The 128,584-nt window shown below is 41.4% G+C and overlaps 3 long non-coding RNA genes across 3 annotated transcripts; 2 read left to right on the forward strand and 1 right to left on the reverse strand.

Annotated features, from left to right (window-relative positions):
* Window positions 1-10: 10 nt before the first annotated feature.
* Window positions 11-3,563, reverse strand: LINC01670 (long intergenic non-protein coding RNA 1670). The gene is made up of 3 exons (XR_951086.3): window positions 3,357-3,563; window positions 987-1,089; window positions 11-797 (listed from the first exon to the last, which is right to left on the reverse strand). It is a non-coding gene; the product is annotated as a long intergenic non-protein coding RNA 1670 (long non-coding RNA).
* Window positions 3,564-7,959: 4,396 nt separating this feature from the next.
* On the forward strand, window positions 7,960-10,709 carry LOC105379488 (uncharacterized). Its single transcript, XR_951088.3, has 4 exons — window positions 7,960-7,988; window positions 9,639-9,752; window positions 10,368-10,524; window positions 10,612-10,709. It is a non-coding gene; the product is annotated as an uncharacterized LOC105379488 (long non-coding RNA).
* Window positions 10,710-54,624: 43,915 nt separating this feature from the next.
* Window positions 54,625-92,992, forward strand: LINC03104 (long intergenic non-protein coding RNA 3104). The gene is made up of 3 exons (NR_170984.1): window positions 54,625-54,826; window positions 86,811-86,975; window positions 91,007-92,992. It is a non-coding gene; the product is annotated as a long intergenic non-protein coding RNA 3104 (long non-coding RNA).
* The last annotated feature ends 35,592 nt before the right edge of the window (window positions 92,993-128,584 follow it).

The raw sequence follows: 128,584 nt of genomic DNA on the forward strand, positions 1-128,584 counted from the left end.
GATCTCCTGACCTCGTGATCCACCCACCTTGGCCTCCCAAAGTGCTGGGATTACAGGCATGAGCCACCGTGCCGGGCTGAAAAATAACCCTTTAGATATCTACAGCTTTAAACTGTGTGCAGTCATGAAAAGCAGACATTAGAAGTCATTGGCATTTAATAAATTGCAGTAAAATTATACAGTAAATACATTACAATCATTAATAATAGGCTTTAATGAGAAGAATTTAATAAATAATCATTAAAAAGACAGCAGAATTTTATTCTGTTCTCAATATGTTGCTGCTCTTCTTATCAAATACTATAATAAAACTATATGACTATAATATAGATTTCAGGAGCTAAAAAAAGCCTTATATTTTCAAATAAAAGAACAATATAAATTTTGCAAAATACAATGAGCATTACTGAAGTATAAAGTAAATATTTGGAATTAAAATATATGGTCATTTAGATACAGACTAAAAAAGAATAGAAATCTTAATGATTCCTTTCTGCCTACAGTGAGCTTAAAATTACAACCAAAAATTTTAATAAATATGTAGCACCTACAAGAAATTTTATTAACAGCTTACATAATGTGTAAATTTGAGCAATTTATTTTAGAACTTTTGAATCTGAAAATCACCTGCTTGACATTCATTTGAGAAAGTGAAACATAAAGGAGAGTAACATAAGCAAGACGACAGAATGGGAGGTTCTGCATCCACATCCCCCACGACATAATGCAGCTGCCACAGCAAACATAAGTGCATTCATGAAAGCCTTGGAATCCAGTTCAGAGTTTGTGACACCCAGCTGGAGGCAAAGACCAAGGAAGACATCTTTAGAGGGTAAGCACTTGACCAAGTGGCAAGCTTGCCAATCATGGTCCTCGCTTCAAAACAGAATACTGCCACATCTTACTGTAGACTTGGCTATAACTCATTTGACCTTGGTCCTGACACTGCAACAGTCTGTGGAAAACACAAGAGAATTCATACTCACCTGAGACTTAGATGACAGGCCTGCAGAACTTGGTTCTCTCTATAGTCCCTGAATCAGGCAAAACACACCTTCTTTCCTTCTCCAGCCATGGTCTGGAAGAAATCTTCACATTGATATGATGAAATGCTAACTAACAATATGAAAAATACTAAAGTATAAATGTCACTAAAATGGTAAATACATACTGAATTTCAGAATACTATAAATTGTTATCATCTTAAACTAGACTATTAAAATACAAGATGTTTTACATAAGTCTCATGATAACCAGTAGGAAAAAAAAATAGTAAAGAAAAAGAGAAAGTAATTAAAGCATACACAAACAACAAAAATTACACATTGGATATGGTGTCTCCTGCTTATAATTCCAACACTTTGGGAGGCCAAGGTGGAAGAATCAAATCTCCTTGGGTGTTGTGGTACATGTCTGCAGTCCAAGCTACTTGGGTGGCTAAGGTGGGACGATTATTTGAGCCCAGGAGGTTAAGGCTACAGTGAGCTGTGATATGCCACTGCACTTCAGTCTGAGCAAGAAAGCATAACTTTGTCTCAACAAAAATGAACAATACCACAGGAAAGACAGAACCAGAAAAAAAAGAAGCAAACTTAAAATGGACAGAAAACTACAAATGTACAATAGTAACTGCTTACCTATCACTACCTTACAAATAAAAAGATTAAAGTATCTACTAAACAGATACTGCTGTACACTGAATGTCATCTCCAAAATTTAGGATAAAATTTAATAGCCAACATGTTAGAATTAACAGGTGGAACCTTTAAAAATTAATTAAGCTATAAGCACTCTGCCCTCATGAATGGATTAACGTTCTTATTATGGGAATGGGCTAATTATAACAAGAATGGATCTGTTATATATTAAAAAAAAAAAGCTCTCTCTCCCTCACATCTTTGTGTATGTTATTATCCAGCAACTAGACCTTCAACATATACCAGTATAATGTTGTTTTGGCTTCCCAGCCTCCAGAATCATGAGTCAAATAAAATTCTATTCTTTATTAATTACCAGTGTGTGATATTCTGTTATAGCAGCCAAAAGAGACTAAAGCAGACAGAGTGGATAAATTAATCTTTTAAACCTCATAATATGCTGCTTACAAGAGACTCAATTATGAATTAAGAGCATAGGCTAAAAGTGAAAGGATAGAAAATGATATTCCATGCAAATAATAACCAAAGGAGTGAAATGGTAATGCTTAAATTAGACAAAATAGACTTTCTAGCAATGTCTCTCACAAGAATGAAATGAGTTTACCATACAATAATAGAGGTTAATTTCTCAAGAGAATATAGCTTTATATATTTATGCACCCAAAAGGGAGGCTTCTAAATATAAAAAGCAAATATTGCCAGAACTGTAGGGAGAAGTAGAAAGAAACCCAATAATAGAAAACTTTAACGAAATGTATAATAAAGGACATATAGTTAACAGCATTGTAAATTGGCAAGGGAAAGCTGGTCTCATGTGTTGCGTTTGAGAATGCAGCAAAGAAAGTGGGAACTGATAATTTTACTGCAAGCCTGAGTTAGGATGAAAAACAGGGTGGTCGATTAGAGGTTCCACTTGCCATACATTAAAAAAACACAGGAGAAAACCAGTCCTCCTCTGGAGTGTTAAAATAATTAAAGATCAGAAAATTAGTCTAAAGTGGCTCTAGTGCCCTGTGTTCATAGGTAAAAAACAAAAAACAAACAAAAAAAAATCTAAAACCTAACTCAAATATATTTCCTATAAAACACTATCTTAGCCTGAAGCAAAATGCAGGTTTAACCCATGACAAACATGCAATTAACCTCTGAATATGTAACCAGGACATTTCCATCTGGATAGTTCAAATAAGGCTACCATATAACTGGAACCAATTCTTGAATTTGGGTTGCTTTCTCATGCATCTTATGAAAGCCTTTCCTTTATGCCCCTCTGGTGGACCAGAAATCATGGCTGGGTGCTTTCCATTTCACCAATCACTCTTTGTTCAGATAAACTGATGAACCTTTTAACATAGACTCCCGTTAATTTTTAACACGAGAGACTGTGGACCCCACGGGCCGCAGCTCCTCCCACGCAAACACCCACTCGCGGTTTTTCCCTGATGACCCATCTGGCCTCCCTGAACAATTTGGGAAATACTCATGGCTGTGGGCGCAGAGCAGGGCGCTGCCCAGGGACAGGACCGGATGGGCCGGACGGGACGTGGGGGTCCTCGCTGCTGGCCCAGCGGCCATCTTGCAGCCACAGGGGACTGAGGGCCAAGCTGCGGGAGACTCGGAGCTAACCGTGGGGAGGCCGGTCCTGCCGGTTTCACAGTCTGTTCTCCCCTCTCGGGATGGCGAACCCCGTATACTCACCATTTCCCAGCTTCCAGGATGTCCTGGCACCTTAACTATGCGTCCCCAAGGACCTACAGATCGCAGGGCAACAGGGGCTGTGACAGAGTAGCCCAGGGCTCTCAAGGTGCAGGAGGCGAAAGAGGAGACAGATCCCAAGCTCCTGTGCCAGCACCAGCGAGAGACACAGATCCCGCCAAATGCAGGAAGCCACGCCCTCCTTTCCTCTCCTCTGCCACCGCGCGCCTGATTGGGCGGTTCCCACATCAGTGTCAATGACTGGATAAAACTCCAGGACGCACCCACCCTCGCCTGACTCCTGCCCTTACCCCCACTCCCCCTCAGACTTAGTGCACTTTTGTTAGTTTGTTTTTAAGTTCTGGAATACATGTGCAGAACGTGCAGGTTTGTTACATAGTTTTACATGTGCCATGGTGGTTTGCTGCACCTATCAACCTGCCATCTAGGTTTTAAGCCCCATATGCATTAGGTATTTGTCCTAATTTTCTCCCTCCCCTTGACCTCAACCCCTTAACAGGCCTTAGTGTGTGATCTTTGGCTCCAGGTGTCCATGTGTTCTCATTTTTCAACTCCCACATATGAGTGAGAACATATGGTGTTTGCTTTCCTGTTCCCGTGTTAGTTTGCTGAGGTTAATGGTTCCCAGCTTCATCCACGTCCCTGCAAAGGACATGAACTCATTCTTTTTATGGCTGCATATTATTTCATGGTGTATATGTGCCACATTTTCTTTTTCCAATCTATCAATGATGGGCATTAGGGTTGGTTCCAAGTCTTTGCTATTGCAAACAGTGGTGCAATAGACATATGAGTGCATGTGTCTTTATGCTAGAATGATTTATATTCCTTTGGGTATATACCCAGTAATGAGATTGCTGGATCAAATGGTATTTCTGGTTCTAGATCCTTGAGGAATCACCACACTGTCTTCCATAATGGTTGAACTAATTTACACTCCCTCCAGCAGTGTAAAAGTGTTTCTATTCCTCCACAGCCTCACCAGCATCTGTTGTTTCCTAACTTTTTAATAACTGCCATTCAACATGGTGTGAGAAGGTATCCCATTGTGGTTTTGATTTGCATTTCTCTAGTCTCCAGTGATGATGAGCTTTTCTCTTTTTTGTGTTTGTTGACCACATAAAGGTCCCCTTCTTCTTCTTCTTCTTCTTCTTCTTCTTCTTCTTCTTCTTCTTCTTCTTCTTCTTCTTCTTCTTTTCTTCTTCTTCTTCTTCTTCTTCTTCTTCTTCTCCTTCTCCTTCTTCTTTTTCTATTTATTTTACTTATTATTATTATTTTTAAGATGGAGTCTTGCTCTGTCACCCAGGCTGGAGTGCAGTGGAAGGATCTCGGCTCACTGCAACATCTGCCACCCAGGTTCAAGTGATTCTCCTGCCTTAGCCTCCCCAGAAGCTGGGATTACAGGTCACCCGCCAACACATCCTACTAATTTTTTGTGTTTTTAGTAGAAATGCGGTGTCGCCATGCGGCCCAGGCTGGTCTTGAACACCTGACCTCATGATCCACCTGCCTCCACGGCTGAAAGTGCTGGGATTACAGACTTGATCAACCGCGCCCAGCCAAATATCTTCTTTTGAAAAGAGTCTGTTTATATTCTGTGCCCACTTTTTGATGGTTTTTTTTTGTGTGTGTGTGAATTTGTTTAAGTTCTTTGTAGATTCTGGATATTAGACCTCTGACACATGGATAGAGTGCAAAAATTTTCTTTCACTCTGTAGGTTGCCTGGTCACTCTGGTGATAGCTTCTTTTGCTGTGCAGAAGCTCGTTAGTTTAGTTAGATCTCATTTGTCAATTTTAGCTTTTGTTGTGATTGCTTTTGGTATTTTATTCATGAAGTCTTTGCTCATGCCTATGTCCTGAATGGTATTGCCTAGGTTTTCTTCTAGGGTTTTTATGGTTTGGTGTTTTACATTTAAGACTTTAATCCATCTTAAGATAATGTTTGCATAAGGTGTAAGGAAGGGGTACAATTTCTGTTTTCTGAATGTGGCTAGCCAGTTCTTTCAGCACCATTTGGTAAGTAGGAAATCTTTCCCCATTGCTTGTTTTTGTCAGGTTTGTCGGAGATCAGATGGTTGTAGATGTGTGATGTTATTTCTGAGGCCTCTGTTCTGTTCCATTTGTCTATATATCTGTTTTGGTATCAGTACTGTGCTGTTTTGGTTACTGTAGCCTTGTAGTATAGTTTGAAGTCGGGTAGCAGGATGCCTCAAGCTTTGTTGTTTTTGCTTAGGATTGTTTTGGGTTGACAGGCAAACAGGCTCCTATATTTGGGGTCACGTGCCCAGAGTATCACAGCTAATTCAGACGTGAGCTGAGACTTGAAATGCACGTGCTCTTTCCCTTACCTGGGTCTGTTGTATAATGCATCTTAGCAGCTATGTAACAGTACGAATTAGAATATTTAGACATCTTTTTAGCAACTTTTTAACCTGCATTTTTGTAACGCGGTAAAGACCTTCATCCCATCCCTGAGCCCCTCTCTCACAACACTGCACCCCACTGCTGACCACACTGTTGTGTGACCATTAGGAATCAGGGGGGCAGCGGGGGCTGGAAATAAATAAGAAAGGATTATGTTTCCCAAATTTGCTCACCTTAGAAAGTCTCCTCAACCATTCTGTGTGAGGTGATTTTTCCAAGGTAATTGTGCCCTGACTGCGCTGGATGTCAGTGTGTCTTGTCTTTTTGAAAATCACTGGATTACTCTCATGAACGGGGTATTTCTCTTTCTATTTGAAAATGGTCAACTGTCCTCTGCAGGTGTCCTGACTTGCTAGTTTAGACCCTGAAGGTAGCGGTGAGAAAATATTTGGGCCACATCAGAATACCTATTCTCAGCTGGAGGATATATAGAAATTTCTTAATAATATCTAACCATTTTCTCAATAACCATTATATTTAACATTGATAGCTTGGAGGGCAGGGAAGGACACAGATGACACAATCTTCAAAGTTTAATTTAGTTATAAGGTTTTTTTTTTGTTCTTGCTTAGTTTTGCTTAGTTTTTGGATACAAGGTCTTGCTCTGGTGCCCAGGCTGGAGGGCAGTGGCATAATGATAACTCATAATTTGGTTGTAACGGTTCTTTAAAATATATTTTTGCTGAGAGTGCTAGCTCATACCTGTAATCTAAACACTTTGGGTGGCCAAGGTGGGATGATCGCTTGATCCCAGGAGTTCAAGACGAGTCTGAGCAACATAAGTAGGCTCAGTCTCTAGAAAAATATTTAAAAATTGTCTGGGTGTAGCTTTGCATGCCTGTAGTCCCAGCTACTTGAGAGGCTGATTTGAAAGCATCACTGGAGCCTAAGAATTTGAAGATGCAGTGACCCATGATTCAGCCACTGCATTGACAGAGTGAGATATGTGTGTGTCTGTCTGTGTGTGTGTATAAAGAATTTGTATGTGAAAAAAATTCAAGCACAGGAGAAAAGTGAAAGCCCATGGTGGGGGATGTGGAGAAAGGTCACTGTGGCTCCAGCAACTCAGTGAGACTTGGTTTTCCATCTTGAAGAATTGCCCATCCACACTGACACCATAGCCTAACATATGCCAGTTCTCACACTACACCTGCTGGGATACCAGTATGTAGCCTTTTGAAAAAAATAAAATCTTTCACCTAAGAGAAGGACAAGAGAAAACGAGGGTTTCACATCTAAAGCCTTCATTTTCTTTATGAATCAACAGCCACTTGTCATTTCAATTGTCCAGAGGCGACTGACAGCACTAATACACTTAATGAATCAACCAGGAAAAATGGGCCTCTCAGGTGAGGAGGAGGCACAATCGTCACAAAACCCAATCCGTTCTCAGCTTTGCATGGTGCTCGCATCTCAAGAAGTGGTGTTAGCCATGTGAACCGTGTTCACTGGACAAGGCCAGAGGAAAGAATATGTAGTACAACACAACTATGGGGCTGCAAATCAAACTGGTAGTGAGAGCATGCATGAGGCTTCAGTGGCCGAGACACTGGTGGCTACCCTTCGGTGTCACTTAAATCTTTGAGGTGAAGGACATCTTTTTCCCAACTGGCTCAGAGAAACTAATCAACATTAAAATTGAGATTTGTTTTTCTTTTCAAAATTTCTAAGACATAGAGGACTCTCTAACACTCCAAAAGACATTCAGCTATACATGCAGCTGAGGACCTGCCTGCTCTGTAGAGGGATGGCAGAGCAGCAGCCACCAGCTTTAGTAGCTTTAAGCTCCTCTTCTCATAGGAACAGGCCACCCCCACACAACCCCCCTAACTTCATAGGCTCTGGCTGTCAGGTGCACCTGGGGGACTGTCTTCCTCCCATCTCATTAGCTCTCGAAGACAGTTCAGCTCAATGTAAAACCTACCTTAGGATGGTGAGTTGTAGGCTCTCCTCTATTCTCCCAGCGCAGTGTGACTTCTGGAGAGTGCTTCTCCATCCTCTTACCTCAGATGATGTGAAAAGAGCCGGTTCCCGGGCAGTTAGATGTTCAGTGACATAACAGGCCCAGCATGCGCAGGGCCTGGCCCCACAACCTGGCACCTCTCCCTTACCTGGCCTTCAGGCTGGACTTTTCTCTTCTGCCACAAATGTCAGGTGATGATCACCTCTGCCACACTCTCATGAGCTTGGTAAGTATCAGGGGTGTAAACCCCAACAGATTTCCTGTGACTCTACCCTCTTACCACCCACTCAAGTGACATTATAAGCATAATTTTACATTTGATATTATTTATGCGTAATTTTTTTTATAACATTTCTGACAACAGCCCACACAACGAAATGAGTCTGGGTTACAGAACACACGGGCGAGGCTGGGGTAGCAGGCTTCAATTACTTTATTCCAATGTGAAATGAAGATTGATGATTTAAAAACAAGACAAAGTTGTTTATCAGCTGTGGGGTGGCTACACTTGCTAGCTCATGCTCACTTTCTTTGAAACAAGGTATCTGTACAGACCATACTCATAAGTAGCTCTTCACAAAACCCCAGACAGAAGTCCCAGTCAGACACAGCTCCCTCAGGCTCACAGGGCAGCAACCTCCTCCTCCATGTTAGGCTCTGACAGCAGGCAAGGGAAGAAGCACAGGCAGCAGGGGACAGGGAGATGTCCCGGACTGTAGGGATCCCCAAATGCCCCAGAGCTATTATCTGTAGAAGGGTGCACGCAGGTCTCACTCTGACAGTGCAGTGGCTGAATCATGGGTCACTGCAGCCTCAAACTCTTAGCCTCCAGTGATGCTTTCACCTCAGCCTCTCAAGTAGCTGTATGGCAAAAAGCCTCCTATTTTTTTACTTAAAACCTGGACTTCAAGCCAGGTTGGACCTGGGGATAGTGGCAGCAAAAGCAGCAGCCAAATGTATACACTCCAGATGTCTACACTCATGGGCACAGGCATATTCCACTCTTGCTGGAGCACGAGAGGCCTGAGAGGCACCTGTTTCCCAGTTGCTAACTGATGCCCACACACCCCATTCACGTGTCTTCATTTAGGTCTCTGCATCGTGTATTCCCTCAGCCAGTGCAAACACATCTTCTGGGGGGCATCATTAATTGCAGCACCTGCCCCTCTTGTTCTGGGAGGGAGTCAAGAGGAATCTGGTCAGCTCCTAATCCCCCAGGACAAAGGTGCTGCCCCCTTTTCAGCACTCACATCCAGCAATGCCATCTCTGGATGGGTTTTTCAAACACAAGTAGCATGAGGTAGCAAGCATGGTGTGACAGGCTCAGGGCCATGGGCAGCCGGTTGCTGGAGAAGCAGCACAGGGCAGGCACATCTGTGGGTGGCACCATGACAAGCCAAGGCAGCCACAGCCCCTAATCCCAACAGCTCCAGCCCAGTTGGCATTCAAATCTTCCCAGATAGTATTGGGGTACGCGATGCCCATCACTCGCCCGCTCATTAGCACGGCCTTGTTGGTTACTCAGAGACTAAGGAGAGAGAGTGGGGGATGTAGATCCAGGGTGGGCACCGCCTTGCAGCCAGAGTCCACCTGACTGCAGGCCAGCAAGCAAGCCCAAGCAGCTCAGCTCTAGTCACCTCTGGCTGTACTTTATGTGTATACTTTACACAAAGGTAGCAAACAGAGGTCAACATTAGCTGTTGTGACATGAAAGTCTATGCCTCATTAAGACCTTAAAATGCTGTTGTCTTAAGCTCTCTTTATTCCACTAAAATTTATACAAATAAACACATGCAAGCTGAAACTACTATAAAGGAAATATTAGGATTTTTTAAACCCATAAACAGACATGAAAACAGTCACTGTTTGATTGCAGAGAAAGTGAGCTTCTAAAGCAGCTGACCACAAAACAGCCTCACCAAACCCCAGGCAGGCCAGGCAGTCTGAACACTACAAGGCCACGTGATGGTCACAGAGGATGACAGCTCCCGTGAGTATTGCAAGGCACTGTGTTAGCTTCTCACTCACAGTCTCAGAATACCCTGTGAGGGGAGGCCCCGTCTCACTAGAGCACAGGAGGTTCCTGAGCTCTTCCCAGAAAATGGTCATCAAACGATGGAGCAGAGGGAAGCCCAGACAGAACAAGTGAGTCCCTAGGGTCTCCTTAACCTCCCTCAGCTCCTCCACATGGGTCCCTGAGGGAAAGTGAGCAGCCTCCTAACCCCCTTGATAGGGTTCCAGTCCTGCAGGTCGGACTCTCTCATTTTATGCTACCATAGGGGGTGACAATGCAACCCCAGGCCCCTTATTTGCCATCCCTCAATGCCAGGCCAGGCCCAGAGCCCTTTGCTAACACAGCCCAGGGGATGCTCAAGGCCCACCTCGGCACAGTCACCTGTAGTGTACTGAGATGAGCAAGGAGGTGCAAGTAGACACAAATCCCCATGGGCTTGGCCTCAGCCATGTTCCACAGGCTCAGGGCCTCGCAGATGAGCTCACAGCCCTCCTTCAGGAAGCCTGCAGATCACACCCTCAGGGAGCAGTGCTCAGATGAGCAGGCAGGCCCCACATCCCCCACCCCATGACGCTCTGTTCCACTTTGCAGGCTTCTGCATTGGCCAGTCCCCACTGCTTTCTGGTGAGATGTCCGAGTTGAAGTGAATGTTGAAGGCCACACAGCTGATGGAGCTCACTGCCTTGCACATGTTGTAAATCACCTCCTGGCTTCAAGGGTCAGCTGTGGAGACACAGCTTGATGGGAGGTAGGCCCACTCCACCATCAGTGGTGCTGGGTTGCCCTGATCTGCACCTTCCAGATACTTGCTAAGATATCTGCATGCTTCTCTAAGGGACTGGGTCACGAGACACCCCTGGCAAGGACCAGCTGGCAGAACAGGCTGGACACTCTCCCTCAGCCTCCCCAGCAGCCCCACCTGTGCTGTCATCTGTGCTGATGATCTCCGTGGTAAGATTATGGGAAACTTTTACAGCAAGTTTTCCTTTCTCACTTCCCTATCTTAATAACAGCACTGATAACTTTTAAGCCCTAGCAAGCTGAAACTGCAAGACACATGATCTTCTGCCTTAGAAGGGCCATGTTTGGGCAGTGGGTGCCCAGGTGAGAGCCCCATGGTTGTTAGTGGCAGCCGGGAGCTGGATGGGCCTGCCCCATAGCCTAGTGAAAAGTGGGACCCTCTCCTTCCAGAGCATGGAAGTCTCAGAGGCTGGAAAAAGGTGCCTAAGTGGCCTGCCAAAAAGCATAAGGCTAGAAGGCCTGGAAAGAGCCCCAACAGCCTTCAAGCTGCCTGAGAGGGCTGGGCTCATTCCAGCTTTCTTTGCTTTCATCCTGTTAGCAAGAAAACCTGCTCACAGATGGCAGGCGGGCCTGAGGCTGCCATTCCCTCATCAGGGGCTATAGGCACCTTTAATGTGGCTCTTTCTTGAAGCAGCTGCTCAGGCCGGTTCTCGAAGAGCAGTTCCCTCATTATCCACAGGTCCTTCTTCCAGCCCCGTGTCTGCAGAGGGACTAGGGAGGGAGACAAGGGCTCAGCCTGTGCCCCACAACCTGCTTTGAGACATCTCTTTTGTTACTTCCTCACAGACAGCCTGAAACTTCCAAATGAACAGACCAGAATGGAGCCTCCAGGAAAGTGTACAGAATTCTGTCTAGTACCCAGAAGGAAGGGGGTTCCCAGTGAAGGCAGGGCCAGGCTGCATGCACCTCTTCAAAAATGTTCTCCTCATAGTCCACGCTCAAGGTGTACATCCTCTGTGTGCTTGCAGTCCATGGCAGCCTCTGCCTTGGGAACAGTCCAGCTGCACACCTGCAATATGGTGGTGACCCTCTTGAATGGATGGTTCTGGGCCCCATTGCAGACAGCAGATAGGGAGATGCTCAGCCCATCAAGCCCAGAGCCCTGCCACAGGCTTCTGTGAGGCCTCCACCTGCTCTGGGTTCTTGCCCTGAGAGGCTGCCCTGAAGTCAAACAGAAGCAGGTGGGACTCTCTTCCACAGCTGCTCTCTCTCCCACTGACAGCTCCCTAGAGGGTAACTCAGACAGAGAAGATAGAATTCTCAGGCAGAAGGACAGGAGTTTCGGCTGCCGATTCATTCCATACCCCCACATGACATGACACAAGGCAGGGGCTGTGGGACAAAGGCATTGCCTTTCCTTCTGGCAAGAGGAATGCCTTAGGAAGCAGGTCTGGTGGGGCTAGGGTTGAGCGATAGGCTTCAGGCCACAAGGAGTGGATGGACACTGAGCAAGTATCCTGGTTATCTGTCCACAGATCCAGAACAAGTGGCATCCCAGGAGCCTGGGAGGGGCTGGCAGAGACTTACTGTGTCCAGCAAAAGCCCCATGTGGATGCGGTAATGCTGCCTGCTGGTCCTTGTCTGTAATTACAAACAGGTACATGAGGTCCCCATGGATCTTGCAGCTCTCAGGGAGTGGGTTCCAGCTGCTCATGTTAGGCACTTTTAGTCACTGAACGTGCTTCAGGAATGGCCAAGTTTGATTAAGCCAGGCGTCTTGCTGTGAGACCCTCCACCCAACTGAGGACCCTCTTCCTTGTCCCCCCTGACAGTTTACCTTCCAGTTCTGGTTCTGGAGACACGATGGCCCTTCTTGGGCCCCTGGGAGAATGTGCTCAGATGACACACAGTCGACAGGGCCCATTTCCAAGCCATTCTTCCATTTCCCACTGTTTGAGGGGCCGAGGCCGGTGATCAGCACAGGGCCACCCAGGGCCAGCTGTCTGCACCTAAACGTCATGTTGGTCTGGATGTCTCAGGGCCAGAACTCTCCAGGTAAGATGGCCTGGTCCTCAGCACCTGGCCTCCATGCTCCTTTTTCCTCTGTTCAATCCTGGCCCCAATGCCTCCCGCAACTCTCAGGTCACCATTGGAGAAGATGCTCAGGAAGAACAAGGAGCTGCAGTCAACCCTGCTGAAGGTGGCATATGGGTCCAGGCTCTTGAGCTGGTCTTCGACATGGTACATGTGGATGCAGGCTTTGAGCAGTGTGAGTAGCTCTTTCCGGAAGGAGGGGAAAACGGTGTTACCAGGGTCCTACACCCTAGAACGACCCATCTAGCACAGAAAACAGTTTGCAACGTGCTATTATGTGTGATTTTAATTTTGGGCTTTAGGCTTTCATTTCCAAATTCCACAATAAACACATAAGGTGGGGTTCTGATTTCAACACACACACACACACACACACACACACACACACACACACACACATTCTCTCTCTCTTCCTCTCTCTTAGAATCTTCCAGTGAATTCACACTGAAAGCCGAAGTCCTCCCAGAATCTTGTGAGAACCTAAATGATCTGAATAGTTTGTCATTGCTTTTAGGGATCTGGGAAAATCTCTGCACATTTCTGGAGACCGCTGTTATGCCATTTTTAATAAATCTGTTGTGCTTCAATTCAGAAGTGTGTGAGGGGAGTTGTGGAGGAATTGGCATTTGGGTTAGAAATTCCAGGAACAACAGAGACAGATGACACCTGTTTTCTGCTTCATAATGTCAAGTTTTATGAAGGCTAAAACCTAATTCTACAAAAAAAATTAGACTGAAAAACTTTATAGGCAAAAATTATCTTATTAAATAGGAAAATCTAATTATTTTATTTTAAAATTTTCTTTTCCTTAGTAGGACCTAATCATAGAAATTTAAACACTGTATGCCAACAGCCTCTACTGTAGGATGGTTTATTGTAAGTACTCATTTTACAGATTTCTTACAAAAACTTTTTCCGTAAGAGAAATTAGAATATTGTTCAACATATATTGAATTCACAATTATTACCTTATTTCTCACTTATTATTTTATGATTCTGTTTTCTTTAATATGAAGATTACTATGACTGTGTTTTCACTTTCTGAATTATCATGTGTCACATTTTTCTGTAATTTCAGTTTGAGAAGTTGTAAAACAGCATGCTCAAATGTATATGTTATGTATCAATTATATAATTAATTATTAAAATATTTGGCTTGTATGTTTAATTGACTCTAGGCACAATATTACTATTAGCATTTTCTTCCAGTTTTCCCAACTTTTATTTGACTAATAGTACAATTTATTTCCAGTTTTTATTTTATCTGTCAATGTTTTATACTGTATTTACAATATTTATATTGTTACCATATGTAAAAATGTAAGACCTTTCTATTAAAGGCTAGATTACAGCCTTACCCTTTTGTGTAAGGAAAGAAGCAATGCATCAGTAGCATAATTTAAAACTTTCTCTAGTATTACTTAAATTTTTATTCCTTAAAACTTTCTCATCACATCTCTTTTTAATAATTATAATATGGTTTCTTTGAAATGTTGTTGCCCTAATTGTATCCAAGTAATTCAAAATTTATACTTTTTATGGATTCAAAGGAAGAGTTGAAAATTGTAGTTACCTAGGATTCTTTTTCAGTTGGACACTATGTTTATTCAGGATTTTATAGATCAAAGTTTCTCTTAATTATGTTTTAGAATTTATGTTTCTGTATTTTTTAGAGTAGGCTGTCTCACAGCAGTTAATTGTGTTTTTACTTTCTACCTATTTATTATGATTTTGAATTACATTATTCAAGTAAGAATTCGGGGAAGGTTTCTTTTAAGTTTGTTTTGCAATTTTGCATTTCTGTGTTTCATGTTTTAGGGTAGGGCACCTTACATCAGTTTATTGTTTTTAGTTTGAATTTATATAATATAATTTTCTATGACAATATTCAAATCTGTACAGCTTAAGACAGTGTGAGGCAAAAAATATGAAGCATCCCTATGGTCTTTTGTTAATATAATGATTTAATTGTTTGTTTGCTTGTATAAATATTGCCCCTATTTTGTTTATGACTTGTGTATTTTCTTCTTGTTTGATGGACAATAATTGATTCTGTCTAAGTGAGTAATCATGGAAATTGTCTTAATTTCAACATCTATTGTTTATATTATCCTAGTGTGAAAGAAAGACTTATGCGATTTGAAGATAATTTTTCAAAAACTTTGTAACTCTCTCTCTTCAGGTGTCTTTACTTATTTATTTTTTGACAGACTCTCACCCTGTCGCCAAAGTGCAGTGGCACAATCTTGGCTCACTGCAACCTCCACCTCCCAGGTTAAAGCAATTCTCCAGCTGCTGCCTCTTGAGTAGCTGGCATTAAAAGTGTGCACTACCACGCCTGGTTAATTTTTGTGTTTTTCATAGAGCTGGGGTTTCACCATGTTGGCCAGGCTGGTCTTGAACTCATGGCCTCAAGTAATCTGCATGCCTCAGCCTCCCAGAGTGCTGAGATTACAGGCATGAGCCATCTCTCTTGGCCCTTGGGTGTCATTTTTAATTTCGATTGTGGTAAAAATACATAACATAAAATTTAGAATCTTTAATATTTTTTCTTATACAGTTCAGTCATGTTAATGTATTTACATTGCTTTGCAACATATTTGTAAAACTTTTTTCTTTTGCAAAACTGAAACTCAGGACACATGAAATGACAACTACCCATTTTCCTTACAACCTGGCTCCTGATAAAAATCATTCTATTTTCTGTTTCTAAGTTTCAATACTTTAGATATTACATATAAGTAGAATCATAGAGTATCTGTTTTATTGTGACTAATTTTACTTAGCATCATGTTCTCAAGATTTCTCTTTATTGTGGATGGTACAAGATTTTCTGCCTTTAAAAGCTGAGTAATATTCCATTACTTTTGTATTACAAATTATATTTATTTATTCATTCTATGAGGAAAGTTTGTGTTGCTTTCACCTATTGGCCTTTGTGAATAATGCTGCAATGAATATTGGTATGCAAATAGCTATTTGCTCATATGTATGAGGTTTACATGTGTGCTACCTTCTGTTTTATTGGAAAAATTGTCTGTCTTTATGCTAGAAACAAACTGTTTTCATTGCTGTTGCTTTGTAATGTGCTTTGAAATCAGAAAATTGAGGCCGCTAACATTGTTTTTTTTTAAAACATTTTTGGGCTCTTTATGGTCGCTTGACATTCCATATAATTTGTTGGTTCCTTTTTCTATTTCAAAAACATTGCTAATTTAAAAGGGATTGCATTGAATCTGTAACTCGCTTTAGGCATCATGAGCATTCTTCATAATATCAAGTCTTACAACCCTTAAACATGAGCATGCTCAAAAGTGAGTTGTTTAATTTCCATATATATGTTGCTATTTTTGTTTTCTTCTGTTATTCATTTCTAGTTTTATTCCATTTTGATCAGAAATAATAGTCACTGAAAGGCTAAACCACTCTGGGAAGTGACCCCCATTATAGAACATTACAAAGAGATGTGAGGGCACCACTTCTGCCCTGATGGGCTAGAGGGATGTGTTCTCTGAGATGACACGTTGCAGACAAATGCAGGGAACAATATAACCCCCTTTTCATGTAAACTCTTCCTTATTTTTCTAGAGTATTAGTGATAGTGGTGGCTTTGAAGTCTTGGGGAAGGTCTGGCAGTGCCGTGAACCTGCCTGCTACAGGTGATACCAGGGGGGAAAAATTAAAACCATACAAACTGTAGAAACATGAATAAATACAGCCTAGTGTAAAGTAAAAACAACACAAAGGCCTTCTCTGATATTTCTACAAGAATGTAAAAAGGGACTTTACACTTAACCAAGCTGCCTTTGGGACTAGTTAAGGCTAGATTTTTGGGAGGCACATCTTTGGGTCACTCATGGAAATCCCCTAAGAGAGAGCCCAGAGAAATTCCATATTTGGGTCTGGATCCTGGGCCCATCCTGGTTTTGTCAGACCCCTGTCTGTAGAGACCCCCATGTGCCTGCTCTCACCGTAACTCACTGTATGCCATGCTTGGGGGTGTGGTGAACCTGCCAGTTGTCCAAGGAGATGGGGGACTTGAACCCATCAAATATCTGCTCAATGATTTTAATGAAACTCTACAGAGAGTGTTCCCAGCAGTGAAGCAGGAAAAAAAAAAAAAGAAAAAAGAAAAAAAATTAATTATCTCCTTTGTTTTTACCACCAGGTGACATCTCCATTAGAAATTCTGTTTCCTAGATCAGGAACATAGGAGTATCTGCATAGACCCCCAGCCAATGAGGAAACCCGAGGACAGCTTAAGGCCTTGGGATTCACATCTGAGTAGACACACTTGGTCCACAATGCTCAACTTTTTATTCCACCAGCCATGACCTGGGTATGAACATGACATAGCCGCCAGGGTTCCAATGCCTTACAGCCTGCCCCTGTGAGAAAGAGCCCCCTCCTTTCCTGCTCCCCCTGCAACACATGGTAATGGTAGACAGGGTCGGGTTGCCCAGATTAGATGACACGGGTGGCCTGGCATGGACGGACCTGACCTGGGCTTCACTGTGTTACCTCTGTTTGCCTCTTGTTGAATGGCCAGTGGTATCAAGGATGTGGGCTGAGCCAATATGTATATGGTCAGAAAAGTCTCTCACTTTGAACCTTTCTCAGGCAACAGCTTAGGAATATAGCACACAATGAGAACACAGTACTCTCTCAAGCATCTCCCATGAAATTAGCTAGATAGAGGGCTCTCTCTAGAATGTGGGTTTCTGTTTCCCAAAGTTCTAAATTCTGTTAGGTTCTGTCACAAGGGAAGTCTGTTAACTTCTTCAAGGTTTTATCCCCTGAGCCCTTTTCCTCCATAAATCTATGCAAAGTCCCTACTGGGCTGCTGATTGCTCACCCTCATCTCCCATGTCAACTCTTTTCCTGTAAACAGTTATGCAAACACAATTATGCCTCTTACTCCCCAAAAAGATCTAAATACAGCCAGGGCCCCAGGTTTGAGAGAACAGAGTTGGATTAAAATCTTCTTTTCCTTTTCATTTCTGTGACCATATGAAAATGACTGTGTGCTTCAGTTCTCCCCAGCCCTGAAGTATGCATAATGGGATTAGGCTAGCATCAACTTCCAGAAAGAGTCATTGGCGATATATGAGATAGAATGAATCAAAATCAGTTGGATGTAGTTGCTCTTGCCTGTAATCTTAGCAGATTGGTAGACCAAGATGGGTGGAACACTTAAGGCCAGGGGTTTGAAACCAGCCATGGCCAGCATGGCAAAAACCCTTCTCCACTAAAAATGCAAAAATTAGCCAGATGTGTTGATGCTTGCCTGTAATCCCAGCCACTCAGGAGGCTGAGGTGTAAGAATCACCTGAGCCAAGGAAGCAGAGATTACATTGAGCCTTGATCATGCCTCTGCACTCCAGCCTGGGTGACATAGCGAGACTGTGTCTCAAAAAAATATATATACTATGTATATATAATTTATATTTATATATTATATATAATATATAAACTTATACATATACACCTTTATGTATAAAAGATATATATTTCATATATCTGTATACATAAAAGATATATATTTTATATATATGGCCTTATTTTTCCATTCTACAGCAGAAGAGGTTGAAATCAAAAGAAAATCAGATACTGTATTCTGGCATTAAATATTCCAGTGCTGTGCATTATATTTGGAATCACATGTATATGCTTCATCTCAGCCTATGTGGTGGGCACCCCCAACAAAGTCTCACAACAACACTAAGTTGTGAGTGACTCTGTTATTTAAAAACGCAGCTCACCGCTCAGTGCCTCAGAAGCCGGTACTATAACACCGGGTTTCCAACAAAGACATTGGATTCCAGCTGAAGCCTCTTTCCCTGTGCTTACTTAAAGGTAGTAATATTCTCAGAAAGGTTTAAGAGGTGGCTTCTTGTTTAGCAGGGAATTGCTGAAAGGAAAAATGTATGGAAAGTCACTGGGCATGAACAGCCATCTTTTCCTGCTACACACAGGTCATGTGCAAATTTGGGGACAGTTAGTACAAAACATGTGATGGAAATTTGGGCTCTTACATCAGTGAGCTTATTTCACACAGACTCCAGTTGACCATATTGGTTCCAACCAATTTTAGCCACTTTTTAGAAGTCTCATAAGTGGAATAAATTTCATTCTTTCAACAAGTTCTATCTTTTCTTATCTGTCATTCTGCAAACTGAAGAATTTCTGCTAGTCGTTGGTTGAACTCTTTGGGGACCTGGTTCTAGTTTCTGTCAAAGAGAATACAACAAATGTGATAGGTTATCACTTCTGACTTAGTTCAGGCTTCTATACCAAAAAACATAGACTAGGCAACTTATAAACAAAAGACTTTAGTTCTGGAGGCTAGAAATTTGAGATTGGCTTCCAGCATGGTTGTGGTCTGGTAAGGACTCTCTTCTGAGTTTCGAACTCCAGACTTCAGGTTGTATTCTCATTTAGCAGAGAGAAGGACAGACAGCCTTCTGCGGTTTCTTTTACAAAGCCAGTAATCTCTACCACGAGGGCCTCATGCTTAGGACTTAATTACCTCTGACCTGCTAAGGCCATTAAACTGGGGATTAATGTTCTGGAATGTGAATATGGTGGGGAATCACATAGTCTACTGCAACTTCCAAAGTTATATTTCCAAAACAGCTATTATTTTCCTCCCACTTGCTCTGTCCTGTGTTTCGTCTCTCAATCTCTCTGTCTCCCTTTCTCTTTTTCTGTGCATATGTCTGTCTATCTCTTTCATTTTCCATCTCTCTATTGTATTCTTCAAGATGAGGAAGCGATCTCCAGTGTCCTAAGATGCTCTAGGCACAGACCCACATGATAGAGAACTGAGGAACTGCCCAGGCCAATCAACAGGAAGAAACTGGTGTTCTCAGTTCACACTGAATCCTGCCAATTTCCATGAGGCAGATTGGAGGCTGATCTCTCCCCAAATCCAGCTTCAGTTGAAATCACAGCCCCAGCCTCATAGGGGACCTTGAGGCAGAGGCACCCAACTAAGCTATATCGAGATTCTGATTCACAAAAATTGTGAGATAGTATTTGTTGTCAAAATGTGCTAAAATTCAGGGCAATGTTGTCAGAGAGCGGCAAATGACTAATCTCCTCTTTCAGGCCCCAGGATACACCCTCCCCTCTTTTCCTTTCTTTCTCAGGCTGCCTACAGCCACACTTGTCCCTTTATAACCTCCTCTGCTAAACTGACTTGTGCCTCTGAGTCTTTTCACAAAGAGTGGCTTTTCCCTGACACACTTTCCACACCTGCGCAGTTGTCATTCTCGTCACAACATAATGTCACCTCAGGGAGGCATTCATGTCTCCTCCAGGCAACCTCTCCCCAGCCCTCCCTCCCAACATTCTACTTTATTTCCATTATAAAATGCTCTTTTCTTTCGCATGTACTTGCTTTAGTGTTTTTGTCCTGCCGTCCTCAGACTGTAGGCTCCCCGCGGGGATGCAGGGATAACATAATCGTTTTTGGTACCACATGGTGAACCTACCAAGGTAGCTGCCACAGGGTGAGTGCTAGGGGAAGAGTCGCTGAGTAAAATAACATGGAAAATCACAAAGTCCTTCCTGCTTTCGGTCACCCAATAATGTGGAGATCAAGAATGATAACAGGAGCTGCAGGCCCTCAGCCTGTCTCTCCCACGGCTCCAGCTACTCCAGTCAAGTCCAGCGGGCACAAGAAACACGGGGTCTGCAGCCACCTAGAGACCTCCGCTAGCACTGTAGTCCCAGGCAGAAGCATCACAAAACAGGTACCTGCACTGGGGAATTCTCAAGGCAGTGGCTCTTCAGGGACCCCTGGGAAAAGGAGCAGTATCTGAAGGCTCCAAGGGCCATAAAAGTGACCTCGGAAGCCTCCCTTGATTCCTATTTTCCTCAGCCTCTTTGAGTGTGCTGTGCACTCATTAAACATTTTAACAGCATTCGGCGACATTATTTTCTTCCACTTCCGAATGAGGACCTCAAGGACAGCCCAAAAAACTAGTATTTTTTCTGGGCCCCACACTCCAGAGCCCAGTGCATTGTCACATTGTGCTTTATTCCAAGTCCTCATCCGCCCAAGTCTCTAGGCCTCTCTCTTCTCTGAAGGACCTCTAGAAACTGAAAAGCCTCTTCCCAGAGTCTCAAAGCACAGTGATTTACCAATGAAAAGCCAAGGGCGGCAGACACCTATGAGTATCTAGAATCCTTGGTATTATTCCTTCTCAGTACCCCTATTTATGAGGGAGAAAACAAAGGCTTTCTTTCCCGTAGCCTGTCTTTATATCACACGGGGTGGTGGGTGGAGGGCATAGCTCATTTTAGTTCCAGGTGCCCACAGAAGTGGGAGTCACAACCCCAGTCCTGTCCTCTTGAAACAGCTGGGAAAGTCCCCAGGCTTGGAAGAACCCAGGGAACCTGGAGGATCCTTCATCGCATGCTGTCAGCTCCTGGTCATGTAGCTGGGGGAGTGGATGCCTCTGCCTCATGGCAAAGCTGCATCTACTGTTTCTTCCCCTTTTGTCACTTCTTTGGTTTCCTCTTCCCTAACCTCACTTTAGAATCTCCACTTTAGATCTCCAATTTAGAAGCCTGTGTGTGTGTGTGTGTGTGTGTGATGTGTTTGTGTGTGCATGCCTGCACGCCTATGTGACAACATTGAAGAGTAGAAAGCCCAGGTAGAAAGTAGAGCACAGGGTTTTCCAGGACTCATGGGCTCTCATTTCCAAAGCAAACCTGATGGGTGGGGTGCATGCAAGGCCTAGGAAGCTGGATCCCTCCCTAATACTCTGTGCTTTGCCCAATTTGTGGGATCTGGACCAGTCTTTGCCTTTTTGGGAGGTCTCAGTCTTCCTGTTGTAAAATAAAGAGTTGGCTACAAAACTGTATGAGCACATGCTCAGTGAAGACAGGGTGTCATGCTCAATACCACAGAGAATATTGGGATGGGGAAAGTTTGGGCAGACTTAGGTGTCCATGCGTGCTCAGGCCTCTGAACAGGGCCAGTGCAGGCAAACATAAAGCACAGCACAGCCAGGTTTTCTTTCCAGGGCTACAGGATGAAACAGTGCACCACAGGATCTGCTCTTGAGGTCGGTCCCGCAAGATTTTCCCACCTTCAACCAGCAACTGTTTGATGAATTTCATGTCCTGTGAAGCCCATATCCACCCCCATTACAGTGAGGGGCACAGGGCACTAGACCTGTAAAATAATGTCTTTTGCCTTTTTTTCTTTTCTTTTCTTTTTCTTTTTTTTTTTTTTAACTGAGTGGATGTTTCTTCTTTCTCTTTATCTGTTTTGTTTGTTTTTTAACTAATTTTTAAGAGGTCTTTACAGGTCAGCTGTGGTGCCTCGCACCTGTAATTTCAACACTTTGGGAGGATGAGGCAGGTGGATTATTTGAGGTCAGGAGTTCAAAACCAGCCTGGCGAACCTGGTGAAAATCCGTCTCTACTAAACTTACAAAAAAATTAGCGGGGAATGGTGGCCCAAGCCTGTAGCCCCAGCTACTCAGGAGGCTGAGACAGAAGAATTGCTGAAACTTGGGAGGCGGAGGTTGCAGTGAGCCGAGATTGCACGACTGCACTCCAGACTGGGTGACAGAGTGAGTCTCTGTAAAAAAAAAAAAAAAAAGAGAGAGAGAGAGGGAGAGAGAGAGTGCTCTTCATGGAAACATGAGCCCCTTTGTAATTTCATGTGTTGAAAATATTTATTCCAATTTTGCAATTTCTTTTCTTATTGTGGTGTTCTCTTTAAGTTTGGTTTAGATGTTATTAGTGTTTCTCCCCAAATTGATTTATTGATTTCCATTTTCACAATACAATATTTTGGCAGAAATCTTGTGGAAACTGTCTAATCAGTTTAAAAATTTAAATACATATTAAAAAATCAAAGAACTGTAAAAACTGTCCTGAAGAATGACAAAGTTTGTGAGCTTACAATGCCATATATTCAGACTTAGATTAAAGCTATAGTAATAAAAGCTATCTATGGTAGTAATGCAAAAATAGGCACAAAGAAAACTAGAAAAACTCGAGAGTCCAACTCAGACTCACACATTTAGACATTTTGTATATTACAAAACAGGCACAGAAGAGCAGTGGAGAGAAGACAGCATCTCGGTAATTAGCCTTGGGTCATCTGGTTATTTATGTGAGAAAGAAATAAACCTATCTTATATTGTTAACAAATTTCGAGACAAGTGGATTTTAAATTTTAAGGTGAAAATTGAAAACAATATTTCTAGTAGATAACATAGATAAGTATGTCCATGACTTTGGCACAGGCCAAGATTTCTTGGGACACAAAATGCATAAATTATCAAGACAAAAATATGACAAATTGGACTTTATTAGAATTAAAACCTTCTCTTCATAAAAAAAAAAGCTTCAGGAGAGCTGAAAGGCAAGAACAAAGTGGAAATCAACATTTGTCATATATTGATCTGGCAAAAGCTTTTTATCTAGATTATTAAGCTAAATCCCATCACTTAATAAACAAAGATGCATACATTGAACAAAATTGGCAAAGATATGACTAGGAGTTCCACATACAGAACCGAAGGGCCAACAAGTAGATGAACATATCCACATTCTTATGCATCAGAACAATGCATATGAAAACTACAATTGAATACCACTATGCAATCATTAACATTTTTGAAAACTGACAAAATTAAGTATTAGTGATGATGTCAAGCAACTGGAACTTTCTTATACCATTCTGTGTGCAAACTGTTATAACCACATTCAAAACCACTTGAGTAGTAACTCCTTACATACACGATGTACATAAGCACACTCTAGAACCCAGCAACTCTGCTACTAGGTATATACACCCAATAGAATTGCCAGCATATTTTCCAATGTAGTAAAGTGCTCGAAGTAGCATTATTTGGTACTTTTCCAAACTGAAAAAAACTCAAATGTGCATCAATAATAAAATAAATAACTAAAACAGCTACATATTCCTTTATAAGGGGACATTATACAGATATAAAATTAATTGGAGACATATTAAAATATACAAAAATCTAACAAATACAATTTAATTAGATTTAAAAGTCCTATCCAGAGCAATCGGCCAATAAAAAAGAAAAAGGCATACAAATAGAAAAAGAAATTGAATTCTCTTTCTCCATTTGCAATATGAGTCACTACGTAGAGAATGCTAAAGCCTCTCCAAAACTACTTTTGGGGAAAACTTGAAAAGCCTCCTGAAACGGATAAGCAAGTAAAGTTTTAGGACACAAAACCAATGTACAAAAATAAGCAGCATTTCTATGCATCAACAACTTTGAATTCCTGAACATCTTCTGGTTTTATTGCATTTTCAATTTTTTCCCTCCATTAACTATACATTTTTTCTTTTTTCAGCTAAACTAATTTATTCTTCTGTATAATTTCACCTTGTTAATAAACCCCAGGCCAAAAAGTGGGAATAAAGTATTTGTCTGCATCCTGTTTCCTCATTTTGAAAACTAGTCTAGACGAAACCTATACTTGTTCTAGGGAGTTGGCATAGACAGCATTTATTTCCGTTCTCAGCAGTGATGCCAGCCAGAAAGAGGGAGTTCCCCATTTTCACTTTGGTTAGACAGGACTCTGGATGGTTGAAGGGGAAAAGTTTCAGACTCTAAGGGAGCCAAATAGGATATTACAAAGATTTATGCATTTACTCCGGGAGCAATTATTGTGTTAAATTTTGTGCAAAACACTGCGCAAACAGCAATTAAAGTGAAAATTATTAAGGCATTACCTTTACCTTGGGAAACTCACACTAGTCAGATTCTCCGAACCCCAGAACATAACAACAACCTAGTAAAATCTTGTTCAGAGTGAAGAGAGGGTGGGAGCAGGAAGGTAAGGTTAAAAATTAGGCTGGGTGAATGAGATAATTACCCCTAGTCAAGCAGTGGAAGTATGGATGGCTTTGGGATGGGTGAAGACAAAAGAATCTCAGCAGAGGGTGCAGATAAAAAAAGGCAGAAACACAGGAGGCTTATGCAGGAAGAGGAATGAGTTTGCTGGACTGGGGAGAGTGACAGTAAAAAGCAGAGGATAATAGGCATCTCTGGTCATCTAGGGACTATAGGGTGGATTAGTTGGGGGTTACAGAATCAGTGAGGTACTTTTTAACAGTAGGATGGGTAAATAAGAGCTATAATTTGGAATAATTATGTAGCAATGGTGGTTAGGAGCAATAGAAACTCAAAGTATTACATAAATATGTTTTTTTCTTATTCTCCCACACAAGCCTTTCACCTTCCCTCTTAAACTGAGAACGGAGTGGTTTGCTATGATGTTTTTAAATTCTCACAGGCAAGCATTACTCTGTGCTGCCTTTTAATAAAGGCTAATTTTAACCAAATTAAAGAAGATTGAATGGATTTTCTTGATCATAATGGTTGAGTACAACATCTCTTACCTTCTACTAGTTTTCAGTATAACTGAAGTAACAGAATGTCAATACTCCATGGAGGGGTGTTCCTCTTGCTAAGGCTCCCTCCTCTGGGCTAGGCCTTCTACACCATGGCTGTCCTGCTGTGGCTGGAGCTGGAATTTGGATTGACCTCTGTGTGTCTTCCTAGCACACAATAGGTGTCCAATTAGCATGGGCAGAATCAAGCTCCTCCCTCTCACCATTTATTTCTCCATTTGTCCCTTGTTGGGAATGGAGAGTCCTGCCACTGAGTTCAGCCCAGGGTTGAAGTTCAAATCTCAGCTGATACTTGGTGGATGTTGACTTTTTTGAGAAGAACTTGGGAGAATAAAACATTATAAAGGCGCTGGCCAGGCACGGTGTCTCATGCCTGTATTCCTGGCATATTGATTGGCTGAGGAGATAGAATTGCTTGAGGCCAGGAATTTGATACCAGCCTTGTCAACATAGTGAGACCCCATTTATACAAAAAACTTGAAGCATTAAAAACATTTAGCCTGGTGTGATAGTTCCAAACTGTTGTCTCAGCTATGCTGGACATTGAGGCAGAGGATCACTTGAGCCAGGAGTTCTAGGCTACAGGGAGCTATGATCGTGCTGCTGCACTCCAACCAGGGCAACTATGCAAGATGTTTCAAAAATAAAATCTTTTATTATTCTTCACCCCTATAGTCTCTCCAGAACTTGTGCACTATGTAGCAGAAAGAATCAAACTCCCCAAGAGTTTGGTTCTTGCTTATGATTTGGTTTTCTGCTGCTTGGCTGCCCCCTCATTTCCCCATTTTGTATAAATAAGAACCCCCAGGTGAAGTGGAGTTTCTCCCCAGCAGAGGGTCTCACCAAGGCCCCAGGACTGGCACTTTAGGTGGAGGCTTGCCTTTCAACCTCTGAATAATAATTGATACTAAAATTGAGAAGTTTTCCAGACACCAGCTTCCTGAAAGGAGCACCCAGTCGAGACAAGATGAGGTCAGTAGCGAAGGTGACCCAGGCTGAGTGGGCCGTACATTCCTCTACTTTTCCCAAACTTCCCTCTGACATCCTACAAACTTTCTGTCTTCCCAGGACTTTCTTGCCAGGGAGTCTAATGAAGTAAAAGCTTTAAAATTGCTTTGATTTTAAAAATAATTTTATTGGTTCTTAAAATGTACTGTTAAATATTACTGTTTTTCTTCCCCCAGGGGCTACGTGAACATAAGCTCGGTTTTCACACTAGCAGCATTTAGAAATGTCTCTTCTGGAGGAACACTGATGCTCTCAATCACACGTGGTAATTCTCTCCTCCAGGCACAAAATGCAGTCTCAGCATCTCTGTATCAGGAGTCACTGTCTAAGTCTCTCCAGAGAAATAAGCTACCCAGGCCATCCAGCTGCTGGTGAGTTGCTTTGTGGTCATGAACTGGGTAGATTTCCTCATCTCATGCTCATTGGCCACATTCAGGATTAATGATTCAATGCTTTTGTTGTTCCAGAAGCTGTGGTCAGTGGCTATGCAGGAGTCAGTCTTTCAGTGCTGATCTTTGCTGAGAAAATAATAGTATTGTTCAAACAGTATATAGGATTTGCACTCAATATTTAATAATTTAGTGACAAAAATCTCTTAAATATACATTATACTGATATAAAATAAGTTACTCATCTATTATCAAATTTACTCTTTTATTTAATATAACTCTTGGGATAACATTTTCTTTTATGCTTCCATAAATATGCTTCACATGGATATATCACATATTGTGTATAATTTCACACAGTGTTAATATAGTTTCCATCTATTTAGATGTTTGCACATTTATTTTATCTCAATGTTTGTTCTCAGGAAGAGTGTTTTTCTTTATAAACTAAATTTTCAGCAAATTTTAAATGCATTTCACTGACGTAATTATACTTACATTGTATTTGTGTATTAAGTTACATTTTGTCCTTAAACCTGAAAATAACTTTTCAAATATATGTAATTTTAAATTTACATGTTTTTCCCTCAGAACTTTGAAAACCATAACCTATTGGATTCTTGATCTTATTCACATATTGAGAAATATGTTTCTTTTCATTGCTTTATAATTAATTTGAATTTTATCTTAGATAGCTTTACGTGATTTTCTCTATTATGGTATTATGCTTTTAACTATTGTTTTTCTTTTGATCAGAATGCCTTTAAGCTATTATAATTAATTATTTTAATAATTATATATTTTTATTCCCTATTTGACATTCACTCCATTTTATTTATTCGAACTTGCACTTAAACAACATGACTTATTTTAGATTTTTATGTATTTTAATTTTTCATATTGTTTATTTGTTTTATCCCTATTGGGACTTCTAAATATTCACTTCATCATATCTTCTAATTCATAATTTCTTTTTCAATTATGTAATTTTTCTATGCATTCTATCCTTTAAATTTAAAATTTTTACCTAATTATTTTGATAATATAACTTATTTTGATCTTACTTTTAAACTTTTCCTCTAATATATTTAAACATTATAACTACTTATATTATTTCTACAGTATATATACAATTTTGGGATTTTTTAAGATGTAATGGTACAGCTGTGTTTTTCTTATAATTTTGTTTCTTAATAACTTTGATCTTGATGACTTTTACTTTGTATATTTTAAAAAGAATAGTAGACTTCATTTTATTATAAATGACTGACCTCAATTGATGGGGCCATTGAAGATTCTGGGTCGAGGTATTTTATTCCAGTGAAAAGTTATCTGTAATGTTAATAATGCACCCTTTACAGACACCTGAAAATGATTAAGTCTATATATTTACCTAAATTGTCCTGAGTAAAACACATAGTGTACATATAAACCAGAAACTCATATGATGATTGGTGTTAATTTCCAAATCAACCAAAGAGGAGAAATACCACCTCCACTAACTAACCTATTTTTCTAAACTTTTGAAAATGTAAGGATTCTAGCTTTAGATAGCATAGTCAGATCCAAGTACTCCTGCATCTATGCTGCTGTGACATTATATTCACCAATCAGACACGTTAAATTCTAACAACCTGTGCTTCCATTATTAGCAATTCCCACAGGTAGCATCAACTTCCAGCCTAATTTTTATTCTACAGCTGTGCTTCTTCATTCTTTCCTGAAAAATTATTTGTGGAGGTACATGCCTTTGAAGTTTCTCAGCATATATTGTTATTTGAGGTTGAAAAGATAAGATTATCTAAATTTTTGCCAGAAACTCTCATACCCACATTATATCTTTGAAAGCATTGGTTATCACACTGCTGCTGACATGTGCATGTAGGAGAAGCATGTAAATGTCAGCGCTTTGCAGTCTCTAAGGGGCTGAAATAAACAATACCGGAAATCTTGGCCACTGAGGCTCACATGTAGATTTTCATTCCCAGTCCAGGCATCTAGATTCAGGGGCACCTTCCTGAGGGCCTTTTGGTTGAGGCCTTCTTCAGAAACTTTTGTTCAGATCCCTGTTTCTGGAGAAGAAATGGAACTTTGATAATAATTTTTATAGATTCCTATTAATATTCAATTCTCTTTAATCTTGCTCATACATTCTCCTCTACGCTCTCCTGCCCCCTTTTCCACAAAATTGCGGGCCTGTTTTTTATGAGGGTGCCACCTCGGCAGTGAGACAGTGCCCCATATTTGTGCTGATCCATCTGACCCTTTCCTGGTGCTTTTCCATGAGGAAAAAATGGAACAATGAGGAGTCGGTGCTTGATCTAATGTTGCCTGTTGTTTAACACAATCACAGAAAGGAAGACAAAAAGGCATAACTATTTCTTTGATGTGGGCCTCTTGCTTTAATTTAAAACTCTGATATTAAGCAGGTTAGCTCTTCCCAGCTCAGCTCAGCTCTTGAAATTTCATGGAAGAAATTCTGTTTTTATTGGTCTAAATTTTGTGTCTTTTATATAGAAAAAAGGTAATAAAATTGCATCTTATATTTAAAAATTGAATGCCTTCTGTTTTGCCATTTTACTGAAGAGAAAATTTGTGTAGCCTATTGGCATTATTAACAGTGAAGCTCCAAGTACTAATATTCAGAAAAAATAATGAATCAAAATCCAACTATTTCTCAGTACCATTTTCTTTTTTATAAACTTTCTATTTTATTGTCTGTAATTTAAAAACTTCTGTGGAAAAGAGTTTAAAATTTTCAAAGTTAATACAAAATTATTTTTAGAGTTTCTTTTTGCATAATGTTTGTCGTAAGTAGCTAATATTAATAAATTGTAATCATCAATTCTTATCTAAGCTGCACGTTAAAAAATATGTTAATATTTGCTGCTGCCTAAAATATAATACATATTTACATAATCTAATTTACTAAAAATAGTAATAAACACATATAAATAATCAACATACACAGGTCATTTTTTCTATTTCTTACTTATATTTTATGTTTCATATTTGTATCAGCACACTTTATGTCCTAGTATCATATATGGAAACGTGCCTATTTTGCATATTGTTATATTAAATAATAAGACATATGCTTAGCTTCCCCTAGGTTAAATTTTTTACATAATTGTTATTAACGTAAATAATCCAGAAATTAAAGTTTTTAAAAAAATTTCCAGTGCCCTCACTGTGCATAATATAATTCTATTTTTTAAAGTGTTAGTGCTGTTTGCATTATATAAAAGAATATTTTAGTGTATCAACTAACTACATACCTGAAAGCATGGCTTACTTTTTCATTAGTATATACTTTTGGTTGTACTCGGCTATTTTTCTAAAAGTGCTTGCAAATCAGTTCCAGGCCACAGGGCTTTGTCTTCAACAAAATAAGAATATCTCAGAGACCCACAGAAATAACTGTACCAAGTACTCCTATAAACAGGCTTCTGATAGAATGACTTACATAACTTTGAAACACTATCAGTGGACTAAGTTATTTCTCTAATTCTAGCAGAGAAGCATATGTGCTTACAAGATAGAGTAAAACAAGTATGAATAAAACAGGACTAAATGAACTGACAAAGAATGATAATAGGTTTTGTTTGGAATGTGAACATAAAACATTCCTGCTATTATTTCCTTGGTATCTAAACATGAGCTAATGGGAGCCGTTGTTACATGTTGTACACCCTTAAGAAGGTTTACAGTTTTTCGTCTCACCTATATTCGTAGTTGTCTTTATTTGTGGTTTAGAATCTCAGCTCTTTTCATAGCTGCCTGGCACTCATCTTGTATGAGCTCCTTTGTGTTTCTGAAGCCTCTGGCATACACCGAGGGTGTGGGTTTGCCTGGAATGTAGCATCAACCTGTAGAGAACAGGATTTTCCATGACCCAGTCATTGAATAAACTTGATATCTGCTTCTGCTGTTGAGAAAACATTATTTCTCCTTCAGGAATATCCACCCTCTTCATCAAGAACATCGTGTCATTCTTCAGGGTCACAGAATGCTCTACAGCCTACTTCCTGGTGTCCACCAAGGAGGAGATTAGTTGCATCTGAATTCAAGGAAGATTCGAGAGGGCTCACAGCTGCAGAATTCCAATCACTCTCAGTCTGACTGTGCTGATTTTAGAAAGACACATGGGGATCTGCCACAAGGAAGGCACTTTGCAGGGAGGCCTCAACCCCATGGCACACCCCTTCAGGAGGGCTCTTCTCCTTGTAACAGTCACTTAGCCACTTGTAGAAAGGCAACTCTTAGAAAATTTAAATGGGGACCAAAATACTAACCCTAACCAGTTTATTATCTCAAAGAATTGGAAAAACAAAGTTTTCGAATACTACGGGATTAGAAGAGTAAACAAGATATGCCTTTTCTTTGGAGCTACATATATGTATTAAAAATGGGATGTACAAAGAATTTTTTATCACATGGAGAAGTGCTTATGAGATGATATAACATTAAACAAATTAATGAAAGGCACACATTAAAAAGTATAACCAAACTTATACATTAGAGCTCAAAATTTAAAATGTGTAGAAAAATGATTGAGAGGAAATATGCCGAATTATAGGAATTGATGTGTTTCTTATAGGAAGCAGGATCCTGTGAGAAATTAAATTGCTTTATTGATTCTCTTGTAATTTTATAGTTTCCAAAAGTTCTACAGAGAGTGTAATGTAGGACCTTAGTCAGGAATAAACATCTCTTTAAATAAGCAGCAGAGAATTTCAAAGGAAGTGTGTGGTATGGGTTTATGTGTTTCTTTCAAGATCTAATATTTTCCACGTAGTGCTTCAGAAAAGATAAGGTAATTTCAACAACTTAACCCCATCATCAAGAGGGTGTTACTTAAGTACATTATGGGAGGTCATAGATAAACAACCAGTCAGCCTCTAAGCATCAGAAAATCTGTGATGTCCATTGGCCTGTGAGATGGTCTGCATTTCTTTGAAGGAAAAAAGCAGGTTTTAAAACACTAGAACCGAATCAAATCCAAATTTGAATAGAAAGATTAGAAAGGCTTATGCATGGGAAAAAGATTCAGGGTATTCAACGGTTAATTCTGACTATTTCTGAGTAATTTAAATTTACCTATAATTTAAAAAAAAAATTAAGGTCAGGTGTGTTGACTCAAACCTGTAATCCCAGCATTTTGGGAGGCCGAGGTGGGTGAATCACTTGAGACCAGGAGTTTGCGACCAGTATGGGCACCATGGCAAAACCTCATATCTACTAAAAACACAAAAAATAGCCAATTGGTGGTGTGTGCTTGTAGTCCCAGCTACTTGGGAGGCTGACGCATGAGAATCGCTTGAACCTAGGGGGTGGAGGTTGCAATAACCCAAGATCTCACCACTGCACTCCAGTCTGGGTGACAGAGCAAGACCTTGTTTCAAAAAAAATTTTTTTTGTATTTTAATTAGGAATCAAATAAGATAATTAAATGTAAACTTACACTTAATTTACTTTTTAAGCATTTTAAGAATTGGTATTCTAATTTTGTGTCGGTACATTTTAAGAATCAATAAAATTATTTTTAAAATCAAAGCAATTTTAAAGCTTTTACTTCATTAGACTCCCTGGCAAGAAAGCCCTGGGAAGATAGAAAGTTTGGAGGATGTCAGAGGGAAGTTTGGGAAAAGTAGAGGAATATATGGAGGGCAGAAGGAGTGAACATTAGGGAAACCCTCCCCTAGCTCAGTCTTCAGATACGCTGGTGGACTTCCCCACTCAGCCTGAGTCACCTTCGCTACTGACCTCATCTTGTCTTCTGACTGGATGCTCCTTTCAGGAAGCTGGTGTCTGGAAAACTTCTCAATTTTAGTATCAATTATTATTCAGAGGCTGAAAGGCAAGCCTCCACCTAAAGTGCCAGTCTTGGGGCCTTGGTGAGACCCTCTGCTGGGGAGAAACTCCACTTCACTGGGGGGTTCTTATTTTATACAAAATGGGGACATGACGGGGCAGCCAAGCAGCAGAAAACCAAATCATGAGCAAGAACCAAACTCTTGGGGAGTTTGATTCTTTCTGCTACATAGTGCACAAGTTCTGGAGAGACTATAGGGGTGAAGAATAATAAAAGATTTTATTTTTGAATCATCTTGCGTGGTTGCCTGTTTGGAGTGCAGTAGCGTGATCATAGTTCACCGCAGCCTAGAACTCCTGGCTCAAGTGATCCTCTGCCTCAATATCCAGCATAGCTGAGACAACAGTTTGGAACTATCACACCTGGCTAAATGTTTTTAATGCTTCAAGTTTTTTGTATAAATGGGGTCTCACTATGTTGACAAGGCTGGTATCAAATTCCTGGCCTCAAGCAATTCTATCTCCTCAGCCAATCAATATGCCAGGAATACAGGCATGAGACACCGTGCCTGGCCAGCGCCTTTATAATGTTTTATTCTCCCAAGTTCTTCTCAAAAAAGTCAACATCCACCAAGTATCAGCTGAGATTTGAACTTCAACCCTGGGCTGAACTCAGTGGCAGGACTCTCCATTCCCAACAAGGGACAAATGGAGAAATAAATGGTGAGAGGGAGGAGCTTGATTCTGCCCATGCTAATTGGACACCTATTGTGTGCTAGGAAGACACACAGAGGTCAATCCAAATTCCAGCTCCAGCCACAGCAGGACAGCCATGGTGTAGAAGGCCTAGCCCAGAGGAGGGAGCCTTAGCAAGCGGAACACCCCTCCATGGAGTATTGACACTCTGTTATTTCAGTTATACTGAAAACTAGTAGAAGGTATGAGATATTGCACTCAACCCTTATGAGCAAGAAAATCCATTCAATCTTCTTTAATTTGGTTAAAACTAACCTTTACTAAAAGGCAGCAAACAATAATGCTTGTCTGTGAGAATTTAAAAACATCATAGCAAACCACTCCGTTCTCAGTTTAAGAGGAAAGGCAAAACGCTTGTGTGGGAGAATAAGAAAAAAAATATTTATGTAATACTTTGAGTTTCTATTGCTCCTAACCACCATTGCTACATAATTATTCCAAATTATAGCTCTTATTTACCCATCCTACTGTTAAAAAGTACCTCACTGATTCTGTAACCCCCAACTAATCCACCCTATAGTCCCTAGATGACCAGAGATGCCTATTATCCTCTGCTTTTTACTGTCACTCTCCCCAGTCCAGCAAACTCATTCCTCTTCCTGCATAAGCCTCCTGTGTTTCTGCCTTTTTTTATCTGCACCCTCTGCTGAGATTCTTTTGTCTTCACCCATCCCAAAGCCATCCATACTTCCACTGCTTGACTAGGGGTAATTATCTCATTCACCCAGCCTAATTTTTAATCTTACCTTCCTGCTCCCACCCTCTCTTCACTCTGAACAAGATTTTACTAGGTTGTTGTTATGTTCTGGGGTTCGGAGAATCTGACTAGTGTGAGTTTCCCAAGGTAAAGGTAATGCCTTAATAATTTTCACTTTAATTGCTCTTTGCGCAGTGTTTTGCACAAAATTTAACACAATAATTGCTCCCAGAGTAAATGTATAAATCTTTGCAATGTCTGATTTGACTCCCTTAGAGTTTGGATCTTTTCCCCTACAACCATCCAGAGTCCTGTCTAACCAAAGTGAAAATGCGGAACTCCCTCTTTCTGGTTGGCATCACTGCTGAGAACGGAAATAAATGCTGTCTATGCCAACTCCCTAGAACAAGTATAGGTTTCATCTAGACTAGTTTTCAAAATGAGGAAACAGGATGCAGACAAATACTTTATTCCCACTTTTTGGCCTGGGGTTTATTAACAAGGTGAAATTATACAGAAGAATAAATTAGTTTAGCTGAAAAAAGAAAAAATGTATAGTTAATGGAGGGAAAAAATTGAAAATGCAATAAAACCAGAAGATGTTCAGGAATTCAAAGTTGTTGATGCATAGAAATACTACTGGTTTTTGTACATTGGTTTTGTGTCCTAAAACTTTACTTGCTTATCCATTTCAGGAGGCTTTTCAAGTTTTCTCCAAAAGGAGTTTTGGAAAGACTTTAGCATTGTCTACGTAGTGACTCATAATGCAAATGGAGAAAGAGAATTCATTTTTTTTTTCTATTTGTATGCCTTTTTCTTTTCTATTGGCTGATTGCTGTGGATAGGACTTTTAAATCTAATTAAATTGTATTTGTTAGATTTTTGTATATTTTAATATGTCTCCAATTAATTTTATATCTGTATAATGTCCCCTTATAAAGGAATATGTAGCTGTTTTATTTAGTTATTTTATTACTGATGCACATTTGAGTTTTTTTCAGTTTGGAAAAGTACCAAATAATGCTGCTTAGAGCATTTGTCTGCATTGGAAAATATGCTGGCATTTCTATTGGGTGTATATACCTAGTAGCAGAGTTGCTGGGTCCTAGAGTGTGCTTATGTACATCGTGTATGTAAGGAGTTACTACTCAAGAGGTTTTGAATGCCGTTATAACAGTTTGCACACAGAATGGTATAAGAAAGTTCCAGTTGCTTGACATCATCACTAGTACTTAATTTTGTCAGTTTTCAAAAATGTGAATGATTGCATAGTGGCATTCAATTGTAGTTTTCATATGCATTGTTCTGATGCATAAGGATGTGGATATGTTCATCTACTTGTTGGCCCTTCGGTTCTGTATGTGGAACTCCTAGTCACATGTTTGTCAATTTTGTTCAATGTATTGCATCTTTGTTTATTAATTGATGGGATTTAGTTAAATAAACTAGATAAAAGGCTTTTGCCACATCAATATATGACAAATGTTGATTTCCACTTTGTTCTTGCCTTTCAGCTCTCCTGAAGGTTTTTTTTATGAAGAGAAGGTTTTAATTGTAATAAAGTCCAATTTGTCATATTTTTGTCTTGAGAATTAATGCATTTTGTGTCCCAAGAAATCTGGGCCTGTGCCAGTCATGGACATATTTATCTATGTTATCTACTAGAAATATTGCTTTCAGCTTTGACCTTAAAATTTAAAATCCACTTTTCATTGGAATTTGTTAATAATATAAGATAGGAGTGTTTTTTCTCACATAAATAACTGGTTGACTCAAGGCTATTTACCGAGAAGACTGTCTTCACTCCTCTTCTGTGCCTGTTTTGTAATATACAAAATGTCCAAATGTGTGAGTCTGAGTTGGACTCTCGAGTTTTTCTAGTTTTCTTTGTGCCTATTTTTGCATTACTACCATAGATAGCTTTTATTACTATAGCTTTAATCTAAGTCTGAATATATGTCATTTTAAGCTCACAAACTTTGTTATTCTTCAGGACAGTTTTTACATTTCTTCGATTTTTTATATGTATTTAAATTTTTTAAACTGATTAGACAGTTTCCACAAGATTTCTGCCAAAATATTGTATTGTGAAAATGGAAATCTATGAATCAATTTAGGGAGAAGTTACATAGAAACAAAGCAAAACAAAACACTAATAACATCCAAAACAAACTTAAAGAGAACACCACAATAAGAAAAGAAATTCCCAAATTGGAATAAATATTTACAACTCATGAAATTACAAATGGGCTCGCATTTCCATAAAGGGCACTCTCTCTCTCCCTCTCTCTCTCTCTTTTTTTTTTTTCCACAGAGACTCACTCTGTCACCCTGTCTTGAGTGCAGACGTGCAATCTCGGCTCACTGCAACCTCTGCCTCCCAAGTTTCAGCAATTCTTCTGTCTCAGCCTCCTGAGTAGCTGGGGCTACAGGCTTGTGCCACCATTCCCGGCTAATTTTTTGTAATTTTAGTAGAGACGGGGTTTCACCAGGTTGGCCAGGCTGGTTTTTAACTCCTGACCTCAAATGATCCGCCCGCCTCAGCCTCTCAAGTGTTGAAATTACAGATGTGAGGCACCACAGCTGACCTGTAAAGACCTCTTAAAAATTAGTTAAAAAACAAACAAAACAGAAAAAGAGAAAGAAGAAACAGCCACTCAGTTAAAAGAAAAAGATAAAGAAAAAGAAAAAGAAAAGAAAAGAAAAAAAGGCAAAAGACATTATTTTACAGGTCTAGTGCCCTGTGCCCCTCACTGTAATGGGGGTGGATATGGGCTTCACAGGACATGAAATTCATCAAACAGTTGCTGGTTGAAGGAGGGAAAATCTTGCGGGACCAGCCTCCAGAACAGAGCCTGTGGTGCACTGTTTCATCCCGTAGCCCTGGTAAGAAAACCTGGCTGTGCCGTGCTTTATGTTCACCTGCATTTGCCCTGTTCAGAGGCCTGAGCTACCGTGGACACAAAAGTCTGCTCAAACTCTCCCCATCCCAATATTCTATCTGGTATTGAGCATGACACCCTGTCTTCACTGAGCATGTGTTTATGCAGTTTTGTGACCACCTATCCATTTTACAACAGGAAGACTGAGGCCCCCAAAAAAGGCAAAGACTGGTCCATATCCCAGAAATTGGGAAGAGCACAGAGTATTAGGGAGGGATCCAGCTTCCAAGGCCTTGCATGCACCCCACCCATCAGGTTTGCTTTGGAAATGAGTGCTCTTAAGTCCTGGAAAACCCTGTGGTCTACTTTCTACCTGGGCTTTCTACCCTTCCTTATTCTCACATAGGTGTGCAGCCATGAACACACAAACACACCACACACACACACACACACACACAGGCTTCTAAGGTGGAGATCATGGAGGTGAGGTTAGAGAAGAGGAAACCAGAGAAGTGACAAAACGGGAAGAAATAGAAGAGGCAGCTTTGCCATGAGGCAGAGGCATCCACTCCCCCAGCTACATGACCAGGAGCTGACAGCATGTGATGAAGGATCCTCCAGGTTCCCTGGGTTCTTCCAGGCCTGGGGATCTTCCCAGCTGTTTCAAGAGGACAGGACAGGGGTTGTGACTCCCACCTCTATGGGCACCTGGAACTAAAATGAGCTATGCCCTCCCCCAACCACCCCATGTGATATAAAGTGAGGCTACGGGAAAGAAAACCTTCGTTTTCTCTCTCATAAATAGGGGTACTCAAAAGGAATAATACCAAGAATTCTAGATACTCATAAGTGTCTGCTCCCCTTGGCTCTTCATTGGTAACTCACTGTGCTTTGAGACTCTGGGAAGAGGCTTTTCAGGTTCTAGAGGTCCTTCAGAGAAGAGAGAGGCCTAGAGATGTGGGCAGATGAGGACTTGGAATAAAGCAGAATGTGACAATGCACTGGGCTCTGGAGTGTGGGGCCCAGAAAAAATACTAGATTTTTGGGCTGTCCTTGAGGTCCTCATTCAGAAGTGGAAGAAAATAATGTCTCTGAATGCTGTTAAAGTGTTTAATGAGTGCACAGCACACTCAAAGAGGCTGAGGAAAATAGGAATCAAGGGAGGTTTCCGAGGTTACTTTTATGGCCCTTGGAGTCTTCAGATACTGCTCCTTTTCCCAGGGGTCCTTGAATAGCCACTGCCTTGAGAATTCCCCAATGCAGGTGCCTGTTTTGTGATGCTTCCACCTGGGACTTCAGGGCTAGTGGAGGCCTCTAGGTGGCGGCAGACCCCGTGTTTCTTATGCCCGCTGGGCTTTACTGGAGCAGCTGGAGCCGGGGGAGAGACAGGCTGAGGTCCTGCAGCTCCTGTTATCATTCATGATCTCCACATTATTGGGTGGCCAAAAGTGGGAAGAAGGGCTTTGTGATTTTCCATGTTATTTTACTCAGCGACTCTTCCCCTAGCACTCACCATGTGGCAGCTACCTTGGTAGGTTCACCTTATGGTACCAAAAATGATTATGTTATCCCTGCCTCCCCGCGGGGAGCCCACAGTCTGAGGACGGCAGGACAAAAACACTAAAGCAAGTACATGTGAAAGAAAAGAGCATTTTATAATGGAAATAAAGTAGAATGTTGGGAGGGAGGGCTGGGGAGAGGTTGCCTGGAGGGGACATGAATGCCTCCCTGAGGTGACATTATGTTGTGACCAGAATGACAACAGAGAGCCAGTCCTGCGCAGGTGTGCAAAGTGTGTCAGGGAAAAGCCACTCTTTGTGAAGAGACTCACAGGCACAGGTGAGTTCAGCAGAGGAGGTTATAACGGGACAATTGTGGCGGCAGGCAGCCTGAGAAAGAAAGGAAAAGAGGGGAGGGAGGATCCTGGGGACTGAAAGAGGAGATTAGTCATTTGCCCCTCTCTGACAAAATTTCCCTGAATTTTAGCACATGTTGACAACAAATACTATCTCACAACTTTTGTGAACCAGAATCTCGATATAGCTTAGTTGGGTGCCTCTGCCTCAAGGTCTCTTACGAGGCTGGGGCTGTGATTTCAACTGAAGCTGGATTTGAGGAGAGATCAGCCTTCTATCTGCCTCATGGAAACTGGCACGATTCAGTGTGAACTGAGAGCCCGAGTTCCTTCCTCTCGATTGGCCTGGGCATCTCCTCAGTTCTCTATCATGTGGGTCTGTGCCTAGAGCATCTTAGGACACTGCAGATCACTTCCTCATCTTGAGGATTACAATACAGAGATGAAAAATGAAAGAGATAGACAGACATATGCAGAGAAAAAGAGAGAAAGGGAGACAGAGAGATTGAGAGAGGACACACAGGACAGAGCAAGTAAGAGGAAAATAATAGCTGTTTTAGAAATATAACTTTGGAAGTTGCAGAAGACTATGTGATTCCCCACCATGTTCACATACCAGAACCTTAATCCCCAGTGTAATGGCCTTAGCAGGTCAGAGGTAATTAAGTCCGAAGCATGAGGACCTCATGATAGCGATTACGGGCTTTGTAAAAGAAACCGCAGAAGGCTGTCTCTCCCTCTCTCTGCTAAATGAGAAAACAACCTGAAGTCTGGAGTTTGAAACTCAGAAGAGAGTCCTTACCAGACCCCAACCATGCTGGAAGCCCAATCTCAAATTTCTGGCCTCTAGAACTAATGTTTTTTATTTATAAGTTGCCTAGTCTATGTTTTTTGGTATAGAAGTCTGAACTAAGTCAGAAGTGATAACCTATCACATTTGTTGTTTTCCCTTTGACAGAAACTAGAACCAGGTCCCCAAAGAGTTCATCCAATGACTAACAGAAATTCTTCAGTTTGCAGAATGACAGATAAGAAAAGATACAACTTGTTGAAAGAATGAAATTTATTCCACTTATGAGACTTCTAAAAAGTGGCTAAAATTGGTCGGAACCAATATGGTCAACTGGAGTCTGTGTGAAATAAGCTCACTGATGTCAGAGCCCAAATTTCCATCACATGTTTTGTACTAACTGTCCCCAAATTTGCACATGTGATCTGTGTGTAGCAAGAAAAAATAGTTGTTCATGCCCAGTGATTTTCCATACATTTTTCCTTTAAGCAATTCCGTACTAATCCAGAACCTACCTCCTAAACCTTTCTGAGAATATTACTACCTTTAAGTAAGCACAGGGAAACAGACTTGAGCTGGAATCCCATCTCTCTGTTAGAAACCCGGTGTTATAGTACCTGCTTCTGAGGCACTGAGAGGTGAGCTGCGTTTTAAAATAACAGAGTCACTCACAACTTAGTGTTGTTGTGAGACTTTGTTGGGGGTGCCCACCACATAGGCTGAGATGAGGCATATACATATGATTCTAAATATAATGCACAGCACTGGAATATTTAATGCCAGAAGACAGTATCTGATTTTCTTTTAATTTCAACCTCTTCTGCTGTGGAATGGAAAATTAAGGCCATATATATAAAATATATATCTTTTATGTATAAAGATACATAAACTATGTATCTTTTATATATAAAGATATATATGTATAAGTTTATATATTATATATAGTTATATATAATTGATATATATATAGTTATATATAATATATAAATAAAAATATTTATATACATTATATATATATATATTTTTTGAGACACAGTCTCGCTCTGTCACCCAGGCTGGAGTGCAGTGGCAGGATCATGGCTCAATGTAATCTCTGCTTCCTGGGCTCAAGTGATTCTTACACCTCAGCCTCCTGAGTGGCTGGGATTACAGGCATGCATCAACACATCTGGCTAATTTTTGGATTTTTCGTAGAGAAGGGTTTTTGCCATGCTGGCCATGGCTGGTTTCAAACCCCTGGCCTTAAGTGTTCCAGCTGCCTTGGTCTACCAATCTGCTAAGATTACAGCAAGAGCCACTGCATCCAACCGATTTTGATTCATTCTATCTCATATATCACCAAAGACTGTTTTTGGAAGTTGATGTTAGCATAATCCCATTATGCATACTTCAGGGCTGGGGAGACCTGAAGCACACAGTCATTTTCATATGGTCACAGAAATGAAAAGGAAAAGAAGATTTTAACCCAACTCTGTTCTCTCAAACCTGGGGCCCTGGCTGCATTTAGAACTTTTTGGGAATTAAGGGACATAATTGTGTTTGCATAACTGTTTACAGGTAAAGAGTTGACATGGGAGAGGAGGGTGAGCAATCAGCAGCCCAGCAGGGACTTTGCGTAGATTTATGGAGGAAAAGGGCTCAGGGGATAAAACCTTGAAGAAGTTAACAGACTTCCCTTGTGACAAAACCTAACAGAATTTAGAACTTTGGGAACCAGAAACCCACATTCTAGAGACAGCCCTGTATCTAGCTAACTTCTTGGGAGATGCTTGAGAGGGCACTGTGTTCTCATTGTGTTATATTCCCAAGCTGTTGCCTGAGAAAGGCTCAAAGTGAGAGCCTTTTCTGACAGTATACATACTGGCTCAGCCTACATCCTTGATACCACTGGCCATTCGACAAGAGGCACCCACAGGTAACACAGTTTAGCCCAGGGCAGGTCCGTCCATGCCAGGCCACCTGTGTCATCTAATCTGGGCAACCCGACCCTGCCTACCATTACCCTGTGTTGCAAGGGGAGCAGGAAAGGAGGGGGCTTTTCCTCACAGGGGCAGGTTTTAAGACACAGGAACCCTGGTGGGTCTGTCATGTTCATACCCAGGTCACGGTTGGTGGAATAAAAAGTTGTGAGTTGCGGACCAAGTACGTCTACTCAGATGTGAATCCCAAGGCCTTAAGCTGTCCTCGGGTTTCCTCATTGGCTGGGGGTCTATGCAGATACTCCTATGTTCCTGATCTAGGAAACAGAATTTCTAATGCAGATGTCACCTGGTGGTAAAAACAAAGAAGACAATTAACTTTTTTCGCTGCTGGGAACACTCTTTGTAGAGCTGCATTAAAATCAGTGAGCAGATATTTGATGGGTTCAAGTCCCCCATCTCCTTGGACAACTGGCAGGTTCACCACACCCCCCAAGCATGGCATACAATGAGTTATGTTGAGAGCAGGCACATGGGGTTCTCTACAGAGAGGGACCTGACAAAACCAGGATGGGTCCAGGATCCAGACCCAAATATGGAATTTCTCTGCGCTTTCTCCTAGGGGATTTCCATGAGTGACCCTCAGATCTACCCCCCAAAAATCTAGCCTTAACTGGTCCCAGTGGCAACTTGGTTAAGTGTAAAGTCCCTTTTTACATTCTTGTAGAAATATCAGAGAAGGCCTTTGTGTTGTTTTTACTTTACACTAGGCTGCATTTATTCATGTTACTACAGTTTGTATAGTTTTAATTATTCCCCTCTGATATCATCTGTAGCAAGCAGGTTCATGGTACTGCCAGACTTTCTCCAAGACTTGAAAGCCACCACTATCACTAATACTCTACAAAAATAGGGAAGAGTTTACATGAAAAAGGGGTTATATTGTTTCCTACATTTGTCTGCAATGTGTCATCTAAGAGAACTCATCCCAGTAGCCCATCAGGGCAGAAGTGGTGCCCTCACATCTCTTTGTAATGTTCTATAATGGGGGTCACTTCCCAGAGTGGTTTAGCCTTTCAATGGCTATTATTTCTGATCAAAATGGAATAAAACTAGAAATGAATAACAGAAGAAAACAAAAATAGCAACATATATATGGAAATTAAACAACTCACTTTTGAGCATGCTCATGTTTAAGGGTTGTAAGACTTAATATTATGAATAATGCTTATGATGTCTAAAGCGAGTTACAGATTCAATGCAATCCCTTTTAAATTAAGAACTTTTTTTTTGAAATAGAAAAAGGAACCAACAAATTATATGGAATCTCAAGCGACCATAAAGAGCCCCAAAATGTTTAAAAAAAACAATGTTAGTGACCTCACCTTTTCTGATTTCAAAGCACATTACAAAGCAACAGCAATGAAAACAGTTTGTTTCTGGCATAAACACAGACAATTTTTCCAATAAAACAGAAGGTAGCACACATGTAAACCTCACACATATGAGCAAATAGCTATTTGCATACCAATATTCATTGCAGCATTATTCAGAAATGCCAATAGGTGAAAGCAACACAAATTTTCCTCATAGAATGAATAAATAAATAAAATTTGTAATATAAAACTAATGGAATATTACTTAGCTTTTAAAGGCAGAAAATCTTGTACCATCCACAATAAAGAGGAATCTTGAGAACATAATGCTAAGTAAAATTAGTCACAATAAAACAGATACTCTATGATTCTACTTATATGTAATATCTAAAGTATTGAAACTTAGAACCAGAAAATAGAATGATTTTTATCAGGAGCCAGGTGGTAAGGACAATGGGTAGTTGTCATTTCATGTGTACTGAGTTTTAGTTTTGCAAAAGAAAAAATTTTACAAATATGTTGCTTAACAATGTAAATACACTTAACATGACTGAACTGTATAAGAAAAAATATTAAAGATTCTAAATTTTATGTTATGTATTTTTACCACAATCGAAATTAAAAATGACACCCAAGGGCCAAGAGTGATCACTCATGCCTGTAATCGCAGCACTCTGGGAGGCTGAGGCATGCAGGTTACTTGAGGCCATAAGTTCAAGACCAGCCTGGCCAACATGGTGAAACCCCAGCTTCATGAAAAATACAAAAATTAGCCAGGCGCGGTGGTGCAGAACTTTAATGCCAGCTACTCAAGAGGCAGCAGCTGGAGAATTGCTTTAACCTGGGAGGTGGAGGTTGCAGTGATCCAAGATTGTGCCACTGCACTTTGGCAACAGGGTGAGAGTCTGTCAAAAGAAAAAAAAAAAAAAAAAAAGACACCCGAAGGGAGAGAGTTACAAAGTTTCTGAAAAATTATCTTCAAATCACATAAATCTTTCCTTCACACTAAGATAATATAAACAATAGATGTTGAAATTAAGACAATTTCCATGATTACTCACTTAGACAGAATAAATTATTGGCCATCAAATAAGAAGAAAATATAAAAGTCATAAACAAAATAGGGGCAATATTTATACAGGCAAACAAACAGTTAAATCATTGTATTAACAAAAGACATAGGGATGGTTCATATTTGACTTCTGCCCCACACTGTCTTAATGCATACAGAGTTGAATATTGTTATACAATATTATATTATACAAATTAAAACTTAAAACAATAAACTAATATAAGGTGCCCTACCCTAAAACATGAAACACAGAAATGTAAAATTGCAAAACAAAGTTAAAATAAACATTAACCCCCAAATTCTTATTTGAATAATGAAATTCAAAATCATAATAAATAGGTAGAAAGTAAAAACACAATTAACTGATGTGAGACAGCCTACTCTAAAAAATACAGAAACATAAAATTATAAAACATAATTAAGAGAAACTTTAATCCATAAAATCCTGAATAAACATAGTGTCCAAATGAAAAAGAATCCCAGGTAACTACAATTTTTAACTCTTCCTGTGAATCTATGAAAAGTATGAATTTTGAATTATTTGGATACAGTTAGGGCAACAACATTTCAGAGAAAACACATTATAATTAATACAAAGAGCTGTGATGAGAAAGTTTTAAGGAATAAGCATTTAAGTAATACTAGAGAAAGTTTTAAATTATGCTACTGATGCATTGCTGCTTTTCTTACACAAAACGATAAGGCTGTAATCTAGCTTTTAATTGAAAAGTCTTACATTTCTAAATATGGTAACAATATAAATATTGTAAATACAGTATAAAACATTGACATATAAAATAAAAATTGGAAATAAATTGTACTATTAGTCAAATAAAAGTTGGGAAAACTGGAAGAAGATGCTAATAGTAACATTGTGCCTAGAGTCAATTAAACATACAAGCCAAATATTTTAATAAATTATAAATTATATAATTTATACATAATATATACATTTGAGCATGCTATTTTACAACTTCTGAAAGGAAATTACAGACAAATGTGACACATGATAATTCAGAAAGTGAAAACACAGTCATAGTAATCTTCATATTAAAGAAGACAGAATCATAAAATACTAAGTGAGAAATAAAGTAATAATTGTGAATTCAATATATGTTGAACAATATTCTAATTTCCCTTACGGAAAAAGTTTTTGTAAGAAATCAGTAAAATGAGTACATACAATAAACCATCCTACAGTAGAGGCTGTTGGCATATAGAGTTTACATTTCTATGATTAGGTCCTACTAAGAAAAAGGAAATTTTAAAATAAAATACTTAGATTTTCCTATTTAATAAGATAATTTTTGCCTATAAAGTTTTTCAGTCTAATTTTCTTGTAGAATTAGGTTTTAGCCATCGTAAAACTTGACATTATGAAGCAGAAAACAGGTGTCATCTGTCTCTGGTGTTCCTGGAATTTCTAACCCAAATGCCAATTCCTCCACAACTCCCTTCACACACTTCTGAATTGAAGCACAACAGATTTATTAAAATTGGCATAACAGCGGTCTCCAGAAATGTGCAGAGATTTTCCCAGATCCCCAAAATCAATGACAAACTATTCAGATCATTTAGGTTCTCACAAGATTCTGGGAGGACTTTGGCTTTCAGTGTGAACGCACTGGAAGATTCTAAGAGAGAGGGAGAGAGAGAGAATGTGTGTGTGTTGAAATCAGAACCCCACCTTATGTGTTTATTGTGGAAATTGAAAATGAAAGCCTAAAGTTGAAAATTAAAATCACACATGATAGCACGTTGCAAACTGTTTTCTGTGCTAGATGGGTCGTTCTAGGGTGTAGGACCCTGGAAACACCGTTTTCCCCTCCTTCCGGAAAGAGCTACTCACACTGCTCAAAGCCTGCATCCACATGTACCATGTCGAAGACCAGCTCAAGAGCCTGGACCCATATGCCACCTTCAGCAGGGTTGACTGCAGCTTCTTGTTCTTCCTGAGCATCTTCTCCAATGGTGACCTGAGAGTTGCGGGAGGCATTGGGGCCAGGATTGAACAGAGGAAAAAGGAGCACGGAGGCCAGGTGCTGAGGACCAGGCCATCTCACCTGGAGAGTTCTGGCCCTGAGACATCCAGACCAGCATGATGTTTAGGTGCAGACAGCTGGCCCTGGGTGGCCCTGTGCTGATCACCGGCCTCAGCCCCTCAAACAGTGGGAAATGGAAGAATGGCTTGGAAATGGGCCCTGTCGACAGTGTGTCACCTGAGCACATTCTCCCAGGGGCCCAAGAGGGGCCATCGTGTCTCTAGAACCAGAACTGGAAGGTGAAACTGCCAGGGGGAACAAGGAAGAGGGTCCTCAGTTGGGTGGAGGGTCTCACAGCAAGACGCCTGGCTTAATCAAGCTTGGCCATTCCTGAAGCACGTTCAGTGACTAAAAGTGCCTACCATGAGCAGCTGGAACACACTCTCTGAGAGCTGCAAGATGCATGGGGACCTCAAGTACCTGTTTGTAATTACAGCCAAGGACCAGCAGGCAGCATTGCTGCATCCACATGGGCTTTTGCTGGAACCAGTAAGTCTCTGCCAGCCCCTCCCAGGCTCCTGGGATGCCACTTGTTCTGGGTCTGTGGACAGATAACCAGGACACTTACTCAGTGAAGCCCATCGCTCAACCCCAGCCCCACCATACCCTGTCTCCTATGCCATTCCTCATCCCAGAAGGAAAGGCAATGCCTTTGTCCCACAGCCCCTGCCTTGTGTCATCTCATGTGGGGGTATGGAATGAACCCGTCAGCCTAAACTCCAGTCCTTCTGCCTGAGGAATCTGTCCCCGCTGTCTTAGTCGCCCTCTAGGGAGCTGTCAGTGGGATAAAGAGCAGCCCTGGAAGAGAGGCCCACCTTCTTCTGTTTGACTTCAGGACAGCCTTTCAGGGCAAGAACCCAGAGCAGATGGAGGCCTCACAGAAGGCTGTGGCAGGGCTCTCGGCTTGGTGGGCTAAGCATCTCCCTCTCTGATGACTGCCATGGGGCCCACAACCACTCATTCAAGAGGGTCACCACCACATTGCAGGTGTTCAGCTGGACGGTTCCCCAGGCAGAGCCTGCCATGGACTGCATACACACAGAGGATGCACACCTTGAAGTTGGACAATGAGGAGAACATTCCTGAAGAGGTGCATGCAGCCTGGCCCTGCCCTCACTGGGAACCCCCTTCCATCTGGGTACTAGACAGAATTCTGTGCACTTTTCTGGAGGCTCCATGCTGGTCTGTTCATTTGGAAGTTTGATGCTGTCCGTGAGGAAGTAACAAAAGAGATATCTCAGAGCAGGTTGTGGGGCACAGGCTGAGAGATTTTCTCCCTCCCTAGTCCCTCTGCAGACACGGGGCTGGAACAAGAACCTGTGGATAATGAGGGAACTTCTCTTCGAGAACCGGCCTGAGCAGCTGCTTCAAGAAAGAGCCACATTAAAGTGCCTATAGCCCCTGATGAGGGAATGGTAGCCTCAGGCCCGCCTGCCATGTGTGAGCAGGTTTTCTTGCTATCAGGATGAAAGCAAAGAAAGCTGGAATGAGCCCAGCCCTCTCAGGCACCTTGAAGACTGTTGGGGTTCCTTCCAGCCCTTCTAGCCTTATGCTTTTTGGCAGGCCACTCAGGCACCTTTTTCCAGCCTCTGAGACTTCCATGCTCTGGAAGGAGAGGGTCCCACTTTTCACTAGGCTATGGGGCCAGGCCCATCCAGCTCCCGGCTTCCACTAACAACCATGGGGCTCTCACCTGGGCACACACTGCCCAAACATGGACCTTCTAAGGCAGAAGATCATGTGTCTTGCAGTTCCAGCTTTCTAGGGCTTAAAAGTTATCAGTGCTGTTATTAAGATAGGGAAGTGAGAAAGGAAAACTTGCTGTAAAAGTTTCCCATAATCTTACCACGGAGATCATCAGCACAGATGACAGCACAGGTAGGGCTGCTGGGGAGGCTGAAGGAGAGTGTCCAGCCTGTTCTGCCAGCTGGTCCTTGCCAGGGGTGTCTCGTGACCCAGTCCCTTAGAGAAGCATGCAGATATCTCAGCAAGTATCTGGAAGGTGCAGATCAGGGCAACCCAGCACTACTGATGGTGGAGTGGGCCTACCTCCCATCAAGCTGTGTCTCCACAGCTGACCCTTGTAACCAGGAGGTGTTTTACAACATGTGCAAGGCAGTGAGCTCCATCAGCTGTGTGGCATTCAACACTCACTTCAACTCGGACATCTCACCAGAAAGCAGTGGGGACTGGCCAATGCAGAAGCCTGCAAAGTGGAACAGAGCGTCATGGGGTGGGGGATGTGGGGCCTGCCTGCTCATCTGAGCACTGCTCCCTGAGGGTGTGATCTGCAGGCTTCCTGAAGGAGGGCTGTGAGCTCTTCTGCGAGGCCCTGAGCCTGTGGAACATAGCTGAGGCCAAGCCCATGGGGATTTGTGTCTACTTGCACCTCCTTGCTCATCTCAGTACACTACAGGTGACTGTGCCGAGGTGGGCCTTGAGCATCCCCTGGGCTGTGTCAGCAAATGGCTCTGGGCCTGGCCTGGCATTGAGGGATGGCAAAAAAGGAGCCTGGGGTTGCATTGTCATCCCCTATGGTAGCATAAAATGAGAGAGTCCAGACCTGCAGGACTGGAACCCTAACAAAGGGGTTAGGAGACTGCTCACTTTCCCTCAGGAACCCATGTGGAGGAGCTGAGGGAGGTTAAGGAGACCCTAGGGACTCACTTGTTCTGTCTGGGCTTCCCCCTGCTCCATCGTTTGATGACCATTTTCTGGGAAGAGCTCAGGAACCTCCTGTGCTCTAGTGAGACGGGGCCTCCCCTCACAGGGTATTCTGAGACTGTGAGTGAGAAGCTAACACAGTGCCTTGCAATACTCATGGGAGCTGTCATCCTCTGTGACCATCACGTGGCCTTGTAGTGTTCAGACTGCCTGGCCTGCCTGGGGTTTGGTGAGGCTGTTTTGTGGTCAGGTGCTTTAGAAGCTCACTTTCTCTGCAATCAAACAGTGACTGTTTTCATGTCTGTTTATGGGTTTAAAAAATCCTAATATTTCCTTTATAGTAGTTCACCTTGTATGTGTTTATTTGTATAAATTTTATTAGAGTAAAGAGAGCTTAAGACAATAGCATTTTAAGGTCTTAATGAGGCATAGACTTTCATGTCACAACAGCTAATGTTGACCTCCTTTTGCTGCCTTTGTGTAAATTACACATAAAAAGTGCAGCCAGAGGTGACTAGAGCTGAGCTGCTTGGGCTTGCTTGCTGGCCTGCAGTCAGGTGGACTCTGGCTGTGAGGCAGTGCCCACCCTGGATCTACATCCCCCACCCCCTCTCCTTAGTCCCTGAGTAACCAACAAGGCCGTGCTAATGAGAGGGCGAGTGATGGGCATCGGGCACCCCCATATTATCCGGGAAGATTTGAATGCCATCTGGGCTGGAGCTGTTGGGATTAGGGGCTGAGGCTGTCTTGGCTTGTCATGGTGCCACCCACAGATGTGCCTGCCCTGTGCTGCTTCTCCAGAAGCCGGCTGCCCATGGCCCTGAGCCTGTCACACCATGCTTGCTACCTCATGCTGCTTGTGTTTGAAAAACCCATCCCGAGATGACGCTGCTGGATGTAAGTCCTGAAAAGGGGGCATCACCTTTGTCCTGGGGGATTAGGAGCTGACCAGATTCCTCTTGACTCCCTCCCAGAACAAGTGGGGCAGGTGCTGCAATTAATGTTGCCCCCTAGAAGATGTGTTTGCACTGGCTGAGCAAATATACGATGCAGAGACCTAAATGAAGACACGTGAATGGGGTGTGTGGACATCAGTTAGTAGCTGGGAAACAGGTGCCTCTCAGGCGTCTCGTGTTCCAGCAAGTGTGGAATATGCCTGTGCCCATGAGTGTAGACATCTGAAGTGTATACATTTGGCTGCTGCTTTTGCTGCCACTATTCCCAGGCCCAACCTGGCTTAAAGTCCAGGTTTTAAGTAAAAAGTAGGAGGCTTTTTGCCATACAGCTACTTGAGAGGCTGAGGTGAAAGCATCACTGGAGCCTAAGAGATTGAGGCTGCAGTGACCCATGATTCAGCCACTGCACTGACACAGTGAGACCTGCGTGTGCCCTTCTACAGAGAATAGCTCTGGGGCATTTGGGGATCCCTACAGTCCCGGACCCTCCCTGTCCCCTGCTGCCTGTGCTCCTTTCCTTGCCTGCTGTCAGAGCCTAACATGGAGGCGGTTGCCACCCTGTGAGCCTGAGGGAGCTGTGTCTGACTGGAACTTCTGTCTGAGGTTTTGCGAAGTCTTACTTATGAATATGGTCTGTCCAGATACCTTGTTTCAAAGGAAGTGAGCATGAGCTAGCAAGTGTAGCCACCCCACAGCTGATAAACAACTTTGTCTTGTTTTTAAATCATCAATCTTCATTTCACATTGGAATAAAGTAAGTGAAACCTGCTACCCGAGCCTCGCCCGTGTGTTCTGTAACCCAGACTCATGTGGTTGTGTGGGCTGTTGTCAGAAATGTTATAAAAAGGTTATGCATAAATTAGATCAAATATAAAATTATGCTTATAATGTCACTTGAGTGGGAGGTAAGAGGGTAGAGTCACAGGAAATCTGTTGGGGTTTACACCCCTGCTACTTACCAAGCTCATGAGAGTGTGGCACTGGTGACCATCACCTGACATTGGTGACAGAAGAGAAAAGGTCGAAGTGAAGGCCAGGTAGGAGAGAGGTGCCAGGCTGTGGGGCCAGGCCCTGCGCATGCTGGGCCTGTTAGGTCACTGAACATCTAACTACCCGGGAACCAGCTCTTTTCACATCATTTGAGGTAAGACGATGGGGGAGCACTCTCCAGAAGTCACACTGCGCTGGGAGAATGGAGGAGAGTCTACATACCGCCATCTTAGGGTAGGTTTTAGATTGAGCTGAACTGTCTTGGAGAGCTAATGAGATGGGAGGAAGACAGTCCCCCAGGTGCACCTAACAGCCAGAGCCTATGAAGTTAGGGGGGTTGTGTGGGGGTGGCCTTTCCCTATAAGAGGAGGAGCTTAAAGCTCTTAAAGCTGGTGGCTGCTGCTCTGCCATCCCTCTACAGAGCAGTCAAGTCCTCAGCTGCAAGAATATCTGAATGTCTTTTGGAGTGTTAGAGTCCTCTGTGTCTTAGAAATTTTGAAAAGAAAAACAAATCTCAATATTAATGTTGATTAGTTTCTCTGAGCCAATTGGGGAAAATAAACGTCCTTCACCTCAAAGGTTTAAGTGACACCGAAGGGTAGCCACCAGTGTCTCGGCCACTGAAGCCTCATGCATGCTCTCACTACCAGTTTGATTTGCAGCCCCATAGTTGTGTTGTACTAAATATTCTTTCCTCTGGCCTTGTCCAGTGAACACGGTTCACATGGCTAACACCACTTCTTGAGATGCGAGCACCATGCAAAGCTGAGAACGGATTGGGTTTTGTGACCATTGTGCCTCCTCCTCACCTGAGAGGCCCATTTTTCCTGGTTGATTCATTAAGTGTATTGGTGCTGTCAGTCGCCTCTGGACAATTGAAATGACAAGTGGCTGTTGATTCATAAAGAAAATGAAGGCTTTAGATGTGAAACCCTCGTTTTCTCTTGTCCTTCTCTTAGGTGAAAGATTTTATTTTTTTCAAAAGGCTACATACTGGTATCCCAGCAGGTGTAGTGTGAGAACTGGCATATGTTAGGCTATGGTGTCAGTGTGGATGGGCAATTCTTCAAGATGGAAAACCAAGTCTCACTGAGTTGCTGGAGCCACACTGACCTTTCTCCACATCCCCCACCATGGGCTTTCACTTTTATCCTGTGCTTGAATTTTTTTCACATACAAATTCTTTATACACACACACAGACACACACACACATATCTCACTCTGTCAATGCAGTGGCTGAATCATGGGTCACTGCATCTTCAAATTCTTAGGCTCCAGTGATGCTTTCAAATCAGCCTCTCAAGTAGCTGGGACTACAGGCATGCAAAGCTACACCCAGACAATTTTTAAATATTTTTCTAGAGACTGAGCCTACTTATGTTGCTCAGACTCGTCTTGCACTCCTGGGATCAAACGATAATCCCACCTTGACCACCCAAAGTGTTTAGATTACAGGTGTGAGCTAGCACTCTCAGCAAAAATATATTTTAAAGAACCGTTACAACCAAATTATGAGTTATCATTATGCCACTGCCCTCCACCCTGGGCACCAGAACAAGACCTTGTATCCAAAAACTAAGCAAAACTAAACAAGAACAAAAAAAAAAAAACTTATAAATAAACTTTGAAGATTGTGTCATCTGTGTCCTTCCCTGCCCTCCAAGCTATCAATGTTAAATATAATGGTTATTGAGAAAATGGTTAGATATTATTAAGAAATTTCTATATATCTTCCAGCTGAGAATAGGTATTCTGTTGTGGCCCAAATATTTTCTCACCGCTACCTTCAGGGTCTAAACTAGCAAATCAGGACACCTGCAGAGGACAGTTGGCCGTTTTCAAATAGAAAGAGAAATACCCCCGTTCATGAGAGTAATCCAGTGATTTTCAAAAAGACAAGTCAGACTGACATGCAGCGCAGTCAGGCCACAATTACCCTGGAATAATCACTTCACACAGAATGGTTGAGGAGACTTTCTAAGATGAGCAAATTTGGGCAGCATAATCCTTGCTTATTTATTCCCAGCCCCCACTGCCCGCCTGATTCCTAATGGCTACCCTACAATGTGGTCAGCAGTGGGATGTAGCGTGGTGAGAGAGGGGCTCAGGGACGGGATGAAGGTCTTTCCTGCATTATCAAAATGCAGGTTAAAAAGTTGTTAAAAAGATGTCCAAATGTTCTAATTCCTACTGTTAAATAGCTGCTAAGATGCATTATACAACAGACCCAGGTAAGGGAAGGAGCATGTGCATTTCAAGTCTCAGCTCACTTCTTAATTAGCTGTGATACTCTGGGCAGGTGACCCCAACTATACGAGCCTGTGTGCCTGTCAACCCAAAACAATCCTAAGCAAAAACACCAAAGCTTGGGGCATCTTGCTACCCGACTTCAAACTATACTACAAGGCTGCAGTAACCAAAACAGCACAGTACTAATACCAAAACAGATATATAGACCAATGGAACAGAACAGAGGCCTCAGTAATAACATCACACATCTACAACCATCTGATCTCTAACAAACCTGACAAAAACAAGCAATGGAGAAAGATTTACTACTTACCAAATGGTGCTGAAAGAACTGGCTAGCCACATTCAGAAAACAGAAACTGGACCCCTTCTTTACATCTTATACAAACATTATCTCAAGATGGATTAAAGTCTTAAATATAAAACACCAAACCACAAAAACCCTAGAAGAAAACCTAGGCAATACCATTCAGGACATAGGCATGAGCAAAGACTTCAGGAATAAAATACCAAAAGCAATCACAACAAAAGCTAAAATTGACAAATGAGATCTAATTAAACTAACGAGCTTCTGCACAGCAAAAGAATCTATCATCAGAGTGACCAGGCAACCTACAGAATGACAGAAAATTTTTGCAATCTATCCATGTGTCAGAGGTCTAATATCCAGAATCTACAAGGAACTTAATTTCACACACACACAAAAAAAAAACATCAAAAAGTGAGTAAAGAATATGAACAGACTATTCTCAAAAGAAGACATTTGGCTGGGCGTGGTTGATCAAGCCTGTAATCCCAGCACTTTCAGCCATGGAGGCAGGTGGATCATGAGGTCAGGTGTTCAAGACTAGCCTGGGCAACATGGTGAAACCATGTCTCTACTAAAAACACAAAAAATTAGCATGGTGTTTTGGCGGGTGGCTGTGATTCCAGCTTCTTGGGAGGATAAGGCAGGAGAATCACTTGAACCTGGGTGGCAGATGTTGCAGTGAGCTGAGATCCTGCCACTGCACTCCAGCCTGGGTGACAGAGCTAGACTCCGTCTTTAAAATAATAATAAATAAAATAAATAAAAAGAAAAGGAAGAAGGAGAAGAAGAAGAGGAAGAAGAAGAAGAAGAAGAAGAAGAAGAAGAAGAAGAAGAAGAAGAAGAAGAAGAAGAAGAAGAAGAAGACATTTATGTGGTCAACAAACACACAAAAAGGAAAAAGAAAAAAGCTCATCATCACTGATGATTAGAGAAATGCAAATCAAAACCACAATGGGATACCATCTCACACCATTTGGAATGGCAGTTATTAAAATGTCAGGAACAACAGATGCTGATGAGGCTATGGAGAAATAGAAACGCTTTTACACTGCTGGGGGCGGGAGTGTAAATTACTTCAACCATTATGGAAGACAGTGTGGTGATTCCCTAAGTATCTAGAACCAGAAATACCATTTGACCCAGCAATCTCATTACTGGTTATATACCCAAAGGAATATAAATCATTCTAGCATAAAGACACATGCACTCATATATCTATTGCAGCACTGTTTACAATAACAAAGACTTGGAACCAACCTAATGCCCATCATTGATAGACTGGAAAAAGAAAATGTGGCACATATACACCATGAAATAATATTCAGCCATAAAAAGAATGAGTTCATGTCCTTTGCAGGGACGTGAATGACACTGGAAACCATTCTCTTCAGCAAACTAACACGGGAACAGGAAACAGAACACCATATGTTCTCACTCATATGTGGGAGTTGAACAATGAGAACACATGGACACCGGGAACAAAACATCACACACTGGGGCCTGTTAGGGTGTTGAGGTCAAGGGGAGGGAGAAAATTAGGACAAATACCTAATGCATATGGGGCTTAAATCCTAGACGTCAGGTTGATAGAAGCAGCAAACCACCATGGCACATGTAAACCTATGTAACAAACCTGCACGTTCTGCACATGTATTCCAGAACTTAAAGTAAAACAAACTAACAAAAATGCACTAAGGCTGAGGGGGAGTGGGGGTAGGGGCAGGAGTCAGGCGGGGGTGGGTGAGTCCTGGAGTTTTATCCAGTCATTGACACTGATGTGGGAACAGCCCAATCAGGCGCGCAGTTGGAGAGGACAGGAGAGGAGGGCGTGGCTTCTGGCGTTTGGCGGGTCTTTGTCTCTTGCTGGCGCTGGCACAGGAACTTGGGATCCGTCTCCTCTTTCGCCTCCTCCGCTTTGGGAGCCCCGGGCTACTCTTTCACAGCCCCTGTTGCCCTGTGATCTGTAGGTCCTTGGGGACGCACAGTTAAGATGACAGGACATCCTGGAAGCTGGGAAATGGTGAGTATACGGGGTTCGGCATCCCGAGAGGGGACAGCAGGCTGTGAAACCGGCAGGACCGGCCCCCACGGTTAGCTCCGAGTCTCCCGCAGCTTGGCCCTCAGTCCCCTGTGGCTGCAAGATGGCCGCTGGGCCAGCATCGAGGACCCCCACATCCGGCCTGGCCCATCCGGTGCTGTCCCTGGGCAGCGCCCTGCTCTGCGCCCACAGCCATGAGTATTTCCCAGATTGTTCAGGGAGGCCTGGTGGGTCATCAGGGAAAAACTGCCACTGGGTGTTTGCGTGGGAGGAGCTGCGGCCCGTGGGGTCCCCAGTCTCTCTTGTTAAAAATTAACGGGAGTCTATGTTAAAACGTTAACCAGTTTATCTGAACAAACAGTGATTGGTGAAATGGAAAGCACCCAGCCATGATTTCTGGTCCACCAGAGGGGCATAAAGGAAAGGCTTTCATAAGATGCATGAGAAAGCAGCCCAAATTCAAAAATTGGTTCCAGTTATGTAGTCACCTTATTTGAACTATCCAGATGGAAATGTCCTGGTTACATATTCAGAGGTTAATTGCATGTTTGCCATTGGTTAAACGTGCATTTTGTTTCAGGCTAAGATAATGCTTTATAGGAAATGTATTTGAGTTAGGTTTTAGTTTTTGTTTTTTTTTTTTTAACCTATGAACCCAGGACACTAGAGCCACTTTAGTCTAATTTTCTGCTCTTTAATTATTTTAACACTCCAGAGGAGGACTGGTTTTCTCCTGTGTTTTTTTAATATATGGCAAGTGGAACCTCTAATCGACCACCCTGTTTTTCAGCCTAACTCAGGCTTGTGGTAAAATTATCAGTTCCCACTTTCTTTGCTGCATTCTCAAATGCAACACAGGAGAACAGCTTTCCCTTGCAAATTCACAATGCTGTTAACTATTTGTCCTTTATTATACATTTCATTAAAGTTTTCTATTATTGGATTTCTTTCTACTTCTCCCTACAGTTCTGCCCATATTTGCTTTTTATATTTAGAAGCCTCCCTTTTGGGTGCATAAATATATATAGCTATATTCACTTGACAAATTAACCTCTATTATTATTGTATGGTAAACTCATTTCATGCTTGTGAGAGACATTGCTAGAAAGTCTATTTTGTCTAATTTAAGCATAACTACCATTGAACTCCTTTGGCTATTATTTGCATGGAATATCATTTTCTATCCTTTCACTTTTAGCCTATGCTCTTAATTCATAATTGAGTCTCTTGTAAGCAGCATATTACGAGGTTTAAAAGTTTCATTTATCCACTCTGTCTGCTTTAGTCTCTTTTGGCTGTTATAACAGAATATCACAGACTGGTAATTAATAAAGAACAGAATTTTATTTGACTCATGATTCTGGAGGCTGGGAAGGTAAAAGAACATGTTACTGGTATCTGTTGAAGGTCTAGTTGCTGGATAATAACATGGCCAAAGATGTGAGGGAGAGACAGCTTTTTTTTTTTTAATATATAACAGATCCATTCTTGTTAAAATTAGCCCATTCCCATAATAAGAACATTAATCCATTCATGAGGGCAGAGTGCTTATAGCTTAATTAATTTTTAAAGGTTCCACCTCTTAATTCTTTCACATTGGCCATTTTATCCTAAATTTTGGAGATGACATTCAGTCTACAGAAGTATCTGTTTAGTAGATAATTTAATCTTTTTATTTGTAAGGTAGTGATAGGTAAGCAGTTACTATTGTACATTTGTAGTTTTCTGTCCATTTTAAGTTTGCTTCTTTTTTTTCTGGTTCTGTCTTTCCTGTGGTATTGTTCATTTTTGTTGAGACAAAGTTATGCTTTCTTGCTCAGACTGAAGTTCAGTGGCATATCACAGCTCACTGTAGCCTCAATCTCCTGGGCTCAAGCAATCCTCCCCCCTTAGCCACCCAAGTAGCTTGGACTACTTGGACATGTACCACAACACCCAAGGAGCTTATGATTCTTCCACCTTGGCCTCCAAAAGTGTTGGAATTATAAGCAGGAGCCACTGTATCCAATGTGTAATTTTTGTTGTTTGTGTATGCTTTAATTACTTTCTCTTTTTCTTTACTATGTTTTTTTTTCCCCCAGTGGTTATCATGAGACTTATGTAAAACCTCTTGTATTTTAATAGTCTAGTTTAAGATGATAACAATTTAGAGTATTCTGAATTTCAGTATGTATTTACCATTTTTAGTGACATTTATACTTTAGTATTTTTCATATTGTTAGTTAGCATTTCATCATATCAATGTGAAGATTTCTTCCAGACCTTGGCTGGAGAAGGAAAGAAGGTGTGTTTTGCCTGATTCAGGGACTATAGAGAGAACCAAGTTCTGCAGGCCTGTCACCTAAGTCTCAGATGAGTATGAATTCTTTTGTGTTTTTCACAGATTTTTGCAGTGGCAGGACCAAGTTCAAATGAGTCATAGCCAAGTTTACAGTAAGATGTGGTAGTATTCTGTTTTGAACCGAGGACCATGATTGGCAAGCTTGCCACTTGGTCAAGTGCTTACCCTCTAAAGATGTCTTCCTTGGTCTTTGCCTCCAGCTGGGTGTCACAAACTCTGAACTGGATTCTAAGGCTTTCATGAATGCACTTATGTTTCCCGTGGCAGCTGCATTATGTTGTGGGGGATGTGCATGCCGAACCTCCCATTCTGTCGTCTTGCTTATGTTACTCTCCTTTATGTTTCACTTTCTCAAATGAATGTCAAGCTGGTGATTTTTAGATTCAAAAATTCTAAAATAAATTGCTCAAATTTCCACATTATGTAAGCTATTAATAAAATGTCTTGTAGGTGCTACATATTTATTAAAATTTTTGGTTGTAATTTTAAGCTCACTGCAGGCAGAAAGGAATCATTAACATTTATATTCTTTTTTTTAGTCTGTATCTAAATGATGGTATATTTTAATTCCAGATATTTACTTTATACTGCAGTAATGCTCGTCATATTTTGCAAAATTTATGTTGTTCTTTTATTTGGAAATATAAGGCTTTTTTAGCTCTTGAAATCTATATTATAGTCATATAATTTTATTATGTTTTGTGGTAAGAAGTGCAGCAACATATTGAGAACATAATAAAATTATCCTGTATTTTTAATGATTATTTATTAAATTCCTCTCATTAGAGCCTGTTATTAATGATTGTAATGTATTTTCTGTATAATTTTACTGCAATTTATTAAATTCTAATGACTTAAATTGTCTGCTTTTCATGAGTGCACACAGTTGAATGCTGTAGATATCTAAAGAATTATTTTTCGGCCGGTTGTGGTGGCTCATGCCTGTATTCCCAGCACCTTGGGAGGCCAAGGCGGGTGGATCACGAGGTCAGGAGATCGAGACAACCCTGACTAACATGGTGAAACCCCGTCTCTACTAAATATACAAAAAATTAGCCGGGCATAGTGGCAGGCGCCTGTATCCCCAGCTACTCAGGAGGCTGAGGCAGGAGAATGGCGTGAACTCAGTGGACAGAGTTTGCAGTGAGCCGAGATCGCGCCACTGCACTCCAGCCTGGGCAACAGGGCAAGACTCTGTCTCAAAAAAAAAAATAAAAAAAAAAACGGTTATTTTCCATTGTAAATCTATGTTGTATTCAGGATTTTATGCACGAAAATCTCTCTTCTTATTTTCAAGTCCGTGTTATTGTGTTTCTTTTCTTGGGAGTTATGTTTTCTCAGATCAGTTAAATGTATTTTTATTTTAAAGCTTGATATCATCAGTTGAAAGATAATTTTTAGCTCGGTACACTTTATCTCAATGTGATGTTTAATATATGTGTGAATTAGCTGTGTTTGTTGCTTATAGATATATCTGTATGTTTTTCACTTATGTAAGTATGACATCTTTTTCCTTGTTTTTTTGTTTTTTTCTTTTCAGTTTCAGATAGGCTTTTTTTTTTTTTAAGAGAATTTTAAAACAGAGTCGAAAGAAGAGAAATCAGTTATTTGTCCTCTTGCAGGGTGGGGAGACAACTTCCTTCCCCACAGGTTTGAGGCTATGCCTAAGTGGTGAGTCTTGAGGAGATGCAGAAAGGATCCATCCCAGGCACTTGGCTGGACTTAAGTAAGCATAGCCTTTAGGCCACAAGACCTGATGGTTTGGGTACTGGTCTGGACATAAGTCCCCATCTTCCCAGAAATATCATCTTTTGTCTGCAACAACTGGCTGGAGAAATATTTCAGAAAGATGTGTGTCTGGAACACCCAAAGACATACTTTTCCTTTCTCCTTGGCATAGGCCTTGCAGCACTGAAGAAAGACCAGGTTTGCAATGGAGCCTTCAACAGTCTTCATCCCTATGGAACTCAGGGTCTCATAGGGTGACAGGAGAGGAGACAAAGCTAACTTGGGAAGAGTCTCTGTCCTTCAGCTTCTCCCCTACTGAAACACTATATATTGGGCCCACAGTTCATCACAAAACACACATGCTCTCTTTCTTTCTCTCACACCCAATCTTGGGAACCCAAAAACTTGATGGCAGGTAGCTCTGGGTATCCTTGGTCTGGCATTCACCCACTGGGAATCTAAGCTGTCCTAAAGCTCTTTTCAATCACTTCTCACTGTTTCCAGGCCCATGTGGGTAGGTGTTCCAGGCTTCATTCTTTCAGGCTGATCATAAAGGCACAGTGTGGGAAAATCCCCTACTGTGATGGCCATTGCTGGGAAGCAGGAAAGGCTAAGGGCCCACTGCTGCCCAAGGCTAGTATAGATGCCCTCTGCTCCACTCATGTCCTCAAAGACTGATATCAGGTGCAGCAGCTGCTGTCTGGAATGTTATCAAACCAGGACTGCACAGGCACTGCATTCTCTGTGTGGAAGACGTAAGAAGCAGGCGAGTTGTCCAGGATGAGAGTTTTCCTCAGGTCCCTCCCCAGATGGCTGAGGTCATTGACATAGCAGCCCTGGTGGAACAAACGTGACTCATGGGCTAGGCAACCCCAGAACACCTCACACTGGTCCAGCACACCCATCACAATGTGTCTGGAATTGGTGGGTTCTTGTTCTCACTGACTTCAAGAATGAAGCCACAGACCCTCACGGTGAGTGTTACAGTTCTTAAAGGTGGCATGTCTGGAGTTTGTTCCTTCTGACATTCGGATGTGTTGAGAGTTTCTTCCCTCTGGTGGGCTCGTGGTCTCGCTGGCTCAGGAGTGAAGCTGCAGACGTTCGCGGTGAGTGTTACAGCTCTTAAGGTGGCACATCTGGAGTTGTTCATTCCTCCAGGTGGGTTCGTGGTCTCGCTGGCTTCAGGAGTGAAGTTGTGGACCTTCACAGTGAGTGTTACAGCTCATAAAGGCATTGTGGACCCAAAGAGTGAGCAGCAGCAATATTTATTGCAAAGAGCAAAAGAACAAAGCTTCCACAGTGTGGAAGGGGACCCGAGTGGGTTGCCACTGCTGGCTGGGGCAGCCTACTTTTATTCCCTTATCTGGCCCCACCCACATCTTGCTGATTGTTAGAGCCGAGTGGTCTTTTTTCACAGGGCGCTGATTGGTGTGTTTACAATCCCTGAGCTAGACACAAAGGTTCTCCACATCCCCACCAGTGTAGCTAGATACAGAGTGTTGATTGGTGCATTCACAAACCCTGAGCTAGACACAGGGTGCTGATTGGCATGTTTACAAACCTTGAGCTAGATACAGAGTGCCGATTGGTGTATTTACAATCCCTGAGCTAGACACAAAGTTTCTCCACGTCCCTACCAGACTCAGGAGCCCAGCTGGCTTCACCCAGTGGATCCCCCACAGGGTCTGCAGGTGTAGCTGCCTGCCAGTCTGGCACTGTGCACCCGCACTTCTCAGCCCTTGGGTGGTTGATGGGACTGGGTGCCGTGGAGCAGGGGGCGACACTCATCCAGGAGGCTTGGGCACACAGGAGCCCACCGATGGGGGGGAGGCTCAGGCATGGCGGGCTGCAGGACCCAAGCCCTGCCCTGTGGGATGGCAGCTAAGGCCCAGCGACAAATTGAGCACAGCAGCTGCTGGCCGAGGTGTTAAGCCCCTCACTGCCTGGGGCCGGTGGGGCCAGCCGGCGGCTCCGAGTGTGGGGTCCGCCGAGCTCGCGCTGGCCTTCAAGCACTGCACGCCGCCCTGGTTCCCACACGCACCTCTCCCTCCACACCTCGTCGCAAGCTGAGGGAGCCGGCTCCGACCTTGGCCAGCCCAGAAAGGGGCTCCCACAGTGCAGCGACAGGCTGAAGGGCTCCTAAAGTGCCGCCAAAGTTGGAGCCCAGGCAGAGGAGGCCCGGAGAGTGAGCAAGGGTTGTGAGGACTGCCAGCACGCTGTCACCTCTCAACAGGATCTGCATACTTGTTCAGTCTGGAATGAAGAGAGCAATGAAGAAAACACATTTAAACAGTTCCTCCAGTCATCTCAGGAACTCATCCATATAAGGCCTCATGGTCCCCTCAATCTTTACAGTCACTAGGCAGTCAGCATTGCTGATTGGCTTAATGGAGCTATGCACAAGGGTTTCATCCATGTCAGTGACCATACAGATCGTTCCTTGATTTTTCTCTGTCACCTCTGGGAGCAGGCAGGTCCCTGGGATCTGATAAAACTGATACTGGAGACACTTGAGCTGATCCGACTTAGCAATGGTGTTGACTCCCTCCTTATGTGTGGAGAACTCAGTGGGGGAACTTGACTTGCCAACATGCTGGGTGCAAGAACAGCAGAAAGGTACCTTCTAAGATGTCACAAACATGAGGCCTCTTCGGAGAGCACTTTGGAAACCAGGCCTTGCTTGCTAAGGACCAGGGCATCTTCCCTCCATGCCTGGGTGGTGATGGAGCCTGGTTCCATCTAACAATCCTGAGGGCTCGGCTGGCTGGGTGGGAAGACAGCGGGCACGTTGGCTGGACTGGGCTGGGGGGCATGGGCTGGGGCCTGATTCAGTTCCCGAGAGTCTGACTTCCACAGCTGTTCACATACCCCTTCTCCTTTCCATCACAGGCCGGGAAGAGAGGCGGCCTGTAGGGACGGTGGATGGCCTTGGCAGCAGCTCCCCAGGGTGCCCCCAGCCCCAAATCCCCCAGCAGGAGCTTCAGGATCTTCAGTTTGGGTCTAACCTAGGGAATCCACCTCATACTCATGTTTTTTCAAGTTTTATTTTAAGTTCAGTGGTCCATATGTGATAAGCTTTTTTTTCAACTTTTATTTTAAGTTTAGGGGTCCATGTGCAGGATATGCAGGTCTCTTACATAGATAAACGTGTGCCATTGTGCTTTACTGCACAGATCATCTCATCACCCAGGTACTAAGCCCAGCATCCGCAGCTATTCTTCCTGCTGCTCTCCTTCCCCTCCCCCATGCCATGAAACAGGTGTCCAGTGTGTGTTGTTCTTCCTGATGTGTCCATGTGTTCTCATTGATCTGCTTCTGCTAATAAGTTAGAATAATAATAGGTGGTGTTTGGTTTTCTGTTCCTGCATTAGTTTGCTGGGAGTAATGGCTTCAAATTCCAACCATGTCCCTGCAAAGGACATCATCTCATTACATTTTATGGCTTCATAGTGTTCCATGGTGTATGTGTACCACATTTTCTTTATCCAGTATATCATTGATGGGCATGTAGATTGATTACATGACGTTGCTATTGTAAATATTGCTGCAATGAACATATGTATACATGTTTATTTAAAATAGATTTATATTCCTTTGGGTGTATGCCCAGTAATAGTATTGCTGGGTCAAATGGTATTTCTGCTTCTAGGTCTTTGAGGAATCTCCACACTCTCTTCCACAATGCTTGAAATAATTTACAATCCCACCAACAGTGTAAAAGTGTTCCCTTTTCTCCACAACCTCACCAGCATCTGTTTTTATTTCTTTTTTACTTTTTATTAATAGACATTGTAATTGGTGTGAGATGGTATCTCATTGTTGTTTTGATGTGTATTTATCCAGTTATCAGTGATGTTGAGCTTTCCATGTTTGTTGGGCACATGTATGTCTTCTTTTGAGATATGTCTGTTCATGTCCTTTGACCACTTTTTAATGGGGTTGTTTGTTTTTCTCTTGTAAATTTTAAGTCCCTCATAGATTCTGGGTATTAGATATTTGTCAGATGAATAGGTTGCAAAATTTTTCTCCCATTCTCTAGCTTCTCTGCTCTGATGATAGCTTCTTTGGCTCTGTGGAATCTCTTTAGTTTAATTAGACCCCATTAGTCAATTTTTGCTTTTGTTGCTATTTCTTTTGGTCTTTTTGTCATCAAATCTTTCCTCATGACTATATCCTGAATGGTATTTTCTAGATTTTTTCTTCTAAGGTTTTTATAGTTTTGGGTTTTACATTCAAGTCTTTAATCCATCTTGAGTCAATTTTTGTCTATGGTGTTAGGAAGGGTTCCAGTCTTAATTCTCTGCACATGACTAGCCAGTTATCCTAGCACTATTTATTGAATAGGGAGACTTTTCCCTAATTCCTTGTTTTTGTTGACTTTGTCAAAGATCAGTTTGTTGTAGGTTTTTGGCTTTATTTCTATGCTCTCTATTTTGTTTCATTTGTCTATGTGTCTGTTTCTATACCAGTACCATGCTGTTTTTGTTACTGTACTCTTCTAGTACAGTTTGAAGTTAGGCAATGACCCTTTCAGCTTTTTTTTTTTTTTTTCTTAAGGTTGGCTTGGCTATTTGGGCTCTTTTTTGGTTCCATTTTAATTTTAAAAAGTTTTTTTTTTCTAATTATCTGAAGAATGTCAGTAGTTCAATGGGAACAGCATTGAATCTATAAATTACTTAGGGCAATATGCTCATATTCGTGGTACTGATTCTTTCTCTCCGTGAGCATGGAATGTTTCTCCATTTGTTTTGTGTCCACTCTGATTCCTCTGAGTAGTTGTTTGTAGTTCTCCTTGAAGATATCCTTCACTTTCCTTCTTAGCTGTATTCCTTGGTATTTTTTTCTCTTTATAGCAAATGTGAATGAAAGTTCATTCATGATTTGTCTCCCTGCTTGCCTGTTGCTTGTGTATGGGAATGCTAGCTACTTTTGCAGATTGATTTTATATCCTGAGATTTTGCTACTGCTGCTTATCACCTTAAGAAGCTTTGGGGCTGAGACGAAGAGGCTTTCTAGATATAGGGTCAGGTCATCTGTAAACAAAGATAATTTGACTTTCTCTCTTTCTATTTGAATACTGTTTATTTCTTCCTCTGGCCTGATTTTCCTGGACAAGTTTTCCGAATGGGAGTTGTAATGCGAGTGGTGAGAGAGAGCATACTTTTCTTGTGCCGGTTTTCAGGGGGAATGTTTCCAGCTTTTGCATATTCAGTATGATATTGGCTGTGGGTTTGTTGTATATGGCTCTTCTTATTTTGAGGTATGTTTCTTCAGTTCCTAATTTATTGAGAATTTTAAACGTGAAGGAATGTTGAATTTTATTGGGTGCTTTTTCTGCATCTATTGAGGTAATCATGTGGTTTTTTTATTTAGTTTTCTTTATGTGATGAGTCACATTTGTTGATTTGCATATGTTGAATCAACCTTGCATCCTGGAGACAAAGCCAATTCCATTGTGGTGGATGCACTTTTTAATGTGCTGCTGGGTTTGGTTTGCCAGTATTTTATTGAGGATGTTTGCACAGTGTTCATCAAAGACATTGGCATGATGTGTTGTTGTTGTTGTTGTTGTATCTATGTTAGGTTTTGGTATCAGGATGATGCTGGCCTGATAGAATGAGTTAGACAGAACTTCTTTGTCTTCAATTTTTTTTGGATAGTTTTAGGAGAAAATGTACTATCTCCTCTTTACCTCAAGTCAAATTCAGCTTGCTTGGTAGGCTAGTTCTTACTGTCTCAATTTCAGAACACATTATTGATCTATTCAGGGTTCAGTCTTGTAGAGAGTTTATTTTGCAAGGAAATTGTCCATTTCTTCTAGATTTTCTGGTTTATGAGCATAGAGGTGTTTATAGTATTCTCTGATCGTTGTTCTTATTTCCATGGGATCAGTGATGATATCTCCCTTATTATTTCTATTTGTGTTTGGTTCTTTCTTTTCTTATTTATTTGCCTAACTAGTGTTCCATCTAGTTTATAAATTTTTTTTTTTTTCATAAAAACAGCTCCTGGATTGGTTGAGTTTTTTTTTTTTTTTTTTGGAAGAGTTCTCAGTGTCTCTATCTCCTTCAGCTCTACTCTGATCTTGGCTATTTCTTATCTTCTGCTAGCTTTCAGGTTTGTTTTCACTTGGTTTTCTTGTTCTTTTAACCAAGATGTTAGGCTGTTAACTTTAGATCTTTCTAATTTTTTTTTTTCTTGTGGGAGAGTTTCACTCTGTCACCCAGGCTGGAGTACAGTGGCATAATCTCGGCTCACTGCAACCTCCACTTCTCGGTTTTAAGTCACTTCTGCTGTCTCAGCCTCCTGAGTAGCTGGGATTACAGATGTGAATCACCACACCTAGCTAATTTTTGTATTTTTTTGTAGAGATATGGTTTTGCTGTTGGCCAGGCTGGTCCTGAACACCTGGTCTCAAGTGATCTGCCTACCCCAGCCTCCCAAAGTGCTGGAATTACAGGCATGAGCCACCATGACCGGCCCTTTCTAGCTTTTTGATGTGGACATTAGTGCTATAAATTTCCCTCTTTTCTTGGTTTCTAGTGATTATTTTATTCTATCTTGGTGAGTAGTCAGGGAAATAATCTTAAATTTACAATCAACTTATAGTTTAAATCTAAATAATTAAGTGAGAAGAACCCTTTGTTATTTGAAGGGGATGTTTGAAGATTTTGTAACCGTGCCTTTTAGGTAGTCCTAAATTTCTAATTGTAGTTAAAAACATGCCATTTTCATTTCTAACATTTTAAGTATATGGTTTAGAAGTGGTAAGTATAGTTCTATTTTTTTTTGCAATAGGTTTTAGATAATTTTTGTCTTACAAAAGTAAAAGTGAATACTCATTAATTCTGAAACAAGTTAGTTAGCTTGCTTTAGTTAGATAGCAAGAGAAGGGTCCCTGGAAAGTCCCTGGCCCTTGGGTCAGTGTCTCATCCCTGCATAATATAAAAGGAATCCTGGAAAAAATCAAGCTGCAGACACTAACAAGGTAACTAGCACATGGTGTTGTGCTTGGAGACCTGCCCATGGCTGCACAGACAGAAAAACCTCTGGCATATTTGGATAAAAACTTGTACAAACCTCCAGCTCACTGAGATAAGGGAACAAGACCGACCTGGCATAGAAATGCCTTTGTTTGTCCAGGCACAGTGGCTCATGCCCGTAATTCCAGCAATTTGGGAGGCAGAAGTGGGCGGATCACCTGAGGTCGGGAGTTCGAGACCAGCATGACCAACATGGAGAAAAATACAAAATTAGCCGGGCATGGTGCCTCATGCCTGTAATCCCAGCTACTTGGGAGGCTGAGGCAGGAGAATCACTTAAACCCAGGTGGCGGAGTTTGCTGTGGGCCGAGATCGCACCATTGCACTCCAGCCTGGGCAACAAGAGCAAAACTACGTCTCAAAATAAATAAATTAATAAATAATAAGAAAGTACATCTCAAAAACAAAAATGAAAGAAAGAAAGAAAAGAAAAAGAAAAAAAGAAACGCCTTTGTACTTTGTGCAGTCAGTGGGCTCCCAGGAAAATGTTTCTTCTCCTTTTGTGGGCATAAGCACAGTGGGCTCTGGTGCATTCCGGTCGACACTCTCCTTTATTTGGACTGTAAGTCAGACCTCTGTGAATAATTACTTCAGCCCCTGATTGCTCCCGGGACAAGCTCCTGCGCCAAGCTTTCACTTTAGCTTCTGATAAGTCCTGGGCCAATCTAAATAGCATCTATGAATCATCCCTTCAGCTCCTGATTGGTCCCGGGTCAAAGTCCTGGGCCAAGCTGAGCCACACTTTTTTCAAGACAGCCTGTTAACTAGGCACATTTCCTTCTCTTCCTTTCCCAGTCCATAAAAACCTTGGGCCCCAGCCTCACAGAGGTCACCCCATTCAGAAACTATCTCTGCTGGCAAAGAGCTTTCTTCTCTTGCTTATCAAACTTTCACTCTAACCTCACCTTTGTGTTCACGCTCCTTAATCTCCCTAGAAGTAGAACAAAGAACTTTCGATGCTATCTCAGACTATGAGAGACTGTTACATCTTGGTGCACTGCTGAGACTACAACACTTGGTTTCTTTGAGTTTGACTAAATATTTTACATAGGTGTAATTATACAGTTTTCCTTTTTGACTGTCTTGTTTTACTTAACAGAATGTTTTCGAGATTTGTCCTTATTGTAGTACTTTTCAAGATTTCCTTATTTTTAAGGCTGAATGCTATCCAGTGAATATACGTGCCCTGTTTGTTGAATCTACTCATCCTTAAAGGTACATTTGCTTCCAGGTAGTATGTTTGTGAGTAATGCTACAGTGTACATAAATGTGCATATATCTATTCCATGTTCTGCTTTGCCTGTTTGGGATATTTTTCACACACTGATTTAGTACCATGTGTATTCCCTTGCTTTTGTTGTCTGATTCGTTGATGTTACATCCCCCAAATTATTGCCGAGACCAATTGTCATGAAGCTTCACCCTTCTGTATTGTGCTAGGAATTTTACAGCTATAGATTTTACATTATAGTCTTCATATTTTAAAATTGACACATGTAATTGTACAAATTTTGGGGAAACAATTATGTATATATGTTGTATAGCAATAAAAATCAGAGTACTTAGTGTAATTATTGCCTCATACATTTGTTATTTTTGTGGTGAGAACATTCAAAAGCTTCTTCTCTAGCTATTTTTTTATATCTTTATATATTAACTTTTTTTAGAGACAGGATCTTGCTCTAACACACAGATTGGAGTGCAGTGGTGCAATCCTAGCTCACTGTAACCTCAAACAATCTTCTAACCTCAGCTTCCCAATTAGCTGAGACTACAGGAACCTGCCTCCATGCCTGGATAATGTTTTAATTTTTCATAGAGACAGGGTCACACTATGTTGTCCAGGCTCATCTTGAACTTCTGACATCAAGTGATTCTCCTACCTCATTCTCCCAAAATGTATGGATGGCAGGAATGTGCCACCACAACTGGTCTCTTTTAGCTATTTTGTAATTTGAGATAACTTTTCATTAATTATTATTATTCTGCTGTGTAACAAAAAACAAAAACTTATTTCTCCTATCTAATTGTAACACAATACTTTTGAAGCTGCCTTTTCCCATCTCCCTGCTTCAGTCTCTGGGAACCCCTGTTGTACTCTTTGCTTATATCAACCCTTTTTTTCAGGTTCCTCAAATGAGTGAGATAATAAGATCATAAAGTATTTGTGTTTCTCTATGTGGCTTATTTTACTTAACATGGTATGCTCAAGGTTCATCCATGCTCTTTTAACTGACAGAATTTTATCCTTTCTTATAGCTGAATAGTATTTCACTGTGCATATATAGTACATTTTCCTTATCCATTTATCTGTTGCTGTACATTTGAATTGATTCCATATATAAGCTATTATAACTAGTTCTGTAACTAACATGGAAATGCAAATATCTTTTTGACACAGTGATATCCTTTCTTTTGTATATACATGCAGGAGTAAAATTGCTGGATCATGTAATACATCTATTTTTAATTTCTTTCAGAAACCTCCATAGTATTTTCTATAGTGGCCATACTAATTTACAATTCCACCAACAATGTATACATTCACTCATTTTATATCCTCATTAGTACTTGTTTTATTTATTTATTTATTTTTATTATAGCCATTCTAAATGGGAGTGAGGCGGTACCTCATTGTGGTTTGGATTTTCATTTCCTTAGTGATTAGTAATGTAGAACATATTTTTATGTTCCAGTTAGCCATTTTTGTATCACTTTTTGACAAACATCTATTAAGATCTTTTGCATTTTTTTAATTAGATTATAAGTGTATTTTATTTTGAGATTTTAAAGTTTCTTATTTATTCTGAATATTAGCCTTTTGTCATATGTATAGCCTGAAAGCATTTTCTTTTATTGCCTAAGCTGTCTCTTCAATCTTTTAGTTTTTTTAATATGGAAAAGCATTTTAGTTTGACATAATGTTGTTTGCTTATTTTTGATTTTGTTGCCTATGTTTTGACATGTTATTTTAATAATCCTTTCCCCGTCGAATGTTATAAAGCATTTTTTAGTTTTTCTCTAATAGTTTCATAATTGATAGCATTACATTTAAGTCTTTAGTTTGAATTGATTTTCATATATGGCAAGGCACAGGGGTCTAGTATAATTTTTCTGAATTTAAATATTTAAATGGCCCTGCATCATTTATTGAAGAAATTAGCTTTTCCCTAAAGTGTGTTCTTGGCAATTTTGTTGACAATCAGTTGGCTTTAGGTGCATAAACTAACTTCTGGGCTTCTTGGGCACATTAGTCTATGTGTTTGTTTTTATGCCAGTACAGTGCTCTTTTGGTTACTATAGCTTTGTAGCAAGTTTTGAAGTTTGATAAAGTGATGCCTTTAGCTTTGCTTATTTTGCTCAAAGTTATTTGTCTATTCAGAGTTTTTTGTGGATCCACATAAATTTAAAATATTTTTTCTATTTCTGTGAAAAAATGTCATTGATATTTTGATAAAAATATTACCTCCCACAGGGTCCCTCCCAGGACATGTGGGGATTATTACAATTTAAGATGAGATTTGATTGGGGACACAGAGCCAAACCCTGTCAATTACTTAAATCCAGGAGTTCGACACTACCCCGGGCAATATTGTGACAAGCTATTGGTAAAAAATATTTTCACAGATTACTCAGGCATTGTGGAATGTTCCTGTAGTCTCAGGAAGTTGGAGGCTGACGTAAGATTATTCCTTGAGTTCCCCAGGAACTTGAGGCTGCATTGAGCTATAATCATCGTATTGTATTCCTGTCTGGGTGAGAGAGTAAGACCTCTTTTTAGAATTTCAAATTTATTTTAGATTTAGGAGGTACCTACACAGGTTTTTTACATGGGTATTTTGTATAATGCTGAGGTTTGAAGTATGAGTAATTCCATCAATCAGGTAGTGAGCATAGTACTAAGTAGACAGTTTTTCAGTTCTTGGTCCCTCCCTCTCTCCACCCTCTAAGAGTTGTCTATTATTTTTGTTTTTCTGTCCATGTGTACCCAGTGTTAATTTCCATTTATAAGTGAGAATATGCAGTATTTTCATTTTCCATTTCTGCATTAATTTGCTTTGTATAATGGCCTTTAGTTGTGTTAACGTTGCTGCAAAGGAGGTTTTTTTTGTTTGTTTTTGCTAAGTAGTATTGCTGTACATGTGACACTTTTTAAATTCAATTTACCATCAATAGGCTGGACATGGTGGCTGATGCCTGTAATCCCAGTGCTGTGGGAGGCCAAGGCGGGTGGATCATGAGGTCAGGAGATCGAGACCATCCTGGACAACGTAATGAAACCCCGTATGTACTGGAAATACAAAAGTTAGCCAGGCTTGGTGGCATGCGCCTATAGTCCCAGCTACTCGGGTGGCTGAGGAAGGAGAATTGCTTGAACCTGGGAGGTGGAGATTGTAGTGAGCTGAGATCGTGCCACTGCACTCCAGCCTGGGCAACAGAGTGAGACGTCATCTCAAAAAAATAAAAAATTACCATGAATAGGCACGTAGGTTGATTCAGGTCCTTCCTCTTATGAATAGTGTAGTGATGAACCAACAAGTGCATGTGCTATTTTGGTAGAATAGTTTATTCTCTTTTGGGTATATACCCAGCGGTGAAATTGCTGGGTTGAATCACAGTTTAACTCTCAGTTATTTGGAAAATCTCCAAGCTGTTCTCCACAGTGGCTGAACTAATTTACATTCCTATTAACAGTGTATAAGTGGTTTTTTCCCTCTAAAACCCCATCAACATCTATTATCATTTTACTTTTTAACAAAAACCATTCTAACTGGTGTACAATGGTGTCTTATTGTGGTTTTTATTTACATTTCCTTGATGGTTAGTGATGATAAGCTTTTTTCATGTTATTTGGCCACTTGTATGTGTTCTTTTGAAGAGTGTCTGTTATTGCCCACTTTTTCATGGGGTAATTTTTTCCTTGTGAATTCTTTAAGTTTCTTATAGATTCTGAGTATTAGATTTTGTCAGGTTCATAGGTTATGAATATTTTTGCCATTCTGCTAGCTTTGGGGTAAGTTAGTTTTTATTTTTCTAGTTTCTCTAAGTGTGATGTTAAATTGTTAGTTTGAGATCATTCTAACTTCTTGATGCAGGTATTTAGCACTCTCAACTTTCCTCTTAACAGAGCTCTTCCTACAACCCAGACATTTTGTTATATTGTGTCTCTTCTATTTCAAAATCTTTTTAATTTTCTGCCTTAATTTTTTTGTTTATCCAAAATTCATTCAGGAGCAAGTTGTTTAATTTCAATATCATTCTGTGATTTTGTGAGATTTTCTTGGTATTGATTTTTATCTTTGTTCCATTGTGGCCTGTCATATTCTGTGAGCAGATGAGAAGAATTTACTTTCTTTAGATGATGTGTTGCATATACTATAAATGTCTATTAGTTTCAATTGATCAAGTGTCGAATCAAACTCCAGAATTTCTTTGTTAAGTTTCTGCCTAGATAATCTGTCAAACACTTAGTGGGGAGTTGCATTCCCCTACTATTATTGTGTGTCTACTTGAGGCTTATTGTAGTTCTAGCAGTAATTGTTGTATAACTCTATGTTCCCCAAAGTTGGGTGCATCTACATTTACGATAGTTAAGTCTTCTTGTTGAATTGAACCCTTTATCGTTACGCAATACCTTTCTTTGTTTTATTTTACTATTAATGATTTAAAGCTATTTTTTCTTAAAAGAGAAACAATTCCAGGTATGGTAGCTTGTGCCAGCACTTTCAGACTGAAGCAGTCGGATTGCCTGAGACCAGGAGTTTGAGACCAGCCGAGGCAACACAGCAACATACTGTTTGTACAAATTTTTTTAAAGAAACTATACAGGAGGGGTAATGTGCACAACTGTGGTCATATTTACTCAGGAGACATAGGTGGCATGACTGCTTGACTTCCGAAATTTGAGGTTACAGTGAGCTGTGATTCCACCAGTGTACTCTGTCCCAGGAGATAAAGTAAGATCCTCTGCATAAAATGAAAAAGTAAAGAAAAATAAAAAGATTTTAAGTTAAAAAAATAATTCCTAGATCTCCACTTCTTTAGGTTCACTTGAATATATATTTTTCTCCTTTGATTAGGTTATATTTCCTGGTTGCTTTTACTTACTGTAGTTTTGTTAAGGTTTTGATCAATTAAGAAACCACTACCTATTTTATCCTTTATGAAAGAGCTTTATACATGGGAAAATTGACAACATTCAGCCACAGTAGTCATACTGGGAGCTTCTCCAATCTGTTGTCAAAATGTGTCTTCTTTGGACTACTGTATGTATTTTCTTGTTAATAAGGTTTACCTCTGTTTCCTCTTAGGAGCCTTTAGTCTCTTCCCTTCGTCACTGTTGTAGGCACTACAGTCTCTGTTGTTGTAAGAAGCATTTATCTTTATTCTCAGTTGACCCAAGCTGTCATTTAAACTCAGTCTCTATTCTCATCAACACTAAATGTTAAAGGAAGCAATTTCCAGTCTTTAGATAACCCCGGTATAACTCAGTAAGTCAGAAGTTTGCATACGCATTTCACTCTTTTTTCTTTCCCAAAGGAGAATCATGGAATGGACAGATTTTTATCTAACTGCGCTGTTCTGTAGTGCACAAATGTGACCAAATTTTCTTCTAAATGTGGTTATGGTTGGCTTTTTTCTCATGTGGGGTGCTACAAACTCAACTGGCTTTGTTCGCCCAATTGTAGTTAAGTTCATATGTCAATGGAGAGAAACAGGATCTCAGGTTCTGCTTCAACTGTCATTGTCTTCTCAGCTGACCTCATTTTGTACATTAGATTTATAAAATATATTTACTTTAATCTCATCACCGAATTTTTAAAAAAATTATTATTTTTCAGCTCTTTTAGCAATATATCCAATCAAGACCCAGAGAAAACAGTACATAGAAGCTTCTTTTCAAAAAGTAATATTGGGAAGATATGGGAGCTCTGGCCTTGAACTTTTACACTTAGGAGAGTGGGAAATTGAAGGATAAGTGTAAACGGCACAAAGTATGCTATGATGAATATACCAGATACACAGCAATTACCTACAGCAAAAATGTCACTGCTAGAAGAGCTCAAAACCATAAAGTATTTTGGAAAAAGCATAATTAATGTTGATTCTTTTTTCTGAACTATATATTTATATAATTACATACCAATAACAATTTTTGAAACATATCATGTTTTTGAAACAAAATTTAGAAAATCGCAATAGTGGCCTAGGCCAGGAATATTTCTTCTAATGCTATCCCTCCCATAGTCCCCCACTTCCCGACAGGCTCCAGTGTGTGATGTTCCCCTTCCTGTGTCCGTGTGTTCTCTTTGTTTAACTCCCTATTATGAGTGAGAACATGCGATGTTAGCTTTTCTACTCTTGTGTTAGTTTGCTGAGAATGGTGGTTTCCAGCTTCATCCATGTCCCTGCAAAGGACATGAACTCATCCTTTTTATGACTGCATCGTATTCCATGATGTGGACATGCCAAGTTTTCTTTATTCAGTCTATCATTGATGGTCATTTGGTTTGTTTCAAAGTTTTTGCTCTTGTGAACAGTGCCATAATAAACATACGTATGCATGTATCTTTATAATAGAATAATTTATAATCCTTTGGGTATATACCCAGTAATGTGATTGCTGGGTCAAATGGTATTTCTCATTGTGGATCCTTGAGGAATCACCACACTGTCTTCCACACTGGTTGAACTAATTTACACTCTCACCAACAGTGTATAAGTCTTCCTATTTTTCCACATCCTTTGTTGTTTCCTGATTTTTTTAATGATCACCATTCTAACAGGTGTGGGATGGTTTCTCATTGTGTTTTTGATTTGCATGTGTCTAATAACCAGTGATGATGTCCTTTTCTTCATTTGTTTATTGGCTGCATAAATGTCTCCTTTTGAGAAGTGTCTGTTCAAATCCTTTGCCCATTTTCGATGTTGTTGTTTCTTTTTTTCTTGTAAATTTGTTTAAGTTCTTTGTAGATTCTACATATCAGCCCATTGTCAGACGGATAGATTGCAGAAATTTTCTCCCATTCTTTAGGTTGCCTGTTCACTCTGATATAGTTTTTTTTGTTGTGCAGAAGCTCTTTAGTTTAATTATATCTCGTTTGTCAATTTTGGCTTTTGTTGCCATTGTTTTTGGTGTTGTAGTCATGAAGTCTTTGCCCATGCCTATGTCCTGAATGGTACTGCCTTGGTTTTCTTCTGGGGTTTTTATGGTTTTAAGTCTTATGTTTAAGTCTTTAATCCATCTTCAGTTATGTTTTGTATAACGAGTAAGGAAGAAGTCCAGTTTCAGTTTTTTGCATATGGCTAGCTAGTTTTCCAACACCATTTATTAAATAGGGAATCCTTTCCCCATTACTTGTTTTTGTCAGGTTCATCAAAGATCAGATGATTCTAGATGTTGAGTGTTATTTCTGAGGCCTCTGTTCTGTTCCATTTGTCAATATATCTGTTTTGGTACGAGTACCATCCTGTCTTGGTTACTGTGGCCTTTTAGTATAGTTTGAAGACAGCTAGCATGATGCCTCCACCTTTGTTCTTTTTGCTTAGTATTGTCTTGTCTATGCAAGACCTTTTTTGATTCCATATGAAATTTGAAGTAGTTTTTTTTCTAATTCTGTGAAGAAAGTCAATGGGAGCTTGATGGGGATAGCAATGAATTTATAAATTACTTTGGGCAATATGGCCATTTTCATAATATTGATTCTTCCTATCCATGAGCATGGATTGTTTTCGTTTGTTTGTGTCCTCTTTCATTTCCTTGAGCAGTGGTTTGTAGTTCTCCTTGAAGTGGTCCTTTACATCATTTTTAAGTTGGATTCCTAGGTATTTTATTCCCTTTGTAGCAATTGTGAATGAGAGTTAACACATGATTTGGCTCTCTGTTTGCCTATTATTGCGTATAGGAATGCTTGTGATTTTTGAACATTGATTTTGTATCCTGAGACTTTGCTGAAGTTGCTTATCAGTTTAAGGAAATTTTGGGCTGAGATGGTAGGGTTTTCTAGATATACAATCATGTCATCTGCAAACAAAGACAATTTGACTTCTTCTCTTCCTATCTGAATACGCTTTATTTCTTTCTTTCTTTTGCTGATTGCCAGAACTTCCAATACTATAATGAATAGGAGTGGGGAGAAAGGGTGTTCTTGTCTTGTGCAGGTTTTCAAAGGGAATGCTTCCAGTTTTTGCCCATTCAGTATGATATTAGCTGTGCATTTGTCATAAATAACTCTTATTATGTTGAGATAGGTTCCATCAATACATAATTCATTGAGAGTTTTTACCATGAAGAGGTGTGGAATTTTATTGAAGGCCTTTTTTGCATCTATTGAGATAATCATGTGGTTTTTGTCATTAGTTCTGTTTATGTGATGGATTTTATTTATTGATTTGCATATGTTGAACCAGCTTTGTATCCCAGGGATTAAGCTGACTAGATCGTGGTGGATAAGCTTTTTGATGTGCTGCTGGATTCGGTTTGCCAGTATTTTATTGAGGATTTTCGCATCGATATTCATCAGGGATATGGGCCTGAAATTTTCTTTTTCTGGTGTGTCTTTGCCAGGTTTTGGTTTCAGGATGATGCTGGCCACATAAAATGAATTAGGGAGGAGTACCTCTTTTTCTATTGTTTGAAATAATTTCAGAAGGAATGGTACCAGCTCCTCTTTGTACCTTTGGTAGAATTCGGCTGTGAATCCGTCTGGTCCTGGACTTCTTTTTGTTGGTAGGCTACTAATTACTGCCTCAATTTTAGAACTTGTTATTGGCCTATTCAAGGATTCGACTTCCTACTGGTTTGCACTTGGGAGGGTATATGTGTCCAGGAATTTATCCATTTCATCTAGATTTTCTAGTTAATTTGCAAAGAGGTATTTATAATATTCTGTAATGATACTTTTTATTTCTGTGGGATCAACGGTTATATCCCCTTTATCATTTCCTATTGCATGTATTTGATTCTTTTCTTCCTTATTAGTCTGGCTAGAAGTTTATTTATTTTCTTGATCTTTTAAAAAAACCAGCTCCTGGATTCATTGATTTTTTGGACGGGCTTTTTGTGTCTCTATCTCCTTCAGTTCTGCTCTGATCTTAAATCTTGTCTTCTGCTAGTTTTTGAATTTGTTTGCTCTTGCTTCCCTAGTTTTTTTAATTGTGATGTTACGGTGTCGATTTTAGACATTTTTCTGCTTTCTCTTGTGGGGATTTAGTGCTGTAAATTTCCCTTTCAGACTACTTTAGCTGTGTCGTATTTTACTTTTTAAGCCCTCAATCTTCCTTTTTCATCGTGATAGTCTTTACTGTTTTATGTTTATGTAATGTAAAATTGACTACACAATTTTTACAAAGATTTTATGAAAATATTTTATTGAGAATGTACAAACCGTCAGTCAATTAGAGGAGAAGTTACACTGTCATAATAAATAGCCACAAAGCAAAACGCCAAAAGACATCCAAATCAGAATAAAACAAAACATTTTAACAAAAACAAAAAGAACAAACTGGCAACAAATATGTGAAGTTTATATTACAAAGATGCTCACTTATCCACTCTAAAGAGAGCTTTTAGAATTTGATTTAAAATACGGCAAAGACATTATCCCACACTTCACAGAAAAAATAAATTTAAGCAGCTGTTAACACATGAATGTATTATCAAGCTCAGATATAATCAAAATTAAATATTTGACAAGAGATTCTACAGTTTGGGAGAAATAGAAGTGTTTTTTTCTTTTCCCCAGGCCCACAAGTCTAGTTTCTTGTTCTTCTTCACTATAATGGGGTTTGTCATCAGCTCCCCAAAATATGGGAAGCACAGAGCAGGTGGTGGCTGAAGGTGGGGTATCCTGTGAAACCATATTTAAGATCAGAGCCCTTGGTCCATTGTGTTGTAATCAGCTGGCTCAGGAAAGAACACCTGGCTGTCCAGAGCTCTACACCTACTGCACTGGGTGTGAAAGGAGGCCTGAGAACCCATGGGTCCCAAACCCACCCCACTCCAAATTATCATCCAGTATTGAGAACTCTGACACCAAATTCTCACAGAGCATATGTTTATGCAGTTTTACATTTAATTTCTCATTACATTACAATTGGGAAACTGAGGCCCCAGAAGAGGCAGAGACTGGTCCAGATCTCAGGAGGTGGGCAGGCTCCAGAGCATTAGAGAGGGCTCCAGCTTCCTAGGCCTTGGCACCGTCCCACTTATCAGGTTTGTTTTCGAAATTAGAGTCTGTAGCTACACATTCAGGAGCACAGAAAATGAGCAGATTCAGGGTTCTGTTCACATGGGGTCCTCTCCATGTCAGTTTCAAGATAACAGGACTGGGGTTCTGCATCCAGCTCTGAGGGCAACTGGAAGTAAAATGAGCTATGCTCCACCTCAGCCTAATGTAGACAGTGCCTACAGGAAAGCTTGTTTTCTTCCTCATAAATAGGGGTGCCTGAAGTGGGTGACCTTGATGATTTCACATACTCATAAGTGTCTGCCAGCCTGGATTCTTGCTCTGAGACTGCAAAAATGCACCCACTCTGCAGATCCTTCAAATCAGAGGGAGGCATGGCCACTTGAGAGGCATCTTGGGTAGATGAAGATGAGACAGAGTTAAATGTGCCAGAGCACTGGACTCTGAGGCTGAGGTCCACGGAAAATCTCAGCTACTGTTGCGTTCTTAAGGTCCTCATTTGAAAGTGGTAGAAAATAATTTCACTGGATAAGGGGAGGATACCTCATGAGTAAATAGCACAACCAAAAAGGTGGAGGCAAAGAGAGGGCAAAACGGGATTCCTAGTTCACTCATTATACTTGGGGCCTTCAGATCCTGCTACTTTATCCCCTAGGACCTTGAAGAACCAGTGTCTTGAGGACAGAAAAATCAAGGTATCAGATTTGTTCAGTAGTGCTCCTGCTTGGGGCTGTAGGGTTAGTGATGGCCAGGAGGTGGTTACAGCCTACTGTGTTTCTGGTGCCCACTGAGCTTTGCTGGAGCAGCTGGAACAAGTAACAGTCACACACCTCATGTTGTTATCAGTGATGTCCACATTATCAGGTGGTCAAAAGGGGAAGGGATATTAGGGATCCCCCATATAATCACTTAGCCAGTCTTTTTTCCCTTGCGCTCACCATTTGCCAGCGACCCTGGTGGGTCCAACATGTGGTACAGAAAATTATTACTTCATGTCTGCACCCCCCAACCCAGGACCAAACAATCTGAGGACCGCTGGACAAAAGCACTAAAGCAAGTATATGTGAAAGAAAAGAGCAAGGACTATAATATAAAGTAGATTATTGAGAAGAAAACCTGGAAAATTATTGCATGGGAGGACCTCAGGCCTCACTGAGGTGACTTTTAATCCATGATGAGGATGACAGCAGGGAGGCATCTGCACAAGCATGTGTCAGGGAGAAGCCACCCTTAGTGAAAAAACTCATAGGTGTGAGTTTGGCAGAGGTAAAAAGGGACTAGTTTGGCTGCAGACAGCCTGAGAAAGAGATAAGCAGAGGGATGGAGAATCCTAGGGCCTGGGAGATGAGGTTAGATATCTGCTCCTTTCTGACAACATTGCCCTAAAAGTCAGCACTTTTCAACAACATATAATATCTCATAATGTGTGTGGACCAGAATCTGGACACAGCTCAGCTGGCTACCTCTGCCTTCAGGTCTTTTATGAGACTGGGGGCTGTGGTCTTAACTGAAGCTGGACTGGGAAAGCATGAGCCTTTAAGCTGACTCATGTGAAAATTGACAGGGTTTAGTGTGGCTGGAGAGCCTGACTTTCCTTCTCTCTACTCGTCTGAGCACCCTCTCACCCTTTGTTATGTGGGTCTCTACATGGAGCATCTCATAGCATTGGAGCTTGCTTCCTGTGTTTGAGGAATACAATAGACAGAATTAGACAAAAAGGTTTACACAAAAAGAGACAGAAAGATCGAGGGCGCAAACGAGAAAAACCCAGTAGGAGAAAAATTAGAGCTTTAAAAACATCTTGACAGGGTGCGGTGGCTCACACCTGTAATCCCAGCACTTTGGGATGCTGAGACGTGTGGATCGCCTGAGGTCAAGGGTTTGAAACCAACCTGGACAACATGGTGAAACCACCGTCTCTTCTAAAAATACAAAATGAGCTAGATGTGGTGGCGCATGCCTGTAATCCCAGCTACTTGGGAGACTGAGGCAGGAGAATCAATTGAACCTGGGAGGCAAAGGTTCCAATAAGCCGAGATCACACCACTGCACTCCAGCCTGGGATACAAGAGTGAAACTGTGTCTCAAAAAAAAAAAAAAAAAAAAAAAAAAAGAAAGAAAGAAAGAAAGAAAAAAAACTTGAGAGTTACTATAATTTTTCTTCTATATTTGTGTTAAAATTGTAACCCCGGGCGTAATGCTATAAGGAGGTAGAATGTAATTAAACCCTTAGGGTGGGACCCTCATAATACAGATTACTGGCTTTATACAAGAAACCGCAGAGGGCTCTCATCCTCCTGCAAAATGAGGGTAAAACCTGAAGTGTGCAGGCTGAAATTCAGAAGCCAGTCATCACCAGATCTCAACCATGCTGACACCCTGATCTCAAATTTGAACCTCTGGAGGTATGAGAAATTAAGTCCTGTTGTCTATATGCTGCCTATCTATGGTTCTTTGGCATAGCAGCCTGAACTAATACAAAAGTGATATCCTTTTCTGTGTTTCATTGGAGAGAAGCTGAATTTGTACCCCCTATACTGTTAAAAAAAAAGACTTAAAAAATGGATCTTCAGAATGAAAGATAGGAAACGGCTTGTTGAAACACTAAAAATTTAACTGCTATAAGTTTTTTAAACATTGGCTGAAATTGTTGGAACCAATATTGCCAACTGAAGTCCATGAAGCATCACTTTGCAGACTTTGGAGCCCAAATTTCCATTGTGTGCTTCATACTAACTCTCCCTGAATTTGTATGTGACCTGTGAGGAAACAAGAAGAGATGACTGTATATGTCTCATGACTTTCCATATTCCTACTTTCCTTCCAGCAATCCCCTACAGAACCCACCTATTAGGCCTTTTCTAATCACTGCCTTAAAGCCAGTATGACAAAACAAATTTGATTTGAACTCCTATCTCCTTGTTAGCCAACATACAAGATGATATTTTCCTCAAAACCGAAGGGCCATAGTACTGGCATCAGGAAGTATTCCATTTTATTCAATAAAAAACTGAGTCACTCAATACCTAGTACTGGGAGACTTTGTGAAGACTTCCTCTGTCATAGACGTGATAAGGCACATGGATATGATTCTAAATATAAAGAGAAAGCACTAGAAAGTTGAATTCCTGTATTAGATCATTCTCATACTGCAATGATGGAGTACCTGAGACTGGGTAACTTATAAAGTAAAGAAGTTTAATTGACTCACATTTCCACATAATTGTGGGGGCACCTCAGAAACCTTCCAATTACAGTGGCTGACAAGTGAAGTGAGTGAGAGCATGGGATGTACCAGATGCTTATGAAACTATCAGATCTCGTGAGAACTCACTATCACAAGAACAGCATGAGGAGAACCCGTCCCCATAATCCAATCATCTCCCCTCAGGTTTTCCCTTAACACCTAGGGGTTATAATACACAATGAGTTTTGGGTGGGGACGCACAGCTAAACTATATGAATGCCAGAGGACAGTATCTACATTTAATTTCAACTTCATACTGGAGCAGAATGAAAATGAGGCCCAGTGGAGAAGTGATATTTCCAAGATCACCCTGGCAGACACCAGGCCTGTTTGAGTTGTGGCCCATGCTACCTCCCACCTATTCTCCTAATGCTTCCATCTCTAAGTGTATGCATTATCTACAGGTGACACTACATCATTATTTTTATGTCTTATCTTATATACACCTAATACATTCCCTAGGAAGTAGATGTTAGCATCATCACCAGTGTGCATGTTAGGAGGCTGGGGAAGCCTTGAATACAGTGACTTTTACTGGGTCCCAGAGATGGTAAGAAAAACAAGGTTATGTTCCAGCTGTCTCTTCTATCCTGGAACCCAGGTTGCATTTAGGTCTTTCCAGGGAATTAAGGGGAAGTTGTGTTTGCATAATTGTGTACAAATAAAGAGTTGACATGGAAGAGGAGACTGAGCAATCAGTAGCATAGTGGGGCCTTTCGGTATGTCTTACAGAAACATGGGGCCCAGTAGATGGAACCTTGAAGAGTTTAACATACTTTCTTGGTGTCAGAACCCAACAGCAGTTAAGAAACCAGGAATCCACATTCTTGAGACAGCTCTGTATCCACCTCTGTTTGTGAGAGTTGCTCAAGAGAGTGAGATGCTCTTTCATTGTGCCCTGAAATTTCTGAGTTTCAGCCTTACAAAGGCTCAATGTAAAAGTCTTATCTGATAACACAGATGTCAACTGAGCCCTCATCACTGATGTCCCTGGCTTTTGGCCGGGTGCACCTACAAATAACACAGGGCAGCCCAGGACAGGCCCCTCCACGCCAGCCTCTCTTGTCAACTCATCTGGGCAGTCCCACACCACTTCTTAGTACCATGAGTTGGATGGGGAGCAAGAGGGAGGGCACTCTTCTTGGACTGAAGTAGATTGTCGGGTGTTGGAACTCTTGTGTACCTGTCATGTTCATACCTAGGCCATAGCTGGCAGAATAAAAAGAAGAGGGTTGGAGAACGAGTCTGTGTACTCAGATGTGAATTCCAAGACTTTAACTTGTCCTCTGGTTTCCTTCCTTCATGGAGATTTATACAGATTCTCCTTATGTGCCTAATCTGAAGAGAAGAATTTCTTTTATTTTCTTTTTTCTTTTTTCCTTTCTTCTTTTCTTTTTTCCTTTCTTCTTTTCTCTTTTCTTTTCTTTCTCTTTCTTTCTTTCTTCTTTCTTTTTTTTTTCTTTCTCTTTCTTTCTTTCCATCTCTCTCTTTCTTTCTTTCCTTCTCTCTCTCTTTCTTTTTTATTTATCATGAAGTCTCACTCTGTTACCCAGGCTGGAGTGCAGAGAAAAGCAGAATTTCTAATGGAGGTGTCACATACGGTCAAAGCAAGGAAGAACACAGACTTTTCTTTGCGTGGTTTCTAGGCACATTTACAAAGCTGCATTCAGATTGATGAGGAGCTTCATCATTCAGTTTAATGTGGCCAACTCCTCCCTCTTTTTGGAAAAAGAGCAGGTGCACTAAACCAGCAAACACAGCCAGCACTGGGCTGTGCTGAGAGCAGCCACATAGGGGTCTCTACAGACAGAAAGCTGAGAAGACAGGGAAAGAAACAGGACCCAGACTCAAATATGAAAAATCTCTGGGCTTTGTCCTACGGCCTTCCCATGAGTAACTCATAGCCTTGTTCCAGTGGAATCTGGCCTTCACTAGTCTCAGTGGCAAGTTGGTTATGTGGAAAGTCTCTCTTCACACACTTGTGCGAATAACGGTAAAGAATTTTGTATAGTTTTCACTTTACATTAGGCCATGAGTATTTATGCCTGTGGCTGCAGTTTGTGTTAGTTTCCGGCCCCACGTATCTCCTGCAGCATGCAGCTTCAGTCCTATCGGACCCTCAAAACTTAAAAGCTAACACTATTACTAGGGAGGATTTCGCAGGAAAATGGAGAAAGGGTTACACACAAAAAAGGTTAAACTACTCTATGCATGTTTCTGCAATGTGTTATCTCAGGAACTCATTTCTGTAGCCCATCAGGGCAGGAGCTGGGCTCTCACCTGTTGATAATATTCCATAAGGGAGGTTCTTCCCCACAGTGTTTAGTCTCCCGACGCTGGTACAGCCTGACATGATGACATTCTACTTTCATGTCGGTCATGCTGCAGGGAAAATTCTGAGTGTTCTAATAGGCTGGAATCATTTGCTAGGGTGAACCCCATCTTTGGTTCTCACTTTTCTGTTATCTTGTAATTAGCTTTATTCTCAGCAAATCCATGTCTATTTTATTTATCTGTTTATTTACTTATTTTTATGTATGGAAAAACACTTTTTTTTATTTACTTATTTATTTAGAGACAGGTCTCCGTCTGTTACCCAAGCTGGAGTACTGTGGTAGAGTGCTGTGATCATGGCTCATTGCAGCTTCAAACTCTTGGGCTCAAATGATTCTCTCACCTCAGCCTCCTGTGCCACCATGCCCTGCTAGTTGATTTTAATTTTTTATAAAGAAGGAGACTCATTAGGCTGCCCAGGCTGGTCTCAAACTCCTGGGCCCAAGCAATTCTCTCATCTCAGCCTCCCAAAGCACTGGGATTAAAAACATGAGCCACTGTACTGAGCTGTGCCTACTTCAAAAGACTGAAAATAAAAAATCAATAAATCTTTGCCAAATTAAAAAACAAAACAATAGTTTCCAGGTCTTAGACAAAGACAATTCTGTGTCATGAAGAGTGGCAAAAGGCTTATTTAGCTGTTAAAATGATTTGCTTATATTTCAAAGAAGCAGAGAAAAAAAGATACATATAAAAGTTTTCCAGGCCAGGCACGGCTGTTCATGCCTGTAATCCCAACATTTGGGGAGGCCAAGGCAGGAGGATCTCTTGAAGCCAAATGTTTGAGTCCAGTACAGGCAACATGGTGAAATTCTGTCACCATAAAAAAATAAATAAAATAAATATGGCTGGACATGGTGGTTCACGCTTGTAATACCAGCACTTTGGGAGTCGGAGGCAGGTGGATAATGAGGTCAGGGGTTCGAGACCAGCCTGGCCAAAATGGTGAAACCCTTTCTCTCCTAAAAATAATAACAATAAAAAATTAGCCAGGCATGGTGCTGTGCGCCTGTAATGCCAGCTACTCAAAAGGTTGAAGCAAGAGAATTGCTTGAACTTGGGAGGCGGAGGTTGCATTGAGCTAAGATCATGCCACTACACTCTAGCCTGGCCCACAGAGCAAGACACTGTCTTGAAAAAATAAATAAATAAATAAATAAATAAATAAATAAATAAATAAAAAGTTAGCTAGGCCTGGAGGTGCATGCCTATAGTCCTAGGTAATTAAGAGGTTGAGGCAGGAGGACTGCTCAAACCCAAGAAGTTAAGGTTATAGTGAGCTATGATTATGCCATTGCACTTCAGACTAAGCAAAAGAGTAAGATTCCATTTCAAAAAATTACTAAAAAAAGTTCTCTAAATTACATTGTTTAAGAAAAGGGAAAAGAAAAAATATCTTTTTTAATTTTCAAATGGGAGAATAGAGCCTCTCATTTCTAATATGTATTTCCTTCTGCAAAAACATGGTCTAGGCCCATGGTCTTGAACTACTGGACATCTGAATTTTAGTAGGTGCTGGATTCAGGCAACTGAGGGGTGGCTTGGACACACTAAGTGCACGTAAATAAAAGGTTTGAGGTGAACTAAAAGGTAAAAGAGGGGAAGGTGCTATTAAGAACCCACAGTTGGGAGACAGTACAGGGTTGGTGGAAGGACTGGTTCATGCTACAGATACTGACCCAGGTGAAACTTTACTCTGACTTATTTCTGTGTCCATGCAGGAAGACGAGATTATGATCAGGTGGCACAGAAACCTGGGATGGTGAAAAAACCAGGTTGCCCCTGCAGATTCGGTGTCTGAGGTAGAACGTATGCCAGGGGTCTTGTAGGCACATGTGTGGGTTTTTGGTGGGAAAGTCTATGAGGAAAGGTAGCATGGGCAACAATCTTGATGCCAAAGCCTTGTCCTGAGAGGGGCTTGGCCACATCAACATGCAGTGTGTATGTTCAGTGGGTGAAAAACCTGTGGTGGCCTCAGGTTGGCAGGAGGGTAGAAGGCATCTGTTCTCAGAACTTCTTCCCTCAGAGTCGTCGGTCCTTCTTACCATGGGAGAATGCCTGGAACCACAGGGCAGTGCATGGTGTAGCAGCCTGTGTGCAGAGCAGAGCCTACCTTCCCCGAGACACCTGGAGTCTCTCTCCAGCAGAGGCCCCCACATTGTCTTTCTCCTTACAACACTTTTGATCCTAAATGTGTAAAGTTCCCTGAAAACCCACTGCTTCTCCAACACCCATTTGTTGCCCCAAAATTTAATTCTGACACAACTTAGAGTTCACACAGATCCCAGAAATTCAGGGCTCAGTCCCACATCACCCCTCTCACTGTAGAGGAGAGTTACACATCCCTGAAGCCCATCTACACTTCTGAGCTACCTCCTATAAATCTGAGACTAGCATAAACCCCTTTTCAAGTTAAATAATTTGATAGAATTACTAAAAAGAAAACCTCAACAAATAACTGTAATTATATTTACTACTTTATTATAAAAATATAACTCAGAAACAGCCAAATGGAAGAGATGTCTAGGGCAAGGAACAGTTGTGGGTGAAGGCAATCCTGGAAATAGCTATATTTAAAGAAATTCCCCCATTCTTTGCATTCTCAAAGAACAGCTTAGTGAAGAGAAACGTGCTTCCCCTGATGACTTTGAGGATGCTCCCTGCTGTTTTTTTAACCTATCACAAAAATGGACACAGATTGCAAATTCCCATTTTTAAAAATGAACAACCATTCAGTAATTTAGTCTTCAGTGGTCCAAATAACATACTCTTAAAGAAACTTTGCTTGTTTCTCTTCTTCCAACCAGCCCCTGAACTTTGACTCACCCACAGCTTCAGCAAACCTACAACCCTTATTTATACATACCCCTCCTAAGAACAGGCTGAGTTCAAGGTGAAACATTATCTTATCTGGGATCGCATTTTGCTACCCTCCATCGTGTGCTTCCTTTCCAACCTTCTTTGTAAACTTGTTTTCTCCTCCCTATGAAATAAGGCCCTTTTCCACCTAACCTTAGAGATACTCAAAGATCTAATCATTTGTACTTTTTCTTTGTTGCAATACTTCTTAGGTAACTTCTTAGACCAAGTCTAGAAACAGTCTGAGGACAATAACAATTCCATTCTAAAAAGAATCTCCCAACATTTCTTCTATCTCAACCTCAACTGCATCTGCCTGTGAACTTCCAGCTTACCAAGGCTCTATATCTTCTGGCAGTGACAAAGGCTCCTTCCATGGTTGGTGTGAGTAGGCTTGGACACCTGCAGGGCAGACACCCAGGAATAATCAACTGGGCCTTCAGTGGTCCTCTTTTGCAGGGTCAAGGTGGGCCTTAGCTTTTAGTCAATGGTCTAAGACTTCTATTTACCAGTTAGTCATTCAGTTAGTTTTCAATTCAAAAAATACTTCATGTTTGAAGAATCCAGCAAAAATTATTCAAATCTAAGATATAAAAGAGAGGAAATTACAGCCGGGCATGGTGACTCATGCCTGTAATCCCTACATTTTGGGAGGCCTAGGCGGGCAGATGACCTGAGATCAGGAGTTTGAGACCAGCCTGACCAACATGAAGAAACCCCGTCTCTGCTAAAAATACAAAATTATCCAGGTGTGGTGTTGTATGCCTGTAATCCCAGCTACTCGGGAGGCCGAGGCAGGAGAATCGCTTGAACCCAGGAGTTGGAGGTTACAGTGAGCAGATGTCTTGCCATTGCACTCCAGCCTGGGCAAGAAGAGTGAAACTACATCTAAAAAATAACAGAATAAAATAAAATAAAAACATTATAAGGGGCTTATATCTTATAATTCATCAAGAAAAGCCAAAGTATCTATCCCTTTCAGAAAATAAACATGTAATTTAATTATGTTCAAAACAAATCATTTAGTAAACAATTAATCATATGTGAACACTTCCAGGAGGTGCAAAGTCCCAGCTCCTAAAACTTAACATTACCCTCAAACACCCAGATGGCAGCATATGGAATAGAGTTATTCACTTTCACAAGTTCTCTCTTTTGAAAAAAAGAATAACTTATGTGATAAATTTATGTAATTTGACAATTAATCTACCTCATGTGCTTGCAGATATGTATTCATTTCCTACCACCGTAGTGGAAGAGAGATTTTCCCTATCTTTACAACTGATAGCATTTCCAACAGTAAGCTGTGAGATTCTGCTTGAAATCACCTCTCAAACAAATAAAAAACAGACCTGGGAGACATGCTACACTCATTCTGCTGAGGAAATAGGTAAGTAACAATTTTTAACAAATGAAATACATTACTACTTAATTTTATTCAAAATTCACCAACTTAATGTGCTTTATAAATATTCTCATACCTTTGAAGCTCTACTGATAAAACATAATTTACAGTTAATGAAAAAGTGAAGTTAAAATAAATACAATCATATTTTCAAGGTGACAAAATTAGAAGGTGACAATGGTGATTGAAACACAGACATATCTGACCCAAGGGTCAAGTCAAGCCGTTCTATTACTTGGGATATTTTCCCTGCTTCTATCTGGTTCAGTGATGTGGGTCATGAGCGTCCTACCAGGAGCTGCTACGCTCTGCTCCACTGTGTCTGTGAGGTGCATTTTACTTTGCAGGTTTTTGCACTGCCTCACTAGGTTGGGTTTCTTTGTCCTTTGAAATATTTTCTCTCCCTTCACCAATCTGAGGACATTTTTTCCTCACTATTCAGCATCCAGTTGCCTGGCATGCAATGTGTCTCTAAGGAATGGAAACTAAGCGTTGGGGTAAGAAATTCTTAATGTCCTAAAGGGTTTGCTTTTAGCGCAAATGTATACGTGGAGATTCCTTCCAGGTATAGTGCATCCAACCACTCCAAAAAGAGGCTGCATTCCCATACCTTGGGCTGTTCCCTGAGAGGAGATGACACAAGGGATGTTATTTACTAGACACTTCAAGAGTCATGGCCAGTGTTGGTATCTTGGGGATTCTCAAACAGTTTTGAAACCCAAAACCAAGAAAATAACACAAGATGGCTGAGGATGTATTGCCCTGTGAGGTTTCTGAAATGAAACCTCAACCCAAAAACATTCTGATGGGGTGTCTGTGCCAAGGGAAGATTAAAGAAAGGGGCACAAATATTTTCTTTTCTTTTCTTTTCTTTTTTTTTACTGTGGATTGTCAGGGGATTATTATCTGCTTTCATGTCCTGTAAAATGTTTACAAATGAAAAATATTTTTTTAAGTGTCATCCACTGCTTTTTGAAAAAATGCAGAATTAAAATACTGTGTCTAAAATGTACAATAAAGAACAGTTGATAATGTTGTGAGTTACACAAGGTTAGTTAGTGTTGGTAAGTGTCAGGAAAGAACTGGAAATTTAAACTCTGACAGCAAGCCAGAGTTAGGCTGGGGTAACAGGGTGGTAGATTTGAGGCTCTTCTTGCCACACATTTGGAAAATGCATGAGAAAACTAATTCTCTTTTGGAGCATTAAAACAACTAAAAAACAGGCAATTGCGTTGAGGTGGCTCTAGTGTCCTGAGCTCTGAGTAGAGAGACAGGCAAAGGCATCCCTAGATCCAAAAAGCTGCCCATTCTTCTCCAGCTGTGCACCTGATTAGATAATTTCCACTCCAGCACCCATGATTGGATATAGTTCAATTCCCCACCAAGCCCCCTCAGGCCATGAGTGACATATGTGATTTGACACTGGATTGAATAAAGCAAGAATTATAAGTTTTTCCTGGATCCTTTTCTGGCAGGGCTTCCTTCATGCACTGGACACTGGCCCTGCCTGTAAAATACTTGCATTTTCATTTGTGTGTAAGATTATTTGTATTTATGAAAAATATATATGTGTTATTCATACATGGAAGCAATATAATGACAATTGTTTTAAAATTTCAGATGTTTTACTTTCCTGGCACATCCAGGTTTTAGAGCAGGCAGCCTGAGATTTCAAAAATGAGGCAATTCTCTAAGAAATAATATGTGAGGCACATGTGAATTTTAAATATTCTAGTAGCTACATTTTAATAAATACACCAGGCATGGTTGCCTGTTCGTGTAGGTTGAACTGTTTGGGAGACTGATGTGGGAGGATCATTTGAGGCAAGGAGTTTGAGACTAGCCCAGGCAGCATAGAGAAAGCCATCTCAACAACAACAACAACAAAATTGAAAAATTAGCCATGCCTGGTGTATGCCTTCAGTCCCAGCTACTCAGAAGGCTGGAGCTGGAGGATCACCTGAGCCTGGGAGGTCAAGGCTGCAGTGAGCCATGATCACACCACTGCACTCCAGCCTCACTGACAGAACAAAACTCTGACTCAAAAAACTGATCTCTGGAAAGGCATTTTCTTTTTCTGCAACGTAGCCAAATAGCTAAATTTGTATTGAAGCCATCCTTTAATTTTTAACAGGGCAAGAATATTTTCTAAGACCCCGAACTCCAGATATGCGATGGGGCAAATCCTGAAGCGTACATGGCTATCTCTCACAGCTAAAGCACCCCTCACCCCTATCCAGCGCTTCTTACCCCTGGCGCAAGAGAGTCACCTGCGGGGAGGAAAACTATCAAAATCCCTTAAACCCAAGTTGTAACCGCACAACTAAATCAGAATCCTTGGAGCTGGATCTGAAAAAAATACGGTTGAAAGTTGTGCAGGTGATTACAATGTGTAGGCAAGCCAGAAAACCATGGCTTTAACGAGCAGCTTTTGTTAGAAATGATTTCTCAAATGAATGTAAAAACGTTTGCTGCTGAATTGTGACCTTTCAATTTTACCTGCTTTTCCTGCAAAGTATATTTTGCAGACCCAGGCTGGCTTGTCCTTCTGTTCATGGTTCACCCAGTGCCGTGTGTGCTCAGTGCATCCTGTGCACGGGTCACTGTGCTGTGTGCGCTGGCCGGGGTGAGCATCATTCTTCGGGGAGAACCTTTCTGAAAACAAAGCTGCAATCCAAAAAGTTAAAACCATGCTACTTACTGTACTGAGGTAAAAATTAAAAGACCTAGGGGACTCTTCCAAAAGTTAAAACGTAAATAAATATCTTGGAACATTAATATACACCTGACGATGTCCTGAGTGAACACGCCCCACTTTAAAACAAAACAAAACATTACTATTATTCTAAAATATTAATTTAGGATTGTTATGCAAATATGTACTATTTAAATATTTATTGATGAATAACATGCATACAGCAATATAGGAACAAAATATTTATGGAATGCTTGATGAATTATTACTAAATAAATACACTTGTGTATGTAAGAATCAGATTTGCTCATGCCCTTGACACTTTCTCCTTCCCAAAGGTAACCAAGACCTTAAGAGCTAAGTGTAGATAAACTTTGTCATTTTCTACACGTGTTTTATTACAGAACATTAAAAACGTATACATAATACAAAAAAAGGATAACAGACCAGTCACCCAGATTTAACAGCTACTAGTCATGTGTCATTTTTGTTTCACCTATACTTCCAGCCATTTCCACCCCAATTTCATTATTTTTTAGCCTTTTTGGATAAAATGTATATTCATTGCAAGGTACAATGTGAACTGTGAATAGTAGAGAGATGGGGTTTCACCATGTTGACCATGCTAGTCTTGAACTCCTGTCCTCAGGTGATCCACCTGCTTCGGCTTCCCAAATTGCTGGGATTACAGGCATAAGCCAATATACTCAGCCTGAGAATTTTTTCATACTTCTAAGAAAGTACAAATCCATAGGGCACATGAGAACTGCAATGTCTATCTACAGTAAATACAGTTTGATAAATAAAATGAAAGGCAATTGACCTAAGGTGAAAAGAAAAACAAAAAACAATCAAAGCATGGGTACTATGTGTCATCTGTAAGAGCATTTGGTTAAGAATAACAAACAAACCAGTTTTATCGTTTTAATAGCCGAAATTGGCAAAATTTCTAGTTTTTCTTTCATAGGAATGCTCTTTGCAAGAAAAAATTTTCATATAGTGAGAGCAAAAATGGCAACCATTTGCAAGTAAATGTCTTATGAAATTAAGTAGCAGATATCAAGCTCATGACCTTCAGATAGTTACCCCTAACTCAATCACTTACATAGCAAGTGCAGATAATTTTCATAGCTCCCTATTAAAATTATATTTGAATGCCCTTACAAATTGTGACTGTTTTTAAATAAAGTTGACCAACTAAAATTTTGTATATGACATATGATAAATTCCCCTTCAAGTCACCTTACATTTACTTAATTTTATTAGGCAGTGTCTGTCTACCACCCAATAATACTTGACGATTCTCCCTCCATTTGCACAGGCATCATAGCTGGGAAACGGATTCACAAGACCCAGGCTGTTCCCTACATATGTTTCCTCCTCCGACATCAGTTCATCAGTCAATCAAGCCATGTGAGAGTGGAGGCCTTGTATTCCCTATTATTCTTGGGCACTCTACTCCAAGTAGGAAAAGGCCAGGAGGTCCTGTTAAAGGATGCACTCAGAGCCCGGGCTCCCTAACATATGAGAGTGCTAACCAGCAGGTGTAGACTTTTCAGGAGTGAAGAATGAGGCAGGCATTCCAAACCTGGACCTTCATCACCTTTTGTTTCATCTCAAGACAATTCTGAGGGACTGTTTTGGAGCGTGTCTGGAAGGTGAACCTTGAAGAAGAGTGTGGGCTTTGATGTGACTCAGTTGAGATCTTTCATGGGGAGGCAGGAATTCAATGCCCAGAATCTGGGCTGGTGTCTTTGAGGTCAGTAGGTTGCGTCTTTGTATCCAAGTCCATTGTTACTAGGTTGGAGGCTGGAGATTCTAAATGGCTTCCAGACCATCTCTCTGATTCTCTTTGGGAGATGGGGTCTGAAAGACAATGTCAGTAGTTTTGGGAAATTCTAGAAAGTGTGCTTGGAAACGTGGGAAGAGCTCTTGCCTAGTGCCTAAATGCTCCATTTGCAGCTCTAGCCAAGTAGATACTTGGTAGGTATAGAGCCGGGTTTGCGTTTATATCAGCAAAACCTATGTCAGAGTTGAAGAAGTAGTCAGGAAAAAGCGTCTTGGTCGCAGGCCGGGGAACATCTTAAAAGCAAACTTCTAGCCTGCTGACTCTTGGCAATGAGTGTTGGATCCTGGCTAAAGTGCCTTGAATGCAGCATGAGGCCAATCCATGAATCCAACTTCTCATGGAGAAATGTTAATATTTTTTCAGTTTGAATCAATCAGGGTGAAACTACCATGCTATTGGTTTGCTTACTTTTTATTATTTCATGTAAAATCTAAGACAAAATACATTAAATGCTTATTGACATATGTATTTATTCTTCACCAGGCTGATAATATCTGCCTAATTTTAAACTTTCTTCCATTTTGTAGGTTTCAACTTATTCTATTGTAAGATACTGTTAAATCTAATAGAGGCATTGTCACTTTTACGTATAATTTTATTTTATTTCATATATTTCCTATTGGCTTTTTACATTTAAATTATGGAGCACTTCATCATATAAAAAACTTCAATTATATTTAAACAGTAAGTCTTTGGATTTTTTTGCCTTGTAATTTCCATATTACATAATAATGAGATAAACATTAATGTTTTCAGGGTACTTTAAATTTTAGATAATTACTCATTGTATTCATGTGAAATTTGTTTTTACTGCATGTGTGGGTTGGAGGACTGTTTTCACTTCTGATTCATCTTTACTCTTATCTCATCAGAGCTCATACCTCTTGTAGTTGGGGGATTGCAGTTTATAATTCCAATAAATGGGGCAAATTCAATAATAACATAATACAAATGAGTTTGAATGCAGGACAGGTCTTCAAAGCATACACAACATGGGCCTACATATGTACAACAATAATAATTTATAAGTTACTGTTTGGATGGAAAGTAAAAGTACAGAAAATTTGTTAAAGGAAATTAAAATGGAGATCATGTCTCAATAATCTCTGAGCAGACAAAATTAGTTAGGTCTCATAAGTGATCTCAACCTCGCTTGATTTGCAAATACAAACAAAACTTAAATTATTTCTTGTAGCTGCATATTGAAAAAAGAGAAATGAAGCTCAACCAGTCAGAAGTAGCCAACAACCTTATATAAATAGAAACTGTCCAACAAGGTAAACAGACAAACAAAAAACAATAAAAAAAGTTGTGCTACCACCAAATGATTTCTTTGTTTCTACATTTTTCAAATAAATACTTGCTTCTTACACTGTCAATGAAGCACTCAATATCTTTCCGTCTGATATTTTATAATTTATCAATTGCTCTTACTCAAATAAACACTTTGCAATTTCATTGTGTCTCAAATTACTTTTTAGCAGAATAAACTAGGAATAAATATTACAAAAATATCTACGGAATATGGAAAAAACATAGAAAGTTTATGAAATATATGAATGTAGACATAAGCAAATAGACAATTTGTATCATATTCTTAGGCAGAAAAACTCAATATTATCAACATCAATTGTCCTTATAGTTATTTATAAATTCAATTTTGTTCCTATACTGATACCATTAAATATTGCAAGTACACGTTACTATAAAATGTTATATAGATGAAAACACAAACAAGAATAGACAAGAAAACTCTGAAAAAAAAAAAAACCACTGGCAAGCCCTGTGTAAAATCTTGATTGATTAAAAAACTCATGGATCACTGAAACTAAAAATTCAGAAATAAACCAAAGTGTCTAAGAAAGTGTCATAGTGCATCTTGGCTGCTATACCAAAATACCTTAGACTGGGTAAAGGATAAATAAGAGAAATGTATTTTTCACAGTTATGGAGTCTGGAAAGTGCAAGATCAAGGCAGCAGCAAATTTCGTATATGGTGAGAGCCCTATTCCCCATAGATGGTACCATCTCGCACATGGGACAAGGGCATTCCCTTCAACTTCCTTTGAAAGAGCACTGATTCCATTCATGAAGATGAAGAACTCTTGGCTTCACCACTTTCCCAAAGGCCTCACGCCTAAAATTATACACATGAATTTGAAAGGGGACATAAACATTCAGGCCATAGCAATAAAAACTACATGGGTGATGGCATCATTTATACATGAGGTGTAAAAATGTGATGTTCTTATCACAAAGGAAATAAATGATTTATTCTTCATGGCATATATCAAAATGAAGGTCCAATGAAAATATTTTTTATGAAGATAAATCTATATGGCAAAAAATTAAGTATTGATAAGTTTAACCCTACAGGTTGCATCAGGATTTTCAAGGTTTCCAGGGATGAGCAAGGCCCTGGAGTTTCCTCCTGTGACATTTTCCTGAAAGTTGCTCATGCTGTTATTCAATTTGAAAGTAGATAATATTGTTTGTTTCTCTTCCAATATTTACTAAATTCAAAATAATATAGGGCTCTTTACTCATAATTCTCAAACAATCATTCAGTCAGTGGGGCTCTGCTGAGGAAGAGCACAGACACATCCACACAAGTATAATGTTCCTCAAATAGAGGACTTCTCCTTGTGCTGGAGCCACCTATGTTGCACTCGATCAGAGGCTTTCCCAGGATAGCATTTCTCTGCAGCCCTACCTCAGTCTTAACCCTGAAAATCCCACTCAGAAGGCGACGGATGAACACCCACCCTAGCATTCTAATCTAATGGATCCTCTCTTAACAATCCCTTCCAGGGATCTGGGATCTTTCCTGGATTCGTCGGCCACACACACCTAGGCTCAAAAATTTGGACAGAAACTTTGATCCTCATTGGCCCTCCTGCCCTGTCCTACCAGCTTCTCTAGAAGTATGCTTCTCTAATTGCTCCTTAGAGACACTATCTAAGGGTATCAACCTGTGCCAATATAATTGATCTCATAAAGTGAGAAGGGAAATAGGCAAGAGTCCAGCTAGCCTAGAAGCAGTGTCTAGGGTTCCTTACCTGATTTATGTCTCTGATTTACCTAAATATTGACAAATACAGATTCACCTCTAGGCAGTAGAAAAACAGAAGGAGAAATCCCAGTTCGTAGAGGAAGAAGAAAATGCAATCAATGCTGTCTAGAGTCCCGCTTAAGCTCAGCCACAGGGTACTAAGTCTCTTCAGGAAAAAGCAATTGTTGTCCATCATCTGAAAAACTGTGGCCTGGAACCATGGGCACCGAGAGTGCACACTGCCCACTAGAGTTCCATGCCTACATCACGGAGAGATAGAATAGTCTCAAAGGATTCTTAAGAGTAATGTGGGGACCAAAAGGAGATGAATCCACAGCCTCTGCCTTACCGTCTGATCTAACTAATAGTATTTCCAGACCTTTCTGTGGGCTGCACCAGGGGTTGTTCAGAAAGAAAAAAAGTTGTTAATGTCCCACCGTTTCCCGTAGCTTCCGAGGTCTGTGTTGTTCATACCCCAGGTTCCAGGTTGTTCTCCCACTACTTCCACAGAATCAGTGTGTCTCATTCCGGTACCTATAATCTCATCTTTATTCTAGTCGCCCTCTACTTTTTTCTAGACACTTTATCTACTAGAGCCAGGTAAAATAGAGACAAGAATATTTACATAAAACTTAGCTGGAACTAAGTTGGAGTCCCATAACTGCTACTAGGCTGAGATGCAACTCAGAGGATACAAAAGCCAGGCTTGCCTAGAATTGCAGTTATGGGAAAGAAAGTCACATTTCACCCAGGAATTATTAGCACGAAATTCCAAGTTTGTGAAATAGATTCCTAGATGATTCCTAGATCCCCCAAACATTTCATCCTTATCTTGGAGGCAATCAGGAAGAGAAAATAAACCATACCTAATCAACAAATTATCTAACCAGCATGTGTGGAAAAGGAGGGAACATCATAGAGTTGGCTTGTTTTAGTACGTGTGGTGAAAAATGCCGCGAAGTCAGAGCTCAATTGGTCTCAAAAGCCTAAAAGATGGCACAGATTAGCTTCACGGGACACATGGTATGGATGGTGTCGGCATACTGTTATGCTGAAGATGTCAAGAGTGGTGACTGATATCTCAAGAAGTGGGCCAAAAGTCCACTTCTGGTTACTCTGCTTGGTATGGTCTAGGAATTCTTCAACCATGAGACAAATAGGTCAACTTTCACCAGCAACCCCAAGTCTGGTTTGCAGTATTAGACTCTGCGTTAGACACAGATTTAGGTTCAATCTGCAGCTTGATTGTTGTCACTCTCTAGAAAACAAACCCTTACCATGGACTTCTAGATGAGTGATCCAGTTAGATCAGCATCTGAGATTGTCTCCAGTTTGCAGCCCAAAAGATATTCAGACAGTCTACAGTTTCCATTGTAGATAACCAAACAGATAGAATATGTGCCATTATCCCAAACCCTGAGTTCTGACCTTTGAGAGGAGCAACCACTCATGTCAGGTTCTGTATGGCTGGCACAGGTTAAACAGCCACAGCAGCCCAGTGGACATCATGAGGTTTCACCTTCCCTGACTCATCTATGAACCAGGACCAGTCATATAGGAAACACTCAGTAAATTGGGGGCCCCACAGAGACAGCATCTTTGCTTCAGAGGATAGAAGGAGGCATAAAATTTCAACCAGCTGGGGATGCTCTAGCCCTCTATGGGTGAAACTGAGTTTGTCAGGAGTTCTGCAGCAAGCTCTTAGCTGACTTTCAAATCAGTGTAACCAGTAGTGTGTCACTGAGTCCAAAAGCCCAAAGAACACCTCTGGGAGGAGGCTAGTCCTTTACTAGAGGCTCCAAATGCCAAAATCAAGATTTTCTTGACCTCAGGATGAATTGATCAATGCAAATCTCCCCAAATATTTTCACTAAACCTTAATTGGAAAGTAAGACTCCAGATTTTTTAACTCTCACTAAACATAAATATCTGATTTTTTCACCTGAGATCTATGTATGTGTGTTGGAGCATGCCTTTACCAATCAGCATAAAGTTACATCTCTCCTTGAGCCTCTACTTTCTACTTGTGCAGAGTTTAAAATGCAGAGGTGAGAGCTTAGGGTTTTCTGGGTCTTTTGCTAAGCATGTACCTGACCTTGAGCATCCCCAATTCCCCATTTCCTTCTTGATCCCAAAGACCGTTATCACAGTCTTAATTCCCAGCAGCTTTTCCTCCTAGAGCTTTTTGACATGATTATTCTTAGACCCAACTGATATCCTTCGTTCCTGGTAGACTGCGTAGCTCATTTCCATTTAAATGCTTTTAGAAATATTAAACTATGGATTTAAGATTTATCTGCTTTTTAAATTAAGTAATGCTGCTCTTAGCCTTCCACAGGACTTGAGGGTTATAAAAAAAAAGGAAGAAAATAATTATTTTATACCAATAGTATGAAAAAGAGACTGGGAATGACTATATTAATAGCAGACAAAATAGACTTAAAAACTTAAAAGAGACAATAAGACATTATATAGTCATAGATTGTCCATTTGGCAGGAAGATAGAAATAGTTTAAACCCATACCTAATAATAAAACATTGAGATATAGAAAGCATAACTTGACAGAATTAAAGGGGCAAAAAGGCAGTTCTAAAATAATAGTTGAAGATGTTAATACTCCACTCTGAGTAATGAATAGAAAAATGAGATAGATGATAAATTAGGAAATAGAGTTCTTGAATAACTCAATGAACCAAATTGATCTAACAGATATATACAATATACTCCATCCAACAAAAGAGACTACACACTCTTCTCAAATGCACATGGGGATTTCCCCACGATGGGCTGTGTAGTAGATCTCAAATTAAATCAATAACAGAAGAAACGTTAGAAAGTTTACAAAACTGTATAAATTAAACAACATACCCTTAAACAACAAATAAGTAAAGGAAGAAATCACAGAGGAAGTTGGAACATACTTACAGAGGAAGAAAAATGAAAACAAAACACATCAAAAGTTAAGGGAAACAGCAAAAAGAGTGCTAAGATGTAAAGTTTGCAGCTAAAATGCATTTAAAAAGAACAAAGATTTCAAATAAATAATAACTTTATCACCTAGTAAATTAGAAAAATAACACCAAATTAGATGCAAAGCAAAGAGAAAGAAGAAAATATTAAAGCTTTTAGCAGAGATAAATGCAATGGAGATTATACAAACCACAGAATTCCAAAAAACCAAAAGTTCATTCTCACTTCTTCAAAAAATTAACAATTGGCAAACTTTCAGCTACACACACAAAAAATTAACAGCATATTCACATACTAAAATGAGAAATGAAAGTGGGACATTACTACTAATTCAAAGAATTAAAATGTTTAAAAAACTGTACTGTGAACTATGATAGGATGATAAATTGGAAAACGTAGATAAAGTGGGCAGATTCCTAGGTATACAAGACTTGATTACAAAGAAATACAAAATCTGAATAGATACAAAACTACTAAGGAAATGGAATCAGTAATTAAAAGCCTCTTCATAAAGAAAAGCCCTTATTTTGTTGGCTTCACTAGTGATTTAGATCAAGCATTTATAGAACAAAAATCCTTTCCAAAGTCTACCAAAAGCCTGAAGAGAGCAGTTCCAAACTTATTCCATGAAGCCACCATTAGCTCATACCGAAGCCAGACAAAGATACTACAAAAACCCATAGACTAATATCCCTTATGAACACGGATGCAAAACTAGTCAGCAACATCCTAGCTAACTACATTCAGCAGCATACTAGCAAGATTACAACCCATGACCAAGGGGAGTTTATTATTGGAATGAAAGGAAGTTTTAGCATATGGGTGGTTTCAGTGCAGTGGTGTTTACAAATAATTGATCACAACCAGTATAGATTTCTTTATTCTTTTTCCAGTCTCACTGGTTCACTTAGCTAGCCTTTCTTAACAAAAGTTTAAGCATATGAAAATTAATCAATGCATATGCCACATTGACAAACTTTTTAAAAAGTATTCTCTCATTAATACAGATAACGTATTTTACAAAATTCAAAATATTTTATAATAAAAACAATAAATTAGGAATAAAAGGAAACCAGCTTTGTAAAATTCACATATAAAAACCCACAGCAAACAACATATTCCAGAGGAAAAGATCAAAAGTGTTTCCTCTAAGCTCCGAAGACAGAGTGAATATCTGCTCTTGCTAGCCACTTTTATTCAACACTGTATTAGAAGTTTCATTCAGAGAAATTAAAAAAGACAATGAAATAAACTGCATCAAAATGTGTACAGAAAATATATTCTTATATGTAGAAAATCTTTAAGATTCCACCAAAAAATATTACAACTAATAAATTCAGCTGAATAGTAGCATACAAAATCAACATACAAAAACAAACTGCATTTTATGTAGTAACATGAATAATCTGAGAAGAAAACTCTGAAAACAATTCAATTTACAATAGTATCAAAAGAATAAAGTAGTTAGGAAGTAACGAAGAAGTAAAATGCCAATTACTCTTGTGTAGATATTAAAAAATCAATTTTTAAGTTTATGGGGAATCTCAAAGATCTTTAAATTGCAAAAATAATTTTGAAAAAAATACCAAAGTTAGACAAGTCACACTTAATGATTTCAAGACTTACTACAAAATTCCAAAATAGCATGCTACAAAGAGACTAATGGAGTAATATAGAAGGCCCATATAAATAAACCCTCATATATAAGGTCAAATGATTTTTATGGGAAATGAACTGCCTTTACAACAATTAGTGCTGGGGAAATTGGGTGCCCACATGTAAAAGAGTGAAGCTGGGCCCTTAACTTCTACTATAAGAAAAAATTAACTAACTGGATCAAAGACCTAAATGTAAGAGCTAAAACTACAAAATTCTTAGTATAAAATGTAGGTAAAACACGTCATAAGGCTGGATTTCGCAGTGATTTCTTTTAACAGGACACCAAAAATGCAAGAAACAAAAGAAAAATAGATAAAGAGGACTCTATCCAGAATATACAAAGAACAATTCAGCAATAATAAACTACTTGTTTAAAATATGGGCAAAATACTTAAACAGATATTTCTCTAAAAATTATGTGAAGTGGCTTATAAGCCCATGAAAAGGTACTCAACAAAACCTTTTCATTTTCATTAGTAAAATGAAAATCTAACCCCAAATGACATATCACTTAATGCACATCAGCATAACTAGTACAAAAAGAAAAAAAAAACAGAAAATCACAAGTGTTGGTGAGGAAGTGGAGCAGTTAGAACCCTTGTACACTTGGTGGAAATGTAAAATGCTGCAGCTGCTATAAAACAACACCATAGTAACGAAATAATTTACACTCAAAATCACCGTATGATCCAGCAATTTCACATCTTGGTATGTTGCAAAAGATGTGAAAGCGAAGACACAAAATAATACACGTACACCTAAGCTCATAGCAGCATGACTCACATCACTCAAAAGGTTTTTGAATTACCTGTGTTGTTTGAATTATCATCAATGAATAAATAGATAAAATGTGATTTATACATACAGTGGGATATTATTCAGTTATGAAAAATAAGGAAATTCTGACACATGGTACGTCATGCATGAACCTTAAGGACATTGTGCAAAGTGACATGAGCCAGTCATAAAAGGACAAATACTGTATCATTCCACTTATGAGATACTTAGAGTAGTTAAATTCTGGAAACCCACGTAGAAGAGTGGTTCCTAGGAGCTGGAGGGGGAGTAACAGGGAGCTGTTATTTAATGTGTATTGAATTTTGGTTTGGAAGTTGAAAAAAGATCCTTATGAATGGGAATAATAGTTGCAAAACAATGTGAGTGTAGTTAATTTCTCTGAGCTGAACACTTAAAATAGTTAAGATGGTTAATTTTATGTATACTTTGCCAAAATGTAAAAAATATTTTTTAAATAAACAAACTATAGCTATCTGCAATAGCATGAATTAATATCATAAATATAAAGTTGCCTAGAAGAAAGTAGATGTAAAAGTATACATATTATATAATTTCACTTATATAAAATCCAGAAAGTGAACACAACTGAGGTTCTGGTTTCCAGTAATAATGAAGTAGACTAGTTCGTTGAATAACTATTTCACAGATAACAATAATAAAGCTTAATAAAATACTATATTTTGCTATATAGAAAGGCACACTGTTTAGAAGACTGAATGAAGATTTTATCTATGCCACTGTGGAAGAGATAAGGATTGGGGTTTGAATCTATTCAAATTAACTCCCTCTTAAAATAATAATTTTCAAAGAAATACAACAGAATCCAGAGTCCCTGTAGTTCCTATCACACAATTTAAAAATTCATGAGATGTGTGAAGAAGCATGAAAGTGTAATCGATTCACAAGATAAAAAGCAGACAATAGAACCTATTCTCAAGATGTGCAAGATGCTGTAATCAGTAGATAAGATTTGAAAGAAGCTATGGTAAGTACGTTCATGGGGGTAAAAGAAAACAGTCTCATGACAAGTGAACAGAAGCGTAACTGTACATTTCATGCGCGTCCGTGTGAAGAGACCACCAAACAGGCTGTGTGTGAGCAACATGGCTGTTTATTTCACCTGGGTGCACGCGGGCTGCGTCCGAAAAGAGAGTCAGCGAAGGGAGATAAGGGTGGAGCCGTTTTATAGGATTTGGGTAGGTAAAGGAAAATTACAGTCAAAGGGGGTTTGTTCTCTGGCGGGCAGGAGTGGGGGTCGCAAGATGCTCAGTGGGGGTGCTTTTTGAGCCAGGATGAGCCAGGAAAAGGACTCTCACAAGATAATGTCATCAGTTAAGGCAAGGACCGGCCATTTACACTTCTTTTATGGTGGAATGTCATCAGTTAAGGTGGGGCAGGGCATATTCACTTATTTTGTGATTCTTCAGTTACTTCAGGCCATCTGGGCGTATACGTGCAAGTCACGGGGGATGCGATGGCTTGGCTTGGTCTCAGAGGCCTGACATACACTCCCAGTCTTTTGGTCACAGGGCTGTGGGACTGAGGAGGGAAATTAAAGAAAAATAAAATTAAAAAGAAAGAGAAATAAATTTTCTTGTATTGGGCTGACTTGTCCCAGAGGCTTCAACAGGCACAGCCCAGAACCAGGAATAGTCTTGATAATATTATCTAATGTGCTCTGGAGGCTCTCCCAACGCTCCCCCAACATCGGGAAAAGAAAAACAAATTTCCTTTTTTTACGGAATGAGTTTATAGATTCTTGTTCTCTGTAACTAGTGACTTCAAGTATTCTGTTTTATCTAAGAAGTACAATGTAAGTCATGAGAAGCCTGAGTAGGCTGAACTACAGCTGTTTGGGCACCATAGTGAGGGTTATAGGATAAGCCCATGCCCAGGGAAACCTAGAAAATGGACATGTGGGTTGCTTGGCAACGGTCATGTGCAATCCTGTCTGTCCTGCCTCTGTATCCCTGCTTTCACGCCACTGTAAACTTGCTTCAAGCTAGCCCACCACCTTTTGTGAAATGTGCATAAAAGTCAGGTTCTGTCTTTGTTCCGGGCCCAGTCTTTTTGATGTGAGTTAGCTTGTCCTCAGTTTCATGGGGGTCCGTGTGAAGAGACCACCAAACAGGCTTCGTGTAAGCAATAAAAGCTTTTAATCACCTGGGTGCAGGCAGGCTGAGTCCGAAAAGAGAGTCAGCAAACGTAGATAGGGATGGGGCCATTTTATAGGATTTGGGTAGGTAAAGGAAAAAGGGGGATTGTTCTCTGGCGGGCAGGAGTGGGGGGGTCACAAGGTACTCAGTCGGGGAGCTTTTGAGCCAGGATGAGCCAGGAGAAGGAATTTCACAAGACAATGTCATCAGTTAAGGCAGGAACAGGCCATTTTCACTTCTTTTGTGGTGGAATGTCATCAGTTAAAACAAGAACCGGCCATCTGGATGTGTACGTGCAGGTCACAGAAGGTACGATGGCTTAGCTTAGGCTCAGAGGCCTGACACTGAGTGCACTCAATAAAAATTCTCCTGTTTCAACCCGGGGTCTCTCTCATCCTCCTGAATCCCGCAACGGGAGAATTCCAGCATGCACCAGGTTCACGGGACAGTGCGCGGTCACTGAAAGAAGAGTGGGGCGGGGAGGGTGGTGTGCGGCTGTGAGCACCTCTTGTGCTTGCTGGGAGATGTAGTCTTATAAAGACTCCCAGCCCTTTGGTCACAGGGCTGCAGCACCCCAATTCCAGCATACACCGGAATCAGAGACAGTGCGCGCCGGCAGAGGAAGAGGTAGAGCTGTGCGTGACTCGCTGGGCTTGATGGAAAATGTAATCTCATGAACACTCCTTAATGAACAGTGCGCCTCACTGGAGGAAAAGGCGGGGCTGTGCAGGCCTTGCTTTGCTTGCTGAGAGATGCTGTCTCATAAACACTCCCAGCCCTTTGGTCACAGGGCTGCAGGACTACATTCCCATCATGCACCGGGATCAGGGATAGTGCATGTGCCTGGGTGAAGAGACACAGTTTTGCGCGCCTCCTTTGGCTTCCTGGGAGATGTAGTTTCATAAAGACACCCAGACTTTTCATTACAGGGCAGCAGGACTACAATCCCAGTATGCACCAAGATCAAGGATAGTGCGCGTAACTGCAGAATGAGGCGGGATTGTGCACGCCTCGCTGGACTTGGTGGGATATGTATTCTCATAAACATACCCAACCCTTTGGTCATAGGGCGGGAAGACTACAATCCCAGCATGCACCTGGCTAAGAGACAGTGCCTGTCACTGGAGGAAGAGGCGGAAGACTACAATCCCAGCCAGCACCGGGCTCAGGGAAATTGTGCGTCAGTGGAGGAAGAGGCGGGGTTGTGTGCTACTCGCCAGGCTTGCTGGGAGTTGTATTCTCATAAAACCTCCCAGCCCTTTCATCACAGGCCTGAAGGACTACACTTCCAGCCCCAGCATGCACTGGGCTCAGGGACAGCGCGCGTCACTGGAGGAAGAGGGAGGGCTTTGCGCTTCTAGCTGTGATTTTTTGGGAGATGTAGTCTCATTAACGCTCCCAGCCCTTTGGTCACAGAGATCCAGGACTGCAATCCCAACATGCACCCAGCTCAGGGATAGTGCGCTAATCACTGCAGGAAGAGGCAGGGCTGTGTGCACCTCCTGGGCGTACTGGGAGATGTATTCTCATAAACACTCCCATCCCTTTGGTCATAAGGCTGCAGGACTACAATCCTAGCATGCACCCAGCTCAGTGACAGTGCGCTAGTCTAAGGAGAAAGAGGCAGGGCAGTGTGCGCCTTGCTGGGCTTCCTGGGAGATGTAGTCCCATGGCCTCTCCCTGCCCTATGGTCACAGTGCTATAAGACTACAATCCCAGCATGCACGGGGCTCAGGGAGAGTCCACATCACTGCAGAAAGAGGGGCAGGTTGTGCGCACCTCGCTGCGTTTGCTGGGAGATGTTGTTTCATAAAGACTCTCAGACCTTTTGTCACAGGGCTACAGGACTACAATCCCAGGATGCATCGGGATCAAAGCAGTATGCGACACGGGGAAAAGATGCGGAGCTGTGTGCGTCTCCCTAGGTCTTCTGGGAGATGTGGTCTCTTGGCCCTTTGGTCACAGGGCTGCAGGACTACAATGCCAGCATGCAGCGGGTTCATGGACAGTGTGTATCACTGGAGGAAGACGTGGAGCTGTGCGTGCCTCGCTGGGCTTGCAGGGAGATGCAGTCTCATAACTACCCCAGTCGTTTGGTCGCAGGGCTGCAGCAGTACAATTTCAGCATATCTCTGGCTCAGGGAGAGTGCACTAGTCACTGGAGGAAGAGGTAGGTCTGTGCGCACCTCTCTGGGCTTGCTGGGAGAGGTAGTCTCATAAACACTACCAGCCCTTTCATCACATCGCTGTAGGACTACAATTCCAGCATGCACGGGGCGCCGGGGCAGTCCGCCTCACTGGAGGAAGAGAAAGGCGTGTGAGCGCCTTGCTGGGCTTTCTGGGAGATGTTGTCTCTTTATTTCTCCCAGCCCTTTGGTCACAGGGCTTCAGGACTACAATCCCAGCATGCATCCTGCTCAGGGACAACGCGCGTCACTGTAGGAAGAGGTGGACCTGTGCTGTTCTCGCTATGCTTTTTGGGATACGTATTCTCGTAAACACTCCCAGCCCTTTGGTCACTGGGCTGCATCACTACAATCCCAGCATACATCGGGATCAGGGAGAGTGCGCTAATCAGTGGAGAAAGGGGCGAGGCTCTGCACACCTCGCTGGTCTTGCTGGGAGATGCAGTCTCATAAACACTCCCAGCCCTTTGGTCACTGGGCTGCAGCGCTACAATCCTAGCATGGACCGGGCGCAGGGAATGTGCGCGTCACTGGAGGAAGAGGCAGGGTTGTGCACGCCTCTCTGGGCTTGGTGGGAGTTGCAGTCTCATAAACACTCCCAGACCTCTCATCACCGGGCTGCAGGACTACAATCCCAGCATGCACCCGGCTCAGGGAGAGTGCGCATTACTGGAGGAAAAGTCTAGGATGTGGATGCCTCCTTCTGCTTGCTGGGAGATGTAGTTTCATAAAGACTACCAGAACTTGTGTCACAGGGCTGCAGGACTACCATCCCATTATGCACTGGGGTCAGGGACACGGCCCGTCAGTGGAGAAAGAGGCGGGGCTGTGTGCGTCTCCCTCGGCTTGCTGGGAGATGTATTCTTATAAACACTCCCAGCCCTTTGGTCAAAGGGCTACAGGACTACAATCCCAGCATGTGCCAGTCTCGGGGGCGAGGTACAGGCCTGGAAGAAGGGGCCGAGTGGTACACGCCCTACCTAATATGCTGGGAGCTGTAGTCTGTTAACTGCTCTCAGCCTGTTTGTCGGTAGGCTTCAGAACTATAATCACAGCATGTACCGGGACCCGGGGTGCATAGCCCTGGAGGGAGGGGCAGAGCGGTGTGGACTTCCCGGTGTCCAAAGCACTGCTGAGTTCTTATGCTATGCCGACTCTTTGCCAAGGAGAATGAGTACATAGGTGGACCTAGAGGACAGGTCTGCGCTGAGCATTGAGGAGGGTATTACCCTACATAGGCACCTTACCTTTGCCCAAATCGGGCGGGTTGTCCTCAACTGATTGGCCCTATCCTTCTCAAGTTCCTCTTTCAGCTGCACCCAGGGTTCTTCCCAGAGCATTGCGCCTTCTGCAGCCCAGGGCGCTGCCTTCTTTCCTAAACTGCTGTGGAAACTGTCCTGATGTCTGAGACACTGTCCATTGTGCCGCAGCCCTCTTTTTTCTCTAGCCAAGCCTCATGCTCAACAGCTTTTGAGAGAAATCTTCCACGTGGCCTGCTTATGAACAGCTTCAGAATTCTGTAGGGGGTGACAAGGTCTGTGGCTTCCTGGAAATGTCACTGTCAATGGCGCCTTTTTCACGAATGTGAAAGTTGAGGCATCAGGAAGGTTAATTATTGGGTTGCACAAAATCTGCTAAGAGCAAAGGAGAAAACCCCATTTCCGAGGCATGAGTCTTGTGAGCCATTTTCATCAACCCATTTAAGTGGACAAGCTCCAAAATGAAACCTGAAGCTGCTGACTATTTAGGCATTTTACACTTGAAATCATCGGTCTCATCTCAAGTCACTCCTGACTTGCCAGTGTCTCAGAAACACAAATGGGACCGGATCCCTCAGGAGCAGATAGTGTTCCAGCTTTGTTGGAGCGACATTTAAGATGTGGAGCACTTGGGGTCGTTTGAAACCCGCTATCTTCAGTAGGGACTTTTACTTCTAGAGAACATGTGCATTTTGATTTTATCTGTCCTCAAACTGAACTTTTGCTCATTTTAATAGTAAAAACACATTCCTAGGTGGAGACTTAAGATGCTAATGAGACATGCAATGTATGCACAAATATGTACAGTTAGTGCACATGTGCACCCAGAAGACCACTCAAAACATGCTTACACTAACACTTCTTTCCACCTTCTTATGAATAATCGTGCAAAACCCCCAGAAGGAGGGTTTCTCCAGTAACAATTAATGGTGTCTCACTCTTATGAGCAGCCTGCCCTGGAATCTCTTTCTCAGAATGTACCGTCTATTCTGCACTTAATTTTCAAAGTAGTCTTTTCTTTTTTTGTGTGCAATAAATTACTCTATGCTGTACTTCTTTTGCTGTGTGTTTCTTGTTTGAATTCTTTTAAACTAAGAAAATAAGAATCAAGGTATTACATCAGCCATCAACATTTCTTTTGCCATGGCCTGGAGAGAGGTCTGTCCGCTTCACTGATTTCACTTTCCCTTTACTTGCCGTGAATACTGTGGCACTTCCAGACTACCTGGTTAACTATCGCTGGTTCTTCCAGCACTGTTTCACTAAAGTTCTGGGGAAACCCTGTCCCTTTAGGCTTTATGCATTTCCCAGCTCCTTGAAATTGTTCTTCAACAGGCTTTCTTTGCTGAACAAAAGATGCACAGTCATGGATAGGCCCAGTCATAGGGATTGAATCTGAGCATTGCAGGTGTTATAATTGGGCATCATAAATGGCAAACCACTGAATTAGGGAAAGGCTTGTCAGCCAGACATCTGCCCCCCAGCGAGCAGTGGGGGTCATCTCGGCAGGGCTGGAGATGTCCAGCGCTGGTGAGAGCTAGGACGGTGCATGGCAAATGCCTATGACCTCCTAGAGCTTCAGTTAATGGGGTTTCAAGGGGATGAGTTGGACAACTTGGTGGTTCCACTTGGCTCATGGGGCTGCCCACAGCCTCCTGGACTTTAGTACATGTTCTGTCGTTTGCAGGATTCTCTCGGCACCATGGGAATCACTTCCTCTACTGTCACTGAAACACACCTGGGATGTATATTTAAAAATTGAAACAGCTTTTGGCTAAATGAAGCAAAAAAACAATTATCTTCTTTTGTAAAACTATTTAGCCTGCATACAGATTAGCTGACAAAACATGGCTGGAGAATGAGACTGTGAAATTTAACACCATCATACAGCTAGATCTTTTCTGTAGTAATCAGGGAAAATGGTCTGAAGTATCCTATGTGCAAGACTTTCTGGCCCGACAACAAAACCCAGCTCCATGCAGCACCTGTGGGCTAAAGCCTAGTAAGCCACAAAGCCCCTCAGATCCAGTAGAAGATCATTTGTTTTATGGACAAGTGACCCCAGACCCCACAGCCTAATACCAGCTCCAGATAGGGGCCCTCAGAGGCCTACACCTGCTTTAGAATCCCCAGCGTCCCCACACTATCAGAGTCTTCTGTAGAATCTAAGCTTGTTTCACCTCCTCCTTATGCTCCTCTATCAGCCTTTGCCAGTTACAATAGAGACCAGTCCAGCTGCAGTTACTCACAGTGGAGCTTCACACCATGCAGGGCCAGAGAATTTGATCCGCTTACAGAAAGTCTCAAATGGAGAGAGGACCATCAGAGTGCTTCTTCTCTTCCCAGTAAATGATCTAATCCAATGTAAGCAACAGCTCTGATGGCTCTCAGACAACTTCAGCGCGTTTACTGAAGCCTTCCAGTCTCTAACTTTGACCACCATTCAACTTTACCATCCATAAATGGACCCAATGACTGCTGCCAACTCAGCTGCACAAAACTTTTTCTTATTTGCGAAAAATAGAAAAGACTTAAAACTTTTGCTGCTTTCACCATTTTAAAGCAGAATACTTTTGCAGCACAAATGTCACCATAAGGTGGAGCCTTGGGAATCCAGTATAAACTATCTCAGAAAATCTCAGTGTGTCCCCAACAGGCAGCAGAGGGCCTCAATAGACTTCAACAACATCTGGACTCCATGGCCACTGCATTCCAACAAAATCAAAGAGCCTGGGATCTTCTCCCAGCCAAGCAAAGAGGAACATGTTTATATCTAAAAGAAGAATGCTGTTTTTTGAGATCAATCATTCTGGTTTATTCCAAGAAAATATTAATAATATCATCACCCAGGCAGACAAAATTGAATCTCTAGGAACTTCCATGGGAACATGAAAGCAATGTCCATTGCCTGCCTTGCTCTCTTTAATAGTACCCGTCATTATTATATTTTCAACTTCTACTTTTGTTCCAATTTTGTTTAAAATGTTAACTGATTTCCTGCTATGTTGCTTGTGGCAGCTCCATGTTTGCATGATGGTTTGCAAGGCTTTCAATCTTTGGCTGCCAACATCTTCCCACTGGTTCCACGAATGACATGGTTTACACCCTGTTAGATCACACAGGAAGAAACTTTAAGGCCCAGGCTAGGCAGAAGTAACACCCACTCAGCAGGAAACAGCTCCAGAAAAAGTGGTCTAACCCCTCAACCTCCAATATGGTTATTGCCCTAAAATCTCTTAGGGGGAAATTGAGGCAGAATAGATAGTACAGAAAATGACCATGATCTCAGGATACAGAAACCATGGTGACTGTACAGCCAACACAATAAGCCGTAGCATTCGCATTGTAATTGGGCTTATTCGAGCAAAGCTATCCTCATTAAGGACTTTCTGTTCTAGAGAGCATGTGTATTTTGATTTCACCTGCCCTCAAACTTAAATTTTGCTTATTTTAATAGCAAACAATGCACCCCCTAGCCAGGCACGGTGGCTTATACCTCTACTCTCAGCACTTTGGGAGGCTGAGGAAGATGGATCACTTCAAACTAGAAGCTCGAGACTAAACTGGCCAACATAGAGAAACCCCGTCTAAATTAAAAATACAAAAATTAGCAGGGTATGATGGTGCATGCCTGTAATCCCAGATACTCAGGAGGCAGAGGCACGAGCATGGCTTGAACTCAGGAGGCAGAGGTTGCAGTGAGCAGAGATCACACCACTGCACCCCAGCTTGGGCAACACGGCGAGACTCTGTCTCAAACAAACAAACAAACAAACACACAGAAATACACTCCTGGGTGGAAATATAAGATGCTAACGAGACATGCAACATATGAACAAGCATGTACAGCTACTGCGCATATGCACCCAGAATACCACAGAGAACATGTTTACTAGCAACTCCTCTTCCCTCCTCCTTATTAATAATAATGTAAAACTGCCATAAAGGGGTTTCTCCAGCGACAGTCCACGCTGTCTCACTCTTATGAGCAGTCAGCCCTGGAGTATCTCTCTCAGGGTGTACTGTATTCTGCACTTAACTTTCAAATATTTTCTTTTCCAATAAATTATGCTGTACTTTTTTTCTTTGTGTCTCTTGTTTAAATTCTTAAAATCTAGGAAGACAAGAACAGAGGTATCACATCAGTTGTCAACACAGCAATAAGTCAGCCTCCTTCTTGTAAGCATAGCCCATGCAGAAAAGGAGAGTCGCATCACCTCGGTGCTGGATCCAGAGGTATGTCACAATTTATCCCATGCACAAAGTTAAGGTCATTGAGGAGAGTCGTATTAAATAATTTCTGGGCCCAGGGATTTGTCACAACAGCTCCTGTGAGAAGAGATCAGGCAGCATAATCACATAACCGGTGTGCTGGACACAGCGATAAGCCACCTTTCATCTGTGGGCATGACCCAGGCAAGAAAGAAGAGTCACGGCATTTAGGTGCTTGCTGCAGAGGTACGTAACAATCTCTCTTATGGGCAAAGCTCAGGTAAGAGAGAAGAGTCAAATATCCAAGGTGATTCATGTAGAAATTTGTCACAAGAGACTTTTTAGGCAGGGCCCATGTTGGATCTTCTTATCTTCCAGAAGTTAGGTACAGGGATATGTCAGAATACCCAAAATACACAGGGCTCAGTCAATAAAGAAGAGCCACATCACCCAGGTGCTGGGTCTAGACATATGTCACATCTCTTTTATGGGGAAAGCTCAGGTAAAAAAGGAAGGTCATATCAAATAGTTGATAGACCCAGAGATATGTCACATTGCCTCCTGCTTGAAGTGTCTAGGCCAAAGACTCACATCACATTGGTGCTAGGCCTGTGTTCATATATAAACATTCAACCAGAGTTAAAATGGTGGCCCACATCTAAACTCAGCTCATAGGCAAGGGATGAGTCTCCTATCCTGACATAGTTAATTGTAATGATGTTGACTCTCATCCCTGGGCCTAATGCTACAAGTATGATCATGGGTCCCTACCATTAGGAAGGTCTCAAAGTTGATTACGACTCTCATGCATACTGTATAGGGCCATTGGGTAGTACACAGAGCGTGCTAACTGGGCCGAGCACACAGGTGAGATTGTCACACTCATATGCACACCCAGCCAACAGTAACTATTGTCATCCTCTCACGGGAACACAGGTCAGTCTGCAGAGGAATTGAGGCTGTCATGCGCAAATCCAGTCTGGTGTTGAGATGGTTACTCTTGGGCTTAGACCCAACATACAGGAGGTGTTGAATGTCATGCCTACCACTGAGACAGCTGTGGGATTGTTAATCTAATTCCTGGACCATTCTGCAGCTTCCATTGTGAAATTTCCCAGTGCCTAGCACCTAAGTGACTTGACGGGCTCGCATGGACCCAGCCCACAGATGGGATATTAACATATTGCTGGATCCAGCACATTGAGGATGTAACTCTATTCTCCTTCCTTGGCACTGCCCACAGTGAGCAGTTTGACATATCGCTAGACCTTACACCCAGGTGATGTGAGTCTCCTCTTCTGCCTTGGCGCTGCCCTCAGGAAGCGTTGTTATATATAGCTTGGCCTCGCATCCAGGTTATGTGACTCTCCGGCTTGTGCACTGCCCATATGGGACACTGTGTTAATATTGCTGGGTCCACTACTCAGGCTATGTAACCCAACAGCCTGGGCCCTGCCTTACAGGGGCATTGTGACATATCTCTGTGCTCATCAGCCAGGTGATGTGATTCTCTTCTCCTGCCTGGTCCCTTTACACAGAAGGGATTGTGACACGTTGCTGGGCTTAGCACCAAGTTGATGTTGATGTGAATCTTCTGCCTGGATCGAGTTCACAGAAGGCATCGTGACATACTTCTGGGTGCATCACCTATTTGATGCAACTCTCCTCTCTTACCAGAGCATTGCCCATAAGAGAGATTGTGACATATCCCTGGGTCTAGCACTGGGATGATGTGAATTCTCCCTGCCTGGGGCATGCCCACAGAAGGAAGTGTGACTTATAACTGGGCACAGCACAGGGGTGATGTGATTCTTCTGCCTGGTCCCTACCTACAGGAGTCATTGTCAAATGTCTCTGGGCCCATCATCTAGACTATGTGACTCTCTACTTCTTCCTAGGGCCTGCTCACATAAGGATTGTGACATATTACATGCCCTTCATCATGTGACTTTTCTCTCATGTCTGGGCTCTGTCTTGGAGATGAATGTGACACATAGCTAGGCCTAGCCCCTAGGTTCTGTAACTTCTCGTTTTTCAAAATCCTACCCACCAGGGGCATTGAAACATCTCTCTGGGCACTTCACTTAGGTAATGTTGCCCTGTTGCCTGGAGCCTCCCCTCTGGGGGGTATGGTGACATATTGCTGGACACAGTACCTATGTGATATTCTCTCCTTTCTTGCCTGGGCCTTGTATACATTATGTATTCTAATATATGGCTGGGTTCAATGACTAGGTGATGCAACTCTTATGCATAGACCCTACCCACAGGGACATTATGACATTTCTTTAGCTCTGACTCTCCTCTTTTTCCTTAGCCCTGCCAAAAAGGGAGGTGGTGACATATAACTGGACCTAGCAACCAGCTAATATGAGTCTCCTCTTTTGCCTGCACCCAGCATATTTTAGGTGTTGTATCATATCCTTTGTCTCAACACCTGCAGGATGAAAGGCTCCTGCCTGAGCCCAGCCATCTGTCAAAATTGTCATTCTCCCACACGAACATGGACCATAATTGAGGTTCTGAAACTCACACCCAGAGGCAGTCAAAAGTTGGAAAATTGGCTCTTAAAAGTGGATGTTGTCCTTAAGTGGGTTTGTGACTCCCTGACCAAGATCCAAAACACTTGTGAGGCTGTGAATCCACTAAGATAACTCCGTTTTCAAAAGGGATTAAGGCTCTCATGGAAAAAACCCATTCCTCCATTGAGATTGTGACTTATGCACATAGATGCAACATACAGGAGGCGTTCACTCTCATACCCAGAACCGGAACTTATGTGGGATTGTTAATCTCATCCATGGACCTTCCTGCAGGTGTGATTCTGACGTACACCTCTAGCCAGCTCCTGAGTGATTTGACATTTTTGCCTGGGTGTAGCCCACAGATGAGATTGTGATATATCCTTGAATCCAGCATCTAATTAATATGCTTCTATTCTCCTGTCTTGGCACTGCCCATAATGGGTATCCTGACCTAACACTGGTCCTGGCACTTTGTTATGTGACTCTGTCCTGTGCTTTGCCCACATGAGCCATTGTGACATATTGCTGGGTCCAACACCCAGGTGATGTAACTCTTGTCTAGACTTTGCCTACAGGGGGCATTGTGACATATCTCTACACTGACCACCCAGGTGATGGCACTCACTTCTCCTGACTGCTACCTGTTTATAGCAGGGATTGTTACAAATCGTTGCGGGCAGACTCTAGGTAATGTGACTGTCTTTTTACAGAGTGCTACCCACAGGAGCCATTGCAAAATATCTGTGGGCCTCTCACCTAAATGTAGTGACTCTTTGCCTGGGCTCATTTCTCAGGGGTATTGTGACATATGGCTGACCTCAGCACCGAGGTGAACTGAGTTTCTTCTACTGTAGGGCTCTGACCAAAGAGAGATTACAATGTATCACCGGGCCCAGCACCTGAGCTATTTGACTGTCCGCTCTTGGCTGCGCCCTACATTTATTGTGTATTGTGACATATCACTGGGTCCAACACGTAGGTAAGGTGACTCACCTGCATGGGCCATTTCCCCATGGGTACTATGAAGTATTTTTTGTTCATCACTTAGGTGATGCAACTCTCCTCTTTGCCTTGGGCCCCACATAATTTAGCTATTGTGATGTATCACTGTGCGAATCACCTAGTCAATAGGAAGCTTCTACCAAGACCCTGACTACTGAGGGCCTTGTGACATAGCTCTGCATTTATCACCTAGAAAATATGATCCCCCCCCATTTCTGCCTGAACCCTGCTCACAAGAAAAATTGTAGCATATTTCTGGGCCCAGCAAACAGGTGATGTGTTTCACCTGCCTGTGCTTAGTTCACAGGGAAAATTGTGACATATCACTGGGCCCAGAACCCAGGTGAGGTGACTCTGCTGCATGTGTCGTGCTTTCAGGAGGGAACAAGAACATATCCCTGGCAGAACTCTTAGGGATGTGACTCTCTTGCCTTGTCCCTGTCCTCAGGGAAGACTGCAACATGTCCCTGACACAGACCCAGGTGATGAGACTGTCCTGCTTCTGACTACCCAAATGTGAGATTGTCACATATATTTTGGCTTAGCATGTAGGTGTGACGATGACATTCATACCTTAAACCAACCAATAGCAGAGATACTTTCTCTCACAGCCAGGCTTAACAAAACTTGCAAAATTATGGGTCTTCTCTTACTATGAAGGTCAGAGAAAGTAAGCACTCTTGCATATCCTGTAAAGCACTCAGATGGTACAGTGTCATCACAGGGCCCAGAACACAGGTGAGATTGTGTTCTCTGTGTGCACACCCACCAATCATCAGAATTCTCATTCCTACACAGGAACAGAGGTGATTAGGGAGGTCTAAACCTCATACCTGAATGCCGTCCACAGTTGGAATTGTAACTATCATTTGTGAACATCCAGTCACAGTGGGGATAGTGACTTATTTCTGAACCCAGTTTACAGCCAAGTAAAGATCCTCTTATCTGGATCCAGCCAGCTGGAGAGATGTTGACTCTCATACCTGGACTTATGGCCACAGGTATGATCATAGGTTCATATCAGCATGAAGACCTCAGAGTGGATTATGTTTAATGCATACTCTACAAGGCCCACAGGAGGTACATAGTGTCCTAACAGGGCCCAGCAAACAGGTGAGATTCTAACACTCATGCACACTCTGGTGACAATAAAAGTTGCCATCCTCAAAAATGGGCACAACCGGCGTGGCTCAGTGGCTCACACCTGTAATCGCAGCACTTTGGGAAGCCGAGGCGGACAGATCATGAGATCAGGAGATCAAGACCATCCTGGCCAACATGGTGAAACCACGTCTCTCTACTATTTATGATTATGATTATGATTATGATTATGATTATGATTATGATTATTATTTTGAGACAGAGTCTTGCTCTGTCACCCAGACTGGAGTGCAGTGGCACCATCTAGGCTTACTGCAACATCCGCCTCCCGGGTTCAAACAATTCTCTTGTTTCAGCTTCCCGAGTAGCAGGGAGTACAGGCTCATGCCACCATTCCCAGCTAATTTTTGTGTTTTTAGTGGAGACGGGGTTTCACCATATTGATTAGGCTGGTCTCAAACTCCTGACCTCAGGTGATCCACCCAACTCGACCTCCCAAAGTGCTGGGATTACAGGCATGGGACACTGTGCCTGTCCACCCCATCTCTACTAAAAATACAAAAATTAGCTGAGCGTCATGGCACATACCTGCAATCCCAGCTACTCGGGAAGCTGAGGCAAGAGAGTTGCTTGAACCCAGGAGGCAGAGGTTTCAGAGAGCCGAGATCGCCCCACTGCACTCCAGCCTGGCGATAGAGTGAGACTCCGTCTCAAGGGACCGAAAGAAGAAAGAAAGAAAGAAAGAAAGAAAGAAAGAAAGAAAGAAAGAAAGAAAGAAAGAAAGAAAGAGAGAGAGAGAGAAAGAAAGAAAGAAAGGAAGGAAGGAAGGAAGGAAGGAAGGAAGGAAGGAAAAGAAAGAAAGAAAGAAAGAGAAAGAAAGAAAGGAAAAGAAAGAATGAAAGAAGAAAGAAAGAGAAAGAAGGAAGGAAGGAAGAAAGAAAGAAAAAGAAAGAAAGAAAGAAGAAAGAAAGAAAAAAGAAAGAAAGAAAGAAAGAAAGAAAGAAAGAAAGAAAGAAAGAAAGAAAGAAAGAAAGAGAAAATTGACTCTCATATATGGATCTTGTCCACAGGTAGGTGGGTGACTCTCAAACCAAAATTCATTACATCTGTGAGACTGTAACTCTCCTAAGGGGAGAAGTTCTTCTCAGCCAGAGAAGACTCATTTATGAATCCAGTTCACTGTTGAGATTGGGACTGTTGTACCTAGGCCAAACATACAAATTCTCATACCTGGAATCCGGACATGTGTGGAGTTGTTCATCTCATCCCTGTCGCTTTCTGCAGGTGGGATTGTGACATACATCTCTGCCCAGCTCCTGAGTGTTTTAGCTCTGTTTCCTGTGTCCAGCTCACAGATGGGATTCTGATATATCACTGAAGCCAGCACCTAAATGATGTGACTCTTATCTCCTGCCTTGGTGCTGCCCACAGGGGACATTGGGACATATCACTTGGCCTTGCACCTAGGTAATGTATGTTTTCTGCCTTGCATTAGTGCTACTCACAGGGGTGTTGTGATGTATTGCTGGGTCCCACATCCATGTTATGTGACTCTTCTGCCTGTGCCCAGTCCACAATGGCCATTTTGACATATTGTTGCATCCAAAACCTAGATGATTTACCTCTCCTTCCTGAGCTTTGCCTAAGGGGACATTGTGAAATATCTATGAGCCCATCACCCATGTGGCGTGATTTTCTTCTCCTGCCTAGTCCCTGCTTAAAGAAAGGATTGTGACATATCACTGTGCCCAGCACCTATCTCATGTTACTCTTCTTTTGTTTTTTAGGATTTGTTTGGAAGGAGATTGTGATACATTGGTGGGTCCAACTTCTCAGTGACATTACTCTGTTGACTGTGCTCTGCAAGCAGAAAGCACTGTGACACATTATTGGGCCCAACACCAAGGTGAGTCTCCTGCCTGAAGCCTGCCTACAGCAATTTGTAACATATGGCATTGGGACATATCTCTGAGCCCATCAACTATTTGACAAGATTCTCCTTTTTTAACAAAGGCTTTGCCCATAGGAGAGATTGTGACATAATTCTGAGCCCTGAAAATAGGGGATATTTCTTTTGTTTTCTGCTTGAGCCCCACATTGTGATGTATTTCTCCTCCCAACAACTGAGGGAAGGGAAAGTCCTGCCTGGGTCTTGCCTATGGGGAGCCTTGTGAAATCTTTCCGTGTTCATCACCTTAAATATGTGACCCTCATCTTCTGCCATGGCCATGTTTACAGAAGGGAGAGTGGGTTATTCCTAGACCCAGCACACAGGTCATGTGATTCTGCATCCTGGTGTCTCCAGAGGGGTCATTTTGACATATCTCTAGACTCATCAACTAGATAATGTAATGCTCCTCTTCCCCCTGAAACCTATCCATAGTGGAGATTGTGAAATACAGCCTGGCACAGCACCTACATGATGGTACTCTCTTCTCATGCTTGGGTGCTGGCCACAGGGGTGATTAAGACTTATAGCTGGGTACAGTCTTCAGGTGATGTAACTCTCCTCTATTTTTGGGCCCACACACACAGGGAACTACCATATAGCTCTGCTCCTCAGTCTTAGGTGATGTGACTCTGCTGTCTGTTACCTCCTCTTAGGGGGAATTGTGATATATTGCTGGGCCCAGAACCGAGGTGATGTGGCCTTTTCTCTTGCCTGGGCCCTGCATACATGGTGTACAGTAACATATATCTGGGTTGAACACATAGGTGATGTGACTCTTCTGCATAGGTCTTGCCAACAGGGGTATTATGACATACTCTTCTATTCATTGCCTAGGCGATGTGACTCTCCACTCTTACCTGGGCCCTTCCAAAAGAGGGGATTGTGACATATCACTGACCCTAACACCAAGGTAATGTGACTGTTCTCTTTTGCCTGGGTTTGCATATTTTGGGTATTGTGACATATCCCTGGGCCCAACACTTAGGGAATAAGAGGTTTATTCCTCTACCTTACGTGCAGTGAAGCTTGTGACATATTTCTGCATTCATCACCAAGAAGATGTGACTCTTCTGCCTGCATCCTGACCACAGAGAGGATTGTGAAATATTGCTAGATCCAGCATGCAGGTGATGTGTCTCTGCTGCCTCGTTCCTAATGTGAGGAGTGGATTGCAACATACCAATGCCTGAACATTCAGGTAATGTGACTGTTGACTGGTCCCTGTCCTCAGGGAAGCGACATATCACTGACCCAGCATCCAACTGATTTTACTCTCCTGCTCTCTTCCTATATGCAGGTGTAATTGTTACATATATCTTGGAACACAACACACAGGTGCAATGATGACATTCATATGTCAAACCAGCCAATAGAAGAGATACTGCTTCTCCTAGCTACACTTAGGGAAATGAAAAAAAACCCTGGGTCTCCTCGCTAAGATCATCCACTCTCTCATATATTACAGAAAGTCCTCAGGTGGTAGAGAGTCTTATCACAGGGCCCAGCACACAGGTGAAATTTGTTACTCCTATGCGCACCCTGAACCCTCCTGACCATTATGATTTTCACCCTCACATATAAACAGAACCCACTGGTGAGGTCCTGAATTTCACACATGAATGCAGTTTATAGTTGGAATTGCGAATCTCATATGTAAAGATCTGGCCAGAGTTGGAATGGGAACTTCGTTATAAACCCAGCGCATAGAAAGCTGATGACTCTCTTATCTGGACCCCGCCAATTGTAAAGATGTTGACTCATATATAGGCTTAGGGCCACAGGTTTGATCATGGGTCCATACCAGCATGAAAATCTCTGAAAGAATTGAGACTGTCATGCATACAACATAAAGCCGTCAGGTGCAACACAGAAAGTCCTAATAGGGCTCAGCACACAGTAATATAATGACATTGGGATGCACACCCAGCCAACATTAAAGATTGTCGTTCTTTCACATGATCATAGTTCACTTTTGAGGCTCTGAATCCCATACCCAAAGGCAGATTGAAAAGTTGAAAAATTGACTCTCATATTTGAGAGTCACAGATGTGTTGATGACTCTCAGATCATGAGTCAGCACACCTAGGAAGCTGTGATTTCAATTAGGGGACAAAGTACGCAAGAGAAAATGGGGCTGCCATGCACAAATTTAGTCCACTATTGAGATAGTGACTTGTGTACTTAGATCAAACATACAGAAGGTGTTCACTCTCATGCATAAAACCAGAATATGTGCGGGATTCATCCCATATCTGGACTTTCCTGCAGGTGTCATTGTGACAAGCATACACATTTGTCCAGCACCTGAGTGATTAGACTCTTCTGTTTAAGCCCAGCTCACAAATAAAATTGGGACATATCATTGGACCTAGAACATAGGTGATGTGGCTCTATTCTCTTGACTTCGTGCTGCCCACAGGGAGCATTGTAACGTATCACTGAACTTAACACCTAGGAGATTAGAGGCTCCTGCCTGAACTCTGTCCACAGTGAGCCTTGTAGCATATTTCTGCTTCCAACACCAGATGATGTGACTCTCCTTTCTGCCTGCACCTTGCCCACAGGAAAGATTCTGACATATCACTGGGCCCAGTAATCAGTAATCAGGTGATGTTTCTCTCCTGCTATGGCCTTGCCCACAGGGAGTGTGGTGACATATCACTGAGCTCAATATTCAGGTGATTTGACTCTGCTGCTTGTACTCTGATTTCAGGAGGGGATTGTAACATATCCCCTGTGAGCACACAAGTGATGGGACTCCCCTCCTAGCCTCTGACCTCAGAAAACATTGTTACATATCCCTGGCCCAGCCTTAGGTATGTGACTCTCCTACCTGTTCCCTGCCATCAGGGAAGATATTGACAGATCTCAGGCCAAGCATCCCGGTGACGTGACTCTCCTGCTCACTCCCTTCCCACAGAAGAGATTGAAACATATATCTTGGCCAGCTCACAGGTGTAATAATGACTCTCATACCTCAAACCTGCCACTAAGAGAAATACTGTTTTTCATAGGGAGGCTTTGGAAAACCGGTAGGTCTTAACTCTTCGTTTTGTATGAAGGTCTTAGAGGAATACAACTCTCTCATATTATATAAAGCTCTTAAATGGTACAAAGAGTGTTATCACAGGGATATGTTGCATAACCTATGGGAGGGGCCCAGTTATATGTCACAATTAACCCAGGGGGCAGGGCACAGGCATGAAAAGAGAGTCACACCACATATGTGCTGGCCTAAGTGATACATCATCATCCCCACTGTGGACAGGTCGCAGTAAGAACAGGAGAGTCACATCATTCTAATAATGGTCTCAGAGATACATCACAATGACTCCCCTGGGCAGAAACAAGGGATAAGGTTCACATCACCTGTGGGCTAGGCCCAGAGATGTCACTCTTACTTCTGTGGGCATGTCTCAGGCTGGAGAGGAGAATCACATTACCTAAGCACTGGACCAAGAAATACTTCACAATCTTTCTCATGGCGAAAGCCCAGGTAAGAGAATAGAGCCATATCAAATAGTTCATGGGCTCAGAGATATGTCACAATGCTCCCTGTGGGCAGGGTTCAGGTAGGACAATCACATTACCTTGGTGCTTGTTCAGCAATATATCCCAAAGCCTTCTGAGGGCAGAGCCAAGATAAAAGAGTAAAATCATTTTGGTGTTTTACAAATCGATATGTCACAATCTCCCCCGAGGGCAGAACCTGAAAAAAGGGAAGAGTCACATTAGCTAAATGCTGCGCCGGGTGATAAGTCACAATTCACCCTGTAGGCAGAGACTAGACAGAAGATAGAGTCACATCATCTAGTGGCTGGTGCAGAGATATGCCACCATGCCCTCTCTAGGCAGAGTTCAGACAGGAGAGTTATGTCACCTGTGTTTTGGACCCAGAAATATGTCACAAAAGCCCATGGACAGAGCACAGGAAAGACAGGCACATAACCTGAATATCAGCTTCAGTGGTATGACCCAATGCCTCCTGTGAGCGTTCCAAGGCAGGAGAGGAGACTCACATTACCTGTGTGCAAGGCCCAGTGATACGTCACACGGAGGAGTACCACTGTCTTGCATATTGTGTAAACTATGGTAGAGAAATTGTCACCACAGGGCTCGCCACACTGGTGAGATTATACTTCTCAGATGCACACCACACCAATATTCAGGATGGTCTCTATCACACGTGGAGAGAGCCCACTCTTGAGGTCCTGAATTACACATGCAGACACAGTCCACAACTGGGATTGTGACTTTCATATGTGAACATCCAGCCACAGGTGGGATGGTGACTCATTTTTAAACGCAGCTCATAGGCAGTTAAGAACTCTTATTTGGACCCATCCAAGTAGAAAGATGTTGACTGTCATACCAGGGCTTAAAGCTAAAGGTACAAGGAGGGGTCCGTGCCTGCTTAAGGTTTCAGAGAGAATTGTTACACTCATGCATACTCTATAAAGGCTGCATATGGTGAAGAGAGTGTCCTGACAGGGCCCAGAACAAAAGTAGATTGTGACACTCATATCTACGCTGAGCCAAGAGTAAAAATTGTCATCTTTTCACATGAACACAGCCCATTGTTGAGGTTCCAAATCTCACACCTGGAGGCGGTTGAGAGATGAATAATTGACTCTCATAAGTGGATGCGATCCATGTTTGAGTCAGTGACTCTAAAACCAACATTCAGCAAACACGTGAGGCTGTGACTCCATTAAGGGGCCACGGTCCTCGGGAAAGACTGAAGCTGCCATGCACAGATCCAGTGCACCATTGAGACTGTGACTTCTACACTTAGACCCAACAAACACAATGTGTTTGCTCTCACACCTAGATATGGGACATGTGCAGGATTGTCAGTCTCAGCCCTGGACTTTCCTGGAGGTATAACTGTGAAATATATCTCGGCCCAGCTCGTGAGTGACTTGACTCTTCTGCGTAGCCCAGCCCATGATAAAATTGTGACATTATTGAACCCAGCACCTATGACCCCCCTCTTCTGCCTGGGTCCTGTCAAAAAGAGAGATTGTAACAAATCACTGGGACAAGCACCCACATGATGTGACTCTCCTCTTTTCCCTGGGCCCTGCATATTTTGTATATTGTGACATACTGCTGGGCATAATACCTAGGGAATTGATGGCTACTGCCTGAGCCCTGTTCACAGGGGGCCTTGGGACATCTCTCTGCATTCACCACCTAAAAAAAGTGTGTGCACCCTGCCTACAAAGAAGATTGTAGCAGATCACTTGTCTTAGCAACCAAGTGATGCGAGTCTCCTGTCCTGCCTTGGTGCTGCTCACAGGGGACATTATAACATATACTTGGTGCTGCACCCATGTTTTGTAATTTTTCTGCCAGGGGTCTACCATATAAGCTATATTGCTGGGTCCAACACCCAGGTTATGCAGCTCTCCTTTCTGTGCTCTGCCTACAGGGGACATTGTGACTTATCTCTGCACCCATCACTCAGGTGATGTGACTTGCTTCTGCTGACTGATTCCTGTTCAAGTGGAGATTGTGACATATCAATGGTGGCACCATCTAGCTGATGTAACTATTCTCTTCTGCCTAGGTTCTTCCTGCAGTGGAAATTGTGATGTATCACTGGGCTTAACACCAAAGTGACATTAATTTTTTGCCTTGGTTCTTCCCTCAGAAGACATTGTAATATATTGCTGGGCTCAGCACCAAAACGATGTGGATTTCCTGTCTGGACCCTGCATACAGGAGTCCCTGTGACATATCTCTTGACTCATCAACTATTTGATGTGACTCTCCTCTGTTCCCTGAGCTTTGCCTATAGGAAAGCGTCAGCCTGGACTCCAGAGTCAGCCACCCACCCCTGCACAGACAAGGAGAGGTCTCATTAAGCTTCAGCACAGTCTGGGACCATAGCTTTTTTTGTAACGATTTGTTCGGCATGAGGCCCACTCACAAGGGCCCTTCGTGACTGGACTCAAGGAAAACGAAAAGGCCTACTTGTTTTTGCGATTTTCTGTTGTTTTTCAATAACTATTTCTCAGAAACAGTGCTGGATGAATTCCACAAGGGGTTCACACAACCTGTTCCAGGACTTAGTGACCATTGTTTCTGTCCATGTTCATTGAGTTCAAATTTAATATTTAACTTTTCCTCCTCATTCAGCCTCAATTTGACACTGAATCATAGGAAAATATTTTTACAGTTATACGGGGAAGTCACAACTGGTATAGATTACAGATAGAGCAGAGGAGAATTAAAAGCACAATTAATAGAAACCACACCCACCACGGCCAACGCCAATGCTAGTTTGACAGCCAGTCCATGATGGGGTCCTGATGGTTAGATTCTAACTGTTTTACTTGTCCTTGCATGTCTTCGGCAAGGAGAGTAATACTGCGAGAACTGTCAGGGATACACACAACATTCAGAATGCAGCAAGACTCAAACCCCTCCTTGGGCTGCGGTAAACATACCTAATGCCATTCGATTTTGCAACACAACAGTACACAGCTGAACAAGTTCTTCTGATAACAACAGAAGTCCAGTGCTACTATCTTAGGAGCTTTTACTATATGTGGACTTAATATTTTAATTTGTTGCTGAAGCAGGATTGTACGAGGGGCAAGGGAGAATACTGTGATAGTTTTCCACCACCAGGGAGTCTGGCACGTTCATAACCAGCTACCTTTGTAAGCATCTAGATTATTGGGGAAGGGAATATTATCCCGGATGGTGAATGGAATTAATGGCACCCCCAAGTGAATCTCCCCATCCAATAAGGGGGCAGATAGGCCACCCATAGGGTCTGCATACCCAGAGGGCCCCCCAGGGGACAGCAATGGTTATACTACAATTATAGTGTATTAAGATGTTATTAAAGTAGCAAAGGAAGTCCAGGTTGGATTGCAAGTGTTGTTGTTTTGGCCCCATTTGTAGTGACAGAGCCATTCAGAAATATTGGCAAGGACAACTCTGCAAGGCAGTCCATTTCCTGTGGCCTCTGGCAATTTGATGCATAGCCAGCATTGACTGCGGTTAGCTTCTGTCGCAGTGGTTGCTGCCCAGTTGATGAATTCACTCTCCACCTCAGACCTGATGACCCAGGTACTGATTACTAGTAGACAGGTTATTCTCTGTAACAACAAAACTGAAGGGGAACATAATATTGTTTTTCATTTTTAGGAAACTGTACTACCCTTTTATTTTCTGCTCCCATACCTACAAGGTCACAGCCTTAGGGGCGGGATCTGATGGAGGCTGTATCCATATTTTCGTTCCAGGATTTAAGCTACCTATACCAGTGGATCTTAATTTCCCAGTTCTGTACGTAGCCTCTGTTGGGGCAGAGATTTCCTCAGGGGTTAATTGTTAACAAGGTACCAGGTACCACTGACAATTGAGCAACCCGAATCTGCGGTCTTGTAACAAAAGAATGTGGAGTGGTATTGTGTAAAGTGAACTTTAACTGTTCCTGGTAATCATTATCAATTATACCACCATACATTATAATGTGTCTCATCGCCAGGCTTGAATGTGTTGTAATCCATTCACCCACATTCAAGTTTGCATTTATGCTGGAAATTTTGGCCTGTTGATCTACCTGCTGTTTAGTCTGTCAAGAGAATGCAGAGATGCATGAGAATCAATATGAAAAACAGCAATAATAGTAATGTGCATCAGGATTCAGGTATCTTCCTAGTATTGTTTTCTCCAAACCTCTTTATTCATTATTCACTATTTGTTTCATTGCCATTCGGGCAACTAGGTAGTAAGACCATTTTCTGCTGACCAACAGTCGGTATACAAGCAACAAATTGCTCTGGCCTCCTCCTGAATAGTTCGGAGGATGGCTTCTAGTTCAGCCAGCTGGCTGCTCACACCCCTCCCTTCATCAGAAACGCTTATGTTTTTAACAGGATTATAAGCCACGGCCTCCCAGCATCAGGTCCCATCAATGTATTTGGTGGAACTATCAGTAACCAAGCGTGTTTCTGATCCTCTGGGCTTAGTTCTTTAAAGGATTTGCCCCATTGGGCAGGGGAGGTTTCCTTCCCTATATGCAGGACTTGCCCTGTGGTTTCCTGAGTTGGCAAGTTTTGCACATCTTCAAGTAAAAATGATACCGCTTTTAGTTCTGGCTTATCCTGGTCTTGTATGTACCATTTCCATTTTATGATACTACATTCTTGAGTGTACCCTATCCAATGGGTTTTGAGGGAGCTCATGACCCAAGTCATAATAGGAATTTGGGGCCTCATAAAAACATCATGATTAAAACAAAGGTGTTCTGCTTCCTTCAAGCGCAGTAGAAGGCCAACAGCTGCTTCTCAAAGAGTATAAGCTTTGCCAGCCTCTGGCAGCTTCTGGGTCTAAAACTCCAAAGGTATCTTCTTCCCATCTTGTTTCTACCTAAGGCTCCAATTAGCATGTTGATGTAGGACAGTTACTTGCAGTTCTGTTGACTCATCCTATAAGGGCCATAGATCCAGGGCCAGTTGCTCAGCTTGTTTTGCTTGTTGAAAAGCCAGGCTGTCTTTCTCTCTCCAGTGATATTCATAGTGTTTTCTAGTGACTGCATGCAGAGGTTGTAATATGTTACCCAAGTGGGGAATATGATGTCTCCAGAATCCAAACAAGCCAATACAATTTTGGACCTCCTTTTCAGTGGTAGGGCTGCAAATTCTAGTATTTTAGCGTTAGCCTTTGGTAAAATGGACTGTTTCCCTGCAGTCCATAGGATGCCAAGGAACTTTACACTTTGTGCAGGCCATTGAATTTTATTAGAGTTAACTTCCCATCCTTGAGATAGGATTTGGGTTTTTACCCTCTTCTGCCCTGAAAACTGACTAGTTATTCAGTTTTACCCTGACTGGGCAACTCGGACAGCTGCTTTTTCAGCAATAGGCTGATAGCTTTGAGCCTGATCAGTCAAGACAGGCCTGGCATGGTACCAGGGTCAGTCTGGAAGTCAGATTAAAATTTTCCTTTTCCAGCTTACATTTCTCTTGTAACAACCAGTCCCTACATTGACACTTTAACTTATAAGAAGTAAGCAAGCATCATCAATGCTGGGAAATTCCCTCAGCATTACAATTACCAACTGGGACTCCCTGCTGCACCTCACGCACAGCCAGTGATTCAAACAAACTTTATCCCACTTAAATGGCAATGCAGATATAATAAGCAAATATATAAGCAAGTTGCAATGGGACGGGGAGAAGGGAAAAGATATATATATATATTTAAACTCACCAAACTATGGAGGATTCACCACAAGACTGTGAAGCAACAGCCTGGGCTCCAGATTGGCCACTCATCCGTCCACAGACAACGTGAGATCTCATGAAGCTTTGGCGCAGTCTGGAACCCCAGCTCTTTTTGTAATGAGTTATTTGGCATGAAGTCCGGTCAGGAAGGCTATTCACAACGGGGCTCAAGGAACACAAAAAGGTCAACTTGTTTTTTTGATTGTCTATTGTTTTTCAATAACTAAGATATAGGAATAAATTGAAATAGAGATTTATCTGAAACAGCGCTGGATGAGGGCTTCAAGGGGCTCACACAACCTGTTCCGGGACTTGGTGACCATTGTTTGAGTCCATGTCCAATTTAGTTCAAATTTAATATTTACCTTTTACTCCAAAAAGTGTCAAAAGTAATTCCTTCAAATGCAGGAAATTATGTAGCTACTCACAAACTAAACTTCTCAAACAAAAGTCATAAATAGAGTACAGAGATAAAAAATAAAATAAAATCTAACTACATCTGTCTACAGGGGATTCAATTTATTTATTTATTTATTTATTTTAGAGACATGGTATTGCTTTGTTTCCCAGGCTGGTCTCAAACTTCTGGGCTCAAGTTAACCTCCCACCTCAATCTCCTAAAATGCTCGGATGACAGATATGAGCCATCTTACTATATAGTAACAAAAACAGACTAAAAGTGGCAAGATGCATCAAAACAATTTTATGCAAATCGTAATGAAATGAAGACAACGTCACGAGCACATTATGCAAAATACTTTTTAAATAACTGTCTTAGTTTATAAAATAAATTATAAGTTAAAACTGTCAAAGAAAACAAAGGACAAAATAATAAAAAAGTTTATTCACTGGAAACCTAGGAAAATTATATACATTTATATAATATACATTTATATAATTGTGTGTATTTATCTAATTATGTATACAGACACACATATATATGAACCTCACATGAAGATTTTAAAATAAATCAATAATATTTTGTCAGAACATAAACAAAAAACTGCAATATACTGAGAACAATATTTTAATACACCAGTTCTGTAATTAATAATAAAGCCAGAGAGAATGTTAAGAAGAAAACAGAGGACATGAAAATACTGTAAAACAGTTAGATGTAACAGATGCATAGAGATCACTCTACACAACAACAAAACTCACAGTCTTGTCAAAAGCTCATAAAACATTGTCCTAAAAATAAATATAAGGAAAAAAATTTTTTAACAGAATTAAAAAAAATTGAATGTTACAGAAAACACTTCAAAAAATCAATCAACCCAGGAGCCGGTTTTTTGAAAAGATTAACAAAATAGATAGACCACTAGTAAGACAAATAAAGGAGAAAAGAGAGAAGAATCAAAGAGACGCAATAAAAAACGACAAAGGGGATATCACCACGAAACCCACAGAAATACAAACTACCATCAGAGAATACTATAAACACCTCTACGGAAATAAAGTGGAAAACCTAGAAGAAATTGATAAATTCCTGGAAACATCCACACCTCCAAGACTAAACGAGGAAGAAGTTGAATCTCTGAGTAGACCAATAGCAGGTTCTGAAATTGAGGCAATAATTAATAGCTTATGAACCAAAAAAAGTCCATGACCAGACGAATTCACAACGGAATTCTACCAGAGGTACAAAGAGGAGCTGCTACCATCCCTTCTGAAACTATTCGAATCAAGAGAAAAAGAGGGAATCTTCCTTAACTCATTTTATGAGGTCAGCATCATCCTGATACCAAAGCCTGGCAGAAGCACAACAAAAAAACAATATCCCTGATGAACATCAATGCAAACATCCTCAATAAAATGCTGACAAACCAAATCCAGCAGCACATCCAAAAGCTTACCCACCACGATCAATTCAGCTTCATCCCTGGGATGCAAGCCTGGTTCAACATATGCAAATCAATAAACATAATTCATCACATAAACAGAACCAATGACAAAAATCTCATGACTATCTCAATAGATGCAGAAAAGGCCTTCAACAAAACTCAACAGCCTTTCATGATAAAAACTCTAAATAAACTAGGTATTGATGGAACACATCTGAAAATAATAAGAGCTATTTATGACAAACCCACAGCCAATATCATGCAGAATGGGCAAAACCTGGAAGCATTCCCTTTGAAAACCAGCACAAGACAACGATGCCCTCTCTCACCACTCCCACTCAACATAGTATTGGAAGTTCTGGCCAGGGCCATCAGGCAAGAGAAAGAAATAAAGGACATTCGATTAGGAAAAAGAGGAAGCCAAATTGTCTCTGTTTGCAGATGACATGATTGTATATTTAGAAAACCCCATTGTCTCAGCCCAAAATCTCCTTAAATCTGATAAGCAACTTCAGCAAAGTCTCAGGATACAAAATAATGTGCAAAAATCACAAGTATTTCCATACACCAATAACAGATGAACAGAGAGCCAAATTATGAGTGAACTCCCACTCAACAATTGCTACAAAGAGAATAAAATACCTAGGAATCCAACTTACAAGGGATGTGAAGGACATTTTCAAGGAGAACTACAAACCACTGCTCCATGAAATAAAAGCGGACACAAACAAATGGAAGAACATTCCATGCTCCTGGAAAGGAAGAATCAATATCATGAAAATGACCATGCTGCCCAAGATAACTTACAGATTCAATGCTATCCCCATCAAGCTACCACTGACTTTCTTCACAGAATTGGAAAAAACTACTTTGAAGTTCACATGGAACCAAAAAACAGCCTGCATAGGCAAGAAAATCCTACACAAAAAGAGAAAAGCTGCAGGTATCACACTACCTGACTTCAATCTATACTACAGGTCTACAGTAACAAAAACAGCATGGTACTGGTACCAAAACAGATATATAGAGCAATGGAAAAAAACAGAGGCCTCAGAAATACCATCACACATCTACAACCATTGGATC

This window comes from Homo sapiens, chromosome 21 (assembly GCF_000001405.40).
Source record: "Homo sapiens chromosome 21, GRCh38.p14 Primary Assembly".
In the NCBI taxonomy this organism is placed as follows: Eukaryota; Metazoa; Chordata; class Mammalia; order Primates; family Hominidae; genus Homo; species Homo sapiens.